Below are 144,179 nucleotides of genomic sequence, written 5' to 3' on the forward strand. Positions count from 1 at the left end.
AATAGCTTTCCAAGACACTCAATGGTATGAGGACAAGTTCCATCAATGTGTAATAAAAAACTAAGTTTCTTTTAAAGAGAAGCAAAAGAAGACACTGTGACAGCGCAGACTCAGTGCTCCAGGATCCGGAACTCTCAGGCTAAGAGAAAGTGACAGAGTGCTTCTGCAACAGAGAAGTATGCACACTGCCATTTTTAGAATTCCTTCTGTCACAGGGTATACTCAGCACTGCAGGGAACGGGCATGTGACACTCTTAAGTCATTTGAGACTACAGCTGTCCTGCTCTCATGATCCCATTCAGAACTATTTTGGCACCACCACAGCTGCTGATGAAACCAGATGGGCGTGTCCCAGCAGGAGCAGAGCAGGAATGGGACAGCTAACTCTGAAAAGGTGCCCATGACAGGTGGACCAATGGCCACAGACTCTGGAGGGCTTTTAACATTTAAATAAATGTGTTTTATAAAGAAAAATACTTGCAAGCTTGGAGATGCACTGTGATCCCTGTTTACAGGTGGTGCCTGTAATCCCAGCAAGTAGGAGGCTGAGATGTGAGGATCAAAAATTTGAGGCCAGCCTCAGCAACTGAGTGAGGTCCTATCTTAAAATAAAAAAAATAAAAGGAACTGAGGGTGTAGCTCAGCGGTGAAGCATCTCTCAATTCAATCCCCAGTACTAGATAGATAGATAGATAGATAGATACATACATACATACATACATACATAGATGTTCATGGCTAAGCAAGTATAAAATAGAAAACTGTAAAGAAGTTTATCTTATTTTATTTATTTTTTTAAAACATTTTTTTTAGGTGTAGATGGACACAACACAATGCCTTTATTTGCATGTGGTGCTGAGGATCGAACCCAGTCCCACCCATGCTAGGGGAGCGCTCTACCACTGAGCCACAATCCCAGCCCCAAGAAGTTTATTTTAAATAAAATATCTTCATTCATTTGTAATCAAGCCCACAATAGATAAAAGTACTGGTAACACCTTTGCAGAATTTCATCAGTCACATTTATGTGTGTGTGTGTTTGTGTAGAGTGATTTTTTCTTTTTTTTAAAATCACTACCATTTATTTTGAAATAATTCTAAAATTACAGAAAAGTTGCAAAAATGGCAAAAAAGGGAGTTTAATAGTCCTCCACCCTGCTTCTTCAAATATCAATGTCATATCACATTCGCCTGCCTCCTCCCATCCCCTATATATCCATATATTTTTCTTCTGAATCAACCGATGGTAAATTCCTACCCTGATGCCTCCATCTCTCTAAATATTTTGTGTGCCTTTCCTAAAACAAAGACCCAGCTTACACATATTTGTAGCCTATTTATCGAAATCAGAATATTAACATTGATACTATTGTTGCATCTAAAGAATTGATTTGATTTCACCAATTCTCTCACTAATTCTCTATCATATGTATTTTTTTTTCAGTCCTCTTTGAGTGAATCTGAAATTTTTGAAGAGTATAGAACAATCATTTTGTAGTGGAGTTTTGAGTTTGGGGGATTTTCTCAGGATTGGATTTGTGTTATGCCTGCATGGCAGGAATATCACAGAAATGGATGTCATCTTTTTCTTGGAGTCTCCCACCAGGAGACACAGGCTAAGTTAGACACAGTACTGACTCTGATCATTGAAGGTGGTGTCTGCCAACATGCTCTAGTGGAAAGGTTACTATTTTATCCTTTGTGAGGAAAAGTTACCTAGCAGGGAGTCATTAGATACAAAGTATCCTAATAATCTTCAAAAATTTTACCTGCTGTGTTCCCCTGCTTGATGATTCTTGCCTGAGTCAATTATTATGATAATTACCAAAAAAGTGACTTTCTAATTTCACTTATTAGTTTTGTCTGTTCCATTAATTTATTCATTTTTTGCTTTTATCAGTATCTATGCAGATTCTAATTGTATTCTATGAATTATTATCTGTTGCTCTCTTTATTTTGATGCTCAAATTATCCTGAGTTGGTCAATAGGACTCCTTTTCAGTCTGGCTTCTGTGTCTTTAAATATATATATATATATATATATATATATTTAAAGAAAATTCTTTGAACAGTTCCTTACTTTTCTTATACAGCAAAATCCTCCAACCCCGGAGTCAATTGTCCAAGGAGTTCTAGTTCCTTTTAATGGAGGATGGTATTTAAAAATCAGCTTTGTGTGCTAAATATACCTTTAGGACTGTATCATTGCTTTTCAACACTCCCAGCAAACAGAGCCAGGGATATGCAAAATATGCATATTCTACAGTCTGTCCTGAGAGTCATCTTGATTTCTATATCTGTATATTTAAAACCATGTGTTTATACCAATACCTCCAATTTCAGTTGAACACCACAGGGTGCATTTTAGCTTTCTCCAATTGTTTATTTACAGTTCCATTCTCTGAGAGTAAAGAACCTGATTCCCACTATTTGCTCAGTCTTAGAAAATGCAGTTTCAGAATTGCTAACACATACCACTGTGAAAAAAGAAACCCTACTGGATATAGTAATTGCTTATGGTTTTTGTTTTTCCCAAGAATGTAAAAACAAATATTTTAAATATTTGATTAGTTCATTTGTAATGGTTGTTGTGCAAATGTTGTTAGGAATATTTATTTCTGTTTATATTTTATTGACAGTTTCCCCCCACATGCTCAGATTCTTTTTATTAAGACATTTATTTCTTAATCTATTTATTCTTTAAGTATTTAACTCATAAACATGGTATTAAAATTCAGAACTATCCAAAAATCTTTCTCATTCCTCCATCCATTCTACTCTGGCCCCCGTTAACCTGCCCTGAAGGTAACCAATCTCATTTATTTCTGGAATATCTTTCCTGTGCTTGTTTTTGCACAGATAAGAATATAGGTCTACATTTTTATTTCCCCACTTTTTACTACACAAAGATATGGTATAAGAGATACTCCTTGAACCTCACTTTCTTAAAATTTATCAGAAATTACCTCTTATCAGTTCATAGACATCTTCCTCATTTTTTACAGCTGCATAGTATTCCATTGTATGAATATATCATTATGTGTATATATTATTGTTCATTTAAACCCTTTCTTATATTCACACACTCAAGTTATTTCCAATATTTTGAAGCTAGAAGCATTGCTGCAATGGAAATTTTGTGCACATATATTTAGTTTTGTTTGAGTTGTATAATTAGGGTAAATTTGTAGAAGTAGGATTGCTGGGTCAAAAGTTATTTTAAATAGACATGTACTTATTAGATGTTGTGAGCATTCCTTGCCAAGATGCTGTACCATTGTCATTCCAATCAACAGTATACAAGGTTGCCTGTCTCTTCTCTAATAGACGGTGTTGTCAAACTTTCAATGTTCACAAATCTGATAGGAAAGAAATGGCATCTCAGGGAGGTTGTAATTTGCATTTTCCTAATTCTAAGTAGGATTAAATATCTTTTCCCATGTTTATGCTATTTTTTTAAAATTTTGTTTGTGAATTTTATATAAGTGTCTTTTACCTTTGTTCTGTCTAGTTTTTGGTCTAGTTTCCCTTCACTTTAAAGAGTGCTTTATGCATTAGGAGTATTAGTCTTTCATCTGTGGTAAATATTGTAAATACCATCTCCCAGTTTAATAGTTGTATTTTAGTTTTTTGCAATTTAAAATTTTTTTTGTATAGACAAAAATTTTCTTTCTTCTTCTTCTCTGTTTTGCTTTTGATTTTTAAGTCTTTGAAAAACCATTCCTTACATGTACATGATATTAGAATTTGCCCATATTTCTGTGGTCTCTTTTTTGCAAAATTCTGATTATAAATTTAATATCTCATCTTTTTATATTAACAGTATAGGCTGGGGATGTGGCTCAGTGGTGTGTATTTGCCTAACTTCTCTAATGCCCTAACTTTGATCCTCAGCACTGCTAGGTAAATAAATTAACATAATATGTAAAGATGATTCTGTGTTGATAAAACTTCTTTGAAAATTTGTTTTTAAATGCTGCATTTTATTGAGTAGAATGATTATGATTATCTAATTTATCTCTTATTGTTGGACATATAGACAACTGCTAACTTTTTGAAAATGTAAGTAATATATTACTATGTATCCTTATAGATCTTATATCCTTATTTGATCTCATAGAACAAAATGTCTACTTCCATAGAATAAGTATTCAAAAAAAGATAATGGAAAATTTTATGTCAATGGATAAGTGAATAGATTAATAAATTCTGGTACATAAATATAATGGAATACTATTCAGTAATTAAAAGGAATTAATTAGATACAACAATGTGAGTAAACTCACAATCATTATGTTTGAGTAAAACTAGATGAGAAAAAGGGAATAATTAAAAAAGAAATGTGTAAATGATTTTACCTGCAAGAATTTGATCCCAGATTTTTTCTATATGCTATTTTTTAAATTATTTTTCATTTTTCACCTTTATCATTTCTATAGGCTATTTTATTCTCAATACCTGTGAAAATAAACATTTCTCTAGACTCTATTTAGGACTCAAATACATTGTTCCTTATATGCATATTTGTTCAGACATTAAATATTACAGATATAACCCCTATCACTTAGTAGGCAAAAATCCAAGCTTACAAAAAAAATTTAGAGAGTGAGTGCGCTACTACAAATTGACGGTTCTGTGGATTCCTTTCTCCTTTCAAAATGAGCTCTCCTGGTATACTTGATGACGCAATGTAATGCTCCCAGATGCAGAAAATGAAGTTCATACCATTTCTGTTTGGCTACGTCCAGCTGAACTTTGACCCAGGGCTTCCTGTAATCTTTGGCTGGAACTTCATCTAATAAGTAGTTTATATGTGGTCTAACTATTTTAATAATATAGGCACCTTTATAACATTTTATGATTACACAGACTTGGAGTAAGCCTCTGTTTACATGATGCACTTATAAATAGTGTGCTAATAGGGTCACTGCACCCACAGCACAGGATCTGTCTTGACAGGGTGAGCTTACAAGCACTTTCCACCTGCGGAGGCTGGGCCTTTCCTTCCCTCCCACTCCCACAGACACAGCCTTAGGAAGAGGCTCTGCAGGGACCAATTAGCTGATACCATTAGTGAAGTCTTCTTGAAAGACCTGCGTTTTGGTGGTCTGACTCAGTAGTGGTGAGGTCATGATCCGTGTGTGTCTAATGGCACCAGAACTGTTTTAGTACTTTGGGGTCCACTATCAATTGGATCTGGAATGTTCCCCAAAGGTCCATGTGTTAAAAAAGTTCTGTTTGCCAAGCATCTTCAGTGGGAGGTGGTGGAACCTCTAGGAGGTGGGACCTGGTGGGAGATGTTCTGGTCATGGGAGGGAGGAGGGCGTGTCCTCAAAGGGGGTAACAGGCCCCCAGTCCCCTTCCGCGACCTTTCACTTACAGCCATGAGGTTTGTGGTGTGTGTCAAAGGCCTAAAGCAACCAAGTCCACCCATCATGGATCAAAACCTCCAAAACTCTGAGCCAAAATAAACCTTTTCTTATACTAAGTTGATTATCTCAGGTATTTGTTACAGTGACAGAAACCTACACAGGATCCTTTTTATTTCAAGGCTAATTCTTAGCCACCTACACTATGGCCTATTCTTAAGGGAAGATGCAGAACTCCTGATTTCTTTGGAGCCTGGAGAGGGTTTTAGGAGAAGGTAAGAGGAAAACAAAAGCGGAATTAGAATTCTGTCCCAGAGAATATAAGAGAAAGAGTTAATGGCTGTTACCAAATCTGGAAAGAGGAGGTGTAAGGGCCTCAAAAGCTACCTAGTCACTAAGGCTTCAAGGATCTAATATACTGACTGCAAATCCTGCCACGAGTGCCCACCCTCCTCCCTCACCTTCTCATCCCCCCACCCCCCATGTTTTTGTAGCTTTCAATACTAATGCACCTTGTGATGCTGGTACTCCACTCAGTGCTCCCTTGTGCCCTATGGTCTTGAAAGAGTTCAAGCATCTATAAAGCAGTGTCCCTCCAGGTATGGATTCCAGGCTGGCAGTACCAGAGTCACCTGGGAAAACAGGATGATTGAACAAAAATCACTGAGTAAAGTCCAGAAACTACCATTTAAGAAGAATATTTGTTGAAGGGATGAGTGAAGCAAATGAACTCATGCATAGTGCTAAGTCTTTAACAAATGCTCAGTAAACACTTGTTACAGAATCAGACCTGAGGTATGTGACTCTCTAGTGACCAGAGCCAATGAAGCTCTGAGAAGACTCCCTCTCTCCTAGTCGGAAATAAAACGATAACCAGCTGTGGAAATAAACATTTCTCTAGACTCTATTTAGGACTCAAGTACATATAAATAGACATTTTTTTCCCTAAAGAAAATGAAAAGCATTTTCATTGCAAAGCAATTGGAAAATGCAAAGAAATTATCATAAAGAAAGTGAAAATATATATCTTATTCTGTCACCTCATGGGCCTTCTTTTCTATGCACCTTTTTAATGTATCTCCCTCAATTACAATGTTAAAAATAAAAATTTCTCGTATACTTATAAAAGCAACACAAACTCATTCAAGAATATTATAATATACAAAAAAAGTCATCACAAGGAAATAATTCATTGTTCAGAGATGTAAATATACTGGGAATATCCTCCCAGAATTGTGTTCTCCATGCATATTTTTTAAAGAATATATATGATCTACAAACTCTTAATCTGTGATTCCATCTCCCTTACAGCCAGCTCCTGCCATTTCATACCTATTTCTTCCTGGTTGTGAAACGTGCAAAATATACTCAATATCACCCCACAAATCAAACTTCCAGAAAATCTCATAGACTGGACTAGACCCCAAAGTTCAAGGCTTAAAATCAGCTCTCTGATTTTCCTCAGCACCACTTTGACATCTTCAAGATGGGTCAATAAGGGAGAAATTCTAGAATTTTCCTAGTGTTTGGAGCATTCATAGAATGAAAAGTATGTTCCAAGAAAAAAAGTGAAGTCCTCCTGGCCCTCCTCTAGACATGGTCCATACTGGCCGCAGTCGACTCCCTTCTGATTGGAGAACAATGCTTAGGATTTCACCAAAGAGTCATCTATGAATGTTCATCTTGATGCGTTTCTTACTACTTTCTTCAAAAGAGTCATTTGAAAATGATAGGGTGCCTGGCATGGTGGTGCATGCCTGTAATCCCGGTGGCTTGGGAGGCTAAGGCAAGAGGATTGCAAGTTCAAAGCCAGCTTCCTTAAATTAGTGAGGCCTTGAACAACTTAGTGAGACCTTGTCTCAAAAGATAAAAATTTAAAAAGGGAAGCGCTGGGAATGTGGCTCAGTAGTTTAAGTGTCTCTGAGTACAATCTCAGGTACCAAAAAAAAGGAAAAAGAAAAGAAAATGGACAGGTGTCGGGAGCCGCTCTGCACAGGAGCTATGCACACACCTCTAAGTCCTGAGTAAAGAGGTACTGAACTGGTATTGTACCCATTGCAATGTAATTGGACCTTACCTCAGCTCAGATAAGAGAGGTGCAGCTCCAGGAGTGGACATCCCCCAATGGAGTGGATTACTCCCACTTGTTTGTTGTACCTACCCCTTGCTTCATTTGAATGGCTTCTCCCCAATAAAACCTGGGTTCCGGCTGTGCTCTTTCTCTTTCTTACCTGCCTTACCCCCCTTGTGGGAGCTGTTGCTGCAGAGTGGTCACTAAACCCAAAGAAAAGGTACTTTCTGTGTCTATATCTTTATTTAGTCAGCCCAAATTCACTTGGAGTGACCCTGACCGGTTTAGTTATGTGCTGTGACAGATAGGGTATTGCCCCCAGTCACTCTGTCTTGGGATTTTCCATGAAAACTGCGTGCACACACTGTGACATTGGCAACCATTTCCACAGAGAATTCTTTGACTTTGACTTTCTTGTTTTCACTGTGTTTCTGGAAGAAGGAAAGATCGTGACAACCCAGGAGATAGGCAATCTCAAATTAGGGGGCAGTCATCTAAGGGAACACATCAGTTGTTCGCTTTTTAAAATTTTTATAATCTTAACGTAAAGTTTATTTTGAGCAATTTGGGAATCAGAGTAAATATAAAGGAGGAGAAAAACCCCACGCATCTAAATAATCTAAAGTAATCAAGCTTTTTGTTTGCACTGTTTGCTGTATATATTTATCTTCGCATGTGTTCAAAATATTATGTATAACACCTGTAACCTCATTTTCACTTAAATTACAGCAAAAATGTTTGTATATTAATCGTAAACATTCTTCTAAAGCAGCATTGTAGTGACACTTTCTGTCATATACTTTACTGAATCATTTGCCTGTTTTTGCTTCAGATTTTTGCTGGAAACATCTCTTTTTGGAGGCGGGGGGCGGGGTACCAGGGATAGAACTCAGGGGCACTCAACCACTGAGCCACATCCCCAGCCCTGTTTTGTATTTTATTTAGAGACAGAGTCTCACTGAGTTGCTTAGCGCCTCACTTTTGCTGAGGCTGGCTTTGAGCTTGCGATCCTCCTGCCTCAGCCTCCCTGGGAATATCTTTATACGTATACCTTGGATCATCTCTGTATGATATTGGGACAGGTCTTTGAGAGTGAAGTGAGTTGATGGAAGGATTCAGACACAGTGTGACTTTTGAAAGCCCTCCTAATTGCCTTCTAGTGTGGCATGATGGGTGCTGCCTGGCCTTACCATTTGAGTACAAAAGAGACAAACTTCAAAACGGGACAGTGTTTTGGAGCAGCCAAACCACTAGGTTGCAGAAGATGTAAAAAGTAAGGTAGATTGGGCTGGGGTTGTGGCTCAAGTGGTAGAGCGCTCACCTAGCACGTGTGAGGCACTGGGTTCGATCCTCGGCACCCCATAAAAAATTTAAAAAAATAAAGTATTTTGCTCAACTACAACTAAAATATATATATTTTTAAAAAAGTAAGGTGGATTGACTGAATGTCCCTTCTTAGCATTCTTACTTCACTATTCTAATCATGGAAAGCAAGTCTGTGTAGGACTCCACTTGGGGAAGTTTGACCTCTGAAATGCCTCACAGTGTAGTCTCATCAGTTCATGTTTCAAAAACAGATTTCAGAACAGCACAACAGGACACTCCAGTGCAAATGTGACTGGTGCAGCGTGTTGTATGTCTCTTCTTCGAGGGATCATCCTTCACATAAAATGCATCACCTATCCAACCTCTCCACCCAAAGAACGTGAATATTTAGTTCTTTTCACTTGAGTCTAAAAAGAATACTCTGATAAGACCCTTGGAGATCACATGAATTGGTCTTTAACTGTGTTGTTAAGGTGTCAGGTGTCCTAGAAGCCATGCCCCTAATACAATCTATGGATAAGAGGAAACTGTGTCACCGTCTCAGCCAAATCCTATTATCTCTGGCCATTGTGTGACAGATGCAGGGTAAGTCACAAAAGAGAACCAGGTCAGAACATGCATTTGAATCAGCACAATTAGAAAAATAACCCTGATGTGGGTTGGTCAGCTCCAGTAAGTTTGTAGACATGAGACAACGGCCTAATGAATTGGCAGAGATTCAACTCAAAACTGTGGAAGCAGCCACAGACCATCATTGGGTACATGGACAAGCAGCCTAAGGCCTAAAGAAATCCAGAGACATGCCCAAAGTCCCATGGACCAGTGGCGATCTGGATCTTTAACCAAGTCTCCCGATGGCAGGTTCTGTACCTTTTCTAGTACTGCATTACCTGTATGTCTAGCCCATGTCCATGAGATCTTGGCAAAGTCCCTGGGGCTAGGCAGAGACTAGTTGTTGAAGGAGAACCCTGGGCACATGAGAAGACATCCTTGATTATTTTTTACATTGCTGTCGCCTGCACATGGGTACCAGAATTAGATTCTGGTCACTTCTTGCATGCTCATCTCTCAGGAGGAAATAATTTTAAAGAATGCATTTCCCTAGCCCTTTAATTTTAACCCCCATGTGCAAAGGGATAGCTCCAAAGCAAGATTCTTTTCCAATGAGCTGGAAACCAATCTGTGCTGAAATATGTAACCGGAGAACTATAATTTCCTGACCCCAACATCATTAAACCTCAGCAATGCCATCACATTAGCTTGTTTTCGTGTAATTGTATAAACACAGTTTTGTCAGTTCAAAGCACTGGGAAGTATTTCATTATGCTTTCTTCCTAGCTGTGCGACACTGACCACTTGCCAAGAATGAAAAATAACTAGGTTGTACATGAGCTAGTGATAATTTGGACTGTAGATGGCAGCTGGACTAAATTCTTTAATTACATGTCACTATTCTGTTGGTCTTTGGGAGATGGGGTCAAAAGGACTGAAGATCATAATCTTGGATATGGAAGCTAGTCGTGGGGGATGAAGGTCAAATGCTCTTCTCACTTTCTCCTTCATTAACTCCTCACAGACTGAATTTAATTTGAACCCAAATCTATTGAATGGATCCTGTGTTCATGATGGGCCCTAGGGAGAGGGGGAATCAAGTTTATGTCCTGTTTTCTAGGTGTTCAAGTTCCTAAGGTGACATCTGCATAGAAACACTTAACTGAGGTAGATGGTCTAAGTGTCACAAAACCTCATAAGTGCTAATTGTGGCAGGAAAGAGGAGAATTAATTTTACTGAGAGATTCTGGAACACTATCATAAGGGAGGAAGTATCCCTTGAGGTGGCTCTGGAAACGGGTGATGTTTGAGCTGGTGAAGGGAACTCGGCGAGGGGGAAATACTCTGAACAGGGTGAGTCAATGTCACATGGCCAGAGAAGGCCAAGTGCCAGGCATGGAGATGGGGGTGAGCAATGCTGAATCTCCAGGCTACCAAATAGCACCCGGCTCATAATGACTGCCTGTCCCAATCTGTTCAGGCTGCTTTAATGAAACCCTGGGCAATTAATAAACATTAGAAATTTAATTTTTATACTTCTAGAGGCTTGGAAGTCCAAGATCAAAACACCCGCAGATTCAGTATCTAATAAATTGGAAGGAACCAACTCCTGTGAGCCCCTTTTATGATGGCACTGATCCCAGCCCTCACCAGGGCTCTCCCCTATGACCTAATCACTACCTAACGGTCATATCTCTTGGTACTATCATGGTGGAAACTCAGCCTCAACATAGGAATTTTTTTTTGGGGGGGGATTACACAAATATGAGACTTTAGCAGTGCCCCATAGTTGAGCAAAGAAATTATTAGAAAAGAAATATTGCTTCAACTGGTTATTTTTGGTAGGGATCCATTCAAACTCCCTCTGGTGATGGGAAGGGATATGGGCAGGTGTGTCATTTGAATAATGTATTTGGACTGGAGCAATGGACACCATTCTAGGGATCCCTGATTTTCTGCAGACCCATCTGTAGGGTGTGTGGTCTCAGACATTCTTTGCTACATTGTTCAGTTCCCCTCTTTCAGTCAGCTGCTTCGTCTTTATTCAGGCTGCTACTTAGTCTTAGCTTTGGCCAAGAAGTGGCCGGGGTGGCCACACTGACACGTCTTTCCTGGTCACAAAATTCCTTTTGCTCTTATTGCTGTGGCCGTGGTCTTTCCCATTTCTAGTCCTAGGAGCAGAAAATTTGCTGGACTGATCCATGTTTGCATCCAAGCCTCCAGAAGCCCATGCCTACCCCAACCAGCAGTCCTAGACTGGTGGAAGGGCATCAGGGGCTGTGGATACAGACATCTCCCTTGGAAGCAGATATGGTTGATCTGGAGTCTCAAGTCTCCTAAGAAAGGAATAGGGTTAAGTTTGATTTAAGCCAATTGTCTAAGGAATTTGAGCTGCATTCAGTAGGCACAATGTTGTGGAAGCTTTTGTGGGGGCGTAGGCTGCTGGCTCTATGTTTCTTCATGTCCTCAGACTAGAGTATGTCACTGGCCAGCAGCCTAATGACTCATTGGCCCCAAGTCTTTTTTTTTTTTTTCTGTCTTATGTCTCCACCCGAAAGATTTCTCACTTTGTTCCAACTTGGCTCCATCACCCTCTCTGGGCTCTCTGGTACTTTCTTATGGAAACCCACGCCCCCACCTTTTCTAGCAGCAGAGAGGTGGGAGGAATTTCTTGGCATGTATGAGGATGACCTCCTTCAGCAGACGGCTTCAAATCAAATGCCAACTATTGTGGGGTGGTCAGCACCCCACAAGGGTAGGTTCCTGCTCGGGAGGTGTGAGCTGCCTGAGAAATGAAAAGTGTGAAATAATTAGTAAGAAATAGAGACAGAGCCAGAAATCAGATAAAGCAGAGTAGCTGATAAGGCTTCCAGTCCTGATAAGAGCCGGAACTGAACCAACTGAAAAATGGCCCCAATTCTTTATTTAAGGGGGAGTACATCAAAGGCAGGGAGTCTTGCTTCTCCGTGTGGCAGGGATCTTGCAGTAAACAGGTTGATTGGCATTTTGGCAAGTCACACCCATCTCAGAGAGGCTGGGTGACTCCAGCGCGTCTCCCCATCTCCATGCTGAACTTATGACAGATCTAAGTAGGAAGTCACATGAATTGGCATTCTCAAACCAGCAAGGTTGCTTCTGGGAGTTCCTGATACCACACTCTCCTGCCTAATGGCTTCCACGTCATTTTAGTTCAAGCACAGTTCATGAGTGGCTCATGGCTGGCTTCCCACAGGCAACCTCACTACTTCCTTGCCAGGGGACCCAAGGCAAGTCACTTCAACCCTCTGAACCTTAAGCACCTTGTGTACAAAATGGGGATAATAACTGTATCTAGCTATTTGGGGGTTGAACTGTGTCCCTACTCCAAAAAATATCAACTGTTAAGGTCGTAAGTTCTATACCTGAGACTGTGACTGCATTTGGAGATAAGGTCTTTAAAAGGGGTAATTAGGGCTAGGGATGTACCTCAGTGGTAGAGCGCTGGCCTAGTATGTGTGAGGCACTGGGTCCAATTCTCAGCACCACATATAAATAAATAAAGGTCCATCAACAGCAAAAAAAATTATAAAAGGGGGGTTATTAAGGCTAAATGAGATCATTAGGATAGGCCCTACTCTGATATGAGTGGTGTTCCTATAAGAAGAGGGAATTTGGACACAGGCACACACACAGAGAACAGTGACAACATAGCTTGTGCAAGCCAAGGAGAAGGGCCTGGAACACATCCTTCCCTCTCTGTCATCTGGAGGAACCAACACCACCAACACTTTGTGACCAGGAAAGACTTCAAGTCTCCAGAAATGTGACAAAATAAATTTCTGTTGTTTAGGTCACTCAGACCAGTACTTTGTTATGACAGCCTGCACAGAATAATCCACTACCTCATGTGGTTACCGGGAGGATTAATCCAGTTAAGGCACATAAAGCATTTGGACCCATATAATAAGGGCTAGCAATTAATTTCCCAATATCTTAATCCTCCACCCCTCCCTCTTCCTCTTATTGCTATTGCACAGTTCGTGCACTGCCATGTTTGATCTGGCTTCAGCCAGATCCCTGACATCGAGTTGACGATTCCAAACCTTCCTGACGTTCAGAACAAAGAAACAAAGGGTCACGTCTACCTGCTACCTTCTTCTGGAAATGTATACCCAAGGAAGAACTTCAGGAACTAAGTTCAAAGAAATTGCCTAACAGAATTTATTTTTTTTTTTATTTTTTTATTGGTTGTTCAAAACCTTACAAAGCTCTTGACATATCATATTTCATGCATTAGCTACAAGTGGGTTATGAACTCCCATTTTTACCCCAAATACAGATTGCAGAATCACATCGGTTATACATCCACATTTTTACATAATGCGATACTAGTAACTGTTGTATTCTGCTACCTTTCCTATCCTCTACTATCCCCCCCTCCCCTCCCCTTCCATCTTCTCTTTCTATCCCATCTACTCTAACAGAATTTGAATACAAATTCTCAGATTAAATCCAAGGCAATATTAAATGTCCAAAGTAAAATGTATCTACTGTTTCACAATCACGTAGAACAGGAATTCTTAAGGCAAGTGTTTGAAATAAACACAGCGAGGTTCCTAGTTGAATGATCCCTTGCTACTAATGGGTCAGAAACTAGAGATTATACAACATACCTTTTCACACAGTGGTGTTCTGTTCTCCTGCTATTTTGTAAAACAGCTTTAGGGCATTTGCCATGTTTTCCACTCACATAAAGCATACATACAACTCAATGGTTTTTTAATATTTTTGCAGGGTCATCCAACTAGCACTACAATCTAATTTTAGGTTATTTTTGTCCTTTCTAAAAGGACACTGAGCCCATGAACAGTTTGTCCTTCCTCTATCCTTGGGCAACCACTAATCCTTCTGTCTCTATTTGTCTATTACGGATATTTTATATAAATGGAGTCACACCGTACAAGGTCTTCTATAACTGGCTTCTTTTACCTCGCCTAATGTCTTCATTGGTCACCTCAGTGGTAATGTGTCAATCTTTCATTGGTTTTTATTGCCAAATAATATTCCATTGTATAGAAAACCACATTTTATTTATCTCTTTATCATTAGATCTACATTTGGGTTGTTCTGACTTTAAGGCTAGTACGAATAATGCTGTCACGAATGTTAACAAGCTTTTGAATGGACATCTGGTTTCGTTTCTTTTAGGTACAAAGAGTGGAGAACTGCTTAGTCATAACGTAATTTTGTGTTTAACAATTTAAGAAACCACAAAACTGTATTCCAAGGGTCTGCACCATTTTATCAGCCATATAGGAGGGTTCCAATTTCTCTACATTCCCATGAATGCTTGTTGTCTATCATTTTTATTATAGCCATTCATTACCATGGGAACAAAACATTCTCTTGTTGTGGTTTTGATTTGTGTTACCCTGATGGCTAATAATTTTCAGAATTTTTCATGTGCTTATTGGCCATTTGTTTATCATCTTGGGTAAATGTCTATTCAAAATATTTGTCTGTTTTTACATTGGATTATTCTTGTTTTTCTTTTCAACCTATGGATTCTTTACATATTTGGGGTGCAAGTCCCTTATTAGATATATGACTTGCAAATATTTTCTTCTATTCTTTCTTTGGGTTGTTTTCACTTTCTCAGTGGCATTGTTTGTAGCACAGAGTTTTAATTTTGATTTAGTCCAGTGTACCTATTTTTGCTCTTGTCACTTGTGTTTTTGACTTTGTATCTTCAGAAGACTTCCATTGCCTAACCCCAGGTCACAAAGATTAACTCCTAAGTTCTTTTCAGAGTTTTATAGTTTTAGCTCTTCCATCCAGGCCTTTAAATAATCTCCGTATGTGGTGTGAGGTGGGAGTACAATTGCATTCATTGCGTGGATATCCGGGTACCCACCCAGCACCATTTGTCATAATTATTCTTTCCCCCGTTGAGTTATCTTGACATCCTGTGTCATAATCATAAACATGAGATATCATGTTTATTGTGTCAATAAACATTATTATTATAAATGTAAAGGTTAATTTTAGGAATCTTCATTCTATTCCTATGAGTTATATGTATATTTCTTACTACCTCATCTCAATTACTGCACCTGTGTAGCAGTCTCTGGAAATTCACAATGGGAAATGTGAAGCCTCCAAATTTATTCTTTTAATTTCAGATTTTGGGTTACTCTGGGTGTTCTGCATTTCCAAATGAATTTTAGGATTGGTTTGTCGATTTCCACAAGAAAGGTGCTGAAATATTGGTGTTGTGTGGAATCTGTAGATTAATATATTGTGTTCCATGTTCGGCTTGTTTTCACTTTTACTTAGTTTCTTTCAACAATGTTTTATAATTTTTAGAGTATGTGTCTTACACTTCTTTTGTTAAATTTAAATTCATTCCAAGGTATTGATTCTTATTGATGCTATTGAAAAGGGAATTTTGTAATTCCCTTTTAAAAAGGGAATTTTAATTTTTGGAATGTTCTTTGCATATGTATAAAAACAATGTTGATTTTTCTATCATCTTGTCTTATGCATCTTTGCTGAAATCATCTGTTAGCTGCAATATCTCTTTTTTAATGGATTCTTTAGAATTTTCTGTCTAAAAAAATCATATAACCTACATACATAGGTATTTTAAATGTTTTTCTTTCAAACTTGAATTCCTGCATTTCTTTTTCTTGCCTGGTTAGACTCTCTGACATAATGTGACAGTTCTTGAGACCGAACATTCTCCTCTTACACCTGAACTGAGAAGGTGGTTTTCAGTCTTTACCTATTAAATAGTGTGCCAGCTGTATTTGTAATAAATGTCTTTTATCAGATCAAGGAGTTGTTTCAGGGTTAGTTGTTTTGTTGTTGTTGTTGATATATATTTTTACTTTTGTTTTTTTAAAAAGAGAGAGAGGAGAGAGAAGAGAGAGAGAGAGAGAGAGAGAGAGAGAGAGAGAGAGAGAGAGAATTTTTAATATTTTCTTTTTTAGTTCTCGGCGGACACAACATCTTTGTTGGTATGTGGTGCTGAGGTTCGAACCCGGGCCGCACGCATGCCAGGCGAGCGCGCTACCACTTGAGCCACATCCCCAGCCCCTATATATTTTTAAATCATTATTTTTTTCCTAAAATTGCTGAGATAATCTTTTTTTAAAAAAATGTAGCCCATTGATGTATTAAATTAACTGATTTTCAAATGTGAAGTTATCCTGTATTCCTGTAATAAATCCCATTTGGTTGTAGGGTGGGCCTCTATGTGTCACTGGATTCTCTTCTCTAGCATGTTGCCAAGAACATTTGCATCTATATTCTTTAGAGAGATTGATCTTTAATTTTCTTGGGATGTCTTTCTGGCTTTAAGATTAGCCTCATAGAGCAGGGAGGAAGAGCAGGAAGAAAAGATTAACATTAAACAGAGACATGAGATGGGAGGGAAAGGGAGAGAAAAGGGAAATTGCATGGAAATGAAGGGAGACTCTCATTGCTATACAAAATCACATATAAGAGGTTGTGAGGGGAATGGGAAAATAAACAAGAGAGAAATGAATTACAGTAGATGGGGTAGAGAGAGAAGATGGGAGGGGAGGGGAGGGGGGATAGTAGGGGATAGGAAAGGTAGTAGAATACAACAATTACTAATAGGGCATTATGTAAAATTGTGGATGTGTAACCGATGTGATTCTGCAATCTGTATTTGGGGTAAAAATGGGAGTTCATAACCCACTTCAATCTAATGTATGAAATATGATATGTTAAGAGCTTTGTAATGTTTTGAACAACCAATAAAAAAAAGGAAAAAAAAGAGTGATGGAAAGACAAAAAAAAAAGAAAAAAAAAGATTAGCCTCATAGAATGAGTTAGGGAGTTGTGATATCATGATATATGTAATTTGGGGCTTTTGACCATGGTTCAAGTTTGTAACCCTCTCCCAAGGCAGGTCACGGACACCGGAATTTCTCTTCCCTAAGACTGGTCATATAAACACTGAACTCCCCCTACCTTCTGTTTTGGAGCTAGCCATAAAGAAATCCTCTGACCTACTAGAGTCTGGTAGGTCATAAAACCCTCCTCATTCTGGAAGGTCCTGCCCCTTGCCCTAGAGGGAGGAATGCTGCAGAGAAAGGTCAAGAACACTGAAGCTGACGGCCCTTGTTGGGTTTCTCCTCCCAGTCTGTTAGCTTTGACTCATACCCTTTACATATTATATTCACATTTTGACATAGTTGTTTATGCTTCAATTGAGCTTATGCAAAAGGATAGACTTCAGAGAGTTTCCAGAGAGCGGAATACAGGGAGGTTCTTGGAAGACAGAGCTTGCAGAGAGGCCGTGCCCTATGTGCCCTTCCCCTGTATTCTTTGTAGCATCTTTTTATATAATCCAATCAGGAGAAGTGGATGTTTCTCGGAGTTCTGTAACCACTCAAGTAAACTAATTGACCCTGAGGAGGAGGGCATGGGAATCACAGTGTTATAGTCAGCTTTTTTTGCTGCTGTGACTAAAAGCTGTGACCAGAACAATTTTAGGGAGGAAAAGCTTATTTGGGGGCTCACGGTTTCAGAGGTCTCAGTCCATAGACAGAAGCCTCCATTCCTCGGGGCTCAAGGTGAGGCTGAACATCATGGTGGAGTGTGTGGCAGAGGGAAGCAGCTCACGTGGTGACTCCACTCTCCAGATACAAAATATATACCCCAAAGCCACGCCCCAATTCCCACCTCCTCCAGTCAGTTACGCCCTATCAGAGGATTAATTCATTGATTAGGTTAAGATTCTCACAACCAATCATTTCTCCTCTGAACCTTCTTGCATTGTCTCACATGTGAGCTTTTGGGGGATACCTCACCTCCAAACAATAACACAGAGTTTATGGCTGGTCAGTCAGAAGCAAAGTAAACCCATCTGGGGCTTGCAATTGGAATTGGCATATGGGGACAAGGGGGCAGTCTTGGGACTGAACCCTCAGGTGGTGGGATGCCATGCTATCTCAGAAGTTAGTTGAATTACAGGACACTGGATGGTGTCCACTGCAGGATTGCTTCCTTGCTTTCTGCTGGGGAGAAATCCCCATACCTTTTGAGGCCACAGAAGTCTTCTGCATTGACTCAACTTGTGGTATTCTAGCAGAGGAAAAACCTGGGTTGATTTTTCCAACACCAGAGTTCAGGAGAAATGGAGAAGAATTAGTATTGATTTTTTTCCCCTTAACATTTGGTAGATTTCACTAATGAAGTCATGCAGGTCTGGATCTTTATGGGAAATTTAAAAATTAACAATCTATTTACTTGATATATGTCTATTAAGATTTCCTATTTCTTTTTGAGTCAGTTTTGTTAGTTTTTGTCTCTATGGGAATTTATCTATTTCATCTAGGTAATCCAGTTGAATCAGCCTACAACCACGTTTCCTTATAATCCTTTTTACTTCTGTGAGATCAATAGTCACATCTCTTTCATTCATAATTTTAGCAATTTGAATCTTTTTTTCTTGTTCAGGCTTGCTGAAAGGTTTTTTTTGTGTGTGTGTGCTGAAAGTTTTTAAAAAATATTTTCTTAGTTGTCAATAGGTCTTTCACTTTATTTATTTATATGTGGTGCTGAGGATCAAACACAGGGCCTCACACATGCCAGAAAAGTGTTCTACCACTGAGCCACAACTCCAGCCCGAGTTTTTTGGTTTTTGATCTTTCCAAATAACCAACTTTTGATTTCATTGATTTTATCTTCCTTTGCTATTCAATTACATTTACTTCTGTTCTTTATTATTTCTTTCCTTCTTCTTGTTTTGCATTTAGTTTTTTTTTTCTAGCTTTTTAAGGTGAAATTCAGTCTATTAATGTAAGGTCTTTCTTCTGTTTAATACGGGCATTTATAGTTCAAAGTGTCCTGTGCACTGCTTTAGCTACGTCTATTTGTATTTATCTCCAAGTGTTTTCTAATTTCCCTTGTGATTTCTTCTTGGATTCAGGTATTTAGGAGTGTGTGGTTTGATCTTTACCATCTTGTGTATTTCCTTACTTCAGTTCAACTTCATTCCATCTGCCTCCTTTGGGTTCATATTGTCAGTCATGAGTCACTTAGTGACAGGGCTACTTTCTGAGAAATACCTCCTTAGGTAATTTCATTGTTATTTGAATATCACAGAGTGTCTTTACACAAATGAAGATTGCTACGAAGTCACTAGACAATATTGCTTTATGGACCATTGTTGTATATGCTGTCATTGACTTAAAAATTGTTAGGTGGCACATGACTATATATTTCATTTCTATATGTTATAGGACCAACCGTATAATTAGATAAATAATGTTTTGTGCAATTACTTTTTAAAAAAAAATTAGTCAAGAGAAGAAAGGTGAAGAATATGCAGTGATGCAGTTATTATCAATATCCATATGATTTCCTGTATTGGGGCTCATTGATGTCCTTGATCAGATTTTTCCCCCTTATTTTTGTTTGGTCGAGCTACCTAGAGGTTAAGTTTCTGGATCTGCTGTAGGCACTGGCTAAAGGTTGTACTTATGACCCTTTGTCTGTTAGACTTTTACCTTCACTGTTGGATGTGTGTATAACTTGGAGTCTGCAATTATATTTTGGGAAATTTACCTGGCTTTTGTTGTTGTTGTTTTTCTTTTGTTTTGGCTCTGCATTTAACCAGGGACAAGGAGCTTGGAGCTCTCTCTCTCTCTCTCTCTCTAATCATTTGAGGGGTTTGGCCCTTGACATGCACACAGTCTTCCAGACTGCCAGGAATCTGTATGGCTTTAGTGCTAAGACTGGCATCCTGGGATTCGAGTTTGCTCAGCGGCTGTGTTTAAGCCCCTTGGGCCTGTGAGGCTTCAGCCTTGTGTGGACTAGTCTGTGTGTGGCTTGGGGAGTGCTCTCAGGGCTGCCCAGCATCCTATTTCATTTGCCCCACTGGGTGCAGCCTTGCATATGTGCATGGTCTTCCCGTCTCCCAGGATCCACTGTGATCTCAGGGGTGCTCTTCTTGGTTCTTCCCCTGGTTCCTTAAACCTTCAGACTGCTCTGCATTTTACCTGCACCTGGAGCTGCTGCCAGTCACCTTTCCTGATGTCCACCAACAGCTCCAGTGGTGTTGAGGATGCCCTTTGGCAGTCTGTTCTCTGTCCCCCTCAGAAATAGCTGAGGAGCTGTTACTCTTATGGCAAAGCCCTGACTCAGCTTGGAACTGAGGGAGGAACCCTCTTTTGGAATGGCACCCCTGCTCCATCGTGGGTTCTGAGGAGGGTGCGGAGGCAGCCTCTGGTCTTGGCTTACCTCCTCTGGCATGGCATCTCCCCCATGTGTGAGAGCTGAGCAGGAACAATCAGGCTGTATCGTTGGCCCTCTGTAGAGCTTTAGTCCTGCAGACTGGAGGGGCCCATGATATTTTCAGACACTTTTGCCTGGGATAGAGCTTCTGCAACAAGGGGCTGGGGAATCCTAGAAAGGGTCCGTAGCCTGGCACTCACTAAGGAAAACTATAGCCCCAGACAGGGAGTCAAGTGAAGGGGGAAATCTCCTTCTACTTAGCCACAGCTGCCCAGAATGAAAGGCCCAGGATAGAACTTCCAGAACTTGGAACTATGGGGGATCTACTGGGGATTTATCAGCTTTTCTTTGCTATGACTAAAATACCTGAAACTACCAAGGAGGAATTATTTATTTTGGCTCATGGTTTCAGACCTTTCAATTCATGGTCACCGACTCCATTGCTCTGGGTCTGAGGTATAGCTGAACATCGTGGTAGAAGGTTTGGTGAAGGAAAGCGGGGGTGGTGTGGGGGGTGGTGTGGGGAGTGGTATGGGGGTGGGAGGGTGGGGGGTGGTGGAGGGGAGGGAGAAAGAGGCAGGCCAGAGACAAGATATAGTTCCCGAGGGCATGCTACTGGTCACCTATTTCTCCAGCCATGCCCCACCTGCCTGCAGCTACCAACCAGTAGTCCATTCAAATTATCAACCCACCAAATGGATTAATCCACCCATGAGGTGTTATGGTTTGGATCTTTAACGTCCCCCAAAAGCTCATGTGTTAGGTGAAATTCTAGTAATTTCAGAGGTGAAATTACTAGATTACAACTGCTATAACCTCATTCGTGAATTAACCCATTTTATTGAGTTAATAATTCAAAGGGACTATTGGGTGGAAACCATAGGCAGATAGGGCATGGGTAGAGGAAGTAGTCACTGAGGGCATGGATAAGGGTCTCCTAAAAAACGTTAAAGTTTCCACAAATAAAATTTTCCCCAATTTTTGAGTCGTATGTATCTGAAAAATCTTGGACTGCATTGAAACAACATTATAAAATGATAATTTTAAATTTCAAATTTAAGAAATAATTTTACTATGTCTCTATAATCCTCCAATAAATTTTTCTGTCAGCAATTTTAAAAGCTTTTGTGGTCCTTCAGACATTCTTAGGCAAATCACCTGTTCTGTCTGTGGATTGCATTAAACCCAGGTGGGGGTGGAGGACAAATTTCTTAATGATCCCAAACTCTGTCTTCCAAGTATGTTACCCACACATCACAATTTCAGTTTCTCAATCTGTACACACCTTCACAATTTCTCTGCATTTGTGTTTTGCCTGCACTTCACCTATTCACATAACATTCTTCTAAGACATTTTGAAGTATCTTTTTTTTTTTTTAAGGGCTGATAGTTCCAGTACCAAAATAAATGAAGTAATTTTGTTTTTAATTTTGGTGGTGCTGGGGATTGAATCCAGGCTCTCAAGCATGATTTACACTCCAGGGGCCCAGGATCAGTGTTTAGAATGACATTCATTTTATTCAAAAACATTCTTTTTTGCATAAAAAAGAACTTCTTTCCTGAAGGAACTTATAAATATTCAAATCAGGTTCTGCATGGGTGAATTTTCTCCTGCTGCTCAACCCAGATAACTTCCAAAGGTCATCTGCTCTCAAAGCCCTCCAATTCCACCGTGTCATAGGCCTTCCTTTGCAATGCAGGTGCAAGTCCCACCAGGTGATGACTTTCTTCACTTCCTGTCCCACTATAGCAGTCATGTGCAAAGTAGCCCTGTGCAGTGAGAATCAGCAGAGAAGCAATTTCTGTGTGTTAGGTGTGCTAGATTCGAAGTTCACTAAACGTGGAACCTACTTCAAAAAACTCACCAGTTGGAGGAAATAGCCTTGGGAGGGAACAATGTATGTGATAAATAATGCACTTCTAATTGTCAACACTGATACCTGCTTTTTTGTGTGACCTGCTCAGCAAGTTTAAAAAACTTAAAAAACTTCCCGATTAAAAAAAAAAAAAAAAGAGGACCAAATTGATGATGTATGCTCCAACTGTGCTCTCTCCTGACAGGAGGGGACAGCAGTGGCACTGAGCATTAGCTGTGAGGGGAGCCACTCCACAGGGGCCACACTTCCCGTAACACTACCCTTGGAGATTTTACCAAATGGTTTCCACTTTTCCACAGGGAGAGAATTGTTTGAATTCAGGGCACCCGGGGTGGCCTCACTTTTTTTCAGAAACCATGTGACAAGGCCCTCCTGGTCCAAGGGGGTCCCTTCTTTCCTTGTGCCCACCGTCTTAGCATCTCAGGTCAGGGCTTGTCTGGTCTGGTCCTCTCCCCAGAAGCTGTGTCTCTATAAGAAACAGCCACATTGGTTTTTATCTCCATACCAGCTATCTGTGCTTTTGAAAAATACAGCAGGAATGGAGCATCAGTCTGGCCCCCTGAAGGCCTCCTCTCTCCCTGCCAGAGGCCCCAGGGTAGGACTTACAAGGCTGTGGCAGAACTCCTGCTAAGAGCCCTTGAAAGGCAGATCAGGGAAAGGGAACTTCCAGACCTCTCATAAATTCATAAGCTTTGATTTATAAATATAATGGCTCACTGAAAAGAGGATCTGGTTTAGAGGCAGTGGGTCAAGCTCAGACAGCATGCTGGCCTAGTGTGTCTGAGGCCCTGGGTTCCACCTCCAGCCCCAGGAGACAGCCAGTGTTCCAGACTCAGAGTTTTAGAACAGGGACTGAGTCATTCCCTCAGGGATCCAGTCCCCAGATAGAAGAAAGCTGCCAACCCCCATGGCTCAAATTTAAGAACCAAACATATAAAATAGCTACTCCTTAACCGATAAAATTAAAAACAAAATCAGAAATAACTAAACTCTGGGAATATCATTGCTTAACCATTTCTTTGTATTTTTATTGAGGTTTTTTTTTTGTATTTTTTTTAAAATTTCTGCCCAAATACCACAGTGAACTGAGAAACCACAATTACAATTCACAGACTGTGGCATGAAAAACATCACACACTCCATTAGGAATCACATCAAACCCTTTCCTCTTTATTCATTCAAAAGAGAGTCCAATGCACAAGTGTCAAATATGAGCACTGTCATTTTTTTTTTCTTTTCTTAGAAGGGGAAAAACATTTATTCTGGCAGCACTTTTACAATTCCAGGAAGTGGCTCTGATACCACAAGTTGCAGGAATAGAAACCATAACAAACTTGGAAGGCATTTCTTTGAGAGGCAAGGGACTCCGTGGTTGGAAAAAAAATTCTTCTTGTGCTTAGTGAATTGCCTGTCAGCCTCGGCGGGCCGCTGAAATCTTCCTGGGTGTTGAAAGAGAAAACGGAATTTCCTACATAGACATTGTGGAAAACTCCTGTAGAGCAGAGTGTTTTCTGTGTCTCCAACACTCCCCTCTCCCCCAGGCTGAAGCAAGTTCTCACGCTTTGCTTTTTCTGGAGCTTCTTGTGGTCACATGACCCTCTTATCATGTGAACCTTTTGGCCAAAACACACGTGGCAGCAAGGTTTCCTCTTACACTGCTTCTCTAGGGTTCAGATGACAGCACAAAACATGACTGGTCAAAAAAGAGCAGATATTAAGAACATGGGCATTTATGTTCGTGAAAATAGCAAACACTTTGAGAGTATGTCACCCGAAGGGGCATTATTTCCATTTATATGGCCCTAAGGGGAGTTGGCCCAAAGTCATATGCTTGGGAGTCTCTTTCAAAGGACTGGTCAAGTCGGTTGATTGGACAGTGTAAGTACTGTCACATGCCAATTAAAAAAAAAAAAACCTATTGCCCAACAATTCAATGGTCCATAAAGCAATTAAATGTTACCATTCAGTTTACACACACACACACACACACACACACACAGGAGAACTGTGACAAAAGGATTAACCAGATTAGTCTTATGATTCTGTTCTAAAAGGAAAATGAAATCTCCAACTTGAAGTGTCATATATTCAAGTATTTAAAAAAAATGTAAAAACAATCTGATCCCACTCTTGATTTTCAGATGATAAGGAAATCATAACCAGGGCTTCTGGAGTCAGTGAAGTTAACTCCTGGGGCACAAAATATTTTATGAAAATTGATTTGTGAGGTCGTGAAATGCAGCCCACTTGTTCATTCTTTCTTTTGAACATGTGGAGACCACTGTGGCATTCTAAGAGTCAGTGCTTTCTAAACAAAGTGAAAGAGTAACACCAGCTGACTCGCTCTTCTGTCTGACACTGGTGAGAAACAGTTTTGCACATTTTCTATCAACACGCGCAGGAGGCAGATGTAAACAGAGTCCTTTACATTCTTCAAAGAATGTGCTACTACTGCAGCATATGCTGTTTGGCCCCAATTAGGAGGAGGCTAGAGAGCAACTTGTAGGGTTTGCTTTTTAAGTTTTACCTCCTGGAGATTTCAAAACAAGCGTTTTACTAGTTCTTGGCAGTAGATTGTCCTACAAGAGGCTCTGTATGAATAGCCAGTGTGGGATTATGTTCCCCAGCTAGGAAGCTCACTACCTGAAGGTCCCACAGACCAGATGTGGAGGGCTCACCAAGTGCTCTGCTAAATTCTGGACCTGTTCTAGAAAGGAGAGGTAATAATTAGCAGAGCCCCTTGCATGATTCAAAACAGACTCCCGATGATCTTAAGCTACACTAACTGAGGTTTTCCATGAACTCTTTGTTCCAGAAGAGCGCCCCGTCTCTGCCTCGACACTAATGATATGTGGGTAAGGAACAGGAATGCTTCTGCCACCATGCCCAGTGACTTACAGGCAGGGACCTTGGATAAAGATGGGAAGGGACACTGCCTGATATGCATGTTGAAGGATCCTGTGGATGACTGGCAATCTACGAAGCAACACTAGATCCGTGGGTAACAGATACACAGACATCTTTTTTCTTTTCTTTTTTAAATCTGAGAAGGCGATTAAAGAATAAAGAAAAGAACAAAAAAAAGTCTTATACTAAAATAAGAAATCAGCCCCATCTTGGCACAGTTCTCATGCAAAATATTGCACCCAGTGTTAACTAACGCTAGAAGCTTCAAACTGTATAAATTTAAATGTATTTGCATATTATAAAAATAAAGATAAACGTATACATATTTTACACTAGTTATGGAACAGCAATGAATGTCAGTTGATTCCTCTTTCACATTGAACAGAACTGAAACCCGAGTGCTCTAAATACTGCCACTGTACTGTAACTATGGCTTATATGTGCACGGAAAACAAAATCCCTGAGAAGCCATTTGACTTTTTTTTTTCCTTTCTTCAAGTAGCGCTCTCCTTGGAGGATCACAGTTCTGAGGTTCCGGTTGTGAAACTGTAGCTCCATGCTCTCTCTGTCCTTCCTCCGCCCCCTCCACACCTCTGCGGTGGTCCTCTGGAAGCACCCTGAGCTCGTCTTCACTCCAGTGCCCAGCCTGTGCTTGGAGGTGCAGAGGGTTCCCAGGTGAGTTGGGATGCTCTATTTTCTCCATGGAAATCCCACAGTCCACAAGTCACTGGTTTCTGTGCTTTTCACCAACGTTCTTCCTAGATGGGTGTAGGAGAGGAGAGTACAGAAATGACTACACTGAACCAACACTGACAGTCTGACTGATAAGAAATGAAGAGTGACAATCGACACAGATTCATTTTCTGCATGGGTTTTCATCTCTACTTCTCTAACTCCTTATAAACATGTAGAGGTCAGGCCACTACCATCCTCATGGAGGGAAGTTGTTTTAGCAGTAAATCAATCAAGTATTTCTGTTTGTGAAGTTAGTCTCAGATCAGCCATAAAGAGGGAGTGATGCTAATTGGCCACAACACTTATTCCATTGTAAATTTTATAGGATAACTCTAGATTTTTAATTTACAACCCAAACTCTATAATCACAAAACTGCTTCCTTTCAATAAACACATGCACACACGTGGACCCAGGTTACACAACACTCCAGGAGGGGAAATATATACCAACAAGAGAGAATGGATGCCTATCTGGATCTGAAAAGCGTGATTTGAGGTAGTGTTATAAGCAAGGTTGTTGACTCAGACCTAGAGTTTGATGGGTATGCACTGAAGAATCCGCTGCATCTCAACTGACTAGACACAGCAGCATTCAAGTCAAACCAAATAGCTACAGGAAACGAACATCAAAATCCCCATCCTTTACTTTAGCTTTCCTACAATGACATGGGACAGCGTGTTTTAAAAGCATTTTAGCACCATTTAAGAAACCATACAAGAACAAGGAAAGGAAAGGAAAAAGGGGTATGATCTCTGTCCCTCATCCCATCTCTACATGCTTCCTGAGTTCATAGACACTGATAATTCAGTGTCCACCTAAGACACCCTTCCATCCCAAGTAAGAATCAGCTTGGTCAAGCTTAATGAAAACATCACCAAAAGTAAGTTTCTTCCATTTGCTAATTCCATGCAGGGAACCGTTCCTTTCACTGTAGCACATGATTTGATTAATTCTCACCTACTGACAATCCCACCAGGTTAGCTAAATCTTACTCTGCACTTGAATGAGAGAGAAGCTAAGTCCAAGAGGTTAAATGACTTCCTGAAGGGAGTCGAAACCACTAGTGAGGGCAGAGCCAGGCTTTTAACCAGGGTCATGTGAGTCCAAAGCATGCTTGATGAATATAAGGCAGGTTGGCTCTTTGAGATCCTCAGGATAGTTTCACATTTCTGTGGCCCCCAACTATGAGAAGGCCTATTAATACAGTCAACTCCCAGTAGAGAAGCTTTTGAAACTGTCTCAAATTCAAGCAATAATAATATGACTGATCTAACTGTAAAGAGGATGGTAGTGTGAAAACATCCCAACCAGGCAGTTGGCTTTGGTGCTATGATTTGGGGTTCATATGGGTGATGGGCTACATAACATTTTTTTTTTCACTGAATCTAATGAACCTTTGGAAATGCAGCCAGTTGGATCTGGCTGGCTACTCCCTTGAGCCACATGTAAGACTGAGAAATGCAAGAACCCCTAATCCAGGGCACCTGAGAGGAGATATCCCATCATTTACCGTTTTCAGCAGTTTTCCACATCACTACCCTTTTCACTTTTGAGTTCTTAGGGGAAAAAGCCATCAAATCTCCCACCCTCTCTATTTCTCAATAAACTCGTCCTTCAACATCCACCTCAAATACTACTTCCTGGGACTTTTCCTGATTCCTCCTGGTGGAGTTCTTTCTTTCAAGTGCTCTCTAGACTCTGCTCACACACCTGTCATGGCAGGGATCCTATTTTAATAGCAATTCAACACTCACAAACTTGTCTGCTTATTTCTTTGATTCTCGTTCTATAAAAGTCTCGAGGGCAGGGTCTGACTTGGTTGTTTCTGCATCCTCAAAGTTGTGCAGGGAAAAAAATAACTGATTAGCGTTAGAAGGCTTCCCAGAGACAAAACATGGCCATAAGGACAACAGACCTTCACTGGGTAGAAGGGAAAGGTGGCAGCCTTTTGAGGGATGGCAGCCACCAGGGGGCGCTGTGGTTGACGCCCTCCATAGTAAGGGAGCATCTCTGGGTCAGCAGAGGGTCTGGGATCTGTGAAGGGCCTTGTGGGATATGCCCAGAATTTTGAACTTGAACCTGTAATAACCAGGAAGACATCTAAAGTTTATGGAGAAAAGAGCAAAACGATTAGAGGGTAACAGGCCAATAGACACCCCATCACAGGGATCTCAGCAGAAACAGGGGAGTCTAGAGGAAAGCACAATGCTGAAAAGAAAGTTACATGGCCAAGTTCATGCATGTTAAGGCACATTGCTAAGAGGGGACAGCAGGTCTTGGTGATAGACCATGCATGGGGAATAGAGGAGAGGAAGGCATTGAATCTGACAAATTCCTAGGCTGGGAAGATGGTCACAAAGCTCTGCCACTACCTGTGACAGAAAACACAGACAGATGAAGATCTCTGAGAGAGAAAGACAACTAATTCAGTCCTCCACCTGTGAAGCCTATAGGACGTCCAGGGGAGCTGCCATGTGGGACACTGGAGACTGAGGTGTGAAACTGAAGGGAGGGCTCAGCCTGGGGGTTCCCAGGTTATCGAACCTGACACTCCCAGGATGGAACAAAGAAATTTTGACTCAAAGTACTTAAACACTTAGGCTAAAAATGAAGCCATAACATTTTGTATTAATCATGTCTCTTATTTCTATGTTCTGATGCTTTGATATCTGGGGCCTTGCTGACCCTGGAGGAACTGGCCCTCCCAGAAGTAGCCAGGTCCTAAAAAGAGAAGACAACTCAGCTGTCCATGTACCTTGCACATACAAACTAACCAGTCCAGAGCCCAGAGCCCAGCCACCTCCTTTATTGGCTCTCACACTCTGGGTCACCATCCACCTGCTCTAATGCCCAGGTGGGGGCCAAATGCCAGACATCTAAGGACAGCCCTTCACCTGAGAACACTGAAATAATTTAAATGAGCCAACCTCAAGCTTTCTTTCACTGCCTCACTTGCTCCTTCCCATGGAAACCACAATAAAGGCTCTGCCCATGGTTCCTCCCTCTTTCTCTGCCTCATGATCAACCCCAGTACTTCCTTCCCTAGGTAGCCTCCCATCACCAAGGTGTGACATGCCCCCTTCTCCTGGAAATTGTGAATATTAAAACATCTTTTCAATGGAAGTTGTCTGCTGATCTGTTTGCCTTACTGTACTTTAAATCTTCTATGAATATACTATATTTTTAAATATACATGCAAGTGAGAGCCTCCAGCACTGTGAAAACTGTCCCAAAGCTGGGAGCCAAGACACAGATCGCAGATGCATGGTGCATTCAGTAACTGCAACTGTGGGCAAATGGCTCTGCCTGGACTCTACACTCTGTCCTCTGTGACTTACCTGGTTGCTAGCAGGATCCAATGACTCAGGGCTTTTTTTTTTAATTTTATTTTTTTCATCTGAGGCATTTATACAGATACTCTTGGCATTTGTGACTACAATAAGAAAGAAAGGATAGCTCTCCTTTCCTCTCTATTCTATGAAGGGAGGGTTGGCATACTGAGGTTTACTGCAGGTACCTTATAAACAGATCTTTGTGCACTTTGTGCACCTGTGCTGGTGGTAGAGGAGAAGGGAAGCCAATGGCTTACCTACCTAACTAGCTTACACATTTACCTTCCTTGAGTAGGTACCTCAATTAATAAGCTGCTAGGTAAGTTGGAAGGTAGATTTTTGCCACAACATCTACATCTTCAGAGGAATTTTGTTTTTATTTTTTACCCATATATATTCTATCAATATATATTCCTAGTAGAAAAGACCATAGCTGAATGTATGGAGCGTTCGTGCGCTCATGAGGAACTAGACTAAATGCTTCATCTGCAACGGTCTGTGCATATTAAACAACCTCATGAGATAGGTACTTCTATTATTTGCATTTTACAGACATTTAGAGTCATAGCACTAAGAAATAGTAAAGAACCAAACTTGGGAAATGTAAAACAACCTTAAGAAAAGAAATATAAACACTTATTTTTAAAAAGATACATGCTGCATTAACCAACTTCGGCTTTTCCTGATGTTATATTCTGGCATAACCATAGAATATATGTGTGGTACTGGGAAACAAACCCAGGGCCTCTTTGCATGCTAAACAAGTACTCTACCTTTGGGCTATATCATCGGCCCTTTTAATTTTATTTTGATACATGGTCTTACTAAGTTGCCCAGGCTGGCCTTGAACTTGTGATCCTCCTGCCTCAGTCTTCTGAGTAGCTGAGATTACAGGTGTGGGTCACTGTGCCTGGCATGGTGTAAATATTTAAAAAAATTACTTTTTTTTTCCTAGCAAGCATCTAATATATGGACTTATGAAATATTATAGTAAATTAAACAAAAGAATCAAGTGGTTTCCTATTCCTAATTTCCTAATGTGAGTGGATTCTGGACAAGTAAAAGATTAGCTACCCTAGGATACCCTGCTCTGTGGAATCTCTTCATCCCCAGCCCCCCTCACCCCATTAGCTCTCCAGTCTTCAGGAGGGTCTTACCTATTCAAGACACTCTCTGCACTTCCCACAGACTTACCCTTAATACTTGGTGCTCCTAAAGTCACAGATTGGGTACAGTAAAAATGATGGCATAAGGGAAAGAAGCACTATCTTTTCCACTTAATTTTCCAAGAAAGTATGAAGGTACCAAAGCAGAGAGGGGAAAAATTCCAGTATCAATGTGGCTGATGGGAGACTAAAGGATTGAAGAAACATAATTTCTCCTAGCCTGGAAGAGCAGCCAGGCAATGAGCTGTTACTCCTTGCATAGGATAAAACGAGTCAATGCAAACCAATGTGACCACTCCACTGGCAACATCCACACTTGGCCTTTTCCTCCAAAACACCAGGCCATCCCCACCTTCCATGTTTTAAAATTCTGTGGTCCCTGAGAAATTCTCCATTGTGATCAAGCCAAATTCATCTTGTGCCATTGTTTTTTAGAATAGGTCATCAAGCCCATGCTAACTAATCTCAGTGCACAAAGGCATTCTTTGCCCCTTTATTTGGTGAGAAGAAAGATCACAGTCTTCATTCTATTTGTTATAAAAGCCTATTTCAGTTGGCCTTAAATATCCTTTGTCATAACAAAGTCATTGCAAAAATTCCTGTGCAAAGTAATCAGTGTACTTTTGAGAATACTTAGAAGCAGCAAGTCACTGGAATTTAGTGGGGCTGTTGCTTGAGTGAGAATTCTACTGTACATAGGCAAGAGTCCAAGTTTTTAAAAAGGGGCTTTGAAATGTGGTATATCAGCCTTGCCCTCTATTGTTATGAGTACTTTCTGGAAAAGGAGAAAGCTTGGCCCAGCTATTTCCAAACCAGCCCATTTTCACTAATTCTATAACATAGGACCCACGAAAATCAGAATTAACAGCCTTCTTCACTCTCTATAAAAACTCCCGCCACTCCCCAGATGATGGAAAACACAGACATAGTGCCACTAGAAGAGAAAGGTCAACTGTCAGGAAATGAAAATGATACATCCCCACTTCCTGTATGTTCAAGGGTCAGTCCATTAAGAAACCACATGGAAGAATGTGGGTTGAGTGCCAGCATGCCTCAAGGTAAAATGTTTTCACTTGCTAACCTGTTTAATTCTGTCTTTTGCACAGAAACCAGCTGTTCAATTTGATTACCAGGCAGTTTGTCACATAGTGCACAGTTCATTTGGTGGAGCAGGACATTGCTCTGAAATTCTTTGGAAAGAAAAAGAGAGACACTCTGCAGAATACCTACAAATGACATACCACTGGCAAGCTGCCATTTACCCAAAGAAGCTCATGTTCCCTGTGAGCTAGAATATTAAGTGTCTCAACCTGGAAGCAACTGGATGGAGATAGGCATTCACAAATAAAAATGTATTCTCTTTCTCCTTTCCCCACTGAGAGTACAGTCAGCGCTCCCTATTCTTGAGTTCTGTATCCTTGGATTCAACCAATTGCAGGCTGAAAATGTTTGGAGGTGGTAGGGTACTGCATGTGTATGGAACCTGCCCTCATCATGATCCCCTAAACTATACAGTTTAGCAACTATTCATACAGCATTTGCATCATATTATAAGTAATTTAGAGATAATTTATAGTGTATGGGAAATATGTGTAGTATAATTATATGCAGGTATTCATAGTATTATTTTTTTTTATAGAAAGGACTTGAGCAACTGCACATTCTGGTGTCCATAGGGGTGGAGAGGGGGTTCTGTAAACAATCCTCTGATGGATACCATAGGGCGAGTGCTTACTTGTGTCCCTTGCAACTCTTAAGGTCCAAGACTCAGCATCCCTTGAATATCTAGGGGTCAACTGGGCTGCCGCCAAGAAGCCCTGAAGGAAGGTCATTTCCCTCCATGCAGCTCCACCTTCATTTCATCCTTCTTTCATCCAAGAAACAAGGGACTGGCAGTGGGGGTACAAATTCAACTCATTACCATGGGAACCGAACTGTGCCTGAGATAACATGTTTTTCTGGGAACTTCTTTAAAACTCAGAAATCTGTTGCACTCTAACACACTAGGCAGCCAAACCACTAAAAATATCAATGGATTGCATGGGACACTAGGTGATGTATTAGGCACAAGTGACAGCAATTAGCACAAGATTTCTTTCTGATGAAGATAGACTGATACACTGCATGACTCTTTAAATACACTGATAGTCGTTAATGGGTGAGTTTTATGGTATACAAATTTTACAACAGTAGAGCTTAAAAATATGCATCTCACACAAATTTTGTCCTTGACAAAGTGGGAATTTCTTGGAGCAACTCATGCGAATTTGCTACAAGATGCAATGTTCATCTCCTGTCAAATGCATATATCCTTAAAAATCCTGATCTCCAAAGTATGGAAAATGACTCATGTTTCTGTTTGATCATCAGCAAAGAGGACAAGAAGCCACTTAGTTCCCATTTCTTCCCGGAGGGCCAGGTGTGGGAAGGGAGGCACTTCATTTCGTTCCTGAGACCTCTTCTCAATAGAATGATGGTGGACACCTCAGCCACCAACCACTGAGACCAGCCACAAGAGTAAATCACATTTTCAAAAAAATGACTCCTGATTCTCTGACTCTCCCCATGAGGGAATAAAACATCTAGAAAAATTTTAAGTGAGAAATAAAGAAGCTTGGGATTCATAAGGAAGACTCATGGAAGAGCTCTTGCCTAGCACCCGTGAGGCCTTAGGTTCAATCCCAGTACTGCAAATAAACAAAACCAAAAACTCATAAGGAGGCCCAATTAATAGCCATGGACCTTTTTTTCTTTATGAACTGTACTGTACCACCAATTTTTTTTCATTTAGTCACAGGCAGGTAGTTAAATGACAAGTGTCTGATCTCATCTATAAAAGAGAGGAGTCAACTCAACTGAGAGAGGTTTGCCATATCTTTTTTAAAACCAAATAAGATCTAGATCAACAAAAGTCAGGGTCTCACTGAGTGGCTTAGCATCTTGCTTTTGCTGAGGCTGGCTTTGAACTCATGATCTTCCTGCCTCAGCCTCCTGAATCAATGGGATTACAGGCGTGCGCCACCATGCCTGGCCATCCTTTCTTAATGTGAACTATAAATGATGTGTTCACCCTACCTGAAAGCAGAAGGGACTGTGACAAGGTGACAGCAATGCAGCACCCCTCTGTTCCATCTTTGTGCTGCCCATTGGACATGGACAAGAAAAAGGTCCCAACAGACAAAGGTGAGGCCTCACCGGCTGGGAGCCCACCCTTACCAGGTGCAGAAGGAATCCGAGAGACCAGGATATCCAACCCACACACATAAATCAACTGAGAGACTACTGTGTTTTTAAGACTCATGCCTGGTCCCTTCCCCTAGAAATTCCGATACATATGCCTGATGAAAAAAGTTCCATTTTGTCCATTTTGTGGGATGACAGAAAGTAGAAGATTGCTCTAATGATCAACAGCCTCAGTCTCCCAATTTCTAGTGCCTGCCAGGACTCCAAATCTCAGGCTCATCACCAGGCCACATTGACTTAATGACTACCTTTTTTGACAGCTATCCTCATAGATCCCCTCAATCTCCTGCTCCAGCACACTGTCACCCCCATGTGCTTTTAGACCTTCCCCTGGGCATGGCCTGCCTCCGTGTATGCTTTTGTGTTCATGGATGAGCTGTGGATGCTTAAAGAGTATGAGGTGTAAAATAGGACGGCACAAGCAGGGGCTTCAAATCTAAGCATGTGTTAATGTATATAGTCATGCAAGGTACAGTTTCTCTTCACCTCCATGCTAAAAACTAAGTCCTGCCAGAGAAGCAAAACTTTCCTATTTAAAGAATACCCCTTCATTTAGAGTTGAAAAACTGCCATCCATTTTATGAGACTTTTTTTTTTACCTGTTTCAAAATAGAGCGATTCAGATTGCTAGGTCAAAAGTGGTTCGATCTTTAATGATGCTCCCTCCAGCAAGGAGAGAGGTCAGAGTCCTCTCTCTGATTGCCCAAGATTTTAAAGCTGCTAGTTCATTTAGGTTCAATAAGCTGTCAGAGGGAAAGGCTGATAACATTTTTTTTTTCCAGGCTGGTGTAAATGCGGTCTTTCTGTGGCAGGACAAGAAGCCCATGGGAAAACACTGATAACACTGGCTGGGTGCCAGTATAGCTTCCTTGTGCAAATGGATATTATAACTCCTACCTCTACCTCGCCCATTAAATGGCATGCATCTTTGGCAAAACAATAGATTAATGTCTCTCTCTCTTGGGAAATTTATGCCAATGGTAAGTGTATTGAATAACTGTTTCCCTGTATTCCCATACCTGCTGGTTCTAAAATACCCCCTCATCCTGACCCTAGATGAATCAAAAAAAGGGGGGGGGTCAATATGCACGAGTTCAAAAAACAAATTCAAAAAAACATGAAAAAGTTTCTGCATGTTGGTATGTTCAGGACAGGGGATAATAGGAACTTGCTAAGTAATCCTCCTTTAATATTTAGGAAGCACGTCAAGATTTCAGTGTGGTTAGGGTCACATCAGTGATGAAATATACTAGGCACACATGTTAGATTAAATAGGATTATGAATATAGTATTAGATAAGAGCTTCCCTTCAGTGATAATTTCTAGCAAAGATGGATTAGGGATGTTCTGTCAAGTAAGTTGCTCCATTTGGAGAAAAGGGGGCCTCACATCTCCACGGCAGCTGCTAATGTGTGACAATGCCACTGGGAGAGCCTGGTGGTGCAAAGAGCACCACAAAAGCTCCTGAAAACCAGAGAAATGAAAAGTTGTGCTGCAATTGTGCACAAGGAATCAAAATGCATTCTGTTGTCATAGGCACCTAATTAGAATAAATAAATAAATAACATATTTGTGCAGAAAAAAAATGCTCCTAAAAGAGCTGCCACTTTGGGGACAAAGTATGGCTCCTACCACACAGAGCTCTGGCATATGGCTGGATAGGAAATTTCTCAAGATGAGATTAAAAGTCACAATTCTCAAAAGCAAAATTTTCAGTCTCCCTAAAAAAAAAAAAAAAAAAAGAAAGAAAAGAAAATTTAAGTGGGAAATAATAATTCTATATGGCCAACCAAGCAGCAGAAAAATTAAAGTCTGCTGCATGCCTATGAGTCATGTTGCCAATATCACCCGGATAATGAGATGTGACCAAGAAGATCTGTGGCTGCTTTTTCAAGGTAGGAGGTACATGGACATTTCATCTCAGTTTGAAAACAGCCTTCTTGGTTCCTAGTATTAAAAAATTAAGAATATAAGTTAAAAACCCAAACAAACAGGGTGGGTTTCATCTAAAATACCAAGCTCACATTCTACTCAATAATTAGTGTGCATGAGTGCATTCTGTCTTTAAGTCCTTTTGGGGAGAAGGGTGGTGGCAAGCTGCACAGTCCTTGATTTTCAGGGATGAACTAGAAATGCAGAGCCCCACAGCAAAAAAGAATCTATTATACGCTTTTCTTACTTAATGGTCCCTCACTGGGTTCTAAAGTAAAAACCACTTAATTCTGCAATGTCAGAGTTAAGAACTCACTTGGGATACTTTTGGGGTTCCGGCAGAACCTAACAACCTTTCAACAAAGCTATGCACAAATGATCTGGGGGCAAATGTTCTTTTGATCACACATACTGGCAAATATACTAAAACCCAACAAATGGAACATTTCATTTTATAATTTGGGAGGCGGGCACTGAGGATTTAACCTAAGGGTACTTTACCACTGAACGATATCTCTAGTCCTTTTTATTTCTTTAGAAACTGGGTTTCACTGAGTTGCTGAGGTTGGCCTCAAACTGAGTCCCTAAGAATACAGGCATGAGACATGGTACCCAGCTAAATTGGGCATTTGAAAATGAGCAAACTGTGTGGCTCAATGAAGCTGTTAAAAGATGCTCTAAATTTATCAGTGAAAGTAAAAAAAAAAAAATGGCAATAGCATGCTGCGTAAGCCATGGTGTTGACATCACTCAGAAGAATCGCATCTTCCTGCAGGGACTTTTTAGGATATTCGTGCAGATGCGGTTTCACTTAGGTTTTGGTTATCACATCTACAGAGTCAGGATCAGGAGTGAGGAGCGGGGGCCAGGGGGGCTTTCCAAACTCACTTGGAACAGGGGCTGATCACAGTCGGCGTAGGTGGGTAAACCAAAGCAACATTCACTCGCTAGCTGCCATTCTTGGGGCAAATGATTTCTGCCACTCCTTCTGGTCTGGGCTGGCTCAGCAATTCCCCTGCAGGAGAAGAGGAAGATGCATTAAGAAGAGGTGCCCCACAGAGACAGGAACAAAGTGCTGGGGGTGGGAAAGGGAGGGAGAAGGGCAGGTAGTGAGGGTCTACAGACAATGGACTCAGAGAACAAAGGTGCGCCCAAGAACGGCAGGGTTGGCTGGGCTCCCGTTCTCACTGTCTGAATTGTCATCGGCATCACCATGGAGAAGGTTCCCGCGTGATAGCAGGCAGGCTGGTCCCCTAGACAAAAACGGCATCTGCCACCCTCCTGCTCACCTTCCTTTTCACTTACTCCAGAGATCTTTAGGAGCCAGGCTCCCTCAAGCCCAGCAACGCAGCAATGCTAGGGAGGGTGTTCATAATTAGGATTTGGGGCAGATGGGTTTGGGACAGAACGTAGCAGCCTTTCAACAAAGCCCCATGCACAGATGACCTGGAGGGGTGGCAGACTAAAGGTGTTAACAAGGTAAAGGGCCCCAAAGCAGCCCAGCCCCCTCCTGGCAAGAGCATTTCCAGACCAGGACTGTGTGCCAAGCTCAAAGCACCAATACTGCACTATCTTATGACTAATGGGACCTAGTAAAAACGGGTGATTAACTTAATGGATTGCCACAATGCCTAGAGGAAGTCGGATACTGCATGCCCCGGATATAGTCTCTCTCCAACTAGATCATTAACTCCTCAAGAGCAAAGCTGGACTTCTACTTCCATTCCTTCCTTCCCTGCCCATGGTCCACCCTGCCTCCCTCTGTTCTCAGGGCCAGCACAGGGTGCTCTGTCTTCAGTCTTTAATAAACAGCTCTGGCTGATGATGGCAGTTTTGGCCTGAACTGCCCTCATTGAACCTAGAAAGTAAATAAACCGGACCAGGGACACACAAGGTGTGCCCACAGGGGAGAGACATGACTGAATATCACACTTCAGCTTGACAGTAGTCATTGCTTCTACTGCTCACATGAAACTCTAGAGACCCCAGAGGACAAGCTGACAGACAGGATAAAAAATTGCCTTGCTCAAAATATCATATTTCCAGACAGGCATGGTAGTACATGCTTGTAATCCTAGCAGCTCGGGAGGCTGAGGCAGGAGGATCCCAAGTTCAAAGCCAGCCTCACCAACTTAGCGAGGCCCTAAGCAACTCAGCGAGATCCTGTCTCTAAATAAAATATAAAAAAGGGCTGGGGATGTGGCTCAGGGATTAAAGACCTCTGGGTTCAATCCCCAGTACCCGCCCCCTGCCAAAAAACCTATATTTTAAGTACCTGTTAGCTGTGCTCAAAGCACATGCTCCATGCACCAGCACTCCATGAACTTAAGAGCTTTAAGTGGACAGATCATTCAATCCATACAAGATCCTGGGGAAGGTTTGTCCTCAGTTTATAAATGGGGATGCTAATGCTCAGGGAGGTTATGTGATATACCCAGTATCAGGTGATAACAAGTGGCAGACTGGGGACATAAATTTGGGTCCTATCTCTTGGGCCCCAACCTTTGGCCACCAGCCTCTAGAATCTCCCCCAACCAGGGACTGCTTGTCCATGTCAGAACGTATTTTTCCAGGAGGAGTAACCTAAAAATCCCTATTTGAAAATAATGAACTAAAGCTTTCACATATTTATGCTTCCAGGAAAGGCATTAATTTCTGGATTGGAACATTTTTATATGGCTTTGCACAATATTCAGTACCAGAAACTGCTGGAAACACCAAATCACCACTCAAGTTCATTTGGCATCATTAGCTTGTCTCCCGGGGTCAGAACTGCACTCTGACAGTTAGGAAAAGATCCCCAAATATAAAAGCACAGTGACAAATGTAAACGTTAAATGCTATCAAAATAATAAGATGAACTCAAGCCAGCAGCATGTTAGAGCTAGACTGAAACCTGGAAGTCCTCCAGTCCAAACACCACTTGGTAAGTCGGAGCTCTCTGAGTTCTAACAGATCTGCCCCACGTCCCATGAGAGCTGTGCATCTTTAAACCACCCCCCACCCCACACACACACACACACACACACACACACACACACACACACACGCACACACATCCAGTGCCAGGACCACATGAGAGGGCGTTTGGAGCACCCTGGCTGGACTGCCCTCTCTGTCGCCTCTTCTGACAGTTTCAAGTTCTACTTTTGGTCCTAAGATCATCCCCGAAGCCTGCATAGCCTGGGCTCCTCTGGTTTCCCCTCAAAACCCTGCAGGTCAGAATTTCACATAGGCCTCAACTTCATCTGCTTTTGGCTCCCTGGGTTTTCTGGATTACACTACAGATGCCAAGTCCCTGTCCCCGGCACCCCACCTGGGCAACAGTCCAGGACAGCTGGCTTCTCTGCTGAGCATGTTGCAGCTTTTGGTGAGCGGAAGGTGGGTTTGCCAGAAAACTGGAAATAATCTGCAGAAGTCTATTAAGCCTTAGTTACCAATTTTGTTTAAACCAATAGTGTTACTGTCCTTCCTGAAAAAGTCAGGTAACTGGTTTTGTTTGAATCCTATTCCTAGCAGTGTGGTCCGTAGTGGTGTTTGGTTTGGATGTGATTTGTACCCCAAAGGTTCATATATTGGAGACTTGATCCTTCATGTGGAAGTGCTGAGAGGTGGTGGGACCTTTAAGAGGTAGGACCTTGAGGGAGATTCTTAGGTCAACTGCACACATGTCCTCAGAAAAGATTGAGGGACTCCTCTCTCTCTGGCTTCTTCTTTTTTGCTATAATTTCTCTTCCCATAAGGGCTTCCCATCATTGCCATCTGCCATGAGGTGATGCAGCCAAACGGATTCCTTGCCAGAGACTGCAGCATGCTCTTGGACTTTTAGCCTCCAAAAATGAGAGCTAATAATCCTTTTTTTTCATTATAAAGTTAGTCTGCTTCAGGTACTTTGTTATAGTAATGAAAAGAGGACTAATACACATGAAAACAGAGCATAAAGGTAGAAGGCAGAGAAGTTTCACACATAAAAAAATTCACTTGATGCCAATGAATATTGAGCAATAAGCGGAATAGTTCATAATATATTTTTAATATTTTATTAGTTGTTGAAGAATTTTAAAATTTTATTTATTCCTTGGTATGTGGTGCTGAGAATCGAACCCCATGCCTCACACATGCTAGGCAAGTGCTCTACCACTGAGCCACAATCCCAGCCAACAGATCATAATTTCAAGTGCACTTACATTCTCCAACATATTGCTATGTGTAGGTATGAATGTCACAAAAAATCCCAATATTACATATAATTATAATATACTAATAAAAATTAATATAAAGTAAAAAGGAGGAAAAAAACCATGCATAGTTCCTAGATTGAGAACATAAGAACAACAATTTTTTCTTCTCAAACCTGTCTCCAAAATGTGAAGAGTAGTTCACAATGCGTAAATCATCAAGTAAAATTGCAAAGCTAATCAACCTCAAATTTAACACAAACTTGATCTTCAAAATAAAGTACATTCTTGAGCTGAGCAACGACTGAGACTTTCCTGTATGTGGGGACTGTAGAGGATGCAGGGGAAATAGAAGATACAGACGTAAGGCATGGGTTCTGACAGGAAGGACCTCAGGGTCTGCAGAGAGAAGATGTCCATGTGAAGAACTCAATCCTGTGTGATGAGTGCCCCGAGGACATTCATACGAGATGCTAGAAGAGTGAGGGGAAGGTGAGGTCAGTGCTGATTTGCAGGATTGTGAAAGAGCTCAACAAATGGGGAATACTAGCCAAAAGACCCCCTGCTATGACTTGGATGAATATGCCGAAAGGTCCACACGTATAGGCTTGGTCCCTGGGGTGGGGGTTTTGGGGATGCTGTGGACCTTTAAGAGGTGGGGCCTGTTGGAGAGGTCATCAAAAGCATGCAATGGGATTGTGGCACGCCAGTCTTTTTCTCTATTTTTCCTGCCTTGAGATGTGAACATTGGCTCCAACATGTGCTCTTGCCGTAGCATGTTGCCCTTGCCAGAGGCTCAGACCTGTGGGCTGCCTGACCTTGGACTTGAACTTCAAGATAAATGACCCCAAATAAATCTCTCTATACTTCATAGTAGCCTGTCAGGTAGTAATGCAAAGCTGTCTAATAAAACCAGTAAAATTCATTACCAATATGGAGAAAAGAATGTGTGAGGATGGGATAAACATCAACAATGTGAGAACAAACCTGAATTAACCCAGAGAGAAAAAAAATGAAGTCCATAGTAGCTTGATGTCATGTATGTATCATCTCAACCCTCATGACAACACTGTAAGGTAGGGACAGTTATTATCATCATTATAGAGGACAGGAACCCAGAGCTCAGAATGGATAAGGAAATGCTAATCGTAACAGAGGAACAGTGCCAGAATCTGGACCCAGGACTGACTGATACAGCTCTTAACCACCACATCCCAGCGTCCTGTGACAAGACAAAGATATAGAGATAATTAAATGAGATAACCTATGAAAAATACCGAACACTATCATCCAGCATTTGATAATTTCTTGACACTACTATTATAGTGATAAGAAGATTATGCAAGAGCTTACTCTTCCAAATATAAAAAGAATTAATACAAGCATATAAAAGCAATATACCAGGATCAGACCATAAATTATCAACATGCAAAACATTACCTCACTAGATATTTGAAAAATTCAAATTAAAAAAAATTATATTTTTTTACATTATCCATCATCCTAACAAAAGTAAATAAAAAAGATAAATCCCCAAATTGGCAGGAGCTGTAAAAAGAAAAATCATACTTATGAGAGCACATTAACAATAAATTAAGAAAAAATGTACATTTGATTGGGTATATTTCCATTTTCAGGAACCTGCTTAAAGGAAGTAGGTTTTTCTGACAAAAAATTATACAATGATTGCTCACAGCATCATTGTGGTCCCCCCCACACCCACTGTTTATTATATGGAGAAAACTTGGGAACTTTCTCAAATGTCCCCCAAACAGGGAAATGGCTAAAAATAATCACACATTAACGACATAGAATACTATGTAATCATTAAATATGAGACTGACATTTCCATATAAATTTGAAAACACATTCTAATTAGAATTTAAAATGAAATAGATCATTCAAGGGTAAACAGTCCTGAGGTTATTTACTTGCTTTTTATGTTAGAGTCAACAATAAAAGACTACAAAGTACATTTCATATTGAGGGAGATGCTAACGATAAATGCTGATCTTTCTCCTTTGTTGGAGATTTTCTGTCCCTGTTCAGTTTCCAATGCAATCAGTGCTTTTGAAGATGCATAATTGTGGTCCACTGAGCAGCACAATGGCATCCAGAGAGACCACTACACAGTCTCCTGTGCTCATTAAAGTTATGAAAAACTGCTCTATTACTCTGGCTCAAGTCTTCTGCCATTAGAAGGCTAGCCAACTCTTATCAATTGCTTTTTCCTCTGTGCAACAAGGGAACACCAGATTTTATTACCATTTTTTTTAATTGATAGAAATAAGTGAAATGAGCCTCTTTTTTGCTTATTATAGGAATTCTCAAATGTTAGACACATTATGCAAAATACTAAAAACTTATTTTAATGACAACCCAAACCAAAATACTGAATGTTGAAATCTTTTCAGTGTAAATCAAAAAGCCCCCTGTGGGCTGGGGATGTAGCTCAGTGGTAGAGTACTTGCCTAGGAGGTATGAGACCCTAGGTTCATTCCCCAGTACAGAAAAAAAAAGAAGGAAGCCACTTGCTGATTTGGGATAAAGACCCAAGGTATAAACCTCTCAAAACAACAAAAGTTGCCTAGGAATTTTGGGGAAACATAATCATTCAGTCCATAGCAAGGAGAAGCTGAATGAAAGAACAAATGTATGGATCAGTCTAGGTCTAGGTCTAGCCAGGAGACAGAAACACAAAGAAAGGTTTAACATAAACCATCATTTGCTGGTTGCAGGGAATTAACTTCCAAGAGGGAACAGAAGAGAACTCTAAAAAATACCCTAAGGCTAAATAAGAATATCCAAGGAAGAAAATTTTAAGAAGTGGGGGAGACCCTCCCTTGCCAAAGGCTGAGATTTGGACCTAATTAGACTGGGTTTGATGCAGCCCCTCTCTCCCCATATAGGTGAATTTTCTTAGGTTGCCCCAGGCCAGACTAATCCACAGTCAGTTGACCGAATCCAGGAGGCGTGGCACCCAGACTGTCCTCTGGGGCCAAGAAATTCAACTGCTTGTTGGGGTTGGGGAAGGAGGTTGAGAGGAGGGTATGCTGTCGAATTCACTGGGAACCCTGATGGGGCACCAGCTAGAGTCCCTGAAGAGCTAAACCCCTCAGGAAGCCACTGAATTCATGAGGGAGACAGGTAGATAGACAACCCTCAAACCCCCTGGAAAGGGCCACTGAACAGGCCAGGAAATTGGCTGGGATGGCCATTCATTCAATAGGATTTTTCCTGCTGGGCCACTGGTAAGTCGGCTGGGGTGGCCACAGATGTTTCCCAGCACTGGGCCATCTCTACTCTCAGGAGGTACACTCTGCAGGGAGGCTGTATTCTTTGTGAGCACAGGATTTGTTTTTGTCTCAGTTAGTTCCTCTTAAAAATTAGTCAAACTGATAGGGACAGTTGATAACTAGACATGTCCTGAGGCATAAATTCCAAAGGCAGCTGCAAAAATGTAAACCATTGAAAACTGTGAGCCTCTCCTAGACCAGGGTTTTCATTTTAACCATACATCCTTGTGATTCTTCAACTGTAAGACATACTCTGAGTTCTAGGCAATTTCAAATTGTCATCTCTAGCCATTTGTTGAATTCTGAAGTCCAGTTTTGATTATGAATAATGAGGGTTCTTTTTTTTTAAGTAAAATAAAAAAGTACCAGAAATGCCTTCCTGTGCCTTGAAGCTTCAGGGATAATTAGTAAGCGAGTATAATCTTCAGACCAACCAGAATGAGGACTTTTGGAGATGCCCTTCATCTAAGGGTGCATTTCTACCTATTTTCTAGTGAGGTTTCATGGCCTGATTATTAGGCAGCACTACACAAACTGATTTTAACACTTCAACTTCTTCCTAGCCCCCTCCAAAGTGATGACAGAGGTGACAGTTATAGGCAGAAGGGAAAACAAGAATCACAATTGTGATTACTTCTGTGACTCCCATAATGAGCCCACTCTGTGAAATGCTCAGATTCTCCTGATGAATAATGCAACAAGAGCCAAGCAGGGTCCACACTTGGGGTACAAATGACTGGCACATTCTTTTTTTGTGGCAGGTGCCCATCTCCATGGACAAGCTCAGTTTTTCCTGACTGCCCTGACAGTAATGCTTAGTCACTAATTGCATCAAGCCTTCTTTCTTCGTATTTATGGGACAGGGAAGGAGAAGGGGTGGACACAGTATCTCCGATGTGGTAAACAAAGAGCTTCACTTGCTCTCTGGAGTTCTTGCAGGGCAATCACTCAGGTCTCTTCTAGGTTAACAAGTTGTAAGCTCAGATAGGCTTTCATTTACGGCACTCCCATTTGGGAGAGTGTAGATGACTATAATGACTAACAAGAAAATGCTACACGGAGAACATGAAGAAGGGCTGGAGGCGAGGATGAAGACCTGCAGGCCTGCCTGGTTGGTACATGCTAAGTGTAAACAGAGTCTTCATGGTTGAGAGCAACGCATTTTATCATGAGGGTGGGCCTACCTCTGAAGCACAGGGTAATGTGTCCCCGACTCCAATTGCCTGAATGAAAAAAGGAGTAAGACAATAGTGCAGTTGATACAGTCCCCCATCCACTGAGCCACACCCCAGTCCACTAATCTCCTCTGAGAAGCAGCGGTGGAGCATGGGGGTGGCACCTGGCATGATGGTGGGCCTGAAGTGCATTGAGGGATTACAGGCCAGCAGGGAGAAAGTGGATGTGGGAAGGACCTGAATGGGAGGGAGTTCAGACTCAAGGGTTAACCAATAGCATTCGTACTTTTCTAAAACCTGATTAGCATAAATTTTAACCAATAGCCCTTAGTACTTTTCCAAACCCTGATTGGCATAAATTTGGACCAATAGCATTGACTCAAGAGCTATATAAATCCCTAGACTAGCACATTCAAGCAGCAAAGCCTACTGGGTCCCTTCTCATACGGAAGGAGCTCTGTTTCTATTTACACTTGAATAATCCTATTCTTACACTAACTCGTCCTTGTCTGTAGATTTCATTCTTTGAATTCACAAGACGAGAACCCAGAAAAAAGAAATTGGCAATGAGCTGCTGGGGTCTACTGAAATACTGAAAGCCACAGCCCGCGATTAAGAGTTGCAACACGTTTCTAGACTGCAGAGGCCTGCAGCTTACCCAACCTGCGAGCAGAAGCAGAGAACTCTGTTTTCACAGTAGTCCTAGTTTTGAGGTAGAGTGGATTTGCCAATGTCTTTGCATTGTGACTTAACATTTTCTGAAACACTACTCTGTGAACAGGGAAGATCAATTACTGAATGCCTCTCAGGCATTTCAGAAACGTTGCTTAGACAATAGAAACGACCCTATTACTTAGAATACCCCAAACAAATTTTCTCTTATAGTGAAAAAAAGTAGAAAATCTACTTTCATTTTTTGGTACCAGGGATTGGACTTAAGGGCACTCGACCACTGAGCCACATCCCTAGCCCTATTTTGTATTTTATTTAGAGACAGGGTCTCACTGAGTTGCTTAGCGCCTCACTTTTGCTGAGGCTGGCTTGGAATTTGTGATCCTCCTGCCTCAGCCTCCAGAGCTGCTGGGATTACAGGCATGCGTCACCATGCCCAGCTTATTTTCCATTTTTGATGAATATTAAAAAATAAAACCACTCATAATTCTACCACCATTATTAACATGTTATTATTATATAGGTTCTTATAAGTATATACATAGTAAGATTGTACTGTATCCATGATCTTGCTGCATCTGTCCCCAGTTATAATGTGAATGCTTTGAGTAAATATTATGATAATATAAACTTTTTGAGAAAATATTCTTTAAGATCTAAAGATTGGGGGGGGGGGAGTTGTGGCCTTGGACCACAGCATCTCTTCCAAACCATTTGGCAAAAGGTCAACCAAGGAAAACCCAAAGGAAAAGACTGCTAACAAAATTTCTTTTTCAAATCTCCACTTGAATTTAGCTCCTTTTCTCCCATTAGAAGCTCAACCTCCCCTTTCAAAAATCTCTTGGGTTTTTGTTTGTTGGTTTTTTTTTTTTTTGTTTTGTTTTTTTTTTGGTGGTTGTTGGTCTTTCATTCACACATCCCCAATACTCAGTAGCATTCTTCCCTACACCTTCCTGAGCTTGGCTGTTTGAAATCTCCTCTCCTCCAGCACTCCTGTTTCTAGTACCTGCACTACAATGACAGCCCATCTCATCTGCCTCTGGGCTGCTCATCCTCCTAGAAGCTCACGAGTTGTGATACCACAATCTCCAGAGTTCCTGGGTTGAGGCCCAGGTAGAGACTTCTGGAGGATTCCAGAGCATGAGGTGCAAAATAAATATTTCTAGGGGCCGGAATTAATATCCCTGTATGTCACGTAAACCTGACTCCCCTGGCACTTAACAGTGTGCAGGAGAAATGACCACAGAGTCTGCAGGAAGATGTCACCTACTAGGAAGGGCTTTGCTTTGGGTTCAGAAACAGCAAAAATAGCAAAGTAAAAGATATTTTATATCCAAGTTCCTTAAATTTACTTTTCTTATCAGTTCAGGATTAGTCCAGATACAATACAGATTGCAATAATTGGTAGTGTACAAGAATAACTGTTCCTTTCTTTAGATTCTGAATGAGATTTCACCTCAGGATCTAAAAGGGAGCTACCCCCTATTCCAGAAAGAAAGAACCAGGGGAAAACACTTGAAGTTTAAATGAGGGGATTTTGATGAGAACACTTTTGCACGGATGGCAAACACACTTCATAAGCTCTCCATCCACAAGAAATGGCTGGTCCCAAAAGGGTTCAACAAATTCATACAAGTGAAAGAAACAGTGTAACATAATGTGTGAAGCTAAAGCTTTGGACACTGAAGGTACAGAGGACAGAGAAGGCTTCCACACTGTTCTTTATTAACAACAGCAGAAGGTGAACTGCTACACACACACACACACACACACACACACACACCCACCAGAATCATGATTGGAGTTGACTGGTCAGTTGCTGACTGTCCCCTGCTGTTCCACAGTGGCCCTACACATGGTCCATCCTCGAGAAAATGCACAGGAGGACTTAGACTGTCCTCTCTTGCTGACCCAGGAGGAGACCGGACACAGTTGGACCCAAGTTGAAGCCGCCTGGGGAGGCAGGGCCAGAGGGCCACGCCTCTTGCCGCCACCCACCCATTCCCATACGCCTCCCCTCAGACACGTGCACCTGCCACTTGGCTCCATTTTCATGGCTAAGGGTTTATATAAATACAAATCCACCCAAGAAAGGAAAACTATTTCCCTTTTTCCTGCTCTGGATAAAGTTCCAGCAGACTTGGCTGAGGATTAGACAAGCTTCACAGATCAAAGTGTGTTGAGGGGCTGAGGAGCAAGAGAAGCACAGCCCAAACCAACTCAGCCCTCCCCTCCCTCCAATGCAAGTCAGGATCATAAAAACCTGCTCTGCTGCTGGCTGAAGTGCTTTCAAAAGGTGACTCTTTATTTGGATAGCCTGTTACCTACTTGTTAGTCAGAAAAGGTTCCAGTTCAGAGAAGTTAATGCAGACAGCACAGAAGCATCAGATGAAAACATTCTCCCTCCAACACTAGAGGAAGCTTTAGTACCTGAAATTGGAAACAAAGGCCTTGTCACAATCAACCTGTTTTTGCGGTACTAAGGGAGTCCGGGAAGTCTTTGGGGATGATCAGACATCATTCATTTGCTTCTCCTAACAAGGAAGAAGACAGGGGTTTCTGCAACTTTCCCTGAGTTAGGGAAGGAAGAAGAGGAGTGAGAGTTGGGGCTGGAAGAGCTGAGGGTTCCCAGAAAGGACCTAGAAGACGGGAGAAAACCCACAGGCTTGAAGTCAGACCCACAGAGTTGTAAGGTGAGAAAGAGTCTTCTATGGTTGCACGTTCTTCTGCACAGGAATATCTTCCACAAGCCTAAATAAGCAGGGCAGGGAAGTATCCTAGCTGGGACACCCTTCCTAGGCCCAGCTGTCACTCGCTGAAGATCCAAACTGGAACTCAGGCCATTTTAAACACATAGCATCCATGATGACCTCAAAAGCATTAAACTGTGTGAATCACCGAAACCCGACATTCCTTGGCCTCACCAACATCTAAAAAGTTGTAATTGTGAACAAGAACAAATTCTTCATCTTTCAGTTACACTCCAATCATCGAGCAGAAGTAATGGATGTCCAAGCAGAAGCCTAAACACAGACAAAGAAAAGGACGTAATCGTGAAAGCATTTGAGCCAGGAAGAGAATGTGGGATGGCCAAAGGGGACTGGCTTCATCCGAGGAGACATCTCCATCTGTGAGGGCTCTCTGCTTCACAGGTGGAAGAGGCGAGGGAGCTGGCTTCAGCTTCTTTTGTCAGGGCACCAATCCCACTCATGAGGGTGGAGCTCTGGAGACTTTGACATCCCCCCCCCCGGCTTCATCTCTTACACCTATCACAGTGGATTTCAAACTCCAACATATGAATTTGGGGGTACACCAACATTCAGAACACACCAACCAGTCTCTCTCCCCAAGAAAATGAAATGCCTGACAGATTCCAGGAAGGGCAAATTTTATTTATTCCCTGTCCCCATGAGTTTCATGCTGTGGAATCATGAAATCTCAGAGATCAAATTGGTGGAAAGACAGTAATGCCGTATGGGTATGTGTCATTTTGATGAGATCCTTTTTTTTCAGTTTCTGTTCATGGTCACTTCATGTGTGCCTTACTGTGACCTTTACAAAAGGAAAGGTGTATATCACTGGATAAAATTCAAGATGAGGCTATATTCAATCCTGTAGGAAGTTCTGATATTATACTAACATCTAAAAATAACTGGCAGGTGACATGATCTACCAATGGCTGTTAAATTTTGGAGGTCAAAGAACCTAAAGATAATTGATGTTTTAATCTTTCAAAGAGTAGCACACAGTTTCCATGTTTTTATGCTGCTAAATACAAACATGGACAAGCTGATATTTAGGACCAGGTAAGTTGAGGTAAAGATGCCTCACCTATCTCTAAGCAACTAGAGGCATGTAAGCTTGGCTTCTTTTTCCTTCTCTTCCTCTTTCATCTCCAGAAATGACTCTCTGCCTGTAACAAGCTTAAGAGCATCATCACCTTAAGGTAAACTGTGTTAGTTCATCCAACACTATTTCACCAAACTTCGAGGAGACAAGGCCCGGAGAAATTGGAATAAGGAGACTGCTCCTTCCAGCACTGATGCGCGTAGTAGTTCAGGGGCAAACTCACCAAATTAGCTCTAAAGATCATCATCCTCTTTCTACCTGGACTGCAAATTATACCATTTTTGAGAAAATGAACAGAAAAATGGGAAAACCTTACTATAATAGTCTCTATCACTTACAAAGACAATTCTTCCTGGCTTTTATGGAAGAAAAAAAAAAGCACTTTACTTCTTGAGCAGAGAAATTATGCCAAATTACATCCACATTCTTTTAAGGAAAGCCCCTTTGATTCAGAAATGATCTGTCTATGAAAGCCATTTGAAATCAAAGATACAGGCAGTCGCCAATCTACACACACTTGATTTTCCAGAATAGCAACTGGCCCCATTCCTCTTTGCTGCATTCCCGTCTGAGGCCTGCAGCAAGCAATTCCACCTGAGCCAGACCCAGCCTCCTGCAGCCCCAAGTGCTGCTACACAGCCTCTCCTGTTTTTCTTCTTGCTGTGGCTCTAGAAATCCATTCTCATCTATGCATTCCACTGTGGCCTGAGAGCATGCCAAGAAATTATGGCCACCAGTATCCTTTTAGAACACTGCTCATTTTGTGGGCTTTGTGGATGGGCCTGGAAGCCTAACCAGTATTTAGAGCACCACCGCTTTGGGGCTGTGTCTTCTTCTTTAGAGTCAGTGGACTAAGAAGGATTTTTGGAACACAGCCCTTTGTGGTTACAGACAATCCATATAATCCCACAACAAACTTTCTCTTTACACCACACAGACCTCTTAAAAGAAACTTCTTAGGCACAAAGTCATGTGTCATGGGCCAAACAGAGGTGGAACTGGATGTATACCTAGTTCATTGCTCAATGCATCCTCAAATTTTACATAATGCAAAAGATGCAGAAGTTTCTAATGTCCTGAAAGCAAGAGAGGGGTCAGGAAGGATAAAAAATGTTTGACCAAAAAACTCTGACAAAGTGTGGAAGATGGCTTTGCCACTTCTCTACTCACTGTGTGACGTTGGGGGAAATTACCTGGCCCCTCTGAGCCTCATTTTTCTCATCTGTGAACTGTGGATGATACATGCCAAATATATACCTGATAGGAGTGCTACAAGAATTAAATGATGCTATTTGCAATGACCATGTAATCCTATACGTGGTACTTAATAGCAGCTTACCAAACAAGAGTGAAACATAAAAACCAAAGTTTGAACAAAAATAACTTCTAGAAAGAGAGGTGTCTAGAAGAGGAGTGACTAGAAAGGACTAGACTCTCCTATTTCCTTCTCTAAAGCCCTGTTGCTACCATTGGATCACATCACACCTCCAAGGCAGCACTTCAGCACATGGTCTATGAAGAATATTGAGCATATTGATCTGTTTTTGAAGGAAGTATAAACTTAGACCTCCTCTTTGGAGAAAAATGTGGCAATCCCACTTCAATATTTATTCTGTGGGTATACTAATGTCAAAGGCAGGTCTTGAGGATTTACTATAGTATTGTGCACAAACAAAATACTGAAAACAGTTCCAATGCTCACCAACAGAAGGCTGGTTAAATAAAACCAGCTCATACAACAGACATGTATGTAGGAAATAAAAAAAGAATCAGACAGCTCTATGTATACTGATATGCCCTGCATATATTTTTAACTTTAAAAAGGGATACAAAATCATGTTTATATCATGCTACCATTTCTGGGTGGGGGACTCTCCTTACACACACACACACACACACACACACACACACACACATTCTCTCTCTCTCTCTCTCTCTCTCTCTCTCTCTCTCTCTCTCTCTCTCTCTCTCTCTCCTCTCTTCAAGGATAGCCAAGAATCTGGCAACAGCAGCAGCTCTAGGAGGGGAAATAAATGGCTGTGGGCGGGAGAGATGACATTCTTCTCCCCATCACGCCTTCTGTACCTTCTGCAGTGTGGAACCATTCACACAGACTAGCCATTAAAAACAAATCTTAAAATAATCAACTACCATGTGAATTTAATTATTTTTCCTTTTCCTCCCTAGAACAGCTTTGTTAGGTTTTTTGAAGTCTTTTTTTTTTCAATTTATTTCTTTAATTACAAAAGTTAACAAGTTCTGGTTTTAAAAGTAAATCAATATTAAGGTGTGTAAGGAAAAGGGTATAATCGTTTTTCCTCATTCCTCCCTTCCTGAGTACCCAGTGTTGGTCTGGTGTACACCCTTCCCGACCTTTCTCCAAAAGCACTTATGTATATCAAAAAAATTTTTTTTTTGTTAATTTCTTTTCTTCCAAGTAGACTCATCCCATAAGCATAACCATACCTTTCTTTCATCTGATAGGATGTTATCTGGTAGTCAAAGCTAGACTGAGAACTGTATTTGTTTTCAATTTCTTTATCCACCTAATCTCCATGTCTTTCTCTTCCTTGAACCCAACCCCATGTCCCTACAATTTTACACAAATGGACTTGTGTCATACTTTAATTTTTTGAATGGAATTCTCCATGCCTAAACAATCTCAAGTTCTGGGGAGGTGAGTCTACTCGACCCCACCCCACCCTGGGGTCCTCCCAAGGCTCTCCCACTTGGCTCCAAGGGCTTCCCAGAGTCAGGGAAGGGAAGAAGCCAGTGATTCCCTGAGCAACCTGCAGCCACTGGCTGGACCTTTAAATGCAGGTGGGCTCTGGCCAAGCATGACCTGTGATTTTAGGACAGCGATGTCATGCTGTTTGCATCATGGAATTAAATAATCTAAAAGAAGTCTCTAGATAATCCCACATTTGATTAAAACAGAACAGATATGGCAGAGGAAAGCTAGCAAGCAAGTGAAGACCTTTAGTTTCACGGTCCTTCCTTCCTCTCCTTTCTTTCAGAGCCAACAGGGAGCAGGGGGCATGTGAGTCTGGGCAGGGATGTAGCTGGGTCTCAGCCACAGCCAAGGCCCTGCCTGCCATGGGTCTGCAGGTCCAGTGGCCACACCCTGCCTGCCTAACCTTGGGTGTGAGAGGGAGCAGCTGCAGATGGAGACAGAGTGAACTGCTGGGGGATTAGCGGCTTCTGTGCAAAGCACAGGGATGCCTCCAAGGCCCCTGTGGCGGGAGGTCCCAGAGTCTTAATAGGGAGGAGGGGGTGGACCCGGAAGGCGGTTTACTACTAAGCCTATTTCCACCCTACATTTCTTAGTTCTTAGATTTCATCATGGCAAATTTTTGTGGATTCCAAGTACTTATCTCAGTTTGTTGGGCCAGGAGACTAGTGTAGAAACAATCACCTCTCTCCCAAATGTGCTTACAAGTCTCAGATCCACGGAATGTCTTCACTGTTGCCAGAGATTACGAAAATACAAGTTAATCTTCACTGGTTAATTATGCTGGAGCTTCCCAATGGGCGTGGGGGCAGCCAGGTTTAAACCTTCCTTTGGTGTTTCTAATGGCACTTGACTTATATCAGAAATCCTTCACGCCCAAGCATGTGAAATATTAATGGATATATGCAGGTTCCCAATTGAGGTTTTAGTAAAACATCAAGCTGATATCAAGCTTAGACTGACAGCCTAGGGGCCTAAATGGTAACTTTGGAAACACGTGAAAGAGACAGTTGGGTTCACACAGCATTAGAACATTTTGACTTAAAGTAGTCTCCCCTTATCTGCAGTTTTGCTTTCTTTGGTTTCAGTTACCAGCCATCCATTGTGGTCCAGAATTATTAAATGGAAAATTCCAGAAATTAAAAAAAATGCAAATTTTAAACTGCATGCTGTTTTGAGTAGCACAATGAAATCTCTCACTGGCCAGCTTTGATCTGCCAAGGAATGTGAATCATCCCTCAGTCCAGGGAATACACCTGTATATGGGACCTACCCATTAGTGACTTGTGGCTGACCTGGTTATCACGTTGACTGTCACAGTACCACGGTGTTTGTTTGTGTTCAAGGACAGATTAACTAGATACACTGCAGGGCACCTAGGATAAACAGCACGAATAGGGGTTGGCCCTGTCTGAGATTTCAGGCATCCACTGGAGGGTCTTGGAATGTACTCCTCACAGATAGGGGAAAATACTGGATTAGGAATTCTTCAATTCACTTCAGACAAGCTGGAAGTTAGCAGAAGGAGCATGCCATGCTATCTTCAGGGGGTGCCTGCTTATTCTACCACCCCTGGCAGTGGGACCCTGGCAATGGCGGCTTTGGTGTCACTGCCGGTCTCCTCATCTCCAGTGCATGCCTCATGGAGTTAAGCACAAGATAAGCACAAGTATTTGGCACGAACTCCCATGATCCCGGCCCCATAACGAGACCGGGGCTGTCTACCCAGCTATAGGAGGTTGACTCCTCAGTGTGACTGCAACACACAACCCAGGGAGAGAAGCTGAAGCAGGCTGGCCAGGCTACTCCCCAGGGAATTTGAAACTGGGGTGAGAGACAGAATTAGTCTGTGGTGGGCGACTGGAGAGAGGCAGGAGGTGTAGTTGGGATCACGTGCGAGCTGTAGAGCAAGTAGCTCTGAGGGTAGAAACAAATAGAGCAAGTCCTCGGGGGGAGAGAGAGACGGCACTGAGATGTGACCATGCTTGAGGCACAGGGACAGATGGAGGGACAGAGATGGGAGGAGGGAAAGGGCTGGGCTAAGTTTAGGAACTGAGATGGACACTGAGGATTCAGATGGGGATGAAGGGGACAAATGACTGAGATGAGTCAGGGGCTGAGGTGGGAACAGGGAACTTGGGAGTCAGGGGACTGAGACTGAGACACAGGGAACTCACATGGAGACAAAGGGGACTGAGACTGGGACATGGGGACCAAGATGGGGAAATCAGATGAAGACAGGGGACCCTAGATGGTAACATGGAGACTAAGATGGAGATGGACAGGGGACTCAGATGGAGACAGGATACTGCAATGGGGACAGGCAGAGAAAGGGCTGAGAGACTGAGACGGAGCCAGGGATCTGATGGGACGAAGGACCCACAACCAGAATTATAGGACAGAAGGTACCCACGGCCTAGGGGACAGTGGAGACAAATCCTGGATCTGGGGTGGGACAGGGAGAGAAGCTGGGAGGAAGCACAGAGACACAGAGCAACCCTCAGTTCCCAGGCACACAAGAAAGACCCATGGTTCGTTTCTTATTGTTGGATTCTGGAGTAGGTCTCTCCTTGCCAGAAGCCTGCTTTCCTCCCTTAAATTAGCTCAAAAACTCTGACTTGACTACAATAATTAATAAGAATCTTTTATTAAGAGTATGCTTTCCTTGCTGGGCACAGTGGCGCACGCCTGTAATCCCAGCGGCTTGGGAGGCTGAGACAGGAGGATAACAGGTCAAAACCAGCCTCAGCAAAAGCGAGGCACTAAACAACTCAGTGAGGCCCCTGACTCTAAAGAAAATACAAAATAGGGCTGGGGATGTGGCTCAGTGGTTGAGTGCCCCCGAGTGCAAAACCCAGTACCAAAAAAAAGGGGGGGGGCAGAGTATGCCTTTCTTTCATTAACTATGTTACTATTTACAAGTTATTATGTGGCCCTAAAAATTAATATTAAACAGCTCTTGAAATCTTGGCTTTAGAATGCATGCCTTTTTCTGTCTCCAAGACTCTGGTCACAAGGCACCGTGATCATTCCCACTGAAGCAGGATGAGCAGGGAGCTGAGCCTTGAGCCTGGGTTCTGACCCCGGGTGTGCCCTGACTCCCTGCAGGTTCCTGGTGAACTATGGGTCCTGGGGGCCTGGATCCTCAGCTGTGAAAGGAAGAGACTGGTTGATCTCTAAGGTTGTTTCAGCTTTAAATAGTCTGTGGCAGCTTAAAATACTGTGCAAATGTATTTTCTACTTAATTTTCTAGGCTTCTAAAGTTAAACGCCTCACAAATTCAGCATGAAGTAGAACAATCTCCTAAATAGGACATACAAACATGGCCTTGGCTCTGCCCGGCCACTCTCCCACCCATTCCCTAATTCTTCCATTGGCACCCAGTGCTGTTTGCCACAAAGTACCAGATCCAGCCAGAACCAAGAAGATCTGTGAAATTTTTTATGTGTGAAACTTCAATAGATCCATGGCGGCTGTGCTCCGTCTCAGATTTATTTAGCACAGGAGATGGTCAGGGCCAAAAAAAAAAAAATCTCTAGTAAAGCCCATCACAGTGTGGAGGAGATATGCCCATCTCAGTGGGCTTTAAAGAACTTAGCTACATCGTGCATAATGTATGAGCTGAATGCTCACATAAAAGGCCTGTTACTCTGTTCTTCATCAGGGCAGGTTTCCCTAGAGTGAAGCAAACAAGGGTAACTCGTACCAAAAGAGGCGAGATTTAATTTTTCACGTAAGTAAAAGTGCCTTTCAGTTCCCACTTAGCAAAACAGTACCCTCTAAGAGCCCCCAGCTCCATGCCTTTGAATCGGATCTAAATATTTACATGTGTGCAGCCCTGTTCTGACACCTGGCCAGCGGCCTCTCCCAGCCATGCTCTGTGCCTGTTTTTAGGAGAAGTTAGTTAAAAGGCAGGAAAATCCCCTAAGTAAGGCCAACCGCCCCTGGGGCTCAGCAGAGAACAGGATTCCTCAAGGTCAATCTGCTCATCTTCAGTTATTCGAACATCTGTTAGACAGGCAAGCCTGGCTCCCTCCCAGTGCACAGAGTGTCCTAGAGTATTATTCACTCCAGCAGGGGAAAGGTGCCCTCCTTCAGACCCAGAGAAGACCCAGTCTCCTTAGAGCCAAGTCTACTGCAATCTCACCCTGTCCTGGAGATTCTGCAACATAAATAGCTACTCTCAGGAAGGTGAAAGGGCCAGAGAACCATGTTAGCTTGCTAGGCTGTCACATAAGTGCCACAGACTGGTGGCTTAAAGAACAGACATTTATGGCCTCACAGTTCTGGATGCTGGAAGTGCAAGAGAAGGTGTCAGCCGAGCAGGGTTCTTCAGAAGCCTCTCTTTTTGGTTTGAAGAAGGTGTCTTCTCCCAGTATCTGGACCCGTGTGTGTCTGTGTCCCATCTCCTCTTCCCATAAGGAAACTGTTTTTGTTGAATTCAGGCCCACCCTCATCATCTCATTTAACCTTCAATGACCCTATCTCCAAAAACAATCCTATTCTAGGGTCCTGGGAATAAGCCTTCAACATATGAACTTCAAGAGGACACAATTCAGCCCATAATAAAGTCAATTAAGAACCTGTTCAAAATGCTCTTCTGTTCTTCTTTGGCTCCTAGGGACTAGGTAATTAACTGGAGGAGGCTCCGAGCTAGATGGAGTCTGAGATGATGTCTAATGGGACCCCTCAATTGACAGTTGAGGCTGAAGCCCACAGGAGTTCAGGGACCTGGCTCTAAATAATTGGCTGGACAGCTGTACCCAAGGGGTTCTGATAATGGATTAATGTCAATTTCCTACCAACTTCCTTCCTCTAAAGTTAAACACATATCCATTGTTTAAAAAACAAACAAACAAAAATCTCTGCAGGAAAGAACAATATAAAATGAAAAATAAGTGTCCCTTTTCCTCTTGACCATGGGATTATTCTGTAGAATAGCTGCTGCTATCAATTTTGGACACCTTCCAAAAGTACTGCACACACACATAAGTGTGTGTAATGTGTGTTTGTGAGCCACACTGCTAGCTACTCATCCAACATCCCCTTGCCTCTTCTAGTTTCACGGAACCTGGGATTTCATGTCACAGAAGTACATAGGCCTAATGAAAATTTTACCTTCAGCAATTCCCCTGTCGGTCTCTGCACCCAGTGTGGGACAGTTCCAGCCAATGAAATCTGAGTATAAGTTGGCTGGAATTTCTGGGAAAATTTTGGCTTTTATGATATAGGAGACTTCATCTTAGAGCTAATACGTTCCTTACTCACACACCATACACCTTTTTTTTTAAATACACAAGATATTAGCTTCATTTAGCATCCGGTATCTTTCCCAATCAATATACAGAGGACTGTGCCATTTTAACACTGAACCATATTTTGCTGCATACATACAGGTGGCCATATGACTGCTTCCACTTTTTCCTGTTATAAATGCTATTATAATAGATGTCTGTGTAGTAATTTTTGTGTACCTGCTGGAAAACATCCATAGGGTCAGAAGTGTAATTACTGAGCCTAAGGATATGTACCTTTTAAATTCTCATAGATATTGAAGAATGCCCTTTGAAAATGCTCACCAACTATCTATGTGTCAATTTCCTTGGACTCTTCCCCACAAATGGGAATTCTCAAACTCATCATGGTCAATCTCATAGGCAAAAAGAATGAAGTCTTGTTACTGTTTTCATTTGAATTTTTAAACAGAATGAAGTTAATATTTTTATGCTCACTTTTAGCAATGAACATTAGTCCAATAACTATCTCATTGTTCATCATTTCCTTTTTGATGTCTAAGATTCATTTCTGCATAAAAGGAATTAGCTCTCTGTCATACACTCCACAAATATTTTTCCCAATACATTATTTATCATTTGACTCATTTATAAAATGTTTGCCAAACAGGACCTTTAAATTTGCACAGGAATTTGTTCTTTTTGGGAAGTCAAGTCTCTTTTTTTATGGCTTCTTTGTTCTGTGACATGCTTCAGGGGGCAGAAAGGTCTTTGGTCTCCACTATAAGATACACTTAAAGTTTACACATATTCTAATAATCTTTGTGATTCCAGTGAGTAAATCTTGAAGCAAGTTGTAATTCATTTTTGTCTTGAGAATGAGAAAAGAGCCTCCAGATTTCTTTTTCTTTTTTCCCCAGTTGCTATCCAGTCATACTAAACACCATTTACTGAACACTGAAGAGTGTATCTCCCCTACGGATCAGGAACGCCAGCCACCTTTCCCATCTGGAGGCCCAGTGTGAAGCAGCCGACGTCTGACAGGACTCTGACGTAGGCCCTCTTTACATGGGCATATCAGTTAATGATGCTGATGAAAATATTCAGGGGAGCTCATAAATCACTTGTTTGGCATACAACCAAGATAATGAATTAGCAGGCTAAAACCTCAGACTTAAAAATGTTTCTCAAAAGGCTGGAACAATAGGAAATGCAGAACAAGTAACATCTAATAGGATATAGTTAGATCTTACCCTTAAATGCAGTGAAATCAAAGGCAACAAATAGAGAATGGGAAAGAATAATATGGGAGGCCAGCACAACGTCCAATCTTCTTTGGAATTTGATCAGTAGCTTCATCTTAACAGTTGAGAGCCAAAGTGGTCTCAGATCACCTTAAAAGAAGCAGGTCCACGCTATGTACATGTATGAATACACCACAGTGAGTTTCACCTTTATGTGTATCTATAAAGCACTATTTAAAGAAAAATAATACAAATAAATAGAAGGAAAACCAGTATAGAGAAGAAGTGGAAGAGGGGGAGGAAGGAGGAGAGGGAAAGGGAAAGTACAGGGGACTGAAGTGGAGCACATTATATTCTATGCTTATAAGATTATATCAAAATAAATAATATGTATAACTGTAACACACCCAATAATACGCATAACTATAATGCCCTAATAAGAAGATGTGTCAATTAAATATAATTCCAAGTAATCCCTAGGTTGAAAAATTCCCAGTAAAAACTAGAAAATACTTTTAAGTCTGAGATCTCATCGTGCTAATTCATTCTGAGTAATAGAAGAAGGAGGAAGAGGAAGAAGAAGGAAGGGATGGAAGAGGAGAAGAAGTAGGAGGAGGAGGAGTGGAGGAGAAGGAAGAGGAAGGAGGAGGAGAAGTAAGGGAGAAGGAGGAGAAAGAAGGGAAGAGGAGGAGAAAGAAAGGAGAAGGAGGAGAAAGAAAGGAGGAGGAGGAGGAGGAGGAGGAGGAGGAGGAGGAGGTCATCCAGACTTTAACAGAAAAGAGGGAACACCCATGCCTTACTTCACACTGCTCCAACTACTACGACCCCTAAATTCTATTCTAGACATTAATGTTTAAGAGAAATATTAACCATACCATTTCCAGGAGGATGAAGGCAAATGATAAAGACAACCTAGTATTTTCTAGTTTTTATTGGGAATTTTTCAACCTAGGGATTACTTGGAATTATTATATTTAATTGAAGCATCATATGAAGAAGCAATCTGCAATGTCCATGCCCCACTGAACACTGAAACTCTGGAGGAGGACCGGCCCTTGCCTCTCCATCAGGACATCCCCAGGCCAAGCAGTCTGGCATTAACCAGCCCCTAATAAACAGGAGTTGAAAAATAAATTTAAAGGACATTTGTTTCTTTAGGTTTCTGAGAGAGGCCAGGACCACGCAGGGGGAAAGCCCTAAATCCTGCCACTCCTGGGGTCTTTCCTTTAGATTAGGCCACACCTCTCCCTCATTCCCCTCTCCCTTGGTCACCGTCCCATCTTCCACACTTCAGCCAGTAGCCATCTTCCTAAAATGTGATCCTCTGTCCCCCAATCTCTTAGATTAAACTTGACTCCTTGCACACTGCCTCCCAGGTCCTTTGTGATGTGGCCCCTGCCCACTTCTGTAGCCCTAAACACTGTAACATAAGCCACTTCTTCAAATTTCTCAGTGACCCTCTCCACAATCATCTCTCCAGGGCCTCAGCAAAGTTCTTCCTCTGTCTGAAATGCCCCTTGTCTCTGTGGCTCTCCCACCACCCATCCTCCACCCTGTGGGAAGCAGATCCCAACTCAAATCAAAGGTCTCACCAACATCCCAGTCCCAACAGAATAGCCCCTCCTCTTGTGCCACCTCAGCACCCTGCACATAATTTTCACTGAGCTGTTCACACTGAGTTATATGCTACGGTTCATTCATAGATGTTTCTTTTTCTATACTAGACTATGAGTTCTTTGAAAAACAAGGCCCTGTCTTACTGACCTCTGTATTCCCAATGCCTGGCACATTGGCAATACCAATGGAGAACTGCAAGTAAAAGCAGAATTTAGAGACAAATGTGTTGCAGATCAGTGTGAAAAAGAAACACAAAAGGAACAGATTGCCTCTAACGGGGTCACCTTCAGAGATATTCAAAAGCTAGATGGTTTGCTGGGAAAACCAAATAGAAAGTTCTCCACTGTTCAAGTTCCTCAACCTTGAATGTGCACAGGTGTGAACACAGCAATAGGTCTGGGTGGGGAATGAAATTACACATTTCTAACAGGCTCCTAGAGATGCTGAGCCCCTGATCCAGGGACCACCTTCTGATGGAACAGGAGAATATAGAGGCTCTCATTTCTCCCCAACCCTGAGATCTGTCCATGCAGACAGTATGAGAGGCAGCTTTGAACCTCTGACTTGGGAAGCTGTGAACTAAGGAACAAGCAGCACTCAAGAGTCAAATGTCAGGAAACACCAAATAAAAAGACCTGAGGAAGGAAGGACTATGTAAACCCTCCTACAATGAACTGAAAAGTCTGCTTCTCCATTACCATTGTCCTGAAGCATTTTGACCCTAAGAGTATTAAGTTGTTATTATCAGCCACTGTTTTCATAAGGTATTTGTTTTCCTGCGTTGTTTTGCTTGGCTATCTTAAAACCTGAATCATGGCACAACATATAATTAAAAGAGAAAATCATTTATGGCCCATCAAATATTACAGGTTGTTAGAATTACATGGTACAGGAGTGGGGACTATTCTAGAGTCCTCCTGGCCAGTCTTCTCATTGCACAGCAAGAAAACTGAGACCCCAGGCATCAAAGCAGGGGATCAAGATCTCATGCCCTGACTTCTCAGTATATTTGCCCTGTCTTTAAGGTCTAATTACAAGCTGTATTAGTCAACTTAGGCTGCTAAAACAAAATATCACACATTGAGTAAACAACAGAAATGTATTCATTCTCCCACAGTCCAAAGACTGGAAAGTTCAAGGTCAGGGCAGCAGCATGGTGGATTTCTGGTGAGGGCCCTGCTCCTGGCTTGCAGATGACCTCACAGAGTAGAAGAAGAGAGAAAGCAGCTCTCTGGTGTCTCCTATAAGGATGCTAATTCCATCGAAGTGAGGTGCACCCTTATGACTTCATTCAATCTTAACTACCTCCTTATAGGCCATCTCCAAATACAGTCCCATTGGAGATTAGCCCTTCAACATATGAATTTGTGGGGTAACATAATTCAGTCCATAACAATGTTCAAGTATGAAAAAAAAAATCTGCTTCAGTTTTTAGAAGTAGAATAATGCATTTGAGAAAGAACTCAAACATACTCTCTAGAACACTACCTGATTTCAAAGTTTATCATGAAGTTACAAAAATCAAGGTAACATGAAAAGACACACAGATCAAAGAGACAGAACAGAGTTCACAAACATATAAATACAAAAATGGTAGACTGATTTTTAATGAAGGAGTTTAGGTGATTCAAAAATCAAACCAAGGTTTTGTTTTGTTTCCAAAATATGGCTGAAATAATTGACTATAGCATATACAAATAATTACTTGAAATAAATCCTATACTTAAATGTAAAAGCCCTAATGACAAAATTTCTAGAAAAGAGGTGAAAATGTTAACTTTACTATGGGGGGGGTTACTAACTAGGAAAAAAAATTGAAAATTGAAACTCTTGCCCTTCAGAAGATAGTAGTTAAGAAAACAAGAAGGCGAGCCATCAGCTAGGAGGAAATATTTATAAACCAGATATCTGGCAAAATACTTGTATGCTGAATCAATCAATCATTCTATATCTATTTATATATATACACCTTCATATATTAAAAAAACCTCTTACAATTAAATAAAACAAACAACCTGGTTTTAATATGAGCAAAAGATTTAGACACACACACACACACACACCTCCCCCACACACACCCACAAAAATGACCAACAAGCAAGCATATACAAGGATGCTCATTATTCTTCAGGGAAATGCAAATTGAAACCATATTAATACATACAACAGCCACCATAGAATAGCTCAAATCAAAAAGATTGATAATGATATTTGCCAGTACATTGTTGGTAGGAATGTAATGGAACAACCACTTTGGAAAAGTTGGAGAGTTTCATATAAAGTTAAACAAGCACTTACCATGTGACTCAACACTTCTAATCTTAGAGAAGCATGAATATACATACTGTAGAATTTCTTAAAATGGAATACAATGATAAAAATAAACTACTAATACATGCAACATCATGAATAAATCTCAAAAACATTATGCAGAGTGAAAGAAGCCAGACCTGTACCTCCCCAACTGTGGGTGTACTAACTCACCCTATCCTGGTATCCTCCACGGTGAACTCACATGTATACAACGGGGTATTTTAAATTTTTTAAGGAAACAGCAATTGCTAATAACTTCCAGTGAGCTCTCTAGATCTAATGGAATTACTAGGCACTTAACTGCACCATGTAAAAATTACCGATTCTCTGAGCTGGACACCAAAGAGTGTGTATTATATGAAATCTACTTTGATGAGATTCTAGAACAGACAAACCTAAATTCACAGTGACAGAAAGCATATCAGAGGTAGTCTGGGGTTGGGGGTGAGAGAAATGGTCCGTATCTTGACTATAATGGTGTCACATCGAAATTTATCAAATGTTTAGGGTAGAGTAAGTTTTTATTACATGTATATTATATCTCAATAAATTTTATTTAAAAATAAAATACCTCCAAAAAAGATAGGCTAAAAAAAAATCCTCTCCTATGGGCCCTAAGCATTATCCTGGGTTGGTAAGTACCCAAAGCAGGAGCTTTGCGACCACCTTTATGTAGCTGCCCCACGGTGACTAACACAGACTCACAACGGGTACTCAGGAAATGTTTATCACTAATACCCTAATGTTATTCATAGTGAAGATGTTTCCACAAGGAAATTAAAGCTGAATTCCAAACTTGCTATATAATCATCTTTTTATGAGAACAAATTTTATTTCAGCAATTAAATTTTCAGCATTTTTAAGTATTTATAAAACTCTTCTTCCTTATTCCCTGAGGAGTCTAGTCACTGAATAAGGTTCCACATTAAAATTTTAAAAGATTCCTTAGTCCTCTAGTAATATTTGGAGCCTCATAACACCCCAGTGAAGAGCCAACATTCAGACACAATTCTCAGGAAACATGTACTAGACTAAAATTTTCCTGGCCGCCTACAATTATTTAGAACAGGGGTCAACAAAATACAGCCTGCTGTCTGCTCTTGTAAATAAAGTTTTATTGGAACAAAGTCATAGCCAGTCATTTACATATTATTTATGGCTATTTTCCAAGATGGTACAACTCTTTCCAACTCTGCCACCACCACCAGAGATAGGTAGTTGCCACAGAGCCCATGGCCTGTGAAGCTAAAAATATTCATTATTTGGTCCTTCACAGTTAAACTTTGCTGAACCTATACTGTATCTGGCCCAAAACGACATAGAAGAAAATATGGGAGAAAACTAAACAACTGAAGTGTTTATTTTCAAACAAAACTAAGTGATTACATGCAGGCTATGATACAGGAGGAAAATTGATTATTTCAAATGCAATTTTCAGGCAACTCGGTTGCTTTGAAAATTTTGGGAAAATGTGTGTCTTGCATCGTGTCAAGCATCTAGATTGTAAGGCACTCAGAAACTAGCTTCTGAGTTGTGAATATCAATAAGTCTAAGTTTCTTAGGAAAATTATTTAGCTTTCCTTCCTAAACACTTCCTGGGTGTCTCAACCCACCTGACCAAGAATTCAAGGCCACACAGAACAAAGGAGAGATGGCTTTCTTTTGTTCCCCAATATCTTCACATGGATGCTATTGGGCAAGTGTCCTCCATAGGCATACATGTTTAAGACTTGGTCACCAGCCCATGGCACTATTTGGAGGTGGTGAAATCTTTAAGAGGTGGGGACCCTGGCTGCTTCCTCTCTCTGCTTCCTGGCTGCCAAGAGCTGAGTGGCTTCCTCCACTACACACTCTCACAATGACATACTGCCTCGCCACAGACCCCAAAGCAAGGACCCAATGGATCATGGGCTGAAATCTCTAAAACTGTGAGCCAGACGATGTTTTTCCACTTCTATGTTGACTAGCTCAGGTCTTTGGTTATAGCAATGGAAAGCTGGCCAACAATGGATCTGAAAACTCCAATTCCTTCTCCCATCTAATTTCACCTGTTTTTTTTTCTTTTTTGTTAACCACCTTTTCTTCTTTCCTATTTTTCCCATAGTATTCGTCATTTCATTGTTTATTAAAGAGGGCCATCCTTATATACATACATGGAAGTCTCATTCTGTTTATTAGATATAGTGATCAAAACATAGTTCAAAGTTAAAAAAGAAGTTTGAGTATTTTTGTATAAGCTGCTCTGGGTTAGGGAGAACAGTGAGGGACCTAGTGACTTTAATGAAACATGATAAAATAACTAAACTCAGTATCTACAAATATTCATTTAGCACGTTGAATGCAGACTGTTATAAATTTGTACTCGGCAGTTTGCTGCTCATATCACTACAGTTCTTAAATGATGATACAAATGTGCTCCTAAATTGAACAAGCTCTTTGTATATTCTTGGAGCAGAATAACAAAAAAGTGATCTTGCTAGACTTCCAATTTGAAAGATTCTAAAAGGCAATGCAGCAGAGGTCTTAGATAGGCATTCCTCCAAAGAGGACTCACCAATAAACATATGAAAGGATGTTCAATGCAACTTCCCACTGAAAAAATACAAATGAGATATTACCTCACATCCACTGAGGTGGCCATTACCAAAACACACAACAAACAGAAAATAACACCTGATAAGGATGTGAAGGAAATGGATCCCTTATTCACTGCTGGTGAGAATGTCAAATGGTGTAGCAAGATAGAAAAGAGAATGGTGGTTCTTCAAAAAAATTAATAGAATTCAGCAACTCCACTTCTGGGTATATACTCAGAAGATTGAAATCAGGGTCTCAAAAACACACCTATGTTCATTCACAATAGCAAACATGAGGAAGCAACCCAGTGTCTACCAATGGGTGAAAGGGTGAACAAAATGTAATGTGTGCACACAGTGGAATATTAGCCATAAAAAGGAAATTATGACATTTGCTACAACACAGATGAACCTTGTAGACATTATGCTAAGTGAAATAAGCTAGTCACAAAAAGACAATTACTGCACAATTACACTTCTACATGGTACCTAACGTCATCAAATTCATAGATAGAAGGTAGAGAATGATGGTTGTTCAATGTGTATAGTGTTTTGGTTTTGGAAGATGAAGAATTCTGGAGATGGATAGTGGTGATGATTCAAAACAATATGAACATACTTAATACCACTGAACGGTATACTTAAAATTGTTTTGCATTTCACCTCAATAAAAAAATAAAAAATAAAATGAAAGAAATGCCACAAAAGACTTACATCCTGAATACATACAGAATAAACAACTATTTTAAAAATTACCACAATAAAAACACTAATAACCCTCTAAAAAATATGCAAAGGCTTAAAGGAACATTTCACAAAGGAAGACACGTAGTCAATACACATGTGAAAAGACGCTCAACATCTTTGGACAACAAAAAAGTGCAGATTAAAACCACACACCCACTAGAATGATGAAAAAGTAAAAGTTATCACCAAGTCTTGATCACAGTGCTGCTGGACTTCTCTCCTATGTTGCTGGGGGCTGGGGGAGGTGAAACAGTTCTGCAGTTTCTTATACAGTTAAACCTGTACTTACTATATGACACAGCAATTCCACTCCTAGATACCTACCAAGAGAAATGATAGCAGAGGTCTGATACCCAAAGACTTACACATGAATGTTAGATGTCTATCAGCAGGTGAATGCATCAACACACTGTGGTGTGTCCTGGAATGGAAGGACAAATACTATGTACTACGTAGACAACACCAAGGATGAACCGGAGAACATTACACCAAGTACAAAGACCTGTAGAAGACTGTCCTTTGTGGTTCTGTGCAGACGAAGCTCTAGAAAAGGCAGATCTAGTTTCTGATGATAAAAAGCCCATTGTGACTGCCTAGACTGGAATGAGAAGACTCACTGGGAAGGAGTGATGGTAATCACTCTTGGGAGTGATGGTAATGCTCTGTGATGTTGATTATGGTGGTGGTTATACATGTGTATAAATTTATCACAACCCCTGAAGAGTATAATATATATATATATATATATATATATAATAATGATGCATTTTATGAAGTATATAAATTATAACTCAATAAAAAGTTTAAAATTATCTGGCTGGGTGTTTGAACAACAACAACAAAATGTTAACAAGCAAATCAGGATGCCCTTCTGTCCTTCATCTCCCACCTTCTAAAAACCTCATTAGGTACGAGTTCAGGGACTCCAAGATGGCAGAGGAGGGTGCAAGAAAAAATGCCACTGGAAGACAAGGCAGGGAGATGGGTCATCATGTCCCTGTTTACGATATGTCCCGTTACCACGACAGCTCCTGCCATTGAGGACTAATGGCCCACAGGAACCACACCCCCACAGGTTTGGTATTCTAAAATAACCAAGGGGATAAAGTGAACAGCATTCTAATTAGGTTTTCTAAAGTAACCAACAGGGAAAAATTGGACTCTGTACTAACCAGGTGTTATAAGGTAACCAATGGGAACAAATGGAGTAAGGTCTTCAATCAGGTCTGTGTAGGGAAGAGACCGCCTCACATACAAGATGCTAATTTCCAGACATGGCATCTTGTGCCTCTGTCTTGCTTGGCCCATTCACAGAGTGCTACTTCCACCTTCACCTTCGATAAATCTGCACTTTGCCTGTCACTTCTGTGTCTTGCTATATTCTTTGGGACACCAAGAACCTGGACCCCTACTGGACACCCTGATGGTAACAACCTCACATATAACTCCATACAATATCATTGTTCTCTTCTTCTCCTCCCCAATATGTCATTTTCATATTTCAGGGATTTTCCTCTGATCGCACCAAATGCAAATTAAACAAAAGAAAGTAACATTATTTTATGATACATATAGGATTTGTTTGATGCTTAACTGTGAAAGACTGAGGAAGACTGATTTCAATTTGATTACGAGTTGCTACTTAAAAAGACAAATGCTATTAAGAAATGAGAATAATATTGACAAACTAGAGCACTAAAATTCATGAGACCAATAAACCTATTTCCTGCAGGAGATATTTGTTTTGGATACTAATTGGTATTACATTCTTTCCACTCTAGAAAATTAAACCTAAGAAAAGAGAATATAAAGAAATCAGGACTGTAAATTTAAAGGAATTGATGTAAAAAATTGAGAAAGAAAAAAAAAGTTTCTTTTCAACTCTGGTCCAGCATCAGTAATTTAAAGAATTGTGAAGAAAATGTGGCATTAGCGTGTAAGCCCCGGCAAACTGTAGAGAGCTATACACTTGAAAACTTCCACCATCAATGAGGCAGGATGTCCCTGTGACATGGTATCCCAGAAAGAACACTGAGCTAGAAATCAGATATTCTAGTTATGGTCCCAACTCTAAAGATGAAGAACTGAATTACATTGGGCAAGCAAGCTAGCCACTTGTCTTAAAACCTGTTTTAGTTTTTTTTTTTTCCTGCCAATCAATGCCCATCACATTGCTCTGCAGCTCTGCCTGAGGACTGCACATGAACTATTAAAATCATCAAGCCTCCCAAATTCCTTAATAGGACACCCATAGCACAAAAGTTAATAACAAGAATCAACAAATGGGACTTAATTAAACTTAAAAGTTTTTTCTCAGCAAGAGAAACAATAAGAGAGATAAATAGGGAGCCTACATCCTGGGAACAAATTTTTACTCCTCACACTTCAGATAGAGCCCTAATATCCAGAGTATACAAAGAACTCAAAAAATTAGACAATAAGATAACAAATAACCCAATCGACACTTCTCAGAGGAGGACATACAATCAATCAACAAGTACATGAAAAAATGCTCACCATCTCTAGCAGTCAGAGAAATGCAAATCAAAACCACCCTAAGATACCATCTCACTCCAGTAAGATTGGCAGCCACATGCGTGCGGCCCGGGTTTGATTCTCAGCACCACATACCAACAAAGATGTTGTGTCCGCCGAGAACTAAAAAAATAAATATTAAAAAAAATTCTCTCTCTCTCTCTCTCTCTCCTCTCTCACTCTCTCTTTAAAAAAAAAAAAAAGATTGGCAGCCACTATGAAGTCAAACAACAACAAGTGCTGGAGAGGATGTGGAGAAAAGGGTACACTTGTACATTGCTGGTGGGACTGCAAATTGGTGCGGCCAATTTGGAAAGCAGTTTGGAGATTCCTGGGAAAGCTGGGAATGGAACCACCATTTGACCCTGCTATTGCCCTTCTCGGACTATTCCCTGAAGACCTTAAAAGAGCATGCTACAGGGATACTGCCACATCGATGTTCATAGCAGCACAATTCACAATAGCTAGACTGTGGAACCAACCCAGATGCCCTTCAATAGATGAATGGATAAAAAAAATGTGGCATCTATACACAATGGAGTACTATGCAGCAATAAGAAATGACAAAATCATAGAATTTGCAGGGAAATGGATGGCACTAGAGCAGATTATGCTTAGTGAAGCTAGCCAATCCCTAAAAAACAAATACCAAATGTCTTCTTTGATATAATGAGAGCAACTATGAACAGAGCAGGGAGGAAGAGTAGGAAGAAAAGAGTAACATTAAACAGAGACATGAGATGGGAGGGAAAGGGAGAGAAAAGGGAAATTGCATGGAAATGAAGGGAGACCCTCATTGCTATACAAAATTACATATAAGAGGTTGTGAGGGGAATGGGAAAATAAACAAGGAGAGAAATGAATTACAGTAGATGGGGTAGAGAGAGAAGATGGGAGGGGAGGGGGGATAGTAGGGGATAGGAAAGGTAGCAGAATACAACAATTACTAATAGGGCATTATGTAAAATTGTGGATGTGTAACCGACGTGATTCTGCAATCTGCATTTGGGGTAAAATTGGGGGTTCATAACCCACTTCAATCTAATGTATGAAATATGATATGTCAAGAGCTTTGTAATGTTGTGAACAACCAATAAAAAAAAATAAAATAAAATCATCAAGCCTCTCTCAATTCAAGACAATCTCACTTATTCTTACAAGTCTGGTTCAAACAATTTAATACATTATTGATTATACATATCAGTGGAAAACTGTCGTGATATTCTTCTAAAAGACGCCCATGTTATAATAATCACATGGTTGAATCCCATTGTTCCTAAGAAATAAAGAGCATCTTATTTCATGTAGTATTGAAGTAGATGTGGTGCCTAGGATGACTGGACAACAGATGAGTTCTGATGTCTACTCAAAGTACAACAACCAGAAAGCCCCCCAAGTGTCTGGATGCATTTTACTGAGCTCTAGTAAATGAATGAAAGAACAGGTATGTGTATATACAGTGTAATGTGATGTTTTAAAGGTTTGTTGTTCATCAAAACATACATCCCAGCGCCAACCATCAACTTCTCCATCACTAGGAGACTCCAGGGATGAAATGATGGCTCACCACTGTCTGCACCCTCTCATTCACATCTCCAGCACTGGGCAGCTGAGCTGTTGATGGTGACCCAGGGGCCCAGTGATGACATCATCGGCAAACATGACACACTTACATGAAAGCAAAGTGCCTCTTAGTTGTTATAAACACACACAATCTTTTTAAATGGATGATCATCTCTTCAACATTCCTTTAGGAACAGTGCCATTAGTTGGATGCTCCTAGTACTAAGAATCCCTGCTGACTCCCCGGATCCCACCTCACTACGTTCCCCTGCAATTCTGTTTGCCTAGAAGCCTTGCCCTGTGTGCTGAGCGTGCTCTTAAAAAGATGGTGCAAGCACTAACACTTTTAAATGTCTTAAAGACAGCTGCTGTTTATAAACAGTTTATTTATAAATCCTTTTGTAAAACAATCCACTTCATATACCAAAGTATAATTGCATATTGGATTTGTCTGAAGTAAAGCAAAATAATTGTGATATCATATGAAACTTAGATATTAAGAAGCTCAACTGTATGCAGTATTTTAATCTCCTTCATTTAACCCTAATAACTGGATCATAATCAATTGAAGGAAATTCCAAAGCAAAGTTCCCTAATAAAGATCATATACTAAATATGCAACACCTCCTAAAAACGGGTTTTGAAAATAAGGATGGGGTCTGGGGTGTAGCTCTGTAGTTGAGCTCATGCTTAGTATGCACGAGGCCCTGGGTTCAATTCCCAACACCAAAAAAAAACCCAAAAACAAAAACAGAAAAAACCCAATGGCAGGCTCTACTTCAATATTTCTTATTTATTTATTTATCTGTTTATTTATTTATTTGTCCATTTATTTATTTAAAGTTGTAGGTGGACACAATACTTTTATTTTATTTATTTACATGTTGTGCTGAGGATCGGACGCAGAGCCCACACAGGGAAGGCAAGTGCTCCACCGCTGAGCCACAACCTCAGCCCTCGATATTTCTTTTTAATCTTTATTAGCAAGGAGTCCATACCATACACAACACTGAAAGAGGCACCTCTAATTCAAGAAGCCACCAACGAGTCACCAACGACTTCATCAGATAGTCAAGCTGAAGTCCCTTATTTTAAAAATGGTCATGCTAAGGCCCAAAAGGGACAAGGGAGCTCACTCCAAGCTGCAGGCAGTGAATTCCCTGCTTGTCACTGTTCCAGCTTTTCTATCCTCATTTACACCACCAGATCCCAAATTCTCTATGCAGAATGGGACAAAAGACTTGATCTTACTGTTTTTGTCCCAGAATAAACCATCCCTTATGTTATTACATACTTTTGGGAAATATGCCATCCTATTTCAGCAACTCTATATGAGATTTTCCACATTTAAAAAAACAGAGAGAGATGAGTGTTCTGATAAGTACTAGAAATAAAATCCCCTCCTCAGTCAGTCAGCAGGCATGCAGTTAAAAATAATCAGGACCTGATTCTCTAGACCAAAAGTGAAGAGAAGAGCCACACCAATGGGTGAGGTGGAGTGCAAACAGGATTTTCCTTTTCAAGGAGCAGATCTAAGTCATCCGGCTGCCTGAGGCAGGTTTCAAAGGGAAGCCCTGAAAGGAGAAGCAGGACCCACCCTTCCATGCTTTGGGAGAGGCTGCAATTTCAGGCATCTAATTTTAGATACCGACACTTCCATGGTGCACTGTGAATCACAACTTCAAAGTGACTTGGAGGCGTGTGCAAATCCTACTAGAAGCCCACCCCTCCCAGCCTTGCTAGCAAGCGCAGTGTGGACCAGCAGCACTAACATCACCTGGGAGCTGGTGGGGAATTCACAAGCTCAGCCTGGCCCCAACCTCCTGAATCAGGATCCTCAGCTCCACAAGGTGCCCAGGGGCTAGGTGAGCACACTGATGCTTGAGAAGAACTGCCCAAGCCTGGTAGCCACTTGCACCATCTCTAAGCAATCCCAGGACACTGCCTCTTAGTCGTTCCTATCCTGTGCTTCAGGACGCACAAATGCACATGGCATTCCTTTGGTGCCTCCAATTTCTCACTTGGGTTTTGGCTATTTTGATTTACAATTTAGCATGGTCTTAATGGGAAAAGAAAGCAGGTGTCTCGTTTGCATTTAAAAATGTGATAAAGAAAGCAGAGAAGGGGGTTTTGTTTGCAAGAGAGAAGAAAAGTGGAAGTTGGATAGATCTAATGTAAAAGGGCAAGGCATGGTGGGACAGGAGGACCAAGGACAGAGACTGGTCACCTCTCTCCTGTACTTCAACCTGTGCCTGATCCCCAATGAATGTCAGCAAACCATCCATATCATATGGGCTAGAAATGAAAAACTGGCATTTCTCTTAAACTTAACATTCACACTAAGGTCAGTGAAATAAACACAACAGAAAAGCAGAATTGGAAAGATTCTCTCTTAGCATTCTCAGAAGCAGAACTTCCTGCTTCTGAGATAAAATATAAATAGCAGGAAGCTATTTTATAAGTGAATGCAGGATCAATTAATAGAATTAAAAATCTATTCCTCTCTGGGACTCTAACAGTCTTGATGTCATGCTCTAACCCAGAAGTTAGAAGATCTCAACTGCCATGTCATCTCTTCCACTAACCAGAAGAGGCCCTGGGAAAGCTCTCTCAATCTCATCTTGTCATCCAAAGAAATGGGAGAAGTCAGCCAAATGTCCTCCCATCTCAGTCCTAACATGACTTTAATGGAAAATACTATTGCTCTCTTTCTCTTCTTGTCTTCTTTTTTGGTGCTGGGGATTAAACCAGGGCACTTTACCACTGAATTACATCCCCAGCCTTTTTACTTCTCATTTTGAGACAGGGTTTCACTAAATTGCTGATGGTCTCACTAAATTTGATGAGAATGTCCTTGAACTTGAAATCCTCCTGCCCCAGCCTCCAGAGCCTCTGGAATTATAGGCATGAGCCCCTCACACCCAGTCTATTTCTCTTAAAAAAAAAAGGAGAAAAGGACTCACAGATGTTTGCATCAGATGCAGGCTTCAAATGTGTCATTTGCTCCTTTTAGGAAACTGTATCACATTCTTCAGAATATGATCCTATTCCCATTCTGCCAGGTTTCTTTACAAAATTACAAATGAAATATGCACAGGCACATACTTCACTCCTGCCACTTTTTAAAATTAGCATGATTCTTGCACTGCTTCTTACCTGAGAAGATCTGAAACTACTCAGGGGCAGGGCTGGCTTCCAGCCACCTTCTCTGTCACAAACTGGGAGGCTCATGCAGAGATGAATCTGCTTCGAATGCCTCCTCGAATGGTCTCCCACACAGTGCCCATCACTCTCTGAGGCCCTCGGCCTCCCTTGTAGTTCCTAAAAGTTTAAATCACTGTTTATTTGCAGATTATGGGATTACTGCCTGTCCACCTCCCTCGACTAGATCTTCAGCTCCTGGAGAGCAGGTCAAGATCTGTCACTGTGGTGTCCCCAGCCCTTCAACTGTGCCTGGTTCATAGGGCTGTTCCATAACCCCTGGCCCAAAAAGTGTAAGTTCTTATATTGGTCATTTAGGGTGCTGCTATATTTTTATTTATTTATTTATTTATTTTTATGTACTGGGGTGCTTTACCATTGAACTATATCCCACTCTTATTTGTTTGTTTGTTTGTTTGTTTGTTTGTTTGTTTTGAGGCAGGGTCTCGCTAAGCTGCTAAGGGCCTCACTAAGCTTGGAAAGCTGGCCTTGAATTTTCGAACCTCCAGCTGCAGCCTCAGTGGTTGCTGGGATTGTAAGCATGTGCCACTGCACCTGGCTTGTTGCTGTATTTTTTAAAGAAGGTCCAAACACCACCAGCATAACAAAGAAATGTTTGGATAAATACATGAACAACAACAACACCAGATGAAAAGGAAAAGAAAAAAAAATAACTCATTTTAGTTGGAGTAAGAGAAAACTCTGAGGTCATACAAAATTCACTAAGCTATAACTTCCCTTAGTCATTTGAATGTGAATATGTTCTTCCCCCTTAAAGCTGGAAACAGATTTAAACTGGCCTGCTCTTGTTCATATACAAAGAAAATAAAATCAGGTCAATTTAAGAAAAAAAAAATTCACTTCACCTGCTTTTCTCAGATTTAATCAGTTGAACCAATAATGGAGTTTTCTAGGTTAGTTTGTATAAAAGTCAGAAACAGTCTCATAAAAACTTAGGGCCTACGGGTGTAGCTCAGAGGGTAGAGCAAATGCTCAGCATGCCTGAAGCTCTGGGTTCAATTCCCAACACCAAAAAACAAACAAACAGAAAAACCCTAAAACTAAACAACAACTACAACAAAAACACAACTTGCACCATCACAGTGTACCAGGGAGCGAGGTCCACACCATGGTACACACTCAGTCAATGCCAGAAGCAGGAACCAAAGATAGTCAATGACATCTGTAAGGCTGCCTACTTAGACACCCATCATTTAATTAAATTGCCTTTTACGAGACTCTCCTGCTGGGCTCACGTCAGGCTTCTGGGGCTGCTCCTCCCAAAGGGCCTTTTCTGGTCTTTACCTGAATTTTTCTTTCCTTAACTTAAAGATTCCATATCTTAATGCTTAGAGTTATCCCAAGACTTACTAAACATACCACACTTATTTCCACGGACAAATACTAGCTTTTCCTAACTACCAGAATAAAAAACTAAACGGGTCCGAAATACAATTTTGGAGGTCCCCCCTCAAAATCTGCTCCTCTCCTTAATCTTTCCCAATCCAGTAAATGGCAATTCCATCTTTCTGTTTTCTCAGGCCAAAACCATTGTGTCTTTCTTGAGCTCCATCTTCCAAAGAGACCTAGAATATGACCCCTCCTCAACTGTTCCACTGCTGATACACCATTCAAGGTTCACGGCTTCTTGCCTAGACCACTCCAAAAGTTTTTTTCTCTCCCACCTCCCTGCTTTGACCTTTGCCAGGTCACCACACACCCACTGGGGGGCTTTTAAAAATATTTAATTTAAAATGTTCTCAGCCAACAGCCTCTATGGCTTCCCAATCCTCCCAAAATATCCATCTGGTGCTGATACATCTCTGATCTCATTTATCGCTTTCCCCAGGCTTACAGCCTTCTTGGTGTGCCTCAAACAAACTGAGAACACTACTGTCTCAGGACCTTTGCACCTGTTCTCTCTGACTCAACTGCCCTTCCCCAGAAAACAATATTGTTCACTCCCTTACTTCATCCATGTCTCTGCTTGAGTGTCATTTGTCCCTTATGGTTTAGATATTAGGTGTCCTCCAAAAGTTCAAATGTGAGACAACACAAGAAAGTTTAGAAGTGAAATGATTAGGTTATGAGAGCCTTACTCCAATCAATGGATTATTGCCCTGATAGGGATTAACACTGTGGTAACTGAAGGCAGGTAGTGTGTGAATGGAAGGTGGGCATCCTAGGCATGACTCTGGGGTACATATTTTATCCCTAGTGAGTGGAGTCTCAATGTCTCTCTGTCTCTCTCTGACTCTCTCTGACTCTCTCTCTCTCTCTCTCTCTCTCTCTCTCTCTCTCTCTCTGCTTCTTGGTGCTATGTCCTATGTCCTGAACTGCCTTCCTCCACCGCATATTTCCATCATGATGTGCTGCCTCACTCAGGCCCTGGGGAAGGGAGTTGGCCATTTATGGACTGAGACCTCTGAAACTATGAGCCCCAACATAAGCTTTTCCTCCTCTAAGATTGTTCTTATCAAGTCTTTGGTCATGGCAGTTAAAAAAAAAAATCTGAGTATAACACTTGCCCAGAAGGTTTCCTGTGTGGCTGCTTTATTTCAAACAGCATCTTCTTGGTCACTGTCTCTCACCACTATCATGTAAAAATCCATGAAAGCAATGGCTTCCTTTTGTGCCTACAATGGCCTCTGATATACTGGACACATTTGAATGCTGGCTGAATGTATGAATTAGGAATTAGGAATTATGCATCTACTATGAACCAAAACAATAAATGTTTATTGAATAGACAGATTTTTTAAAAAAAAAAAAGAATGAATTCTAACATCCCTCCACCAACCACTCTCAGCAGAAAAAAATAAAAATGGCTTAGATTTCTCAGGGAAATCCTTTATCAAAGTGAGAGTAATTCTAATGATTGAAAACAAAGTGGTGGGAGAAATGGACACTTGCATGTATGAATAGTAGGAGTACAAAATAACATACTCTTCTTGAAAGGTAACTTAGCAATAGCACTTAAGGACCCTGAGAGTATATGATTAGGAGGCAGTCTCCCTGGGTTGCTCTCATTTCTGTACACCTTCCAAGCAAAGACATTAACATCTTTTATGTGGGATCATCCTTTCAAGAAGGTTTGGATAGTGAACAACCCTGGAAGAAAGAGATGGTGTCTCACTTTGGAGCAGATGGTAGATTTGGTTATTGACCAGAACAGCAAAGATAATATCTTCCTCTAGGACAAGGATCAGGCAGGGCCTATCCCTTCATAAAAGATTCAGGATTCCTAAACTCGCGGGTTTCTTGACTGCAAAACAAAACCAGAATGGCTACAGCATCTACCTGGGCCACTCTGTTACCCCATGAAACATGGAAGAGAAAATGAATCGTACAAACATTAAGTTCATGCTACTTTCCATGGTGGAATAACATTCTTTGCCTCTGATCTGGGAACCTCATGTCTTCTGCCAGCACCCATGAAACTGTGATGGGCTAGACTAAACTGTTAGCTTTAAGTAAGGTAAAAATTTCAAGACTCCTCATAGTTCTTGACATATGCACTGCCACATACTAACTACCTGAAAAAAAGACACCTCATTTCACATTTATGAACCCATTTGCAGTGAACTCTACAATTGTTACACACTCAGAATGTCTTCACTAACTGAAATGCAACCTTCTCATAAGTAGCAAAAGGGATACTTCACTAATCCAATCACTTCAAATAGTGGGCATTTAAAGTCAAATCACTGGGCAATGATATACTCTCACAATTTACATTCTAACAGTTTGCCCTAAGGAAACAGTCCTGGGTGCCCACAAAGATTCCAATATGACGATTTTCAACACAGTCTGATGGCAAATTAGATGAGAAAGAACATAAATATCCAACGATTTAGGACTAGTTAAATTAAGGCACAGTCTTGCCATGGAATACAGGTGGTAACAGCATTTTAGAAGAATAAAGATGGAGATAAAACCACTTTGTGGTGAGATCACAAGTGATTTTTACTTTCCTCTTTCCATTTCTATGCTCTGACAATAAACATTGTTTTCATAATTTATGTTTTCACAGTTTGCCCCAAGGAAATAATGCTATTTTAAAGACAGGGTTCTCTGTGGCCCATAAACAGAAGCTCCAAGTGCTAGGGGCAACCAAGAGCTCAGAGGTGACTCATGGCCCAAATCACTGCCAATCACAACACAAACAGAAGCATCAAAAACCAGGAGTCCCTGAAAGGATCTGCAACTGAATTTTGGGGATTTGTTTCTAGTACACTTCTTAGAAATATGTTAAAAGATAAAGACTCTCAAAAGTATACAGGTTTTACTTAGAATTTAGGGGAAAAAATGAGTTAGAATAAGAATCCATTATTAATGAGACAACTAACGGTTATATGGAAAGAAATAAAACAACCGATGTTTACAATTATCATGTTTTAGTATCCTGATGAGGACAACTCCCTGCATGTGTAATAAACCAATTTTGTATTAAATTCCGTGCACATTCTATATCTTCAGAAAACATTTATTGACTAAATTCTACCTAATCATAATGCTGAATAAAAGAGTTACAATCCTCACTGCTTCAAACAATTGGTGTCTAAGGTCAAATAAATGATCGATAGCATAATCTGCTTAGTATAGCCAATACTTGTTAAAAAGCCCACAAAGATTCCAATATGACAATTTTCCCATTACAATTTCCTCAACTTCCCATTACACCTATGCTTAAAAAATGAAGATATTGAGAAGGGGAATTAATTGGCTGTGGCATTAAAAAGTCATATAACAGGCAGTATACCAATATTCCTCCCTGTACTGGGACATGCTTCTCTAGCCTACGATAAAAGGTGAGATAAGACAAAGTGCAACCCAGCAAACAGGACACTGGGAAACTCACCTGGGACCACTGGTTTCTGCGCTGTCAGCACAGGGCTGCACCAGCTAATCGCCTGCTTCTGTGGCTTTAAGCAGGACTCAGATGGTGTCCCGCCCGACACCCAAGGGTTTCAAAGTGCCGAGTGCATCCTTCTGTACTCTGTCTTTAATCATTTTTACAACATTTATCATAATGGCACCCCTCCTGGTGTTCAAAGAATTCTGTGACCCAGTTTACACACGGTTGAACCCACATTAGCCCTGTTGGGAGGGACTCTCACTTTCCATCTGTAAGAAGCCAGTTGGGCTTAAAAAATGATAAAAGAAAAAAGTCCCCCAATTTCATTTCCTTCTCCATCACAAACAAAGAAATAAAAACGAAAGCCACTGAGCTAAAGAGACACAAGCGTGACAGCAAAAGGCGCTCAGGTGGACCTCAAAAAACCCTGAGAGCTAAATATTAAAAAGTGTCACGAGATGAAGACAAGCCTTCTAAGAACAGAGCAGGATATTTATTTTTAAAGCATATGTAAATTATTCAACAGAAACCGGACAAAGCTTTTAGTCCTCATGTTGAAGTTTTCTTTTTAAAGCTACTAGACTTTCTCAGGATAGTAAAAACTTCCAAGAAAGCAAAGCAATTAAATTAACGAAGCTTCACAGAGTTTGAAATCTTTATCTGGAGGAACACTGATCACTAATACCAAGCCTTTTCTAACGAAGATATTTTTATATGAACCATCTATTCTTGGCTAGGTTTGAAGAAACCCAAACCAAAATTGGAGTGTAAATCTTTAACTCTGGTGGCAACTACCAATTATTAAACTAGCTAGTATTTATAAACGGTTAACTCTTAGCTACAATCCTTGGTAAATGTTAACAGTCACTTAAAGTTTTCCTTCATTAACCGAAATGCAAATGGTTTAACAGAGTGTGACAGTTTGCACTAATAATTTTCCACTTTGGGGCTGGGGCTGAAGCTCAGCGGTAGCGCACTTGCCTGGCATGAGTGAGGCACTGGGTTCCATTCTTGGCACCACATATAAATAAATAAAAGTCTATCAATAACTAAAAAATAAAATTAAATAAAATTTTCCCACTTTTTATAAAATATTTAATAGCTATGGCAATTTTCACTGATACTCAGCGGGTTCCATCAGTAGTTTTACCCCTAGTGGAACTAGTTATCTAACGGATGACCAGTTTTAACTTACAGTGAGGGTCCTCCATTTCACAATCCCAAATTCTTTCTAGGGTTTTGTAGGTAACTATCCCTCAAAGATTTGGGAGTAAATTCCAGAGGTAAATGAATGACAGAAGATTAAAATTACAAGTGTTAGAGCTGGGGCTGAAGCCATAGAACAGTAGTGAGGTATGGGCTTGGCGTGTTCAAATCCCTGGGTCCAAACCACAGACTGACTAAATAAATAATAAAAATCCAATTTGTTTCTTCTTTATTTAACTTTGAATGTTTTCAGGATGCCCATTTTTACCAAAAAGAACATGTACTTTTCATTTGTGCTATGGCTGGTCTTATTAATAGAAACTAGATTTTGGTCTTATTAATAGAAACTAAATTTTGTTGTTAGATCTCAAATATCAACATTTTTCATTGCTTCAGCACTTAATATGTGCAGAGCTGCGGTCACTTAAGTGTATACCATTCTGGCAAATGAGCAGGACACTGGGCCTCACCCAGACACATAACCAGTAGTCAGCAAACAAGTGCCTCATGGATACATAGAGATGTTCAGGAGAACTCTTCACAGTGAGGTCTGCATGTGACAAAACAGCCTCTTCAGATTCCACACATGGAGTTGCTATCTAAACAAGACGAATTTGCTTGGTAGTTTAACCGATTTCATCAGACCACGTTGTACTACAAAATGGAGTTCTCATGTGTGAGTAAACCACCAGGGAACAGAAAATTTGAAGATTCTTTACCAACTGTCGCAAAACAGAACTGAAAACAAAGCTCTCTTCTCTACTCCTATACCCCTTCCTCTTATTTTTCTCCTTCCATTCACTAACACGTTAACCAAAGAAGGCACTTAAAATAAAAGCGGAAACAGGAAGTTAATCTGACCAAAACACCTGTAATAATATCAAACTAAGGTAAATGGAAAATCTGGAAATTTTGATACTTCCTATGAAACTAAAGTCTTCTAGCCTGTGAGACTTCAAGAACGATCATGGGTCCTCCAGTCTCAGTCCTCAGTGATAAAGTATTTTCTCTGGACAAAGCTGAGGCTAAAGTGCAAATTCCAGGTCACCAAGCAGATCCCTAAGAAATACCGTGTGTTCCCTGAGCACAATGATGAATATGGGAGATTCAAGAAAGGAGACAGAAGTCCAGCTTCCACTTAGACCAGTTCCAGCTCCATGGGAGTCACACCCACACCAGATATCCTGCTCTCCAGGGAGCCAAGGTTCTGGGAGCCCCGAGCCCAGTACAGATGGCCTGAGCATGACTATGTAAAACATACCAAAGAGGTTTTTATGGCCAGCATCTACTGTTCTCAATGGTTCCAAAACCAATGGGATCATTTTGTTTCTTTTCAAATACAGGGTTCTCTGGCCACCACTGGCCTCATGAAGGCCAATGCCATGATGCTTTTAATAACCAGACATCGATTGGGTTCCAAAGTCCAGAGAACAAGCTTTCTATTTTTGCTTTCCCTAGTAGGGCAGGACCAAGAAGGCACACCCCACCATGTAAAGCTGTACCACACTGTCCTTAGAGCAAAGTCTGTGATCTGCTTTCTTCCTTTAGGCTATTGTTTTTATACTAATGAGTCAAATTTATGGGATGGAAGAAGAACACAGTCCTTCCTTCCAAATACTTAATGTCAGAATGTTCACATTTCCACAAAAACATTTACACCCAGACAGATTTCAGAGTCTTACTTTGTGGATAGGAAAATGGCCTTAAAAACCCCTATATGCCCTAAAGGAGGCAGGAGGACTCAGCTCTATTCTCAGAAGCTGCCACTGCGTGACTCAGCCCTGTCCTTGCTCTCAAGTCCCTGACTCCCCCCGCCTGCTCCATTTTCTCCTTCTATAAAAATGAGGCTAACACCGTCTACTAATTCTTATTTAGCTATACTGTGCATAAATACACCAACCCACACCCCCTGACACACACAGAGAAAACCCCCAAGCTTGCCATCCTAGCATATTTTGAAGACATCACCCTCCAGCTCAACAGAAGACAATCTCCTGTCCTGCCTGCCCTTTCTCCCTCCCAGGAACAAAGGGGAATTCTGGGCACTGTGTTGAGAAGGGCAACAAGGGCAGAAGGCAGCAGAGACCGACTCCTCAGCATAGTTTCAGGATCCCAGACAATTGTTTTATTCATTAAAATGAAAAATCACCCAAGAGGTGAGGGTAATTACCCTGGTGTGAAATTTCCATAAAAGAAACTAAGTCCCCTGATTTGTCTTGGTTGGAGAAACATTATAAAATTATACCTATTTTGGATCAAACAAATAATTTCTAAGTAATGGATATTGTATATAGTTTCTTGATTTAGCAAATAAAAATAAATGATGATGAATTAAATCTGAATATTTCAAGAGGCATTAGTACTACAAAAATTATTGTGATTTATCTGAAATTCAAATTTAAAAGCACATGCATGCAAGAGTCATACCTATAATTAACACCTTGTTGTTTAATTGAAATTCTTTTTTTTTTTCACACCAAAGAATGAACCTAAGTGCGGTTAATCACTGAATCACAACCTCAGCCCTTTTCAGTTTTTATTTTGAGACTGGGTCTCGCTAAGTTGCTTAGGGCCTCGCTAAATTGCTGAGGTTGGCTTTGAACTTGTGATCCTTCTGCCTCAGCCTCCCAAGTCACTGAGATTAGAGGAACAATCACCATGCCCAGCTTGAAATTCAGTTTTATGGGGCATTCTGTATTTGGCCTGGCAATCTCAACATTGTTTAGGATGTGGGAAACTAAGATAAATGAAGATACTGCATGTAACCCCCCAGCAGCTCACCGCCTGGTGAGAGAAACAGACATAAACAAGAATAATATAGAGTACAATGGTAGATTAAAAGTGTTTACTCTTTTTTGTTGGGGAGAAGAGGAAGGAGCAATTCAATACTAATTCAGATGCTTCAGAATGAAAATAAACACTATAGAACTTACTCTACAATTCTATATATTCTAAAGACCTTTGAATCCTGATCATGAGCTTGCTAAGTGCTCTAAATGTTCTTTCCCCACTAAACATCATGCAGCATTTGCCTTTTAAGAGTAAAATCCCAGCACAAGAAGCCTGCCATGAACTAGGCTGAAGTTTCTGAAACCTCTAGGAATTTCCTTGATGACAACCTCCAGAAACCTAGGTAAAAGCAGACAGCACCCTAGATAGCATGCGATAGATACTGAGAAGGGTCATTTGGGAAGAAAACAGGAGCTTACTAATGCCACACAACTTCATATGCAAGCTCAAGATCTAAACAAAGGAGAACTAAGAATGTAAAGAATTAGGTTTTCTGTCATTATTTGCATCAGAAGTGAGTTACTGTCAAGGTCAACTGAACTGGAGTTAGAGAACACTGGCCATCAAACAGATTCAAAAAGATAGATAAGAAAGTAAGTCGAGCTGTTTATAATGTCAAATTTGCCCATCACTTACCTGTTTTGAGAATCTATATGGTCTGAACATTTCCCTGTCTCAGAACTTCAATTTAAAAGATGATCCTCACCTTTTCTCCTGAAGTGAGGGAGTCTCCACAAAGTCCTTGCATACACAGCCCTAAAAGTAAGATTTTGAACCCCTATGTGCAAACCTCTCCAGCTATTTTTGCACCATCAGCCATGGGAGTCGGGAAAGGCATGTTAGTGAACAGTCAGGTGAGGTCAAGCAAGGACAGTGCTGGGGCAACCTGCCTCGAGCTCACCTCTGTCTTTTTCTTGGCCCCAGAACAGGTGTGACATGCACAGCCTGACACAGAAACAGTCTTGCCTGGAAGACACCCTGAGCCATCTCCTGAAGAGCTACCTCACTTCACCTTGATCTTGAAATCGACTCTATAAAATACAGTTTTTCTCTAAGGAGGGCAGCAAAGAAAGAAAGGAAGCAGGAATTGCAGGAGGTGGCATGTGCCTATCTCCCGCTAGATTCCCTGAGAGCACAGAAAAGAGGGCAGGATGATTGTCACATGCATCCGGTAAGACTTTGGGATCCATTGCTGGGAAGCCAGGGTACATTTTACATCAAAGACAATATTCAAAGATTTTACTTTGGGTAATTTACTTGGCATTATTTTATTTATAAAGCCTCACATTTTAGTATTTAAAATACCAATACTTTCAAAAATAAAATTGGCCTTTTATTCTTGGCATAGTCCACTTTTAGCACTGTGGTGCCACTTAGCAGAACTTCCATGACATTTGAATAAATTAACAAATTAATGGATGGGGTCCATAAAGTTTCAACTCTATGAGCCAGATTCCCTATCATGAGCACTCATTAGTGTATTAGGATGCACAGAAAAAAAAAAAAAACAGTTTTCAGCCTCTTGGTTTTATTTATACAGTGTGCTGACAGCCAACATGACTCTCTAGGTGATAAAGGGAACTCAACTCAAGTTCTCATTTTCCAAGGCCCAGATTACAATTCAGCCCAAGGCAGACACTTTTACTTCAGAGAAGTAAAAAGTGTGAAACTATTTCATTACACACACACACACACACACACACACACACACACACGTGTATGGCAGCCTGTTGATTATTTTATTTTGGATGCAATGCAAAATGGAACATCTTGGAAAAAACTGACAAATTCTAGTAAGAATCTTGAAAAGCCAAAAACGAATTCAGCCTATTAAACAAAGGAAGGCGGGGGGGAACTGTATCAATTCAAGGCAATAAAGTTTAAAGAGAAATTCCATGAGCGATCCATAAATAAATACCAGATGTGGACCTATAGTTTAACTATAAAATAGTCGATCCAACTTTCATTGTTGAGCCAATACAGGACAAATTTGCTTCTAATTTAGTATTCTTTTCAGATCTCTGACTCCAGAATGAGACACCTTCCAGGTCAAAATATTGCAAATGCTCCAGCCTTAGAACACACCTGCAAACCTTCTGAAACTATGTACATTTTTTCTTATTATTATTCACCACTAATGGTATAGTCCCTTCAATCACAGGTAATAATATATGAGAATATATAACTTAAAACATGCTTATATATAGCAGATATACATAAGTAGTGTATATCTAACATGGGTAGTAGTATGTGGACAAAATTTTAAGGGGTATAGACAACTGCAAAATAAAATGAATTTAAGTAATTTAAAAATAAGTTCAAAACCAGTCTTTTGTAAGCTCAATAGATATGACTTTTAACTATTTGTTTATCTGACAAAAGGTGGCTTTTACAAGTTAATTTTTAAAATACCAAAAATCTAAATTGTAGCACGTTTTCCCCTGTAGTTGGGCACGTTCCATCTGCTGATCCACCCCACTAGCTGATATCACACACACACACACACACACACACACACACACACACACTGCTCTCAGTAATACCTCAGCAGCAATTTCTGGTAAACCACTGTCCAAACTGACAAGAAAGGCCAAGGTGACTCAACTAGCTGAGATGCACCAAACTAACTGCTTTAGTAGAGTAACTGGTGTCCATGGACCTGGGTCATCCCTTACCTGCAGGCCTGACAACCCTTCACCTACAGGGAGAAAAAGCCATCCAGTGTCTGAACACAAAGTGGGGTGGGGGAACCATGAACAGGTAGGGAGTGGCTAAGAAACCAGGAAGAGAAGGAAGGAGATTGTTTAGTAAATGCCTACTGCATGCTGAGCATTGTGCTGTGCACTTTTACATACATGATCTTATTTAATTCTTAAAATAGCTCTACATAACAGTAAGCTTTTTTTTATAACCAAGGAAATGGACTCAGGTGTCTCCACATTATATCTAGATATATACAATTACTCTTTTTCTTACTTTTATATTACTCTTTATATTACCCTATTTTTTTAAGTTGTTGATGGACCTTTATTTTATTTATTTTTATGTGGTGCTAAGAATCGAACCCAGTGCCTCACACATGCCAGGCAAGTGCTCTCCCACTGAGCTATGGCTCCAGGCCCTATTACCATACTAAGTGAAAGAAAATTTAATATTTAAAATTCTATTAAATAGTCCATTCCATTTTGGTGGCTAAAAAGGGCCCAAGTTGAGTGATGTATTTTACTAGGACCCAGAGCCACAGATTAGATCTCCACAATTTAAAATGACTAGGCCATGCTATGAGTACAACTATATTAAAAATGTTCAGGCTTTCTGAGTGATGGATACATTCATTATCTTGATGCTGTGAAGGACTTACAGACATATCTATATCAAAACTTACCAAATTATACATTTCAAATACATGCAGTTTACTGTATCTCATTTACACCCCAATACACTGTGTAATAAATATACACACCATAAATCAAGACTAAATAGAAATAAGGAAAGTCTCCACAACTATATTAATAAAATACTGAGTCAAAAAAAACTATAAAGGAACATAAGCTAGATTCCTCTATTTAGCATTTCTCAAAGTATATTCCATATTATACCAACTCCAGGGAAAACTGTCTTAAACACACACACACACACACACACACACACACACACACACACACATGTTCTACAGTCAAATAAGTTTGGTAAAACCAAGTTCGCCATCTTAACTGTAGAACTTGAGGGCCCTCTCACATGCTAAGACACTTGGTGCTTTTCAAAGACAGCTGTATAAAATAAAGCTTTATGCAAACTAATTTGACCAGGAAACCCTTTCCTCAGAGGGTTTCTGGGACTAATAATCTGCATAATACAGAATGGGAAATATTGCTTTAAGTCAGACTCCCAGGGTCTACACTGGCTGGATTCTCAGAACTCAGCCCAGAGTGTAACCACAACTCATAGATGGACCCTGGTTCTCCATTAGCAACAAGGGACAGCGTGCACAACTCAGGGGCATGAAGAGAACAACAGAGGGGTGTTGGCATAGAACCACCAATCAAGTCATGCTGTAGACGTCCTCCCGGCCCCCTCCATGACAGTGTCCTAGAGCTGCCACAACACAAACTACCAGAAACTAAGTGGCTCACACCAAAGGAACTGACTGTCACCTAGATCTGGAGGTTGGAAGGTGTCATCAGAGTTGGTCCTTCTGGGGGCTGAGGGAAGGTGTCCTTGGCTAATAGATGGCTATTTCCTCCCATGTGCCTGTCTATCCCCAAACTTCCCCTTTTCCTGAGTTCACCACTCACTGGATTAGCACCTGCCTAAATGAATCAAATGTAATACGATTACCTCTGCAAAGTCAGTATCTCCATCTGAACTCACATTCAGCAGTCCCAGGGCTTAGAGCTTCAACCTATGGATTTGAAGGAGACACAATTTAACCCAAAATACCTTCCAATGATGCCAAACTGGCAAGAGACACAGATGAAGTCAAGTTTACTGACATACCCTTGCTGGGAAGTTGACACCTCATGGGTTCTCTGAGTGTCCTTCTGTAATCGCTGATGCTCTCATTATAGTCTAGTTTGGTAAGGTATTCTTGTTTCATAATGTAAAAAGAGACTAAAAACCTTTTTCCTCTGACATTCCCCTACAGGAAGCTTTTTAGTATAGTTTCTGTAATAATCTACTGAGTCCATTATACGCCAGGCACATGTTTCATCATCCTATCTCAAGAGTAGGCATTTTTCATATTCAGGTGAAAAAGAAGGCAGGGGTCAGCTAAGTAACTTTCCCTCAGGTCACAAAGGTATCAAGGAGCAGAGAGCAGGAATCTGAGCCCATCTGCCTCCAGAGTGCCTGCCAGTCCTCTCCACCAACTGCAGTTCCAAAGCTTGGATGGGTGCACTATCTTCCTACTTCTGCTAAGTTAAAGTCAGGGGAGTAGTAACTTCAGAGGGAAGGAAAATCAAGAGCTCTATTTTTGGCATGAGACACCTATTAGATATCCAAGTGTTGATATAGAATAGGGAGCTAAGTATGTTCGTCTGAAATTCAAGGGACAACACAACAGGTCTGGTGGGATTCATTTGTCATTCATCTGCATATTTGTATGCATTAAGACAAAGAATGGGAGGAGATAGCTCATGACATACGAGGTATCCTGTTTTTGTATGAACCACGAGTTAAGAATCATTTTTACATTTTTAAAGGGTTAAAAACGGTAGGTGGTAGGACCTCAGAGGAGCAGGTTAGGGGAAGCTGACTGGGCACTGAGACAGACAGAAAGGACTGGGAAGACTGGGAAGTATTTCTGGAGATATAATAACCATATGAAATTAAAATCTTAGCATCCATGGTCTTACTGGAACATAGCCACACCTACTTATTGACATGACATCTATACAGGCTTTCTGGTACAACAGCAGATGTGAATAACTGCAATAGCATGTGCAGCCCCTAAAACCTTCACAGAAAATGTCTGCCAACCCTCAGAGACAGAGGGGAGGGAAGAAGCAGTCTGAGGACAGGATTGGCAGAGGGTGACCTACAGCCCTTAAGATGCTGGGGTGAGGAAGCACATCCAGCAAAAGGAGACGGGGAAGAGCATCTAGTAGGGTAAGAAGACAACTAGAAGCGTGATGTCCTAAAAGCAGCTAATAATAATAATGATCGACAACAATGCCAGGGGAAGGCAGTATTTCCTGAAGGAGGGAATGACTGAGAGGTCAAGTGCAGGGAGTAATGAGGACCGCCCATCTACCACAGATGAAATCACTACAAGAGCAAGCTCTGGAGAAAGGGTGGTGACAAAGTCTGGCTGAAACAGAGACAAAGAAAAGAATGAGAGACAAGAAAGCAACTGTGATACATAAACCACTTTTTCAAGAAACTTGACTAAAAACAGCATGGCAACAGCTTGAGTGGGTAAAAAAATATTTTTTTGGTTGCTCAAGATGGGAGCTATTACGCCTTCATAGTATGCAGATGAGAATGACCAGGCTGGTGAGTGTAAGAATGAGGAGCTTCGGAGTGGACAGGAGAGAAGATGCCCCTGCTAGGAGCAGGGTTAGTGTGGCTATAATGTCCCCCAATAAAGTCAGAAAGAAAAAAAATGTCCCCCAATAAAGTCAGAAAGAAAAAAAAATGGAGCGGGACGGTCTCATCATTCACACAAGAGTTGACAGATGTGATTCGACTCATTTATGGTAAGACCATTCCATGTGGTTGTTTTTATCTTGTCAGCTTCAGATACTTGAGCATCAAAATTATCATGCAGCAAGAGAACTGAGCTGGAGGAATCGAGGGTGTACACCTGAACACTCAGTGATGGACTGTGCCATCTCAACCAGGTGCTTAAGGAGGTGAGGATGTGAACAGGCTGGGGAAAATGGGCAAGGGGTAAGGTCAACAAACTCTGGATGTCCCAGTGATCAAAGAACTTTTAAATGGCTTTTGTAAATAATTAACCAAATATGCCCTATGAATTTAGATCTTCCAATTCTACATTTTTAAAAAACCCAAAGCAGGGTTTAGTCTAGTCTTCCAGCTGCTGATAGTAGTTTTCTTGAAGAAACGAAGCACCAACCACCTAACAATTGTGGATTTCCTCCTGTCAGGGAGGAGGACTCAATAAAAGTCCAAGTCACTCAGCTCAGCTCTGGGCAGCCAGAGCGTAGGACCTTGGAGGAACAGGTTAGGGGAAGCTGACTGGGCACTGAGAGAGAGAGAGAAAGGACTGGGAAGGCAGAGGGAAGGAGAGGAGGTTGAGGAACATACAAAGGAAGGGAGGTGAAGCCATAACAATGATAAAACACTTTAGAAAACACAGTGGCAGTAAAGGGGTCTCTGTATGATGGCAGGAGCACCAGGAACTGTCCACTGTCAAATACTGAGCAATCACGGCACCAAGACTCAAAGTTATCAAACACCAATTGTCCTTGCTTCACAAACACAAAGAACTCATTATTTTAAAAAAATCATTTATTGGAGGACCACGTATTAGTTCCCTAGGGCTGCCATGACAAAGTGCCACAAACTGGGTGGCTTAACAGAAATATTTGTCTTAACAGTTCTAGTGAATGTCAGTCCAAGATTAGGGTGTAGGCAGGCTCCGTTCCTTCTGAGGAAGAATTAGTTCCAGGCCTCTCCTCAGGCTCTGCGGCCATCTTTGGTGCTCCTTGGCTTGCTGGTACACATCCCAACCTCCACGATCATGTGATACTCTCATTCCACGGGTATTGCTGTCTCCACTTCCTATTTTTATTAAGGACACTAGTAGAACTGGATTAGAGCCCACCCTATTGATGTCATTTTAATTTACTTCTGTGATCACTCTGTCCCAAAATAAGGTCAGGTACCAGGGGTTAGGACTCTATCATATCTTTTTCTGGGTGGGTGGGGGGTAGTGAATACAGCTCAATCCATAAGAGACAAAAGGCTGGTCTTAGTTTTGTCTCCAAAGTTTCACTGCAAGGAACCAAAAAGTAGGCATGGATTTTTAAAGAACTCTACCTCAAAACATTGAGAGATTCTGTAGACAAAGTACATATTTTGCAACCTTGTCTGGAGCTAATATTAAAGGTGGTACAAAACATAGTTTTGATAAACACAGTTTATATGATTGCATTAGAAAGGACCTCAATGTGGAGGAAGTAGTTATAGAATTAAGACTTTCTAGAAATGAACTTCTCCAATAAGTGTGTAGGATTATATAAGTTCTTCTGAGAAAAGGATGAAGAGGAAAGAAAGTAATTATAAACCTACCCCCTCCTCCTACCAGAGCACAGAATTCTGAACATACAGAATTCTCAAAAAAATTTCATAAACAAAGATTTTCCTAAGTTTGGGGTGATGTTAATTAAGAATAATCTGTACACCAAGATTCCTTCTTAATAATAAGTCTTTATGAAAGGGGAAGAGGAACAACAGGACAGAATTTTTCTGGGATAATGGAGTATTCTATACTCTGACTATGGTGGTAGTTATATAAATATACATATGAGTTGAAATTCATAGAACTGTATACCAAAGAAGTCAATTTTACTATATGACTATAGTTTAAAATATATATATATATGGTTATATATAGAGAGATATAGATATAGATATATTCTTAAAGACTATTAGTTCTTATTTAGTGTTTACTTTCCAATAATTTTAAGTGGCACCTGGGAATTAATCTCATTTTTCAGGCTCAAAAAGTAATAGGTCAAACAGATTAAATAATCTGCCCAGGATTCTATAATTTAGGTGGATGTCCTAGGATTCAAAGCCATATTTGATGAGCTGCAAAGCCTGAACTGTCCTTCACCACCTCACAATGTTCCCCCAAAACTCCTGAAGTACTTAGGTAGGGAGCTGCAATTCTTACTTGAGCAAAGGCAGTGTCAGCGGGAACACACACACAGGCCTGGGATTCTGTACAGAGCGCACTGAACAAAACATGGAAGCCCATCCCACTTACATAACATGGGTCCTTGGGTACACTCTCTCCTGTGGCAGACATCCAAAGACAACAGACTATGGGCTGTGGGTCGACAATGTCACCTCTGACTGCCAGGGTAGGCCCATTCCTCATAGAAACAAAAAACATCTGCCTTCTCAGTTCCCTGTGCTTATTTACTAGAAAAACAGAAGGAGAGAATGTGCCAGGTGGGAAGCTGAATGCATGCATTTCGCCCTTCTCCATTCTGCAAGATGGATCTTCCCTAGAGATCCAAGAAGACATGACATCAGGTTGACCATCCTGGCCATGCTATTGTGCTGAATTCTCTAGAGCATGTCTTCAGGCATTTCCCAGAGCTCTTCATCTGACACTGAGTATGGCCTCTGCCACTGTCACAGCAAACAAGAGGTTTTAGGATGAAGTGACAGCCCTATAGCCATTTCCCAATATCTTCTTCCCTCCAAATGAGAGGCCATGAAGTCATTCAGAGGGTTTCTCTCAGGAGTAATGACTTGACATAGTCAACCAATAACTAAAGGCAGAGTCAGCATGAGGTTATCTGCTAATTAATGGTAAATTCCAGACTTTCCCATACATATATATATTTTTTTCACTTGGTATCGGGGATTGGACTCAAGGGCACTGAACCTCTGAGCCACATCCCCAGCCCTATTTTGTATTTTATTTAAAGACAGGGCCTCGCTGAGTTACTTAGCACCTCACTTTTGCTGAGGCTGGCTTTAAACTTGTGATTCTCCTACCTCAGCCTCCTGAGCAGCTGACATTAGAGGCACTCACCACCAGGCCTGGCTGACTTTTTCTTATATTGAAAAAGGTTAATAGTGAAGCTTACTCTCAGCAGATTTCTAATTTCCATACAATGTGAATCATTGGTCTCGGTTCCATTTGTTTTCATATTCCAACATGTTTATATGTGCATATGTTTACAAATCCACAACCACGTATTTCCTCAGTTTGAAAACCCAAACTTCTTAATTCCTCCATGACTGAGATGTTGTATTTCACAGTCCCTTATGAATGACTAGGACCAAGGTCTATGTGCCTTCTAATTTCATCACCTAAATTATTTCAGGTTAAGGCAACATTTTTATGTCAACCCATGGCAATTCCAAGCAGAATGTCCTAAAAGTGGCAGAGAGACATAAAACATTTATTGAACTGAATTAAAGCAAAACAAGACAAAATAAAATGTGTGACTTGGAACAAAAAACTGAGGCTTTTTGTCTTATAAAATCCTTGAAATTTAACAATTGCCAGTCTTGAGATATAACCATTGCCAAGAGTCATTCCAATGAAATAAAAAAATCAAACAGAACTTCTTCTATTAGTCAGCCACATGAAAGTGCTGCTTTTATAAAAGGTCAAAAATGACTGGACATCAACAATTTCATATGGTTCTAGAACATGATTAACCACATCAACTAAGATGAACAGTCTAGACACTCATTTAGTAGCAATGCTCCATTTGGCAAAGTATTCATAAACAGGATATAATCATAAGGCATAAGCCACAGTAATGTGAAAAGGTATGTCTCCAGATATCTAAGGAAATCATTTTAATTCGAGCTTGTTTTTATATTAACTTTAATGAGTTATAATTGATACATAACAAAACTCAATAATTTTAAGTGTTGAATTTGATGAATTTTGGCAAAAGTATCCAGTCTTATACCTTCCACCACAATCAGGACATGAAACACTTTCTTCAACCCAAAAATGTCCCCCTGTGGCCCTTTGCACTCAATTCCCTACCTAAACCACCAGCCCCTAACCTGATTTCTATCATGACAGCAGTTCTGCCTTTTCTAGAACTCCACATAAATGGACTTACACTGTACGCATTCCTTTGAGTCTGGCTTTTTTCACTTAGCGTAATGTCTCAAAGAGTCATACATGCTGTCCTCTCAGAAGTTCATTTCTTTCATTGTTAAGTAGTATACTATAATTTGTTTATCTACTCACTCGGCAAGTTGTTTACAGTATTTGGCTATTATGAGAAAAGCCATTATAAACATTTATGCAGTAGGAAAGATGATGGAATGAGAAGGACATCATTATCCTAAGTCCATGTATGAAGACACGAATGGTGTGACTCTACTTTGTGTACAACAATAGACATGAAAAATTCTGCTCTATGTGTGTCCTATGAATTGAAATGCAGTCTGCTGTCATGTATAATGAGTTGGAATAAATAAATAAATTTTAAATAATAATAACTTATATTCGATGAAAACACAACTCAATGGGAAAAAAAATTAAAATAAACATTTATGTATTTCTTTCTTTCTTGCTTGCTTGCTTTTTCATACTAAGGACTGAACTCAGGGTGCTTTACCACAGAGCTACATCCCCAGTCCTCTTAGTTTTTGTTGTTGTTGTTGTTGTTGTTGTTGTTTTTTTTCTTTTTTTGAGACAAGGTCTTGCTAAGTTGTTGATGCTGGCCCTGGCCTCAAACTTGCAATCCTCCTGCCTCAGCCTCCCAAATGGCAGGGATTACAGGCATGTGCCAATGTGCCCAGCTGCATAAACCTTTTTTAAAACCTAATTTTTAAAATTCTTTTCCCTTGGGTAAAAAATTGGAAATGAAATTGCTGAGCTGTATGACAAATGTTAGTTTATAAGAAAGTAACAAACTGTTCTCAGAGTGGCTATACCATTTTTCATTCCCAAGAAGGAAGCTTTATTGTTATAAATCCTTGAAAACACTTGGTATGACCAGTCTTAATCTTAGCAATGTAAAGGGCATGTAGTGGCATCTCCCAGTGGTTATAATTTACATTTATCCAGTGTCCAATGCTGACATCATTTCATGTACTTATCTGCCATTCATATGACATATTTGGGGAAGTGCCTATTCAAATCTTTTGCCCATTTTTAATCTGAGTTCTTACAATTGAGTTGTAAGACTTTTTAAAATCCAGTATGCATTTTGCAAATATTTTCTCCTTAACTGTGGAATGCCTCTTTATTTTCTTAACAGAAATTTTGAAGACCAAAAGTTTTTCATTTTGATTAAGTATAATTTTTTTCTAACATGGTACCTATGCTTAAAAAAAAAAGTCTTTGCTTTTTTTCAAGAAAGGATGAACAGACAGAGCATAGAGAATTTGGGGGACAGTGAAACTCTTTGTACAACAGTACAATGTATGGGTATGTATCATTGTACATTTGTCCAAATCCACAGAAAGCACAGCAGCAAGAGTGAGCCCTAATATAAACTATGGACTTTGGAAGATAATGACCTGTAATGTAGGTTCATCCACTGTAACCAGTACCACTGTAGTGGGAGTGTTGGAAGTAGACGGGGCTATGTGTCTTCCATTCAGTTTTGTTGTGAACCTAAAAGAAGTCTATTTTTTAAAAAAATAAAATATTTACCTATTCAAAAGTCAAAGTTTCTTCTGTGCTGTCTTAGATTTTTATGGTTTTGGTTCTTACATTTATACCTATGATCCATTTCAAGTCAATTTGTGTGTTCTGTGTGAACTACAGGTCAACGCTCATTTTTATAAATACAGATATCCAACTGTTTCAGCCTCATTCATTGAATATATTATCCTTTCTTCATGGGAATTATATTTGCACCTTTGTCAAAAATCAATCGCCTATATATGTATGGACCTGTTTGTCTATACCTAAACCAATACCACACCGTCTTAATAACTAGAGTTTTAGGTAAGTATTACAATCAGGTGGTGAGAGTCCTCCCCTCATTTTAAAATAATTTACTAATCACAGGCTGATTTCCCATGGGACCACTCACTCTCAGTGGTATATGTATCATAAGATCCAAATGGTGCCATTACTCCCTCATTCACCCTTTTTCCTTTTAAAAACTAACAGCGGTTCTTTCCTCATATTCCAGTGACACCCCAAAGGCCTTCCTCTGTTTCTTGCTTAGATGGGGCATAAAGATCCCCACCCAGACGACCTCATCTATATTATTACAGCAGATTCTCTTTTCCTGCTCCACCAACAGGGATCCCCTGAATCCCCTGGACTTTATATTTTTTTCCAAACCACATAGTGAAAAGGTCTCTAACCTCCATTTTGATCATTTAATATCTATATCCCTGGCCTGTCTCAGGGAATCATGTCCTGGGCAAGCCAATCCTTAAACCAGAACATGGCCTGTTTCACTCAGAGACTGGGCCTTATCCAAACCCTCCATAACTAAAGAAGAAAAAAAATGAACAAACAAAACTATTTTTACCCAAAGCCAACTAAAACTGCTAATGGCCAAGCAGGCTATCCAGTGCACAACTTGAGGGTATGAGTCTCACCAACTTCATGTTTAGACATTTAGACACCCCCTTTTAGACATTAGCAGACACAATGTCATCATATCAAAAAACCACCAGGTAAAACTATTTTCAATATTCCTGGGACCAAATCATCTTCTAAGTATTCTTCTTTTGACCTTGATAGATTTCAGACAAGTCAAAATATAAAAGAATACAAGACCATGTTTTAAATTTCTTTCTACTAAAATACTCAAACATATTTATATTATCTTACAGAACCAAATGAGTACAACATTAGCTATACCCTTCCTATAATTTGTATTGGCTACCTATTACACAGTTTCAAAATGTGTTTATCATCTAACAGTCGCATCCCAGTATGAAGCCCTTGGACTTGAGATCACTTGGCAGTCACTTACCTCTAAACCCACCTACACTCTCTAGAGGAGGAAAAAGAGAGTGACAGAGAAAGAATAAAGGGCAGAGGGCAGACACACTGAGATGAGGTGGTATCACAGTGCTAAGATTTTCTCATCCAAAAGATGACTTGGGATATCTTTTGATTTTATACTTGGATCACACATGAGCTACTAAAAGGGATATCTAATTTCTGAAAAAAAAATTAGGACTCCATCTAGGTTTAAAGATAATAATAACATTTCATCTTCAAGATAAGAAGATGAGAAACTACTTCCCCATAAAGACTTAGTTCCACTTAGTTTAAGAAAAACTTTTTAAAATTTTTGTTAAAGTCAGAAATTTCTGGATGTAATCATTAAGAGTGGGTAAGGAGATGCTAGATTCAGGAGATGAAGAGAGAAGATTAGGCATGACCCTAACTCAGATGGACCTGGAACCCAACCAGAGACTCAGCCGAGGCGCACCCTTAGAGAGTGAGTCATGCTGAGAGGCAGATGGTATGTAGCATTAATTGCTCCCTGGAAAACATCTCTTACTTTTGAAAAATGACTATTAAGTACAATTTTATATCACTCAACTGTCAGGTCCTCCAATATTCAAGGTGAGCTTCCTGTAACTTCTCCGAAATTTCTCCTACAATGAAAGTGAGTTGCCACTGTTCAGCCTTTCCACTACTTAGGTCAACTATTTTTGTCCCCAAATTTGATATTCAGTATCTTAGAAGAATTTAATTTTCATAAAACAAAAAGGTCAGAAGGATGGTTTATATAAAACAATTGGAATTCTATTATTTTACTCAGGAAGACAGAAAAACTAAGGCAGGGGTTATTCCTACTAAAGAACAGCTGTCCTCCACCCCCGCTTGGCTCAGTTTGCTCTCCCAAGGGGACAGCCACGGAAAAAATACCAAGCCATATGACACCTTCAGAAGGAGATGATGATGAAGAGTCTTAAATTCTGGGTCCCTCAGGGCTTGGCTGGGCAATTTTTGAAAAATTGACTAAAGTGGATTTATTCTTGTCTTTCTTTAAACGAATAAGAACACTGAAGAAACAAGGAGCAGCACTCTGTCCTACTGGTCCACACCCCTGCAGTCCACACTGCCTGCTCCAAACTCTCCCTCTGACTGAGCACTGTTGTTCCAGAAGTTAGAACTCAGGCACTGAAATGAGAACCAGGAAGAGGATCTGTGGCTACCTAGTAAGGACCCATCTTAGACCTTGTAGGAAAGGTCGGTGATGCTATGTGGCCATTGAGTCCCTTGCCTCTAATCTCCTATATATTCTCACTGTGACTGTCACCATCTGTTGTATGCAGAAGACAGAACTGCAAGGAGTGGGATGGAAAATGTTCATATTACTACTTGACTCTCTCTCATTTTGCAAACTACCCTAATAAGCAGTTACCACAAGGAACCCTACAATAAAATTATGACATGAATTCATGAATCATAAGTTTCCTTGAGTAATCAGGTGCCTTTGGAGGATAGGGAAATATCTATGAGACAATTTTAAGGCGTAATTCCATCATTTGTAAATAACCACTATAAATTTAGAGGTGACTTGATATCTTCTATTTTAAAATACAGCTCAGCTAACATAATATATTCATGATATGTCTCATATTACTAAGATGTTCTAATACCATAGAACAGGAGACAAAAAACAGGTCTTTATATTGAAAGATGATAAAGCAAATGGGTTGAGAACTTCAAGTCTGTGCTAACAGATAATGCAATTAAAAACAAAGACAATGATTTTCATATTAAAATCACAATGATAATTAGTGTATGTAGACCCACTAAATTTTTCACTGTATAAACTTTCTGGTATATTTTTATAGCACAAGTTAAAAATATGTTACTCTTGGAATTATGCTTTTAACTATTCCTAAGAGAACAAAAAAATGTAATAAAAATTCCTAAAAGAACAGAAAAATAAAAGGTGATACGTATATATGTACCTCGTTACAGGGTCCACATAGAAAAATAGTTCAAAGATAGTCAGTTTTTCTACTCTTTTATTATTCATTTTAACCCCAGGGTTTCAAAAAAGTAATGCAAAGTATTATTACATGAGAATAATTCAAAAATTATTAATTACTACACACTTTTGGTGACAGGTTAAAAAAAAGTGATGTGCTGACTTCTCTAGAAGAATAGAGATCATGTGTTTAACTCTACCTCTTATTCCCAACATGCCTTTCCTATTATGGATACATAGAACTCTGGTTCTTCATGACCTGTGGTTAGAAGGATTCTTTCTCCTCTGAACTCTCAGGATGCTCTGGTGAATTTACTTCTCATGGTGAATTAGAGCTGTGCACAAGCCTGATCAACCCTCTGGAGAGAGTTCCGAGGACAGGCTGAGAGGGCAATACCTGCTGACCTTCCCTGGTATCTGAACCTTGCCAGAGGGCCTCAGTAACCTCCTGCTGAATATATTACAGGAATGAATGAATACATATCCTGATAAATATCATCTACCTGCATGGAAATTCTAGATGCTACTCGGCTTCTCTATACTGCATGAGCACTGCTTTGCATCTTTTAGTTAATTTAAATTCAGTCAAATAATTATGCTTGCAAACCATTCTTTAAAAATCTAGCATGAGCTAAAACCCATTATTAACCCCCCAAAAGGACAATCCCAACAGTTTTATAGTGACTATAAATTGATTAACTGTTACTCTTGACGAATACATTGGAACTAGTCTTTGGCAGACAGATATGCACTTTCAGAGGTGGACAGTTGGCCTTGGGCTCACCTCAATTTGGAGTCACTCTCAACTACTCTCATTTTTGATTGGGACCATCCTGTGAAAGATGGAGCATCTCACCAACCTACAATGAAGTACACAGGCAAGGTCCTTTCCAATTAGCTACAATGAGCTTAGAACGGCACCTGTGTTGGGAAGTGCACCCTTCAAAACACAGGTAGCAGCTTCCAGTATAGAAAGAAGCTGTAAATGACTAAAACAAGCCATGCTACAATTGGCTTTCACTATAGTCATTATTACTTTGTGTGTAAAATTTTAGCAGTGCCCTTGATATCTCATCAGAATACACAAACTAATTCTTTGCTCAATTTTATATTTTTTTATTCTTAATTTTTTTTTCCTGCATTACTTTGGATTGAACTCAGAGGTGCTGCTCAACTACTGAGTCACACCCCCAGTTCCTTTTGAGACAAGGTCTCACTAAATTGCTGAGGCTGGCCTCAAAATTATGATCCTTGTGCTCCTCTGGAGTCGCTGGGATTACAGGCGTGCACCACTGTGCCAGGCTAATCCTCTCTAATTCATCAAGAGTCCAGAGAAAATTGCTAGGGGAAAAGATCATGCATATGTTCCTAATCATGTATTCCAATTTGTTTTTATTGCTAGGTCAAAAAGTAAAAATCTAAGTCCTTTTGCATAGTGTGTAAAGATCTTTGTCAGATCTCTGTCACCGCCTTGAAGAATTTAAAAGGGGCATAGAGAATGGGAAAAGACTACAAGAAGAGAGCTGCTTTTGGATGTCATGAGCCAAAGAGAGATGTGCCAGCTCTGTGCTTTACCATTAGCCCAACCCACAGCTGTGAACACCACAGGGGCCTCTACTCCCGCCCTCCCCAAATCTGATAAAGAAAAAAAACATGAAGCACAAACAAAAGCAACAAACAGAATAGGAGAGCAAAACCAACCACCCTACGCCAAACAGATCTCTTTAAGGCACTTGCTCTGACTTCTTCTTTTACAAGCACCACCACTGAAAATAACCTAGAACAAAAGAAGATTCGTGATGCGCAGCCATAAAGAACTCCAGGCTCACTGCATACATAATTCATGATGGAAAGCAAACCACCATCAGCATCATTCATCCTTTCAATATTTTAAAGTGGAGAAAGGTTACCAGATACTATTTATAAAGTCTCTGATTTCTACACGACCCTTCCAAATTTAAGAAATGGGGAATTTTATTCTTCTGCAAGTGGCACTGCTTACAAACATGAGACTATAAATCTTCTGGAATTCGCTCAGTGTGCATCCATCTAGGAAGGCGACTAAACAACCCTGATAAGCCAATTAAGAAAGCAGGCAACACAGAACAGTCCCGTTGAGATCAACCTTATCAAATCACTTCTGCTTTTTGTTTTCAAAATAAATGCCCCAGTTTTATTTTTTTCCCCCATGGTGGTTAAAATTTATCCTGAGCCATAAACTTAAACCAGAGTCCTGCTTTAGGTCTGATGGATGAGGAAACTCAAGCTAGCAGAGTTCCCTTGACATGACTCAAGATCTCAGGGTGAGGAGCTAGGTCTCCACCTCATGAACATCCCAGATCCTGTTTCCTTGGTCCCTGAAGACCTGCCTGGGGCCCTGAATGATCTCAAGTGATTCCTGACTCCTTTTTGACTCCATTCAAATCCACCTTCTCTGCTACTGCCCTGAGAGGTCCTACAAAAATGTGAATCCAACAGTTCCCCTTTGGCTTCAATATTTTCCTCTTGCCTGGGAGGCAGGGGGTGGGGGGTAGGGAACATCAGGCTTTATTTTAGCTCTATGTTGGAGCTACCAATAGTTCTTTAGGGGAAAAAAATACGACTGATCAGATACATAGCCTGAAAATATTCACACATGATAAGCATTGATAAGTGAATCATTGGGTTCCCAGTAATTTGTACAACCCTCATCCTTCCACCCTACTCAGTGACCCTGGTGTTTTTCAGAAAGCCTACAAGTACACCTGACTTCTGAGACCTCCTCCCATCCATCTACCTCACCCACCTGCTCTGGACAGACACCCTTATTGGGCCTCTCCTGCTCCTCAGAAAGTCTTTGCCCTGGGAATTTATCACACAGCGCTGCCACTGTGTTTGCTCTGCTTCCCTGGACTGCAGCTTCCTGGGATCAGGACCTTGTTCACCTCCCATGCACTCCCTCAGGACCTTGTTCACCTCCCTGCACTGTGCCTAGTCATGGCAGGTCCCCAGTTAACGTTCACAGTCCAGTGCTCCAAAGTTAAAAAGAACCACCAGCACTTTGCACATGTCACCCATTTTCATTCAAATAATCACCCACCTTTAACAGGTAGAAGCTATTATTTTCCTGAGACGCAGTCTAGGGTGGTAGCAGACAGTAGGTTCTGAGGAACAGCCTGAACTCTGCTATATCCTGTGTGTCCCCGGCCCTCCTGTGCCTTAGTATCCCTCATGTATGAGCAGGGAGCATGGTAATCAGAGCTCACATTTACTAAGCACTTACCTCACGGTAAAAACTACTCTAGATGTCCAGTAATCATTTCATCCTCACCATATCTGAGAAGACAGTAATAGCAAGAGCAAATGCTTTGAGCCATTGGGACTATTTCTCTTCATTTATAGATGAAGAAACTGAGGCTGAAGGAGGGCAAGTAAGCTTCCCAGAGGTCCTAGCCTCCTTACTTCCTAATCCACTGCCTCTGGCTTCACCCAAAGATAAAGGATGTAAGATCTCTTTCTCTGATGCTGGTTTAGCAGAAAGCAAAAAAAAAAAAAACCCACATGCCAGTTCTCACCTCTGGCTGTAGCTAGAGAGATAAGTGTTCTAAGCCACCCTCCTTATGGAACCATAGAGACTTCTTGAGATGAAGATCAGCCCCTTTACAGAAATGAGCTAAGTCAGAGGAGAGGCATGGTGGGAAGGGGAGGATGAAGCAGAAAGTTATTCATGCTTTGAGCAACACATGCCCAGATTCTAAGCATTACGAAATGACCAGTGTAACACATGCTTCTGCATCCTTAGAAGGCAAGAGAGCATGTTTCTGCAGGGATATGAACAAAGCCACTGACACAACACCAGATTCTTCAAAAGCCAGTATTTGTCTACATCCAAAGAATCAGATTCTTTCCTAACAAAGAACAATGGATGCCATTCTAATTCCTGATTCTTCCTCCTGGTTTACAGTGGGTTATGATCTCAGTAGAGATCCCCCATGAATGAACGTGTCTTGAATCATAAATGGCTCCGTAAATCAGAAGGTTTATAGACTGTGGAGAGGGGGAGGCATAAGCATTCTGACCCCGTGGCTTCCTTCATGTGGAATATGGGGACCGGATATGGGGCAGTTTATCTTGCTGGAAACAGTCACCTGTTCTTCTGGCTAAGCAAGAAAATTTTAACAGCCCTGGAGATCAACACGATGCAATCACTCCTGCTACCTGGATAAACTTTGAATGCTGCACCAGGTTACACAGACAAGACTCACAAGCACCCGTGGTGTTCAAGAAGTGGCTGGGGAGGCTGGCAGGCTTCTGCTCAGCTCAGTGTGGCTACAGAGAAGCCAGGCCACACAGCCCAAAGGCAAATTCCTGAAATGACCAAACAGAAAACCAGTGGATATTTCCTTTCCCTACATCAAGAGGGGGAAAAAAATCCGGAAACAATGTAGAAACCAGGGAGAAGCAGAGAACATGCACATGTGTTTTTCTTGGAGAGGGGAAAAGGCATACATAGATACAGAGGCTTAATAAAGAAAGTAAATTCAAAAGAACACCTACTTCGCCCAAGAAAGGCACCAAAACATCTTGGAAGAGCCAGAAGGGTACAACAAGGGATGTGCCTTTCATGCGCCGTCTGAGGCTAAGTGGTATCAGCGGTGGGGACAGATGCACCCTACAGAGGTTTTGCATTCCCTTTTACTGTCCTATCCTATCCTGGGCACAAAACAGCCCAGCTCTCCGTGGACCAGAGGGCTGTTTTTTGGCATCACAATGTTCTTCTGGAAAATTCACATTTCTATTTTTAGTTCTTTCCATGCAATTCATGAGCAGCAACCCTCTCCAATCAAAGGCACCCCAGCTATGCCGTGAGTCAAGAGAATCCCAGAGAATATATTTTTTTAATAACATGTTCACAGGAAAATGTGGCCTGCCCTCTTCCTTCCAACTGTCTGTATTGATTTGGTCACTTAGGATGAGAGGAGGGAATTTAAAGACCACAGTTCAATGGATCCTGTTTAAAAAAAAAAAAAAAAAAACTCTTAACTCTACAAGGCTGACTAATGACTTTGTTAACTTCAAAAATAAGAAAATATGCCCATAACTATCTTTTAAACACAAAAGCAACTAAAACAGGATTTCATTGTTTACTGTTTTTCCAGGTCAAACACATTTTAGTGTGCTGGATTAGACTCATTCTTTATTCATTACCCACAGAGAAAAGCAAACAATGTGGGTAATCTCTTAAATTTTATACCCCCACTTGCTATGAAGACAAAACATCCAAAGTACAGGTCCTATGCAAAACACACCAAGCTTAGGTCTAGAAAATACGACAGTGTGACAGGGCGGAACTCCAGAGGGGAAGCCTGGGACAGAAAGGAAAATGGGCTATGCTGGCACAGGCAGATTTCCTCTGGATAACAGCTGGGTAGGAAGGCTGCACAGTGTTCTGAACCAGCGAGATACGGTTCATTACCAATTTTTTTTTCATTGATTTCTTACACGGCCAGAGCATTATTCTTGCTGCCACAGTCTTATTTTGATCCGTGGTCTATTTATTTGTAAACATTCAAGATTTGTAATTATTGCTAGGTCTAAACATTGCATCTTGCATTCTGTGATAGTGGATAAATGAAGCTGTGAAATTCATAATTATGAGGAAAACAATAGGGTTCCAATATGCATCACAAAGGCCAATTAAAAACATTACCTTTGTTTTAAATCACAAAATTACGCTTTCATAATTCCCAAGCCTCTTTTTATGTCCCACCATTTTGATTCAGAGATTTGTCTTTTTCTAATTGCATCTCAAGAGTGTTCTGAGCGCAAAGCAGGACTGCTAATCTTGAAAGAAATAAAATCGAGTATTTCTTAAACTTTTTAGCTTAAAATCTATTAAAAAAAAAACTTGGAAAGGAACAAAGGTCTGTCAGTATAGGTCCGACTAAACAGTACAGTCATGGGTAGAATATTATGAGGCATAAATACATGAACAGGCTATAGGTTTAGGACTACTCATATGAAAGCATATCGAACTATACTCTTAAGTGACCAAATGCAAGGTACAGAACAATGAGCATAATAGCATGATCTCTTTGAGTAAAATATATGCAAATACATGCCTTATTTTCCCTGAAAGAAATCATAAGAAACATTTTACAGAGGAGAAATGAGCCCAGCTTGGGAAAGGTGGGGAGCATTGGCTACTGGATTTACTATTCAAATACAGACATTATTTGTTTTAATGTCAGTTAAAATTATGTAGGGGGAAAAAATCGCTGTGTCATTTCTTCTGTTACTTTTGTGTATTTAAAAATAATAATAATGCTATTTTTTTAAAGTTCTGGAAGAAACAAGGAACTATCAACTATATTGAATGATATTTAAAACCTCAAAACATCAAAACTTCCTAAGCAATTGAAAAGGTAAACAAGCTAGAAAAAATATGCCTTAAATATGATAGCTATGAGGTTATTACCTTTAATATATGAAGAGTTAATATAAACTGGTAAAACACTGTGACAAAAAAAAATTAAAAACAATGTAAGACACAAAAAACAAAAACCACTCAAATGATGCTAAAAGCATTATCAGAGAACTCAAAAAAGCAGCAACACAATTAGAGAATGTGCCTAGAAGAAACACTTACAGTCACAGATTAGAATTTTGAATTGCCAGTGAGATACCATTTTTCCATTAAATGTTAGTGCCTTTTTAAGATAACATCCAGTGTCGAGCAAGCACAGAGAAAGAGATCTCGCATTCGAAGTAGATAGACATATAAGCTGTGCCACCCTCATGGAAAGCAACATCTATATGAATTGAGACTTAATGACTTTCTTTGCCTTTCATGCAATGATTCTACTTTGGAGATTACTGTCCAAATAGGAAAGAGCTTTTATAAGAAAATGCAGTCATCACAGAATTGAAAAAAAGTAAACTTAAAGAGGCCCCAGATGGTTACACCAAGGTAACATGAGGTTAAATTAACAAAGGTAGCTGGGCATGGTGGCATACTCCTGTAATCCCAGCAGCTTGGTAGCTGAGGCAGGACGATGGAGAGTTCAAAGCCAGCCTTAGCAATGGAGAAGCACTAAGCAACTCAGTGAGACCCTGACTCAAAATAACATACAAATTAGGGCTGGGGATGTGGCTCTGTGGTTGAGCACCCCTGAGTTCAATCCCAGTACCCAAAAACATTAACAAACAAAGGTAAAATCACCTTGATGTACTCTATAAGCACTTATAATTATTGTGTAGGTATTAATTCCATCAAACTATATACACAATAGATTTGGCTTAAAAAATCAATATTTGAATTATTTATACAACAAAATAACTATGCATTTTAAAACCTAAGCTTATAGTTGGGATGGGGTTTGGGGGGGGAATACCTGAAAGAAATAGCAAAACATGTAGTATGATTATGCTGTATATCAGCTCTGAGCAATTTTTTAACTGTATCCTCCAAAATCTGTATGTTTTAATAAGGGGAGGAAGCATTTTTTAAAAGACATAAGGTATTTATAAACAAGGATCACACTGTTCTCCACGCCTGTTATGAAAAAAAAAGAAGAGTTTTATCCACAACCTTATCAGATTTTCAAATATACCTTTTAGCCTTTTGTACCTTCTGGAATTTTGGCAGTCACGGCAAGAGTCAACATCTATTGACCGCTTCCGTGTGTCAGGCATCTTTCTAAGCTTTTTACCTGCATTAACTCTATCCTCAGGACCACTCTGTAAGACAGAAACCATGACGACTCCCAACATCACACAGATGACAGGTGGTAGAACAGGGATTGGAACCCAGCAGTCTATCCCCAGAACCCTTACAACTAACCACCATACCATACTGCTTCCGTTTTAAACAAAATCCTTTGTTTCATGTCAAAATATAAGCTAAACGTAGCTAGACATGGGTGCACATGCCTGTAATCTCAGTGACTTGGGAGGCTGAGGCAGAAGGATCTCGAGTTCAAGGCTAGGCTAAGCAACTGACTCCCTGTCTCAAAATATTAAAAGGACTGGGAGTGTAGCTTGCTGACAGAATTCCCCTGGATTAAATCCCTAGGAATGGGGGTGGGGGGAGTAAACAAAGGTTAAAAAGTAAGTTTTAAAACTTTCCTGTACTTCCTAGCATTTCAACTAAAAGGTATATAAGTATATTCTGATAAACTGAGAAGCAAGGGAAGACAAATTCAAATCCTATCATAGGATGTAAGGTGCGAGAAACCACCGTCTCAGCATGGTAATTCATGTCCAAACAAATGAAATGTGTAAGAGCTGGTGTTCCAAAAGCAAAAAAAAAAAAAAAAAAAAAAAAAGTTAATTAAAAATATATTTTCAGTTAGTCTTTAGTGTATAAAGAAAGTATAAAGAAATAAAAGAAAGTATATAGAGATTTAAATGCAAAAGGCCCACAATAAAATGCTACTTGTGTTAGGTCCAAATTTGCCTTTATTGCGGGGTCTGTTAGGGTAAGACGTAAAGCAAGGAAAATCAATGTTCTTGGCTACATTCCAAGGAATTACACAGGCATGAAGCTCTCTGGCTGTTAGAATAACCAATGCTCCTTTTCTCCCTGGCCTCGGATGTGGCCAGTGGCATGCTTAGACATGGATCTACAGAGCAAGTGTTTTGTTAGCCCAACAATCATTTGATCATGGGTCTGAGCAAATCATCTGAAACCACCCTTCAGTTGTCCCAGCCATAAATCTTTTCCATGGGCTCAATAGAGTCTGGCCTGATGATAAAGAAACATACTAGGATAGAGCTTCCAAAATTCTACTTTATGGGTCAGCAGGAGAGACTGGCAAATGTTGTCAAGTTCAGGAACATAATTGAAATATTATACATTCAGGAACATATTATACATTCAGGAACATAATTGAAATATTATACATCTTCCTTATTACCATTGCTAAATGCTTCTGTATATACACATATACACACAAACACACCCAGGCCTGAGCCCTTCTTGCCTGTTTAAATGCCATTCTAATTGGAAATGCCCCTGTTCTCTAATTCTTTATGTGACTACCTGGAAATCATCATGGATCCCTCTCTGAGACCCCCAGCAGAGCTCTCCCTACCTCTTACCCCACCTTATTATGACCCCCAGGCCTCTTGTGCCAGGTCTCTGTACATCCACCTCACAGAAACATAGAAAGAGGAGGGAAGGCAGGTGAGTTTTTGCATGCTGGGAAGTGTGCCTAAGTCAACTGAGAGGCAGGACAGGCCAGCAGGTAGAGGCAGCAGGTAGGAGCAGAAGGCTGAGCTAAAACCCCAGAGCCCTCTCACTCTGGGAAGTTCGCTTAATTTCTAAACCTCAGTTTCCCCATCTGAAAATGAAGGTGGTAATGATACCTACTTCACAGGGTTCCTGCAGGACTGCAGGAGATGGCCCATATGGGGCACTTCACGCTGTCTCTGGAACATGGTACAGTCCTAACATTGTCACCCAGTCTCATCATCTTCTCCACACCTATGCTCTCAAAAAGGCAGAGGTGAGGGTACACACAACAAATAAACTTTATGGCCTGAGAAATAAAAACCTCACTGCAGCAGTAAAGTTGATAAACAATAGCACCTAAGAGAAATAGTTTCTGATTTTATATTTCTCCTATTACCTTAAAAAAAAAAAAACCTCTTTTGTCAAAAAAAAAATGGAAAAGGATAGAAGGAAGGAAAGGAAGGAAGGGGAAGAGAAGGAGAAAGAAAGGAGAAGGAATGAGGTAGAGATGAAAGCTGATGGTACTACCCTAGAAAAAAATTCACCACTGCAGTAACCAAGTGCTAACACAGTGTTAATAGCATACGCTTCATCTTAGGGGTAGGGAGGATCTAAGAGAATTAACTCTTTAATTCTCTCAACATTTATAGCCTAGTAATAGGAAAGCACTACAACAAAGCATCCCTCAACAAAGACAGCTGAAGAGCAGTCATAACTTTTTTATTATACCAGCGTCCAATTTAATTCACTGTCCTTTGAGTCAGTGATCATTCAAAGTGTTTGGTGTTTGGAAATGACTTCAATCCCTTCCAAAATGGGAGCAAATCCATAAATGACTGAGGAAGGTACAGATTCCTGATGAAGAACCATTTCTTTCCTTCAAAAAGGACGATAAGTCTTGGAACTTTTAAGAAAACCTCACATACACCTTCTCAAGGTCTGCCTGGCCTGCAAACAAATGATCCAGACTGAAAAGCAATTGGAAAGAATGACTGGAGCATTGCTTCCCACCTCGTCCTAATCCATGTCAAGTAAACTTCAAAGCTGTGGCCAGTTTTTTTTTTTCAGCACAAGCATTTTTTTCTTTTTTTCTGGAAAACTCGAAAGCCAGGATTTTTTTTTCTCGCTCTTTCCAGTAATTTCTCAAATACACAAATGATTTTCTCCATACGTGGTCAGATTCCATATACTCAAGAACTGACAGTTAATCAACGGATGTGGTGGGGCTCACCTATAATCACAGCAGCTGAGGAAGCAGAGGTAGAAGGATCATGAGTTCAAAGCCAGCCTCAGCAACTTAGCGAGGCCCTAAGCAACTCAGCAAGACCCTGTGTCTAAATAAAATATAAAAGAGAACTAGGAATGTGGCTCAGTGATGAGTACCCCTGGATTCAATCCCAGGTGCCAAAAAAAAAGAAGAATGGGCAATGACATTAGCCAAGATCCCACCTCAGCTCCCTATGGCCCAAGGTCAGATTTTATTTTATTTTATTCTCCTAAAACTCTCAGTTCAGTGCAAACTTCTGTAGCCTGTAGCTGTATCAACAGTGACTGATGACAGAACCAAGCTAATAAACATATGGTCCACTTTTCTGTTTCATCTGTCCTAATTCTGTGCCACTGCCACTTGATCCCCTTTCCCTCAGATCCGCTCAAGATGAATGAGAAAAAGAGTTGTGTGCAGAAGACAGAAATTCCCCAGCACTCACATGTGCTTCTCCTCCCTGTGTCCTTCCCAGTGTCCCATCAAATCATATTCCCCACAGGACAGAACAGAGGGCCGGGATGGCCTGTGTCTGGTCCTCTTATCAACATTGAAGAAGAGGGTTCTCACTACAACCCTGGGAAAAGGTGTTCAATCAATCAGCATCTTAAGGCCAACACAAGAATCCAATCCCTACTCTGCTTAAGACATGCCCTAGAAGGAAACTTCCCACCAAGAGCCTGGGGAAAGAATTCCCAGCCAGTCTCCTCCCCCCCCCAGGAAGAAAGCCACCCACAGCCCGAGGGCTCCTTGCCTAGACAAGCACTTGACTTAGAGGTGGTGGTTGCACAGGTCTGTGAAGGAGGGAAATGCCCAGCGATTGTTCACTTTTAAATGATTAATTTCACTTTATGTCAATTCCGTCTCAAAAGAGGAAGAGAAAAGGAAGAGGGGGGTGGGGGAAGAGGAGGAGCAATAGCAGCAGCAGCAGCAGGCGCTTGACTCATTCAGCCACCCCACCCGAAGAGCAGAGTGGCCACACACCAGCAGGAGCAGCCAAGGAGCAGACTTGACATCACTCCCGTCTTCCTGTCCTCCTTGCCCTTCTCCCAAGCACACTTGTGCACAGATTTGCAAAAGTGAACAGAATAGCTGGACCAGCCTGGCTGCCCAGGCTGCAGGCCGTGAGCAAGAAGTCCCTTCCTGAGGGTGGTGAAATAGCCCCCAGGCTTACAATGATCCTGCAAATCAACCGCCCGTCACCCCATGCCAGTCACCCCATGCCTACAGCCTCTTGCCTCTGCAGCTTTCACACTTTGTATTCTTTATCTTCCATAAATTTATTTACAGCTAAAGAAAGCAAAATGTGGCTGATGGCTTTTCACTAATTCACTCTTTAAGAAATCAAGCCTCATTTATTTTCAGCTAAGAGATGATGTTAAGGAAGGAAAAATATGAGAAAATGTTTGCAAGCATTTAGTGCCAAAAATAAAAATAACTCAAAAATTTTCCTTTTCCATCTCCACAAATCAGTCAGTCCTGCTGGCACTAGTGTCTGAGAATTGTTATCCACGCTGCCTCCATAGTATACACCATACACAGAATTGTATCTGCATGATAGCCAGCAACTCTTCCACATTCTTCCATGAACTAAAACCAGTGGGCTTAGCCAGGACAGAGTTTCTGGAAAGCAACATCACCAGGAAGAAGGCAAAGCTGCTGGTACAAACCACCAGAAATATCTTTCTTCCCAGACCCATTCCACCTCCATCCATCACATCCTCATGTTCCTCTTCATCTATCCTTTTCCTCTTATAGAAGCCAATGTTTGGGAAGGTTGGAGCTTCCTTAGAGAGAGTTACAGAACAGTAGGCTTTGGGAAGAAGGGGTGTTCATTGCCTCAAGGAGAATGAACATGAGGTCAGGTGGCAAAAGGCTTTCAGTGGTCAACTCTGACTCTCAACCCACCCTGGCGCCCTGTTAAGCTGCCCCTTGCCCACCACCCTCCCACTTCTGTCAGAATTAGGAGGGGGCTTCAGAGGGCAGGAATATGCATACCAGAACAATCGCGTGGGGAAATCTGATGTACCTCCCTTACCTACAAGCTTTAAGATAAACAACATCATAAAACCCAAAGCTCTCGCAAGGAATCAAGAGTCACTAGAATTTCTTGAGTTCTTTCAAAAATAACCAAGGCACATTGAGCCCCTTCCACCTGCTCAGCCCTGTGTCAGGCAAAGACTGCTGTTGTCCCATGGCCCAAGACATCAGAACTCGGGGACAGTGAACACTGTAGGTAATAATGCATCTCGTACATGCGAGAGGGTCTTTGTGGTTCGATGACACGTGGTCACATGCATTCTGCGGCCATCTGAGATGCCTCTGTCCCTCTGACAGGTCCAGCTTCCCGAGTGCTAGAGCAGCATGGGATCATGTGGAATAAGTGGGGCTACCTAGTCCCTCCCCAATGAAGTGAAGGTTGCCAGTCCCTGAAGAAGAGAACCTGACAACCACCAGCAAATGGTTTTTGTAACCAGATAAGCGGATCCTGGGAGATCTGAGGCTAGGCTGGCCCTGCCCTAGGCAGACCCCATCTGATGTACTTTCCACAGAGACTGGGAACGTGAAGCAGCTCTCCACTGCCTTGACACAAGAGCACCAAGGCTGCAGGAGACAAGGGAGGCCAGTTCTTGCCTCTGGTTTTCAAAACCTGAAGCAGAAGGCACCCTTTGGATCTGAATATGGTCCTTAATCAAAATAGGCTCCAACGGAGAGAAGCCGGTTAAGGATTTGATGGAGAAAACAACCAGATGTGTCCAATCCATCCTTTCTGTGAAACCCCACATTTCTTCCCGGACACGGGTAAGACTGTCTTCCATTCCCTTACCCAACCCCCCAAACAGCTCTATGAAGCACACCCGGTAAAAGTGTATTTGATGAAATAGATGAGCAAAAAACAAAATAGGCAAGGTCTACTGGGGAGTAAGAGGAAGGAACAGGCAGCAGACTGAGACCTAAGATGCCTGTTAACAAATAAAAATCACTTTCTCTGGAAAATTCTAAACCACTTGTGCAGAGATGGACTTGCGATTCTGCCCTGGAACTGAAAGAAGTCATCTAATAGTTAAACTCATCTGAACAGCCCCGAGACCTTTCCATTCTTTGCGTTTAATTCCACACGGTTCTTCTTCCACTGCATGAGTAAGGTTTTTATTTTTATACGAAACAAAGTCCCCAGGAGTTCAAAGCAGCCTGTTCAAAAAAATAATAATAAAATAAAATAAAAGCCAAGGAGCATCAATATTAATAAAGCTAAAACTAAAAAGATATTGAATAACCTTTGTAAAATTAAAAACAATGACTAATTCAATCCAAACAACTAGGTCATGCTCAAATTCCAGTAATTCTAAAACTTAGATATAATAAGGCAAGAATTTCGCTTTGCTTCAGTGGTCAAAATGAAGGACCCATTCAAGGGCAAGACCAGTAACACAGACACAAAGGGGAGGCTGGAAGAACATTTGGAGGTGAGGGGAGCCCAAAGGGGCCAGATTATCATCACATTACTACCTGGAAATTTGACAGAGTATGAGAATGACAAAGAAGAAAAGGTATTTCTCACAAAAGACCAAACAATGATTCAGGGAACATCAGAGGGACTCTCCCAGAGATGACAAAGCCTCAGGTGTGTGTGTTTGTGTGTGTGTGCCTCCCTGCTTGGAAGAGGCAAGTGAACCATCCCACCAAAGAGATGTTATGACTTACTCCTACGCCAGTGGAATAAGGCAAAATACACCGAGCATCATCAGACAGGTACACACCAGGTGCAAGGGACTGAAGAGGGGGCAACCGATACCTGGCGGGAGGTAATAGAAAGCTCTTCATGTTGTTACTGAGTGAATGAAAGACAAGGTAGTTAAAGAACACCATACAACTAACTGGGTTTACTGATTTGGATTTGCTTTCTCATTATTCTTAAAAATGACCTTTAATGATTTGGGAGGTAGGATTTGGGGTGAAAATGCACATTCAGTGCCAAGTTGGACTAAGACACACTCTTCCAATTGAAGAACACACAGCGTTCACTCAGTTGTTGAAATGGAATATCCAAGCAGTCAAATCTTGCTGCAGGCCAATGTTCCAGCCACCAACTTTTAGTCAATACATCCACAGTAGTACTGGACTTTTCTGGCTTAAGTATCATACTGATAGACTAGAAAAATATATAACTATTCCACACAGAGAAGCATGCTCTCAGACCGGAACACAGAACCAAATGACCAGCAGGCCAAGAGCACAAGGAAAGGAAGCCTCTTTCTAAGGGAGGCAGACAGTAGTGGGTCCCTGAGAAAGCATTCTCCTGGGGCTCAGCCCAACTGTCTTAAACAAGACAAAAAAGTAATCTCTTTGACAGCTTGATTAGATCTTTTTTTTTTTTTTTACAAGAGCTTTTAACCAATGGTTGCAGACTGAGTAGTTTCCAAAACATTTACATTTCCAAAACTAAAACAAGAAAAGAGAAATCTAGCATTATACTTACATCAGCCAACTACATTAATGCAGTTCAGGCCAGAAAATTTAAGAGGACAGGGCCAAACTGGCTTCTCGCATAAAAACATTTTAAAAGATAGTAATGCAACTTTGTGTTTCTTCTGGATAATATCAAGGAAGACAGTAACTTGTTATATATTCTTCCTGCAGTGTCCCAAAGTTAAAAAACAAACTAAAAATCCAGGTTTTTTTTAACTACTGTATATAATATTGTTATAATTTACAGGACTTGATACTTGTAAGTAAATATAAAACTAAATAACCAATTTTTATATTCCTAAATAGTAAAATGACTTTTTTAAAACAACAAAAGGCTACTACTAGATTCAAGGGATTCTCTTGAATTGTTTTAATATAGTGGTTTAACGAATGCATTTTTAATGCATACCCTAACTGAACAAACATTATAATTGTTCCCACATCACCTTCTAACTTTTATTATTTTAGCTCCTACCAAATCTTTCAAAATTGTGATAATTAGTAACAAATCATGACAATCACAGAAAAACATAAAAGAGGAAGATGTGGTATTTTTCTTGTCTTCATAATTTAATAAAAAAGATACTTAAATCACATGCCCCACTATTCTGAGCCCTTTGATACTTCGGGGGAAAAAATACCATCCTAAACAAATCAAAAAGATGACATTTCTGATTATAAATATGAAATAAAAATTCTGAAAATGACCAATGATTCAGTCCTAATCAATACATAAGATTTAACAGTTTTTCAACCAAAAATTTTTGTTTCTGTTTTGCAAGTTGAAAAATTAATCACTTCCTTGTAGCCTGGCCTGCCAACCAGGTGTACCTCAGGTGAAAGGCAGACAGGACAAAAAAATAAAGAGAATGGGCTTATTCTGCATCTTAATACAACTTGTTTGTAGAATTTATGATTGTTAAAAGATAAAGAGCGAAGGTTTGGGGGGATAAAACAGCCTCACTGTTTACTTCTCAAAGGCCTTGGAATTCCTCTGTACAGATCCTTACTTGTTCAATAACCCATGTCTTTCCCTTTGTTGTTAACAACATTGGTTTTATTAATGCTTCATCTCTGGATTACAAACTGGTCTTAGGTAGCGCCTTCAATAAGCTACTCTATGACAATGTAACTCTCAACCACTTTATGCAAGTTAGCAACACACAAGGAAGTATTTTACTTCCATGAATAAGTTACAATGGTAAATACAAAACAAACTGAAGAGTCCACCAAGTCATGAACTGTGACAAGATGCCAGACAGTCATACAGAATGAAAGGCTCAGTTGACTGGTAACCCAATATGGTGGCTTTTTTCAAAACGAAGAATTAAACTCAGCCTAGATCTAGGGCAACGGAAAGATGTTACCTTCGGAAATATTGGTATCCGATTCCTTCCTGATACTATTAGGAACTGTATTTTGGTTGGCACTCTGACCAGGACAAAGATCAGAGTGGTGTGTACTCTTCCATTTTATCACCCCTCAAAGTGCCCAGGGGACAGGGGACCAAGGTAAGCCACTGGCAATGACACAATTGCCATATGGTTTATGCCTAGGACTATCATAATGCTGTTCACCAAGCTTGTTCCACAAAATGAGTTTAAGAACCCCCAAAAAATGAGAAACAGACACATTCCCAGCTAAACACTTGTTTACACTTGTTTGAGATTAATTAACAAAGCTCAAAAAAAAAAAATCCCAGAGAAGGAAAAGGCAAAATTATGGAGACAATAAAATGATCAGAGGTTGGCAAGACTGGGAGGGCAAGGGAGGTAGATAAACCAGTAGAGAGGCTCTTCAGAAGAGTGAAAATCTTCTTTATGACAAAACAATGGCAGACACATGTCATTATATATTTGGCCAAACCCACAGAATGTACAACACAAAGAGTGAACTCTAAGGTCAACTGGGAACTTTGGGTGATAATGATGTGTCAGTGCAGGTTCATGGATTGGAACCAATGTACCATCCTGGTACAAGGTGCTGATGATGGGGTGGGAGGCTGTGCCCGCCTGGGGGCAGGGTGAAATGGAACATCTCCATTCCTTCTATTCAATTTTACTATAAATCTAAAATTGCTCTGAAAAAAAAAGGAAATAAAATCTGACAAAGAAAATAAACCCCAGACAACTAGTCATGAAATTCTCCCACTCGCCTATGATGGTTTCAAAAAGAAAAAAAAGAAAAGTCTGTTGGAAAACCTCCCTAGAGAATTCTTGTCAGCTTTTTGTCCCTTCCATTTCTGCCAGAGCACTCCATCTCTTAACATTTACCAAGAAACAAACTGTATGTCTATAAAGCTCAAAATTGCCAGAAAATACCCAAGGAAAGTCCCCTCAGAGATTTCAGCAATCTTTTTCATGCCCCAGAGTGTGTGGGGTGAAACAGCAATCTCAGGATTTAGTCATGCATGGCAGTCTGAAATGTTTGTCTTTACTCATCCACCATTCGCCCCCAATTACAGAACATTCTTCTTTGAAATTTCTTAAGAAGGGTGAGCCATCACCGTGACTTGAAGACTGCACTTTGGATTTAAACAAAAGAAAAGGACCATAGACCCAATCCAGACTCCTCCCTCTGTCTAGTTTGCCTGACAGTCAAGGCTGGGCAAGTGACTAATGTCAGTCTAGTCCCAGCTTCTGTTCAACCACCTGAAATTTCCTTCCACAAAATGTGGCTAAATTAAGAGGAGGGGAAAGGAGATGGGAAATGTTTTGATTTTCAAAAGTCTGGGTCTTCCCATTAGGAGAAGATGACACTTGTGAAGGTATTTCATGTTTCTCAGGTACTCAGTGCCCTTTGCTTGTCCCCAAAACTCCCAATATTTACCCTGCAAAGCTTCCCTAAGGAACCTGTGAGGTTAAGTAAACATTCTGCCAAATTAGCAACAAATATCCCACGAATGCAACTTGCAACACACCACAGAACTGTGACCTTCTCTCCACTTACCTGGGAAAGCGTGTGGATTGGGCAACCCCCTCTTAAGGCACTTAGAACAGAGGATGTGCACAGTGTAGTGCAGTCCAGGCCATTCCTGAAGTAGGACATTCAGTTCCTCTACCAAGGGGGTGATGGCTTGCCACGCGGTCCATATATTTGGTAATGATGCATGGCTGGCAATGGACAGGGTATCTGGCTGCAGGACCCCCTTGGCAGGTCTGTAACTCACCACCACAGGAACTTTTCCTCTATATGCAAAGATCTAAAATTTACCATCTGACCTGTGCACCACATGGCTGTTGATCTGGACACTGTAGCGTGCAAACAACCAAGGTGGAAAGGTAAAGGGAAAACTATATTCAATCTGCAGCTGCTCAGCCACAAAAGACTGCCCTGCTAGGTTGGTCCCATTAATCCATGCCTCTGCATGGGGCACCTCGTTCTGCACATAGCATGGGAACTTGTACCAAGCTGTGGACCCATTCAAAGGCTTGCCCTTGGGTTTATTGAGGCAGTAACAGAGTCCCATCTTCTCCAGCAGCTCCAGCAGCAGCTGCAAGTCCTGCTGAGCCTGGATATGAGGCTTAAGCAGCAACCGAATGACATGGGCTGGCAGGAGCCCATGCAGCAGAAAGCCCTCCACATAGTGATGGAGCTGGGTGGCCCGAAGCAGGTCCTGGCTCTGGGTGGGCAGCGACATCACTGGGGAGCTTTCCCCCTCCCCCTCACTCTCTCCACTGGTCCCTAGTAGCAGTTTATGCAGCAGCAAGGAAGCATCCCTCTGGAAAAAGACATTGAGGATGTCAATGAGGCGGGTGAGGTTGTGGAAGACGTGCTCCTTGAGGGCCGGGCTATCCTCAAAGTAGAGCAGCTTGCCACTCTCATGCAAGTAGGAAAGAGCACTCTGCAGTCGGTCCTCGGTCAGCCCTGCCTGCAGGCCCAGGCGTGCAGAGTCCCACCAGCTTAGCCAAAGTCGTTGTGCCTGTGGTGGTTGGAAATGCAGTTCCTCCAGCACCTGCCAGGATCGCGGCAGGACTCTATGTAAGTTGGGGAAGATTTCTCGGTGCTCAGCTACAGAAAGCAGCTTGTCCGGAAGGCGCTGCAATTGGCGGGGGTCCCTGCAGCTAACAGGCAATACCGGAGAGAGGATCTGCAGCCGGTGGTTGAGCAGGTATTGGAAATGGGCCTTGCGTTGCCGAAGGTTCTTGTCAGAAACACCATAGTAGGCTGCAAGGGGGCTGGCAGAGCGCAGCCTGAAGTCCCGGGCCAAGGCCTCATCCACCACCTGGGCTAGACGGCTCAGGCCCTCGCATCGTGCTTCTCCTGCAGGGCGATCTGGCGGTGAATATCCAGACACTTCTCCTCCAGCTCCCGCTCCTCACATAGGTCTGCATGCGTGCCCACAATGCACACCACAGCATGAGGTACCCGGACCCCGACCCGATGCAAGAAGGAGCCCACAGTACTGGGAAAGCAGTGTGGTTCATAGGTGGCCAAGTTGACTACCAGCACATACAGGGCTCCTGGGGAGAGGAAGAAGGGCTGGATTACCTCATAGCTTTCATCACCAGCTAAATCATACATGATGAACCTCAGACCCCTGGAGGCATCAGCTGTCCAGCTGGTCACCTCAATACCCTTGCTACTGGCAGGAGGGGAAGGTGGGTAGTTCTTCTGTTTGTCCCCTCCTGCATGGCTTCCCTCCACTATCTCCTCCGTGAGGCAGTGTGGGAGCAAGGTCTTTCCTGCAGCCTTATGCCCCATCAGGAGCAGCTTGAGACGGGGCTGCACGGCTGGCTGGGAATGAGCCAGCTCCTTCTGGTAGGCCGCGATGTAGGGGATCCCCTTCATGCAGACCTCGTAAGGGGGCTGTATCAATGGGTTGTCCTTGATCTTCCACAATCCCACACGGGAGAGCTGGCCAAAGTTGTCAGGAAGCACCGCGATCTGGTTCCCTTGCAGCACCAGCTCCTCCAGGCCGGTCAGTTCCACAATGGAGTCGGGCAAGTATCGGATGCGGTTATTATCCAGCCACAGAGTGAGAAGCCTTCCCAGCCCCGAGATAAGGGATGGCACTGAGGTGAGCTGATTGCGACTAAGGTAAAGCTCCTCCAGACCAGCCAGGGGCAGCAGAGCTGCAGGGAACTCCTCAAAGTGGTTGGAAGAGAGATTGAGCATTTTGAGTCTTTGCAGCTGGCTGAACTGGGTGGGCAGATCCTGCAGCCCGTTGTTATCTAGCATGAGGCTCTCCAAACTGGTCAGCTCGCAGAAGCCAATGGGCAGAGTGCCAAGCTCGGCCCCACTCAGCCAGAGGATCTTGAGGGCACGCAGGGCACTGATATCATCAGGTAGGCCTTTCAGCCGGTTGCTGGACACGTCCAGTTCCTCCAGGGCCGCCAGTTGCAGCAGCTGCCGGGGAAAGGCAGTGAGCTGGTTGTGGTCCACATCGAGGGTGCGCAGGCGGTAGAGGCAAGAGAGTGAGTCGGGCAGGTGCGCCAGTCGGTTGAAGCTAGCATCGAGCTCCTCCAGGTGGGCAAGCACGCCCAGCTGGGAGGGCAGAGCAGGCAGCTGGTTATGGCTGAGGTTTAGCTTGCGCAGCTCCCTTAGGGCACTCACCACCTCCGCGCCCAGGGCTGTCAGCCGATTGTGGCTCAAGTCCAGTTCCGTGAGATGGTGGCCAAGCTCGGCCACCGCAGGGGGCAGCCGGGCAAAGAGGTTCCTGCGCAGGACCAGGACGCGTAGGCTGCCAAGCGCCGACCCCAGCCCTTCAGGCACCTCCTCCAGGCCGTTGTTCCCCAGGTTCAGCACCTCGATGTCCCCGATGTTGGCTGGCAGCACTAGCTGGGGAGCGTCGGGGGACTCGAGCTGATCCGCTCCGGCTCCGGCCCCGGGGCAGCCCCCAGCCGCGCTAAGGGTTAGCTGCCGCAGGTTACTCCTCAGCTTCCTGGCGCGAAGGGCGGCGTCCCGCCACAACCTCACCGTCTTCAGGTTGCCACTGTCCTTCCCAGCCATGGCGGGGCCCGGGACCGACACCCTCACGCGGGCGCGGGAGCCCGGCGCCTGTCTCCCGGGCCCTCTCGCTCCCACTCCTCCCTTGCCTCCGCCCCTCGGCGGCCAGCGGCAATGGGTCCTAGCGCAGCTAGCGGCTTGGCGCCCGCAGCTGAGGGGCGGCGGCGACCGGAGCAGCTCTGGGGGGCGCCGAGCACGCGGCGCAGGGGAAGGCGGAGGCCGGCGCGGAGTGCAGCTCGCATTCTCCGTCCTCCAGGGCCATGGGCGCGCCGGGCAGCAGGGTCGCCGCCCGCCACGCCGCGGAGGATGCCTGCTTCTCCTCCCGCTCCGCCCGCCTTGCGGCGCCCGGGTGCCCAACTCCGGCCCCGCTACCCTTGCAGCCGCGGCCCCGCGGCCGGCAGCGTCGTCGCCTCCACGAGCTCCGGGAGGAGGGCGGCGCTCCGCTCCGCGACGGGCATGCTGCAGGCGCAGGGCCGGGGAGCAGCCGCGAGGAGGGGGCGGCGGCGCCTCCTTGTCTCCGCTTCCCTGGGGCTCGGGCGGGAGCTCGAGCGCCGCGTCCCCGGCGCTGGGAGGGCGCGATCTGGAAGCGGCAGCGCCACCCGGCGGAGCGGCCCCCACGTGACCGGCGGAGGCGCCGCGTGTTCCCGGCACCGCCCCGGGGGCGGGAGCCACGGGCTAGCCCCGGGTGCTGGGCTGGGGGCACCAGGTCAGGAGCGGCCAGCGACGTGGACAGCCGGGAGGCGCTGCCTCGTCCTCGCTGCTGATTTGTAGCTCCGGGTTCTAGTGATTAGATTCGCTTGCGTCTGCCTCTTTGTTGGCCCCACGTCTCTAAGGATTTCTTTTCTTTCTTTTTTTTTTTTCCTCTGTGGGATCCGCTGGTTTCCCGTCTCGTTGGTTCTTCACCCACTTCCCCTTACACCCACTCTTTCATCCTCACCCTAATGAAACTGGCAGAATTCGGAGTTCTGAGTGTCATTGCAGGAGCTTAGAATGAGACATTGGTTAAACAAAAGAAAGGGAAAGGCAGGCACTCATTCACTCATTTGCCAAATATGGAGACCCTTATTGTGCCAGACCAACTAAAGGGGAGGGATTCATGGCCTAACGTGGGTGGTCGAGGTAGGGGCAATGCAAAGTGTTTTATCTGGGGTATCCTGTTTATCTTCCAAAGCTGTGTGAAAAACAGTATAGTACCTGTTGCTGAATGGGTTCAAGGAAATGACAGCTATTTCAGGTAGAATTCACAGTACTCAACTCAGGTTCATGTTCCCACTGTAAGGAAAGGTGTCTTTGAGATCATATCTACACTAAGGAAATGATTTCTTCAGAATTTACCAAAGCCTTGAAACCTGTCAAGACCCTCCCTTATCACCTCCATCATCGCCTCCAAGCTGGTTAATCATGAATCAAATAGTTTTCAGGGAGGTGGAACTGAATTTAGTTAGTTAAATGCATCTCTTAAAACCTTGCAGCTCCACATGTCATTTGAGGACCGCTCTATGCAATCATTGGAGAAGTGATAATTTGTCTCTTTAAAGAGAATGACTGAGACAAAATCCCGCCCCCCTCCCCCCCTCTGCTGGGTCTCCCATACCACAGTTGAATTGCTCAAGGGTTCTCTCCCAGAGAGGCTCAAAGTTTATAAGAAAAAAATTAAGGCAGAAAAACTGACCCTTTTTTCACAGAGGTAGAAAGGAGTCCAAACATATTGAGGTGCTTCCCAATACGCAAGCAAGGTAAAGAGTAGAGCCATGTATGTTAAATCCCCAGGTGGGACATGCCCCTGAGTGTATCACCCTCACAACGTTCTTGAACTAGGCCCCAAATCCTCCATCCTTCCACTTCTTCCAAAACAAATCTGAATGTCACTTTGGGGAAGGAGACCAGACAATGCATCAATCTGCTTCCTCCTCCACTCTAAATACCTAAACTTAACTCCTAAAGTGGCTTAGATTTCGTCTAAATAACATATGCCAAACTGTTCCCCTTAGAAGCCATCAGAAAATTAGTATGCTTCCATCTTAAATGTGTTTTGAAAACTGTATTCTACCTTTATCAATCAATCAATTTGCTTTATCTGGTAAAGAAAACTGGATAGGACCAGAGAACACCCCTGGGCTGGGGCCTCTCACAGAGGTCCCATACCTGATAAGAATGAGTTTGGTCAACAGGAACTATGTCAGAGCCCCTTGGCCTGCCAAGTACTGATGCAGTTAGTACTACAGGAACCCAGGTAAGAAGCCTTGTCCACACATTCTTTGAAAGCCAGTGTTCTAGAAAACTAAGTCATATCAGTAGAACTCAATGACAAAATAAAACCTCAGGGAAAGAAATTGTATTTATTATACCTCGTATACCCAGGCAAGAAGGACTTCTGCCCTGAGCAACCAGCTTGGCCCTCCTGTAGCCACATTGCACCCTAGGTGGTTAAGTTTCTGATGGGCCAAGGAGACTTGCCCTCTCTACCTTCTAAACACAGTAGGTATAAAGAACCTAGAATTCCAGATGTAAACACCCTCAAGCCTGGTTAGGGAGTGCTATAGTTTGGATCTTGAGCATACCTTAAAAGTCCAAGTGTGGGGGAAGGGGATATAGCTCAGTTGATAGAGTACTTACCTCAAATGCACAAGGCCCGAGGAGGATCAGAGGATGCTGCCCCTTTCTTCTCTTTTACTTTCCAGCTGCCATGAGATGAGTAGCTTGCTCTACCATGAATTGTCTTTGATGTGCTGCCTTGAACCAGTCCCTAAAGCAATGCAGCCAATGGACCACAGTCTGTGAGCGAAAATAACCCTTTTCTCTTTGGAAGCTTTTTATGGCAACTTGATTTTGTAGTAACAGAAAGCTAACAAACTCAGGGAAGATGAGGTGGTCATGGTCATTCAAAAGGAGTTACTCGTCCCAGAACCTGGGGTTTGTGAATGGGGCTTGACTGTAGCCATGTACCCACGTGGCTCCTTGCCACTGAATGGAATCATTAGGATGAGAAGAGTCATGAACACACCACATGTCAGCATGACATAACACATTTACATATTTAGGTACATGGTACATGGGTCTCCCTTGGTACTCTTGCCCCAGGCCCTACAGATGGTAGGATAAGTATTAAACGCTGCCCCTGCCCCCAAAAGAAAGACTGTAATCCCAGTGGCTCAGGAGGATCACAAATTTCAAGCCAGCCTCAGCAACTTAGTGAGACCCTATCTCAAAATTAAAAAAAAAAAAAAATAAAGAGACAGCTGGGAATGTGGCTCAGTGGTTAAGCACCCCCGAGTTCAATGCCCAGTACTAAAAAACAAAAATAAGTTTTCTTGCCTTGGATTTTCTTGCCATAGACCTAACCTAAACACTTTCTAAAACTTTTCCAATTTAGCCTTTTAATTTATTCTATTTTGCTTATACTTATACTATTGCCATTTGAGCCCCATGATTGCAGTAACATCCCACATACAGCAGCTTTGTCCCAGGGTCCAGACCCTCTGTGGTGCAACAGTTGTTTATAGGTTAAGAAGAGTATATAGGGCTGGGAATGTGGCTCAAGCGGTAGCCGGCTCGCCTGGCATGCGTGCGGCCCGGGTTCGATCCTCAGCACCACATACAAACAAAGATGTTGTGTCTGCCAAAAACTAAAAAATAAATATCAAATTTTTTTTAAAAAAGAAGAGTATGCATAAAGAGGTAGTGAGGCCTTAAGAGATAAGGCTAAGGAGATGGGAGCTTTGTGGTCATTCTAGAAAAAGATCCTCCATTTACTTATCTGTCAATCCTAGCCTGAATGGGGATGGAGAGAAGGGATCTTTTGCTCTTATTCCTTGATAAGACTACCAATGAAATCCACATGAGCTTTCTCCCTCATATCTTTTGGTCCATCTTTAACATACACAACTCTTCTCCATCTTGACATATTTCTCTCTTGATCCTAAACCCTAGTTACAATCTCATTTCCTTATTGCCTTTCCCTGTAGAATACCTTACTTACATGGGTTGTCCAAGGTGATCTGGTTCTTCTCCACTGGTTCCCTCTCTGGGCCCAGGAATCTGGATTCCATCCCCACCAAGGTTACCAGTCTTGATCTGTAAAAGATCATCTCACACTTTCTCCTTCCTTGACTTCCCATCACCAAAAATGTTAAACTTCCTTAGGAAAGTTTATTTTTTCTTAGCCTGTAGGACATTTGGTGTTACGATAAGTTTGGGGTTTTCAAAGAGCCCTGTAAAGACTAATTATTTCCTTCTAGGAATCAAGTTTGCAATTAGATGAAGAGCTACCGAAGACCCACTCTAACTACATGGGTAAACTGGCTAGGATTTGCCTAGTTACAAATAGCTTCTTTTGACAGCACTTAGTCACTGTGCTTTTTCCACTTATATTACTCTACCTACATTAAAGTGCATAATTCTAAAAAACATGTGAGTATTTTTTTCCACTGAATTTTAACTTTGTCATTTGCAACTTAGTAAAGTCTTTATTGTAAGGTGACCCAATGTCCCAGTTTACACAAGACTGAGGAGTTTCCCAGGATGGGAAACATTCTGTGCTTAAAAGTAGGGCAATCCTAGGAAACTAGTACAGTCAGTCCACCTACTTAGTCTTTAAAAAGAGCCCTTTATCTTGCTCTTCTTTCATCATTCAGGAGTTCAGAAAGCACAGTTTCCCAAAAGTGCAGCATTTTACTTGGTTCAGCTTTAGACTCAAGATAGTTCCGATTTTATTTACTTAGCTGCTCTCCACTTAGAAGAAAAGGCATGTGGCTGGATGTTCTAACAATGGAGTATGGAAACTACATGTCTAGTCTTGAAAGGATATTTGGCAATCCTTTAACCCTGCAATGCAAAGAGACGCAGGGCTGGGTTATACCACATGAGAAAATGAATTTGAACTCTCCTTGAAGTCTGGAAGTGTTGAGTATATATACTGCTTGATCACAAAGGGGAGGACTTTCCACATTTTTCTCTTGTAATTTTAGATCCAGCCAATGTTTTACTTTATTTAAATTAAATAACAGCAACAATGCTCCCTTCTCTCCAACTAAATGTAACTAAGAGAAAATCTCCCCCTTTACAAAAGGAGAGAAAATCAAGGGAAAAACAGAAAGAGGAAAAGCAGGGATATCTCTCTAAAATGTTTTAGACTTATTTCAAAGAAGATTATAAATAAACCTTAAAAATTGACATCAACAAACTGGCTGTGGTGGTGCACACCTGTAATCCCAGGTACTTGGGAGACTGAGGCAGGTGAATCACCAGTTCAAGCCTAGACCATTTAGTGAGACAGTGTGTCAAAAGAAAAAAAAATAGAAAGAAAAAGGGATTGTAGTTGTAGCACAGTGATAGAGCACTTACCTAGCAGGTATGAATCCCTACATTTGATCTCCAGTGCAAAAACAAAAACAAACGAACAAACAAACAAAAAATTGCCTATGAATATGTGGCACTATTTGCAATACTTAATATGTGAAATCAACTTAGGTGCCCATTAACAAGGGAATGGGTAAATAATATGTGGAACATATAAATAATGAAAGATTATTCAGATATAATGAATGAAATCTTATCATTTATAGTAAAAAAGAGTCAAACCAGAAGACATTGTGTTAATGAAATACGCCAGACACAGAAAAACAAGTACTGCATGTTATCCCTCATGTGCAGAATAAAAAATTTTTAAAAAAAGGTTGATGTGGATGTAGAAGAGTTATTACTAGATATTGGGAAGGAAGAAATGGGGGGAAGAGAGTGGATTAAGGGAGGCTGGATCTGATCAGTGTATACTGTATGCATGTGTTAAACTATCACACTGAACCCCATTAATAGGTACAATTAATACATGACAATCAAAAATAATAAAATATTTTAAAAATCAACATTGAACAATTTAGCCAAAGAGGGTCTTATGAGTTGTGTCATCTGAACTCCTGCTATTGGGCCTCTGAGAGTAATTCACCAGTCTCAATAACTGAGATGTATTAAACGGTGTTCTGTGTACCCAAACACTGTGCTGGGTGCTATCCATGTAGTATTTCATCTAATCTCCACAATCTCCCTGAACAGTGGATTCCATTATTATCCTCATTTTAGAAATAGAAAAAAAAATGAAGGTGAGATAGTGAATAGCAGAATCCAAAACTCAAACAAGCAGAGTGCAAAATTCATGCATTTGGTCCCCATGATATTTGATGAGGGGTTAGAAATGTGGAGGGGACATGTTCTAAGCTCACTGGAAGCAGACTGAGTATTTGAAGCCTAGAGCACTGGTACCAGATGGAAAGCAGGACTGACACCCAGTCTTCAGGAGAAATTAAATTTTGCTCAAAATCAAAGAATGTCATATTGAGCAATCAAAAGCTCTAAACACACAGTATTCCCGAAGTACCAGATCAGAATTTAACACCTATTATTAAATGTTACTGCAGGGAGCCAACAGAATTTCTATGCCAGTTACTGTTTGATCTGTTTTAGGCAAATGGGTATAATACCAGTGTCTACAAAATCCATACTTCAATTTGAAGGCATTTCATACTATTTTGATAAGGGCATTAAAAAAAAGACTACTTTATCAAGGTGAAATTAAGGACAAAGAATCTGACATCTTTTGTTTTGATTTTTAAAAGTTGTTTAAGCATGCCCCACCTTCTTCCCAAAATTAAATAAATCTACCTTTGAAGCATCATCTGATTTGATTTGAATACAAGCCAGTTCCTAGCAGCAATGGTTAAGAGCCTGAGAGTAGTCACCTAAATACAGAGTGTTAAAAAAAATGTGTTCAAGACTCCTCCAGACAGCAAAAGCAAAATTGTACCAATATGTCTGTTGTTGTTTTTCTTTCCCTTGTTCTACTGAAAATAAATTTATCTTGGAATGGGTAGCTTTAAATTTAACGTGGGATCTCTTTGTGTTTCCAGGTCAAGTGGGAACACATAGGCTCCCTACTGAGGAAAATAAACTGCAATGTATTTTTAGCACCCATTGAAAGTACTTTCAGCTGAAGATATTCTGCAGGAGCCAGATTATTTCACTGAAGGCTAAAAGGATTTGCCACAATGTCACCTACAATTCCAGAACTTTCTCTCAGACTATGTAAATATGCTCCCACCCCACCCATTCTACTGCACACCATTCTCAGTCCAAATCGGGGAGCAAATATTCTCTTTCTGAGGAAAAGAAAGAAAGAAAGAAAGAAAGAAAGAAAGAAAGAAAGAAAGAAAGAAAGAAAGAAAGAAAGAAAACCAATCCAGTGGAAGATAAATGGAAAACATCTGTGAAGTAGTTACGACAAATGGAACTAACTATTGCATACTTGGCACTTTGAAATGAAGCACATCCAGACAAGGGAATAGAGCGAATGTGTGGCAGAGGGGGTGCCCCCTACTTTGGGCCCAGTGATGATGATAAGCCACAGACAGACCTCCCCCCAACCAAGGTCAGGCTGTTTGAAAGGTACCTCTATGGTGTATGGTGCTATTATGGTTTGAATGTAAGGTGTCCCCCAAGAGCTCATGTGTGAGATAATGCAAGAAGGTTTAGAGAAGAGATGATTAGGGTATGAGAAGCTTAACTCAATCAGCAAACTGATTTTTGATGGGATTAATTGGGTGATGCCTAAAGGTGGGTAGGGCATGGCTAGAGGAGGTGGGTCCCTGGGGGTGTGGTTTTGTGGTATATGTTTTGTATCTGACCATGGAGTCTCTCTTTCTGATCATCATGTGCGCTGCTTCCCTCTGCCACTCTCTTCCACCATGATGTTCTGTCTCACTGGATCCCCAGTGAATGGAGCAGGCCATGGACTGAGACCTCTGAAACTGTGAGCCCCCAAATAAACTTTTCCTCCTCTAAAATTGTTCTTGTCAGGTCTTTTCATCACAGCAGTGAAAAAGCTGACTAAAACATGTACAAAGCCACTAAAGGCAGCACTTTCCACAGATACCGCCATGTTCAAGGGCATGGAGCAAAAGAAGCTCAGGTGGTTTCCACTTGCACCCTTTCTCTCCAAGGGTTGTGTGTGTGTGCATGAGCTCTGTAGACCTTGTAGTGGAGTTTTGGCGACTAATCTGAAACTTGATGACAGTGAGACAAATAGTTGAAAACTTTACTTTTGTCAGCACAGTTTTTTAAAAATATTTCTCATTTTTAAAAGGAGATATACTTGACTCTTAGCTTTTAAATAAATGACACAGGCATACGGGGCTCTCCTTTTTGAACATTCATTCCCCCACAATTTTAAAGTCTATAATGGCAAAATATAACATATCATAAAGCATAGCACCAAAAATGTAAAGTCTTCCCAAAGAACTGATTATTATTATTGTAATCCTGAAACTGTGTCAGTCAGCTTTCTGTTACTGTAACAAATACCTGAGATAATCAACTTATAAAAAAAGGTTTATTTTGGCTCAATCTTTGAAGTTTTAGTCCATGACAATTGGCCCTGTTGTTTTGGGCCTGTGGCAACCCATCATAGTAGGAGCACAGGGCAGAGCAATCTGTTTACCTCTTACCCAGGAAATGAAAGAGAAAAAGAGGAAGGAGCTAGAATCCCAATATACCCTTCAAGGGCATGTTCTGATGACTAATCCTCTCACTAGGCTTTACCTCTTAAAAGTTCTACCACCTCCCAATAGCACCAAGCTAATGATGATGCTTTTAACACAGAGGCCTATGGTGGAAATTCCACATCTGGACTATAGCAAAAGCCATGTATTTGTTCAATAATATGAAGCCAAATTTACCATTAATGGTCTTCCTAATACTACTCTTGTAGCAAAAAAGACTTTCTTTATATCTTCTGTAAAACAGAACCAAATACCCTATTTCCCTATCTACTCCATCCTATGAATTGGTGAGGTTCCTTGAAATAATGCCATGTAAACATGAGGGATTATGGGTTGTCACAATGTCATATCATGGTTGGTCATAGCTTTATTATTAATCCAACAAATATTTTTGTCAGATCCTGTTTAAGATGTCTGAATACAAGATAACTTGAGAAGACTTCATTGTTCTCTTCACTGACTTATTTATCTGCTATTGATTAAGATAGTCTTCAAAAGCTGTGATCTGCTGGTAAGTTAAAAAGAAACTATTTAGAAATTCTCAAAGCAGATTTGATGGAGGTCTAGATAAAGAAGCCAGCAGGCACCTCAGTTTGATTCCTTTGTTCCCTAACTACATTTGTTGTTCAGGTATTAAAGAACAATTTGAGGAAGCCCTTCCCTTCCTCTAGGGGAATATTGTTCCATGGTCTTAAATACAGTCATATTAACATTTAATTTATATTTGCAAAATCACATTTGGAATATTAAGTTTATGTATTAAGGATTTGGGTTTTGTTCTAATATGAAATATTGCACATATTTTTTTTCCTTATTTTGCCTTAATTTAATAAATTTTCTTTTAGCAAGCTTAACCTAATTGTACAAATTAAATGAAAATGTGCTCCAAGATTAACTGGAAAAAATATAGGAGGCTTGCTGGGCCTGGTGGCCCATACCTGTAATCCCATCAGCTTGGGAGGGTGAGGCAGGAGGATTGCAAATTCAAAGCCAGCCTCAGTAAAAGCGAGGCTTACCTAGCAGTTTAGGGTCTATATTGCCTTTGACATAATCACATACCCCCATGCTTTCATTGTTGTGTTAGAGTCTGTGTCTCTACAAAACAACTGCATTTGACTATAACTAAACTCTCAGGTTTTGTCTCAAATATCAGTGTTCACTTTTGTGCAGATGAGAAACTTAAAATGGATAGTTTTAGTTTATTTTTGAAATTAAATCTGAAATTATAGGACGTGCTTTTAGAAACATAGTTGGTATGATGTACAATTCTTTGGCCTCTTTGCTAGTTCAGTAGTTCTTTTAACTATCCCTGTTTGCCCAGCAGCCTTTTGTCCAGGTGGCCCCACGCCCCTGCCTTCACTTAATCAGATCTCAGATGGGCACTTAATGGAACCTGGGCGAGAGTCCCCCACCTGGACATTTGAATTTAGGACGGAGAGAAGGAAAGTCACAATTTCTGTGGGTCTAGATGGTAATGGTGGAGACACGGGCAGTCATCTCTATGCTATTATAAAGGAATCTAGGAGCAGAGGAAAGCCAATCCATCAAAAATAGAAAATCATAAAACCTATTCACCAAGAAAGAAAAAATCAGATGTGAAATGGTGACAGGAGAGAGAGCCTATTTGGGGGATTTCCAACAACATTTGGGTTTCTTGCCTGGTCCTAGATCTATTCCCCAACCTAAAGCTTTATATTAAATCTCCTTTGCTAGATTGCCTTTGAATTGGTTTCTCTCCTTTGAAGCTAAAATATCTTAATAAAAAATTTTATCTGGAAGTGAGTTAGCAAATTACAGTCCATCAGGGAGAAAAAAAACAAAAAAAGTCACCGCTGATGGGGTGAGAAGTAACTAGTCCTTCAACCAAGGAACAGTGTGTTACAGGGTGCTCAGTTCTTGCAGAATTTCAAGAAAAGTGCAGAAAGAGGATGAAGGAAAAGACTCTAGTCCAAGGTTGTGTCACCAAAAGTAAACAGAGGAAACTAAAGTAAGAATTAGAATTATGGGAAAGAAGCCTTTCTGATTACAGTAAGCTATCTAAAATCAAAATCAGTTGAAAAACAATCTACAAGGACACAAGTCATGTCTCATAGTAGCAACAGATTCTGTATTGTACCATTTTGAAACTAAAATATTTGAGAAAATATATAATATTGGAAATTAAAGGGGAAATATTTCAGAGAAACCAGAGAAATTGAGGACTTCAACTCCAAAACTTCAATTTTAACTCCCAAATCCTCCACATTTGCCTTCTCTACTCCACTTGACTCATCCCACAAACATGATTGAGACTTGTATAGCAATTCAGCTCAGATCAATATCATCGATTTTCATGATACAGAAGAAGGAAAAAGTGCCATTCTAAGCTAGAGAAAATATCTTAACACATATGACAGTTTGTATTCAATATATAAGGACTTCCTACAAATCAACTTGCAAAGACGAATAGTATTATAGAAAAATAGACAAAAGAATTTACATTGAGAGAATTGAAAATACTAATAAACATGAAAAGAATTTGACCTTGGAATTGATCAAAGCAATGCAAATTAAAACAGGATCCTGTATTAGTTTATTTTCTATCACTATAATGAAGTACCTGAGACTGGATACTTAATAAAGAAATGAGGTTTTTTTTCACAGTTCTGGAGGTTTAAGCTCATGGTACTCACTTCAGCTCTATTTGGGTGAAAAGGACCTCATGGTAGATGGCATCACAATGATGGAAGCATTTGGGATGGAAAGATCACAGAGGGAAATAAGAAGACAAGTGTTCAGGATGTGACCAGACTTGTTGCTTTGTAATAACCAGGGAAGACAGCTAATCCAGAGTCCCACAAGAACTACCTTAACCTCTTCCAAGGGCAGTGCCCTCAGGAAGACCTAACCACTTCCCACTAGACCCAGCCTCATAAAGGTCCCATCACCTCTGAACATCACCACAATAAGGAGCAAACTCCCAACACATGAACCCTTGGGGGCATGCACTCAGCCATATCCAAACCACAGCAGATACCATATAGAGTCTATCAAATTGGAATCAATTTTAAACATCCAGCATTAATAGGACATTAGGGAAAAGGGCCACTTTCAGGTACAATAGGCACAAGTGTAAACTAATACAGTAAATGCTTATGTAAAGTATTTAATAATCTATAACAGAAACCTTTAAAAATGTTCTATTCCAGGAAATTATTCTAAAGAAATAGAGGTGCATCCACCCAAAGATCCAGAGAAAATTAAAAACACTCTGGATTTCCAACAGTAAAATAAATGTTGTAGTGGATGTATGATAGAATCTATATACACATTAAAAAATTGTTTTTCAGGAGCGGAGGGTATAGCAGAGCAGTAGATAGCATGTAGAAGGCCCGGAGTTCAATCTCTAAGCACCACATTGAAAAAAAAAAGTCTTCCAACCAGGTATGGTGACAAGTCACTGGGATTCCAGCAACTTGGGAGGCTGAGGCAGGAGGATCACCAATTCAAAGTCAGCCTCAGAAACTTAGCAAGGCCCTAAGCAATGTAGTGAAACCCCACCTCAAAAAATAAAAAGGGCTGGGGATGTGGCTCAGTGCTTAAATGCCCCTGGATTCAATCCCTGCTACCAAAAAAAAAAAAATTCCCTCCAAAAAAATTTAATAATAACTTAAAAATATATGTATTGTAATATCTGTTGAAGTATCAAAATATAATTCATATGAAGCATAACCCCACTTTTATGTAAAATAGTTTTACACATTATATACATCTATGTGTGTGTATATGTTTGAGTGTGTACATTCATAGAAAAAAGTCTGAAATATGTGCATCGAATTGTTGGTAATTATTATTTCTGCTTGCTGGAATTGCAGCAATTTTACTTTCTTTCTTTTATATTTTCCAAATTTTCTATAGGGGGTATTTATCACCAAAATATATTATATCTCAAAAGAAATGAATACAAAAATATGCATACGTTTTTGTTTAAGCAGTCACTTGGTACATTTAATGCGATAGTTCTGTCTTTCAATTCATGATTGTTTGAGAGCAATCATGTTCACAAGGAAATCCCCCGTCTTCCTGGAATATCCATCTAAACTTCCTCCTTAGCCTTAACACAACCCTTATCCAACATGTGCAGTTTCTCCAAATTAATTGCATTCGACTCATAAAATTGGGGATTTTTAAATACATTTCAACAATGTCAGGAATCTGGTTGCTTAGTATTACAATACAAAACATTTCCAGAATGCTAGCTTCCAACTACCAGAAAAAAAGTAAAGAAAAAATTTAAAGCAGATGAAGTCCTGGAAACATGCTTTTGCTTAGCTTTAGTTCAGCCAAGGAAACTCTTCCACCCCACCCCCACTTTTTAGATAATGTGTTTCTCCACTGCCGCCTCCTTGTTCTGAATGGAGGAGTAGGTAAATGCTTGAGTATGGGGTCAAGGTTAACAGCAGGTAAGGAGAAAAGCCTCAAAGGAGAATTTAACATTGAAGCCCATGGAACCCCTCACATCAATCCACCTAAATTAAGTGAACTCTATTTAGAAGTCACATAATCAAGTAATCATAAAAAATCATTTCACAACCAGAGTGAACTCTCAACCCTACCTCACTCTGTGACCATGGACAAGTGACATAGCCACCATGTTTCTTGGTTCTATCAGCCATAAAAGGAAAGAGTTGAGTTGCATCAGCTTCTTCTTTTAAATCAATTAATTTTAAAAATCAGTATCTAAAATTGTATGAATTTATCCTGCACAACATGATATTTTGAAGTGTGTAAACACTGTGGAATGGCTATATCTAACTGATTAGTGAATTCATCACCTCTCATAGTTATAATTTTGTGATTTTTGAAATATTTTTTTTAGTTGTTGATAGACCTTTATTATTTTTATGTATTTATTTATATGCGGTTCTGAGAATCGAACCCAGTGCCTCACACATGCCAGGCAAGTGTACTACGGCTGAGCCCCAGCCCCAGCCCATAATTTTGTGATATTTTTAAAACATTTTTTTATGGTCACTTTTGAGAACACTTAACATTCACTTTCTTAGCATTTTTCAAGAATGCTGTATATCCTCGTTAATTACAGTTACCATGATGCACAATAGAGTTCTTGGATTGATTCCTCTAACTGTAAATATGTATCTGTTGATTTCTTTTCTTTTCTTTTTGGAGGGGCGGGGACCAGGGATTGAACTCAAGGGCACTCGACCTCTGAGCCACATACCCATTTTTTTGTATTTCATTTAGAGACAGGGTCTCACTGAGTTGTTCAGTGCCTTACTTTTTGCTGAGGCTGGCTTGAAACTCTGGTTCTCCTGTCTCAGCATCCCAAACCACTGGGATGACAGGTGTGCACCACTGCACCCGGCCTCACATCAGATTCTTAATTTGGAGTCTAGCAATGTGCATCAGAAGGTCCATGAACAGATAAAATTATAAGTAGAATGATATGAATCTTTCAAAGAAGAAATTTATGGTTTTCATCAGGTTCTCTATTCATGATCCCAAGAGAGATGGTGGCCCACTGAATTACAGAACTTTTTAACTCCATTTAGCATTAACATTCCACATTTCTCAATTTATGCATATTTTGGATACACTTTCACTTGATTAGACAACTTTATTTTATACTATGTTTAGCTTTACTCATACTTCAAGGTGGTAAGGCCAGAATCCAGTGTGAAGTGAAAATTATAGTTCATCTTTCAAAAGTTTTTGTGCCAGGCGCAGTAGCACATGCCTGTAATCCCGGTAGCTCCGGAGACTGAGGCAGGAAGAACACAAATTCAAAGCCAGCCTCAGCAACTTAACAAGGCCCTAAAGGACTTAGAAAGATCCTGTCTCAAAATAAAACATAAAAAAGGCTGGGGATGTGGCTTAATGCTTAAGCATTCCTGGGTTCAATCCCTGCTACTACAACAATGAAAGGTTTTGCAAAAAAAAGGTATATATATTGATATACATATATATCCTTAAATGTATGTTTAGATATGTAAATTATACATGAATCTTTGCATACACAAAAGCTACATAATGCACATCATTTTAAAAAATAGTTTAATGTTTCATGTCATTAAAAAAATTCTGCAATTATGTGAAACTAGACAAAATTTAATGGTTTCATGGACCTCATTAAAATATTTTTAAGTGAATATATGATAAGGACAATTATATACAGTGTTATCACTATATGATTCTGAGGCTGATTTCAGTAAGATAGTCTTAAGAAGTAGATTGGAAAGAAGTGGGGCAAAGTCATAAAACTCTAATTCCAAGAGTCCCAAACTCATCAATATGTAGCAATATAGCTATAATTAATTCAGAATCTTCAGATCCTCGATACCTGTTTGACATCAATAATGCAAAAAATCTGCTCACATTCATCTCCTTGACATTAACTATTCTTTCAAGAGACGACATTGGGAATGAGCTGATGATATCCTTGACACCGACTATTCTTTCAAGAGACCACTTGGGAATAAGCTCATGATAATGCAGGTTCATGGCATCTTGTTGCTTTAGAAGCTGACTGTAGAATGGTATTGGGAAATTCTGTCTGAGGACTAGCACTATGGCAGTGTCTTTCCCAGGGGCACTAAGTCAACATGCCAGATCACATCCCTCTTTCCTTGATGAGCAAGAGCCCATCTCACTGGTTCTGGGTGTTCTGCAATGATGTGCAACAGAGATACCACACCCACAAAACAAAATCATAGCCTGGCCCTGCCACTGTGGTTAGTGTTAGAGTGTTAGAGTGCCTATAAACATCTTGCAAAAGGTTAAATTCAGTCATCTAATCATAAGATTCCTTATCTCTTTGACTCTTTGAAAGTATCACTACCACATGTTTTATGTACAGTTAAAAAAAAAAAGAGTGTGCAGCTTTGTCCCCAAAGAACTCAGTGGATTTGCAAATAAAGACCAAAATAAAACAATTAAGTAAATTTGAGACAATGGGATAAACACAATGTGCTACACACATATAATGGAATATTAGTCAGCTGCAGAGAGGATGGAAATTTTGAAGCTTGCCACAGCATGGGTGGGCCTTGGACACCTTCAGCTAAGTGAAATAAGCCAGTCACTGAATGATTCCACTTGCCTGAGGTGCCCAGAGTTGTCAGAGGGAGTAGTTGTCAGACAGGAAATTGAATGCCAGTTGCCATATTACTGAGGGAGGCAGGCGCAGGTGGGAAGTTAATGTGTCATGGGGCCAGAGTTTCAGTATGAGAGAATTAAAAAGTTCTGGAGATGAATGTCGGTGACAGTTACACAACAGTGTCGGTGATGGTTACAGTGTGGGAATGTGCTTAAACAGACGTAATGCCATGACCTGCACATTTAAAAAATGGTTAAAGTGGTAAATCTTATGTGTTAAATACATGTACATATGTTTTATGTAAATAAATATATATATAATAAATATAATCAATAAATACATATTTTTAAACAACACTCTGAGTTGGAAGGAGGAGGAAATGGGGAAGAGGAAGAAGGAAAGAAAGAATCATGATGAAATGAAGGAAATTTGAATACTTGCTAGATATGCAATAATATAAAGGAAGCATTTTAAAGGTTCTGACTTTCAGTAATACATACTGAAATATTTATAGATGAAACGATGTCTGTGATGTGCTTCAGAATAACCTGGTGAGGAGTAACAGGGGAGGTACAGATGAAATCACTTTTGACATGAGTTGATTGAATGTGAAAAGGGAAAATAAGAATAGTCTTTAGCAAATGACTCCTCCAAGTCATTTAGCTATATCTTTTGCTGGTTACAACTTATTTAAAAGCATTTACTATTCCTCAATTTTAAAAAGTCTCTCATGTGAGAAATTGGTACCTTGTAACAGTGGGTGACTCAGTTACTGCAAGTCCTCTTTCAAGAATGCATTCCTCTGTCATACTAAGCAAAGTAAACCAATCCCAAAAAAACAAAGGCTGAATGTCCTCTCTGATAAGTGCATGCTGATCCACAATGGGGGTAGGAAGTGGAGGAACTTTGATTGGTCAAAGGGGAGAAAAGGGAGGGGAAGAAGCATGGGGGCAGGAAAGATGGTGGAATGAGATGGACATCATAACTGCAGGTCCATGTATGACTGCACATACAGTGTGACACTACATCATGTACAACCAAGAAATGAAAAGTTGTGCTCCAATTGTGTACAATGAATCTAAATGCATTCTGCAAATATATGTGTATATATATATATATATATATATATATATATATATATATATATAATTATTTTTTAAAAAAAAGAATGAATTCCTCAGTCTGTGTCATGTACTTCATAAAAGATCTTTTGTCTCAGCAGAAATTTATGGTCTATACGTAATTTACCTGTTAGTAGTTTTATTAAAATTCATTCCTCATTTAGTTTAAAATGGATTATGCCATCTCAAATCTAGGCAAACTTGGGAGGAACTTTTTGGCAGTGCCTGTAAAAGATTTTTTCAAAATCCAATTTTACTTTTGATTCTTTAGACAGTACTAGAAATTATATGAACCCAAAATACAGCATGCCCAAAAGATTAGACAATCTCATTTTTTTCATCAGGGATTCTATTCTTAGGGAAAGTGGTACTTAACTTTGGTTTCATTTTTTGGAAACTTTAAAATAGGAATTCCTGGATTCTACTCTGAGAAATGCTAATTTATACGATCTGGGATGTGGGAAGCTTTTAATGTGCAACCAAGATGGAGGTCATCATAGAAGAGGCTCAGTTTATGGGTCTCCCAAGTGAAGACCTGGGAATGGAGTCCCATACAGGAGGTAAAGCCAGAAGACCATGGATATAATGTTTTCTGGCTTCCTCTGTAATCCTAGGTAGTTTAAACTATTTCAATATTGTCATTAGTAGTATCTTACGGTATTCTTTACCTTGGGGTTATTTCTCAGCAGGATCTAGTTTTCAGAGGCTAAGATAGAAGTTCAATTGAGCTAAACTGAAAAGGATGTCGAGGTGACAGCACCTGGGATTAAGTGTGAGAAATACTTAAACTGTAACAAGCTATAACATTGACACGACACATGAGCCATACAGGACGAAAGTAGTCATTTGTATGACACAGCCTGCCTCAAAAATAACTCTTAATCAAATACACAAAAGTTGTCTGCTTTTATTTTGGAAGTGTTGTGATTTCATCATCCATCTCTCCTACTTGCTGGAAAATGAATGTCATTTTTTTTTTTTTTTATGACTGGAAGTTCTACCCCTTCCGATGCCTACAGTATAAAGTAAAACAGAACCCTTCTGCAACACACTAATTACTAAGTTAACAGCGCAGACCTCTGCATACGAAGAATCATACCACATATGATTTTGCTTTCTATTACATTCTCACACCTGGTAAGTATCTGGTTTGCTTACTTGTTAACTCTGCATGGTAACAAAAGTAACATAGGAAATCAGATACAAATGGAGAATTTACTGAAAAATAAATTTAAAAAATTAGCAAGAAGCAGCCCATGAATCAGCCCTATGAGAGCTAAGACTAGAAACTCTTCTCTCTCAGGGGTTCAGCCTGCATTCTGTTGGGTGCTTCCAGATCACCTCCTTCTCTGCATAGCTGTGGGTCCTGGTTTCTTGTCACACGACTACTTAAGCCCTTTTATGGACTCATTTCCCCCAGCTTTGCTTGGGGCTGTTGGGCTTGTGCTTGGTACTGAGTCTCTAAAGCCACAGGACTGGTGTCACCATTCAACACCCCTATTTAAATACTCCTTTAGTTCCTCCTGTTTAGTCTGGCTCATTGGGTATTGCCCATAAAAACAGTTTGGCTTTTGTAATCACCATTAGAGCAGAGTGTGTGACTAATCGGTCACTTTGCTCCATCTCTGTTATCTTCCACCAAGTGAGTCAGTTTCAGCTTTGGCTCTTTGCTCATGTATCACTCCCTTCTCTCTGATGTTCAAGTCCATATTTGTTCCTTTTTAAAAAAGCTTATTATTATTATTTTTTCTCTACAAACACAGGCTAAAGTGTCTCTCAAGAATGGAACTAACTCCACAGAAATCTGGAAATTTTCAATAACGCTGACTCACTATGCAGAACTCCCAGGGCAAGAAAGTCCTTTGTTGTGTGCGGTGGGGGACTGGTACCAATCAGACAGTCACTTCAGGTCATCTTGCATGTGTTGAATATTTACAATGTGCCAGGTGCTTTGCATTTATCATCCTATTAAAAATAAAACTTATGAATAAGAGTTGTAATGCATTCCGCTGTTATATATAAAAAAAAAATTAAAGGGGGAAAAAAGCTAAAAGAAGATAATAAAACCACCACCCAAATCAAAATAAAAAATAAAAATGAAAAAATAAAACTTATAACAAAAAAATTACAATGACAGTACAGAGTTCCCATGTATCCTACATCCAGTTTCCCTAATATTAAGATGTTACAGCATCATGATACCTTGTTGCAATTAACGTAATGCCATAATAATAATATACTACTATGGACATATTGTGATTAACTTTGATATTTCCTGTACTTGTTGCCCTGATTTTTGCCTATCATGTTTTTTTCTGTTCAAGATATGACATTACATTTAGTTATCATGCTTCCTTAGGCTCCTCCTGGTTGTAACAGATTCTCAGGTTGTTTGTTTGTTTTAATATTTATTTTTTAGTTGTAGATGGACACAATACCTTTATTTTATTTATTTATTTTTATGTGGTGCTGAGGATTGAACACAGGGCCCCCAGCCCTGTTTTTTTCTTTTTTTTCTTTTTCTTTTTGATACATTTGACAGTTTTGAGAAATACTAGTCAGGCATTGTGTAGGATATCCCTCAGTGAGATTTGTCCAGTGTCATTTGCCTGGGAGAAAGACCACGGTGGTAGAATGTCATGGTCATCACATCACACCAACATGACTTATCCTGTGGAGTTACCTTTGATTACCTGGCTGAGGAAATGCACGGCAGGTTTCTCTACTATAAAAATCACTGACACCGCCCCCCCCCTTCCATTCTGCATTTTTGGAAGGAAGTCACTACACAGCCCACACTGATTATAATATACCTCCTTGAAACAGGATATTTGCATAAATTATTTGAATTTCTTTAGTCATATTTATATCAGTATAAATGCAAAAAAAATTAATACTTTGGGAGACAGTCCAACAATTCATTATTTATTTTCTTGCTCCAACTTTCCCAACTTTGGCCACTGGGAGCTCGTTCAGTTGGCTCTTGTCCCTTGGACATGCTCCCTCATTTTGGTGGTAGTAGGAGGGTACACTCCCTTAATTTCTGGCTTACAACATGCTCCAGCTTCTTCTGGTGTATTTCCTGCTCCACTCCCAGAATCAGCCATTTCTCCAAGGAGCCCATGTGCTGCTGGTCATTGGATGATGGTATTACAAATCAAGATCCAAGCACCAGGGATGGTTGTTCTTGCTGGGGTGTGTTCACCTCTCAGCTGAAGGAGAAAGGAAATATCTGAGCATGTGCTAACCCATGTATTTACACATATCCATAAATATTTTTATCATAGTCATTAGCATCTATATTAAGCTAAACATAAATTCACAAGATGCCTCCAACTCTATCCATTACCACATGGAACATTCTAGCCTCTCCCCCTTGCTCCAACAGTAAGAAATGTGACTCCCATCATCCACCATCTGTTTATTTAATTGTTCAATTCCAGTAAACTCATTAGCAATATCAGAATTGTCCTTAACCCATGGGAAGCAACTTTATCTGCTGGACTCCTATTCCAGTGTTGAAGGGCATTTTTCTGGATGACCATGAGCATGGTATCATTCTACAAATCTGATACCCAGCAGGAAGGAGAGATAAGAAATGAGAGTGGTCTCCACACAGGATGCGGTGGAGCGGCAGGTCAGGGAAGGGAAAAGTGTAATGGTTCTATTTTGAATTTTAGCTCAATATCTATGGAAAGGTCAGTTTTTTCCTCCCTTATACTATAAGCTTTGGACCCAACACTTGTCTCCCTCTCTTCCTACTGCACCACTCGGCCATCATTACCAGAAGTAGGTGGAGAAACCTTGGTGAGCTCACCAGAAACCATGAGTTGGGAGGACACAGTGGGGATATTTAGTGGAGATGCTGGCTGGCAAGATCAGCAGAGGGTGCTGACTGGTCTAAGATATTAATGCAACAAAAAAGAAAGAATCATGGGAGACGTGATGGGCTTTTACAGCTGGCCCTTCCTGAGGCCCTGTTGCACCTCCTACTGTGTTCCCCTTAATTGGTCTTTTATGAAATCAATTGTCAATGTGCTCTTTTCACCCCTGACAGTTGGCATTTCTAAAAACAAACCGATGGCCACTTTCCTGGTCTGACCTAGGAAAGCATTATGCCAAATTTAGAAAAGAACAAGTAACCTCAATAGGGAAACACAAAAATCCTCCCAACATATTAGAAGATTGAGAGTGAGATTCTTGGCATGGGGGGGGGGAGGTACAGTAGAAGGAAAGGAAGTTTTGGAGACTCAGTCCCCTGGTTTGAAACCCAGCTCTGCCACTTAAGAGCTACGTACACAACCCTGGGCAAATTTTTTGTTGCTTTTTATATAAAATTGATATTAAATTACTAATTATGACTCATTAAAATTGTTACATGATATAATTTTCTCAATATTAAAAAAAAAAACATGATAAAACCCATAGAATTTTATAGCACAAGAAATAAGAGCTTTCATGTACGCAAATTCGTATATCATTTAGGAGGTGGAGGGATCCTGGGATAAAATGCTGGATATGTCAAAGCAGTCTTATAAGGGACAACCTCATGAAAGAGAGGAGGGAGAGGTGTCTACTTTGTAACTGGAAATGGGAGGAGTCTGTTAGACTAGAGGCCAAAGAGCTGTTCATAAGCACTGTACCCTAGTTGGCACTGGGATGTGAAACTTCCAGAAGTCTCTCTCTCTCTCTCTCTCTCTATATATATATATATATATATATATATATATATATGTGTGTGTGTGTGTGTGTGTGTGTGTGTGTGTGTGTGTGTGTGTGTTGTAGTTGGACACGATACCTTTATTTTATTCATTTTTATGAGGTGCTGAGGGCCTCGCATCTGCTAGGCATGCGCTCTACCACTGAGCCACCACCCCAGCTCCCAGAGTTGTCTTTTAAATGAGGGGGTGACCTCCTCAGCTCTTCCCTTCTTTTCCATTTCATAGAATGAGGACAGAATACCTGGGGAGGCGCAGCCATCTTGGACCCCAGAGGGTAGAAGACAAGGACTGAGGAGGATAAAAGAAGAAGACAGAAGAGTGTGTCTTCCTCTCCCAACCAGGAGAAGCCATGCCAGCCACGAGTACATGAAATGAACGCAAGCTTCTGCTTTGTTTGACTCACTCTTATTTTTGATTTTCTGTCACTCACAGATGACTTTAATCTGCGTTAATACAGACTTTACTTATATCTCTTCCTTCCTGCCATTTATCCCTCCTCTAACTCCTGCATCCCTCACAAAAATTAGGTCACATAACTTTTCATGATGTAAATCTCCCTGTGAGATGCTGTGAGTATTCTGAAGCATCTAATTCTAGCCCATAAAAGGGGGGAGCACACAGTGAACATTCACAAAAAGATTGTGCCCTTGTATGGAGTAGTAACTAAATAGTAAGAAGCATGATTTGTATTTGTAAACTCAAAATGATGGATGTGGACCCCAACAGATTCACGGGAGCCGTTTATTCATTCGTGGACTCAGGCACTGTAGAGGCTCATTTTCTGGATGCAAAAATGACCATCAGTTACAGAGGGCATTTTAGTTTTATCGGGTACAGTTAGGGTAGTTTAATCATTGGAACTTGTGGACGGACGTGTGGTTCCGATAGATAGTTAGGGGCTAGTTGTGTAGGTTAAAAGTTTAACTCAGGAAGGCAGCTGTAAAAAGGTTAAAACTCATTGTTACTTGGAGAGATGGGAGCCCAGATTTTGGGGGATGAGTACTTAAATTTTGCCCATTGTGTTTTTCTCTAGGACTTAGGTCTCCAGAGTTTGTGCATTTACAGTGTCTCCATTAAGGACCAATTTGCAATGGGGGACGGTCAAAGTCCTTGAGCCCAGCATTCCTATCCACCTTCCTTTAGGGCCCATTGTTCTTGGGCAATGATTTATCAGGAGGTTGATGCTTGGCTGGTCTCCCCTCCCTCCTCCGGAGCTGTACCTCTCTTTTCTTGGGGGTGGGGGGCTATTTTGTAGGAATATTATTTTCCATATGTCTTCAGTATTAACTCATCATCTTTATAACAGAGTTTTAAATGAGCCAAATAACAGTATAAATTTAGCTTTTATTTTCTTTATATCAAAATCACACACTTGTTGACTTCAGGGAGAAATGGAAAGAAGAAGAACCTGAACAAATGTAAAGCAACACAAGTTGCTTTGGGGGCTGGGGTTATGGCTCAGTGGTAGAGCACTTGCCTGGCATGCACGAGGCACTGGCTTCCATCCCCAACACCACATAAAAAACTAAATAGCACCAGTGCAATGGTGCATGCCTGTAATCCCAGTGGCTCTCCAGAGCCTGAGGCAGGAGGATCCCAAGTTCCAAGCCTCACAACAGCAAGGTGCTAAGCAACTCAGTGAGACCCTGTCTCTAAAGAAAATATAAAATAGGGTTGGGGATGAGGCTCAGTGGTTGAGTGCCCCTGAGTTCAGTCCCCAGTACCAAATAAATAAATAAATAAGCAAGTAGCTTTGGTTTGGAGGCCATAAATTTTGAGTCTATAATAATGAAAACATTAAGAAAATAGTCATTCATTAGTGTTATGTCGTTTTCACTTTATTTCTACGAACAGTTACTAATCTCTCTTCTTCCCCAAATGTTGGTCTTTACACTGGATTTAGGAATCAAGATTACTGTCTGTAGAACAAGTAGATAAGGAAGATGGCAGTTAATAGTTGCTAGGTGTCCATTGTGAAACTGTTACCTAGCAACAGTTCCAGACCCCAGTTACAATTCAGAGGTGTGCTTGAGCCATATACTTGTGCTGCTGAGTGTGGTACTGTGTGGTTTTCAAATAAGAACTGCCTTTGGGGCACACTGCACTTTTGTCTGACACTCCACCGACCATCTGTTTTATTTGTCTTATCTCACTCTCTGACAAAGCAAATGGGCTTGCTGTGTTTACAGAAAACCACTCAGGTTGTAGGGGGAAAAAAATCTGACAGTATATGGAACTAAAATAAAACATCTTTCAAAGTTCCAAGATGCCAGATAATGGCAACTATGTAACTCATAAATAGATTTAAACAAAGAAGAAACAAAGTCCACTTTTAAGTAAGAAAAGTAACAGTTTATTTAAACCCACAGAAGAAGTTGAAAGAGTTTGAAGTCAGTGTTACATAAAATAATTCACTAAAGTTAAATATTGTTCTAAGAGCACTTTAACTAACCCAGCCTCCTGAGTTTACATCTCTTTATATTCAGTTCCAGGAAACTAAGACAAATAGCTATAAAAGGAGGAATGTAGGATGTGTGACAGTGGTTGTGGCACTTGATATTTATATCCAGTCATTCAGCTGCCCCTTTATTGCCTTCCTCGCAAATCTCTCTCCTGTTTACACCTACTTTCTATCTGTACTTCAAAAATCATAACGGATAGTTCATTTGTAGCAGTTTCCCTTTTTAAAGGCTTTTCAGCTCTAATATCTCAAAAGGAAAGCTTCCCAATCAGGCTGAAAAGCACATGGTAATGCTAAATGTGTCATAAATGAGATTTCTACTAGAATTCAAGTTTAAGGGACTCTGATACTTTGTACACCAAGGTTCATAGCAGAATCATGCAAAATATCCTAAAGTGAAACCCCCCTGAGAGTTAGTGGTTAGATGACTGGATTGAAAAAAAAAAAGATAGTGGATGGGTGTGCATGCACGCCTGTGGGCACTATGGAATACTATTCAACCCTGAAAAGGAATGGAATTTTGACACATGCTACAACATGGATGGATCTTGAAGACATTGTGCTAGGAGAAATAGGCCAGACATAAAAGGACAAACTGTATGGTTCCATTTATGAGAGGTACTAAGAGTAATCAAGTGCGTAGAGACAGAAAGCTGAGTGGGTGGTTGCCAGGGGCTGGAGAGAGGGGGTGATAGGGAGTTATTGGTTAACAATATAGAGTTTCAGTTTGGGAAGATGAGAGGGTTCTGGAGATACTAGGTGGTGATGGTTGCATAACAAGTGAATGCACATGATGATAATCAACCGTGCACCTAAAAAATAGTTCAATTGGTCAGTCTTAGTCAATCTTATGTCATATATTTTACCACAGTAAAATAAATCAAATGTAGTTATTTGATCCATACCAAATGTTGACAATGCTCTGCTTCTTTCTTGTCTACAGTGTCCTGTCACATACCTAGGAAGAGATCATTACACAACAGGAGAGAAGAAACAGCTGTGTATATTGAACATTATATCCCCAGTCGAACAGAAGAATGAGCCACAGTATCTAGAGAATTCTCGCGGGGAATTCTGATATTAGTTAAGACACGTTTTTATTTATTATTTATCTAAATATCTATCTATTTATTTATTTAGATATGGGGAGTGGGGTGGGGGATTGAACTCAGGGGCACTTAATTAGTAAGCCACATCCCCAGCCCTTTTTATGTTTTATTTTGAGACAGGGACTCTCTAAATTGCTCAAGGCCTTGCTAAGTTGCTGAGGCTAACTTTGAACTTGAGATCCTCCTACCTCAGCCTCCTGAGCCACTGGGATTACAGGCCTGAGCCACTATGCCTAGAAAGCCACATTTTTTAAAAAGTAAAGCAATGACTCTTTTGAGGAGCAAGGGGCTGTCAATATGTATTCTAAGAAATTTCTATTACATGGTTTATTACAGTCTTCTTCTTTCTATGGCCAGCCATTTCATAAGTTTGCCCACGAATTAAACAAAATATATTTAATACTGAGCTAGACTTGAAATTATATTTTATTATTGCTTCCCCTAAACAGAACTTTCATAAGCCATAATATGGCTTTTATAATCGACCCTGTTCAGCAGAGTGATTACAATACTAAATTTGTTTGCTTTTTTCCATGTGTGGTAAGCCATTATATAGAGACACTGCTATTTTTATTATGGTGCCATGGGTTAACAATGATTGACTCCAAATAAAGATGAAATTAGACCTTTAGGCTATTCTGAGTCACAAACTTATAATATGTAATTTTTATAAAAGTTTCAGTTTGTTTAATATATGATTTTAATCTTTTTATGTACATTTTCTGTAATGTTCTTCTCATTGCAAAAGCTAAGTATCTATTACAGAAAATCAGAAACTGCTTGGAGACCTAATAAATCCTAGGAGCACACTAGTGCAAAGGCCATGCAGAATTACTACCTGAGAAGCCTGGCCCTAACGGTGTCATGCCGATCATGTCTATTTGATGCACCCCACTTCCTCTAGTTCCTGACACCCCCCCACACCTTCTCGGTGGTGCTCCATCCTCTTTGAGGCTGATTCCTGTATAGAGAACACCAGGTTTCCTGCCTTCTGATTGGGCGTAACCCATGGAAGGACCAGCCCCACATCAACAGCATCCTGAAGGAGTAGCTACTTCCCAAAGGAATTTAGTATTTCCTTAGGGGCTCCCCCGAAGAGCACACCTTGAAGCAACAACTAGAATGCAAGTAATTTATTTGAGAGGCTATCCCAAGAAATAGTGATGGGGAAATGAGGAAGAGAGAGAGAGATAACAAGAAACCAAAGGGTGTATTATCTACATTGAATCTCTTTGGGAATGGCAGTGATAGGCACCTGTGAAGTGGTCCACTCCACTCCAAGGTGGAGGCATTGAGGGATTTAGCACCAATTTCCATCTGTGGTTGACTGAGAACTTGACAGAAAACCCAGTGTAGGTGAAAAATGTAAGGAATGCATAGCTACAGACTGGGTCAGGATTACAAGAGAACAGGGACAACCGCACAAGGAAGCTGTAAGTACTAAGAGCACCCGTGAAAGCCAATTTCCTAGGAGTGGTATTGACAGTTCAGCGCAGGGGAAACCCGAGTGCTTTAGAGAAAGAAGTGGAGATGAGATGGGCGTGGTGGCACATGCCTGTAATCCCAGTGGCTCCA

At 41.0% G+C, this 144,179-nt stretch overlaps 1 protein-coding gene across 1 annotated transcript; it reads right to left on the reverse strand.

Moving 5' to 3' along the window:
- Positions 1 to 26,076: 26,076 nt before the first annotated feature.
- Positions 26,077 to 117,563, reverse strand: LOC308640404 (malignant fibrous histiocytoma-amplified sequence 1-like; the record flags this gene model as incomplete). The annotated part of the gene is given in 6 exon segments (XM_081312330.1): positions 26,077 to 26,110; positions 36,650 to 36,708; positions 36,712 to 36,776; positions 114,548 to 114,800; positions 114,804 to 115,849; positions 115,852 to 117,563. Coding segments are annotated over 6 exon segments (3,156 nt in total). The 5' UTR covers positions 117,551 to 117,563.
- Positions 117,564 to 144,179: the final 26,616 nt, after the last annotated feature.

This window comes from Spermophilus citellus (assembly GCF_964194105.1).
Source record: "Spermophilus citellus genome assembly, contig: SCAFFOLD_161, whole genome shotgun sequence".
NCBI lineage: Eukaryota > Metazoa > Chordata > Mammalia > Rodentia > Sciuridae > Spermophilus > Spermophilus citellus.